This window comes from Rhinolophus sinicus, chromosome 16 (genome assembly GCF_057876585.1).
Source record: "Rhinolophus sinicus isolate RSI-liver-muscle chromosome 16, RSI-T2T, whole genome shotgun sequence".
Taxonomy (NCBI): Eukaryota; Metazoa; Chordata; class Mammalia; order Chiroptera; family Rhinolophidae; genus Rhinolophus; species Rhinolophus sinicus.
Genome location: NC_142516.1, coordinates 45486713 through 45630891, shown reverse-complemented (window position 1 = coordinate 45630891; position 144179 = coordinate 45486713). Strand labels below are relative to the sequence as shown.

At 37.7% G+C, this 144179-nt stretch overlaps 2 protein-coding genes and 1 long non-coding RNA gene across 4 annotated transcripts in view; 2 read left to right on the top strand and 1 right to left on the bottom strand.

The window, feature by feature from the left end:
- Positions 1-43310, top strand: part of C16H9orf85 (chromosome 16 C9orf85 homolog) — a 46491-nt gene extending 3181 nt beyond the window's left edge. Inside the window, exons 2-5 of one of the 2 annotated variants that reach the window (XM_019736676.3) lie at positions 23802-23908; positions 39045-39158; positions 40070-40221; positions 41475-43310. In XM_019736676.3, coding sequence (XP_019592235.3) covers positions 23802-23908; positions 39045-39158; positions 40070-40221; positions 41475-41512 — 411 coding nt within the window. In that variant the 3' untranslated portion in view covers positions 41513-43310. Of the gene's footprint in view, positions 1-23801; positions 23909-39044; positions 39159-40069; positions 41349-41474 lie in introns of those variants that run through there. The other variant, XM_088793224.1, reaches the window with a different exon arrangement.
- A 20516-nt stretch (positions 43311-63826) lies between these two features.
- LOC141571345 (uncharacterized) lies at positions 63827-138544 on the top strand. Its single transcript, XR_012496107.2, has 6 exons — positions 63827-66808; positions 67820-67976; positions 68620-68712; positions 79266-79338; positions 129057-129218; positions 138040-138544. It is a non-coding gene; the product is annotated as an uncharacterized LOC141571345 (long non-coding RNA).
- On the bottom strand, positions 79536-83686 carry C16H9orf57 (chromosome 16 C9orf57 homolog). Its single transcript, XM_074331484.1, has 3 exons — positions 83662-83686; positions 82504-82626; positions 79536-79660 (listed from the first exon to the last, which is right to left on the bottom strand). Exons 1-3 carry the CDS (start codon positions 83684-83686, stop codon positions 79536-79538), a joined length of 273 nt encoding a protein of 90 aa, XP_074187585.1.
- Positions 138545-144179: the final 5635 nt, after the last annotated feature.

The following is a 144179-nucleotide window of genomic DNA, read 5'->3' as shown; positions in this document are numbered from 1 at the left end:
TAACCCTTTCAGTTTCCTCCTGGGATTGGTAGTTTATTATCACCAAATAGAGACATAGTGTTGAAAATAATTTTTTTCACTTTCCTGTCCTACCTGACTGACTATTCCTCGGAAATCTGTTTCCCTGTAGCAGTCCTTAAGTAATGATGTTTGTTCACCCCACATCTTCAACCCCTCATTTAGAACCCTTTCTCCCGTTTGCTGCTTCAGTCCATTTCTTCCTTACTCAGAACCCTAGCTTTTCTGAAATACAGACTGTTATCCCCTCCAGATCTGTCCTTCTAGTTGTATCTCCTCATTAGTACCTAGCTCACTGCTTTTCCACAGTTCCTGTCATCATGCTTAGTAATTGCTACATCCACATGGATAATCCAACATCTGACCTCTCAGATGTCCCACATTGGAAATCTATTCCCATGATCATCCTTAAACTCGCTCATTGCTTATAACTGCTTCACTTAGGAACTTTAAAAAAATATTGACCACCATCTACTACCTGGTTTCCTTATTCCTCAAATAATTTTTTTTTTTAACTCCATTGGGTACTTCTGCCCATTAACCCATTCACTTTTCACTGTACCTCATTCATGCCCTTTTTTCCCTTCTTTATGTAGCTTGGAGTCCACGTTCCATTGATATAACTGTTCTTTTGCATATACCTCAGCTCCTTTATCTTTCTTTCTCTCTGGGGTACTTGCCTGACAGAACCTTGCTTAGATCCAGCTTTCTGTTATTCCACCATCACATCTACCAGATTACCTGTATCTGTACCCATATATGTTGCCTTTTTACTACAGTGGGTGAAATGCCTGTCTTTCTCTAAGACTAGTCCCTTTGAACACTGGAGCTCATCCCTTCTTGCCTGCCTAAGGGGCTTAAAGGCTTAAGGCTCCTCAGTTGTCCATGTTCTCTTGCATCATCTATCCCTCTCTCAGGCATTATTTCAGTTTCTTAAAAAACCCTCCTTAGATAGAACCCATAATCTTTTCTAGCGCCAACCTATTTCTTTCTTCCTCTTGAGAAAATCTCCTGGTTCTCCATATTTTTTTTTTAACCTACTGTTCTTTCTATCCCTATCCAAATAGTTTTTGTACCCACCATTTCACCAGACCGCTCTTGTCAAGGTTATTGATCTCTGTGTTCCAAATCCTTGGTTAATAATGCTCCGTTCTCATCTCAATTGCTCAGTAGCATTTGCCTCTCAGTTTCCAGAAATAATTTCTTCATTCAGCCCAGTTCATGGTTTTAAATGTCATTTTTATGCAGATACCTTCAAGATCTGAAACTCCAGGCCAACCTCTCCCCTGAGCTGCCGAGTTTTTGTCTCGACTTCTATGCTTGAATATCTAAAGGCATCTTAAGCTTTACATGGCAAAGAAAGAACTCTTCATTTTTCTCTCCAACCCTTCCTCCTCCACTCTTTCCCAAATCTGTAAACAACTCCAACATTTACCTAGCTCCTCAAACCAAAAACATAAGAATCACCCTTGACTCTTAGCCTTCGCTCACATTCTGTGTTGCAGTTTATCATCAAAACTGAGTTGTTACATTATTTTAATTTTAGTCCACCTTAGAATATGATTGTCATGAAGGAAAAGATTTTCTTAACATCCTCAATACCTAGATCAGGGATTGATACATAGGAGGTATTATATAAGTAATTGGTGACTGAATGAAGTAAATAAGTAATTACAACAGTGTGTTAAATGCTGTGATGAGGGGGGTTCGGGGAGTACCACAATAATTCAGGAATAAAGGGAGAAAAGGGGAATCATTGATGTAGTATCATCCTCAAGGAGGTAGTATAGCTTGGGGATGAAAGGTCAAGTTGAATCAGATGAATGGAATAAGGCAGAAGGAAGAATGGGTGCTGATGAGTTTGTAGTGGGTCAGGAAGTTGAAGGAATTTAATCTGAAACAACAAAATGAAAAGGATCAGGTGAAATTGTTACACTGGGGAATCTTCTGAAATCAAGGTGTCCCTTTCATTCATTTTTGAGGGAAGATTTTTGGACACATTGAAGGTTCCTCAGTAATGTTTGAGTGAATGAATAAAAGGTCCTCTTAAAAGAAAGAGAGAAGGGCAAAAAAGGCTAAGAGTCTGTGATTTTCCCCCCCCAAACAAGATTATAAACAGGTATTTATGCTTTTTTCCAAAATGAACATATAACATGTGGTGGCAAAAGCATAAGAATAAAAGCCTCTCGTAGGTAATAGACTCACTGGTTAGAAGACTGTTGTTGACTAAGACCTTTTTACCAAATAGGATAGACAAATGGATTAATCTCAAACTGAATTAAAATTCCAGTACTGTCAATTTATGCCATCATTCTTGTAAATGTAGTCTGTTTATTTTAGTTTTGGTCAGTTTACTTGGAAGAATAAAAATATTTTGAAGTATATGCATTGGGTGGGAAGAAAATTCTTTACCAGTGTTTGTCAGATTTAAGATGTGAATTTTTGGATTTTGAGCCAAAGGCATCAAGCTCTTGTTTAAGACAGTGGCAACATGGTGTGGTAGAAAGACACTGATCTTGAAATCAAAAGATTAGGCTGTATAATCATGGACAAATTTCTTAACCTGTCAGGGTTTTAGTAGGTTTAGCTGTATTGTGAAGGTTAAGTTCATGAAAATGCTTGGTACTTGGCATTAAGCATTCTACAAGTGCTAGCCAATTCCTTCATCTTACTCATCATGCTCCAATGCTACTCCCTCAGTTATGGCTTTCCTGATGAATCCCATTGGAATGTCTCTCTCCTTTCCTGTGGTGTTTATTGCCCCCACCACACATATGGTTCATGTCATATAAGTTCTCAGCATCTATGTCTCGGCTTCTTTTTCTTTCTTACACATATGCATACACAGATGCCATCTATCTCTTAGGAGACAGGGACTCAAGCATTTTTGAACTCCTCATGCAGTATAACATGCACCTGTAGTAGTAGTTCTGTCTTGTGGGATGGAGGAATGGAAATCAAGTAGCGCTTACTGCCATTGTATGATGGATTACTGGTCTGTGTTAATTCACCTGTCTTCATTGAGTCCCTAGTATGTACCAGTCATTGACAAAAGAAGAGTATGATATGAGTCCTTCGTTCAGGAATCTCAAACTAGTAACTACTTCAAAAAGTATAAAAAGGTAAATATGGAACATTTTCATTTAATAAACTTTTGTTGAAGTATAGCATACAAATATATAGAAAAGAGCAAAAATAATAGAGAGTTCAATGAATTTTCACAAAGTGAACACAGTCATGTAATAATACCCAGATCAACAGAATGTCACTGACCTCTCCTAGTCATTACCACTCTTCTCTTCAAATATAACCATTATCTTGATGAATATGAAGTATTTTAAAATAATCTTAAAGTCATAGCTTTTGGGGCCAAAGGTGAGAGAGACACAGGTTCCCAGATGACCAGCCTATCTTTTCGAAAATGATATTTATTAGTAGATATAGAAAAACATCCTGACGGATCATCTTACCTGTTTAAATATACAGCTTCATGTAATATTTCTTTGGACACAAACAAATTGTTGTGATTTGATTTCCCAGCAGTGATTAATTTGGTCCTGTGGTATTTTTGGCTTCTAAAAATGTCAAGAGTAGATTTGAATTTCCCCGTAGCTTTGAAGCTGATTATTTCAACCTTAGTCCTAGTTGTCTTCCAATTTATCTGCTTTTTCATGTGGTTGAGAGACATTTTTAGAACTTTATGGTAGACATTTTGTTAGATATTTTATCAAGTTTATTTAGTTGGAAAAGTTGAGTTTAAATTCTAAAGTTAATACAATTATTCAAATGGTCCATTTGGAAGTTGTATTTTTTTTCCCCCTTTGGCAGAGTAAATGTCATTAAAAGATTTCTTGTAGGTGATGGAACTGTGTATGTATAATAATTTTCAGTGATGGTCCATCAGCAGTAGAATTCTATGGTAACTTTATTATAATAATCAGATCTTGGTTTTGAAGGTCATTTGGTGTTGTAGGCCATTGACAATATGCACATGAAATACCAAATTAAGCTAGGGGTTATTTTAAATGCTTTATTGTTCTAGGAAGATTTGTATAGTACTCAATGCTCAGCCTTCTCTTATCACGTGGCTAACTTGTTTGTTTTGAAATTACTCATTTCACTGAAGTCATCAACTTGAGTAATATATTTGACATCATGTTGTGCATTTGTATATGTGAATGTTCTGTATGCCATCATTAGCCTGTATCATAAGACATTACAGTAATGTGATGTCATGTTTCCTGCAGACTTGAATGCTTGTAGGACATGATGCTAGATCTAGTTTTTAATAAAGTTAAGATAGTCATGTGGGATAAATTATCATCTATATAAAATAATATTATGATTACTTTTACATATGTGATGCTGTTGCTTTAATTTAAACTCTATTATTGAACTATGGGCAATTTTTTGACCCTTATAGGATGACTTCAAGGTCAGCTGTTCCCTAGTATATTTCAATTAAAAATTCCCTGGGTTACTGTGACAGTTAACTCTAATCTCAAGGCTTCCCTAGGGACATCTTTATTCAGGCCTTCATTTTTGCTATCTAGTAAGAAAAGTAAGTCAGATTTTACTAAGGCTTCTAATTCAAAACGGCTGACATTTATCTTTCTGTTTTCCCCAAATTTCAGTGAAATGATAGAAGAAAAAATAAAATTACAATTATTAGAAAACTGAAAAAGAAAAGAACGTTAAGGAAATGTAAGGCATAAAATAGGGTTAGATTGACACCGCTGAACAGTTTATGAATCTGTAATACAATATAGATGGAAGTCATAGATGATGCCAGAATTAATAAGGTCTGTACCAATCCTTTGCATTAAGTGGCTTTCTCTAACAGTTGCCCTCAAGATAAAGTAAGCAGAACTCTCTAAAGTGGGGAAATGCCATGAACGACAAAGGCAGAACAATATTGCTGATCATTTTTGGTCTCAGAGCTTAACAAAGAACCTCTTACACTTGGAAGAACATGCTTCTCATGCCTGCAAAGCAAAAGCTATCAAGCTGTTAACTTTGATCCTATCATCCAGAGCCAGGGATTATATCTGAATTCATTTCCAGAGCAATAGCGAATCTCAATTCTGCTTTAGTCATTCCTTCTATTTTTGATATTACTTATTCTATACCAGTACTAACTAGAAGAACTTTCTGTGATGAAGGATATATTCTATATCAGTGCTACCCACTATGGTAGCTGCTACCACATGTACCAGCTGAGCATTTGAAATGTGGCCCGTGCAACTAAAGAACTGAATTTTAATTTTATTATTTCAATTTAAATATGCACATGTGGATAATGGCTACCATATTAGATAGTGCAGATCTAGGCTCTCATTTATAAATATCAGCAGACTACTAAGAAGCACTAAAGTCTTTATGAAAACCAAAACCATGAGATGTACAACTGGAAACCCTACCTCCCATGCCCATTTAATGGAGGTAATATAAGTCACAGAAGAGAATTTGAAAAAAGTGTAATTGGTATCCATCCTTAGTGATTCAAAAAGCTCTCCGTATCCATAAAACAAGGATAGATTGCTGTTAAAAAAAAGTCTGTGACATTTCTTAAAATCTACAACTGTGGTTATAGAAATGTAAAGTAAACATCTGAATAGGATGGCTGAATAGCAGTATGGACAAAAGTAAAGACTACCTTAGGAATTTGGGAGCTCAAGCCAATGGATGAGTCTAAAACCTAGTCTTAACAGGCCAAAGGGATAACAATGATGAAATGAAATTTGAGTTATGGAAGACTGAGCTAGGAAAGTCTAAAGGAGATCCAGAAGGCAAGGAAGGTGAGGAGAAATGATAGAAAGTAAAGAAAGCCCAAATTTTACAAAGTTGCAGGAAATCTCAGGCCTTCATATAGAAGGGTTCTAGACAGATGGTGAATGTTTTAAACTCCAATGATCAGAAATCCGTAACATTCCAGAGAGGGAAAAAAGAGATTAGCCATAAAGCAGCTATAATCGTGTAGGCATCAGACTTCTCATCTACAGCTTGTAGAAAATAGGGCAAGGTCTGCAAAGTGCTGTAAAGGAAGTATTTTTAATTTAGATGGATTTTTGTTTTGCTTTTTTTAGAGCTAAGCTGTGGCTCACATATCAGGGCAAAAGAATCATCCAGACTAAAAGTTTGTCCAAAAAGTCTGTATATATTTAGGGACGTACTCCTGAATATAAGAAGATTACGTGGTAAAAGAAACAGTGGCAAACCTAGAACCTAGTAAAGCTGAGTTAATGTTAAATAGTCGTTGACAATATGGCAGTAAAAGTTAATGCTGTTATTATATGTGAATCAAAATAGAAGAGGTAAATTTTTTGGAAGACAGAATCTAGAGCCATAGTTCCACAGTTCAACCAAATCTGGGAATTAAAAATAAAAGCAAGCAAAAGGTCTTGTTTGGGTGGTGGAGAAACTATAGAAAATAAAAAATCAGTATCAGCATCAAAGTTTTAAAGTCTGCATGCCTTTTATTTGCTCGGTATCTGTGGTAGGCATACAGCGATGAAAGTAAGACCTCGTTCTGTTATAGTCTAGCTGGGGAGAGAAGACCAATGTATAAGAAACAATAAGGGCAAATTAGTAAATTTACCAAGATCTTCTTACAATTAAAAAAGGCTTTTGATTTAAAATAGCTGAATTAAGGGTTTGAAATGTATTTTTAGTTCAGTAAAGTAAAAAAATTGAACTGCGATATTATTCATATAATCTAGCATTAGAAACAGGATTTCTCTCTCTAGAGGCAGTGATCCAAATCATCTTATTCTCTCTTCACTATCAAGTCATACACATTTCAGGAAAGGCCGAAACACAGCGGCCTGTGTGAATATCTGTACATAATCTCTCCTGCTTCTGTTTGTGGATGAACCTATTTCTAGTTTTAGTATGTGATTAGAAGAGGTACAGGAAAGCATGAAGGAAGATGAGTTGCTGTTGTTTTAAATTAAGCTAGTGTATCACTTGTGTAGCAATGGTCTTTGAAAACATAAAATGCCTTTCCCATTCTGAGACACCTTTGCGAATTAACCATAATTAATAGAGATGCTAGATCCATGACTCCCTCGCTTTGTGCCCCTTGGTTAGGGCTGAAGGAAACTATAGGTTTTGAATCAGCTTGGACCTGTGCTGACTCCCCTTCAGCCCAAGTCCTTCTGAAAACCCAGTTTGAGAAAGCCCAGTTTGAAAAAAAAAATCTCTTATTTTGAACACCATTTTGACTAACAGATACTGCTTGCCCTCCAAGTTGACTCAATGCCCATTACTTTTGTCTCCCCAACTAGGTTTTAAGCACCGTGCTTCATACGCTGGGCAGGGACTCTGCATCATACATCCTCAGAATGCTTGCAATGCCTGGGGGAGTGTGAGTACATAGTAACTCACACTTTTTCAAATTGTTCCTATAGACAGAAGAGCGATAGCCATGATACATGCTGTATTTAATTCTCATCCCTGACACATTTGATAGTTTGACATGTTGGAACGAGTCTTAAGCTTGGAGTCGGGGCACCACCACAAGTAGACCCTTCAGACCCCTGCTGTGGTTGCTGAGCCACTTTCTCTAGCACCATGAGTGAGTTGTATCAACTCTATAAATCAGAATAAAAGTAAACAACAATACAACTTCCTTCCACATGGGTGATGTGAGAATAAAATTAGAAGCATTATAGGACAAATTCAGATTTTGAAAAAAATCTGTAGAAATAAAATGTAGTAGTATTTTGTTACAGGTGATTTGCATTTGTCATTCAGAATATACCTTAATTTTATCCCTTTTTATGTTCTTGTCATCCAAAAAACATCTGTGTTTTCCTTTTAAGAAAATTCTCTGAACTGAAGTTAAGGAAGTCACATGTGAATACTGAACTCTAAATGAGTCATGGCACAAGCCTAATGTTTTCCTGATGTGACTTGACTCCTGAATCAGTTGTCAGCATCAACAGGTTATTCTTGACATATTAATATGACCAAAACAAGGCCATACTTGAAGAAGTTAAATAGCTTCAGTATCATAATTATTCTTATACTCATATACCTGCCTCCAAGCAAATGACTTACGATGTTGACTTATTTTAAAAAGATAAAATCATTTGCTTTGTGGCCATTACCAATTATTATGGTTGAAAGAGGTAAATCCATAAATTCCTAAAATATGCTATTAGGAGGAAATGAACATTCTCCTTTTTTTTTTTTAACCTTGTTAAACAATGGTCAGTCAGTAGTTTGTCTCTTTTAAGATCACTCACTTGGGGCATACCATACCGGTTGGACAAGATCTCAAAATGTGACTAACTTCTAATGAGTGCTTATAAAAACATGTGTGTTGCCTCATGACACTACGCAATTGCTGCTTGAGCTTTTCACATTCCAGCTGAATTGTATGTAGTTAGCACACGAGGCTCACCAATTAGTTACTACTTATTGTCTAGGTCTCAGTGTATTGAAAGTCTGTGAAGAACATAACAGAAAAGTAAATCCTCTTTTAGAACATTACTTAACACAGATAATTTTTCTTTCCTAAATGAAATTTTCTAACTCTGGAATTTTGTCTTGTGCTTTTTAAACAAATAGTGTCATAATACTGCAAGGTTGCTTGAGGAACAAGCCAGCAGGTTTGGCCCTATTTGCAAAACAATTAATATACAAGTGTTAGAATTTGAGTCAAAACACAGTACAAATTGAAATGTGTACTTTGCAAAATAGCGTGCTTTTCTCTTTCTTTCAATATTTAGAAAACCTTGAAAGCTATAGGGAAACACTTTCTACTTGTAACTTTAATAGAACGCCCTAAACTAAAAGGCATCTTTTTATGGGTTCTGCCTCTGCTCCTGATTAATTGTGTGACCTCAAGCAAATCTCTTAATTCTCTAAGCCTCGAGTTTCTCATCTGCAAAATGAAGATAATTATGCCTGCCCCCAGCAGCAGGAATGTTCTAAGAATAGCAGCAGGAAGAATTTTTATAAAGGTTTGTGTATGTGGTTTGTAGATTTATGATAGCAGTCTTTTGTCTAAAAATTATTTAGTTTGTTTTATTTTTATAATGAAAACCAAAAAAGATTTTGTAATAAACCATGTAAACAACTAACTCTTTCCTAAGCATGCTTTTGTCTAGACACCTGGCCAAAGTACAGACATGTCCCATGTATGTGAAATGACTCAAGGACGTGAGTAAGCAAAAGAACATTGACCAGGAACTGTCAGCAACCAAGCAGAGAGTTAAATGACAAGTATAGTAGAAGATCTCTTGAGAATATAGAAACACATCATTTCGCTCTGTCTCCTTTAGTTTTGACACAGACTTCTTCTTTTGGGAGAGAATGTATCAGGATCTGTCTTCCCTGTCCTTCCCCACTCCTGTTAATTAATATACACTATTTTCTGTATTTGGGGATAAGAGTAACATGGGAACGTGAATAGAGGCAGAAGCAAAGGTTGAGAATCACTCATCTAGCGATTACCCACATTTCCCAGTGTGTTCCTAATTTTAGATTCCCTGATTGAGATTTGGTCTGACATTTGATCTCATAACTAAGGCAGGGTTAAAACATAGGGAAGCGCAAAGAAGAAATAACTTCCGAGCTTTCAATGTGTTTAGATTCGGCTGAAATTCCAGGAATGGGAATGAAGACCAGAAACTGCTGATAATAAATTCCATTTTCCTTTGACCACGAGGAAGTGAGAGTAGCAAACAGATGGTTTCTATACAGCGCCATACCAGTGTGAACCATGTCTAAATTAAGGGACTTTAGACATACAGAGTTTGAAAATCTAGGATAAATTACATTTTGGGGTGATGTTTCTTAATATAAAATTTTGGAAAACCTTCTTAAATTAGCATGCAAATAGTCTAGTTGTAACACTATATATTTCAAAGTTTTCTCTAAGTCACTTGGTTGGAAATCAGAGTGCATCTTCCCAGAACGCATCATCAGGCTGAGATTTCGTTTAGAGAACAGACAGTATGGAATAGTGGGGCAGAATAATGGAATTTGGAGTCAGGGCATGGTCTTGACCCCTGGCTTTATTTCTTTGTACATAAGTAATCACAGGCAGATTATTAAACCTGTTTGGATTTGTTTCTTCATCTGTAAAAAGGGAATATTGTTTATCCCCCAAAGAGTTATGAGGAAATGATATAATTAACTGTGAATATTGATTTTTAAGCAGAAGATACTGTATAAATTTTATTTATTATTATTTCTTATGCTAACCGGTGGTGTTTCAACAATAATAATCGTAACTTTCTTTGTAAGGAAAAGCATTATCACCTTAATAATAGTACTCTCAGTAGCAGAGGTGAGGTAGGAAACATTCTTTTCTCTAGACATGTCCACTTGGTAGTTACCTAGTGTAGTGGTTCTTAAACTTTTCATGCTTAGGGATCATCTGGAAAGCTTGTATGAAATGCAGAATCTCAGTTGCCAGAAATTTTCAATCAGTAGATGTTGGGGTTCGATCCAGGAATCATTCTAAACAAACCTCACAGGCGATTCTAACATATAATAAATACGTGGTCCTCCAACCACACAAGAAACTATAATTACCTCCTCCCATATTTGATAACTCTGGTCTGCATGACTGACTTCCCAAGGATTGTACTGTCTTGGTTTCTACATTTACGTCTATCTTGGGAAGGTGGGATGAGGAGGGATTGTTGTCCTAGAAGCCCACCCTGTCTGAGCTCTGTCTTGCTCCAGAGCTTTTCCCCCTCCCGTAACCTTAACCACAGGTTCTCAAAGTGTGGTTCGTGCCACAGAAGCTCCTGAGTTACAGAATCACAATCTCAGGGAGTGGGGCCTGGAAATCTGATTTTTAATATGCTTTCCAATTGGGTTTTGTGTATCCAAGAGAACTGGCTTAAAAGTCACTCTTCGCCAGAGTCGTGTTTTGACCCAACTGTACTAGTCATCTGTTCTCTAACCAATTACAGAATCTAGATAATTTCTTCATCTTTATTATCTCCCATGTCTGTGCCCGTCTCTCTGTCCCCACTGCCACAGCCAAATTAGCGCTTTCTTACATAGCGTTTGTAGATGACTACAGCAACTTCCTTACTGATCTTTGTACTTCCTTCTAGTATTGTCTTTAATTGCTGCTTAGGATCATCATACCCATTCAGGTCCCTTCCCTGTTTGAGTTTAAATTCTTTAGCTTGGCAAACAAGTTCTCTTATAATTTAGCTCATTCCTCCCCATCTTCTCACAGCCTGTTGTTCAGCTCTTGCTCACTGCTTACAGTTTCCCCAAAGGGCCACATACTTTGTCGTGCTTCCATGAGGCCTTCCCTGTACATTGGCATTTGGGCTTCGGTAGCTACACGACTATCGCAAAGCACCCTTTGTTTATCTCTGTCATATAATTTCCACACTGCCTGCTTACTAGTTCAAGGGCAAGGACCTTCTCTCTCTTTTTTTTTTAAAAACTGTATTCCTAGTATCTAATATGTACCTGGTCATAGTAGGTGCTTTATATGTATTTTTTGAATTGAATGAGATTGGAAGCAGTACAAGGGATCTTAGGCAATTGCTTGGAAGACAAAGCTGGAATTTGAATGAAGAATTAAACTTCAACACACAAATACAGAACAAAAGGAGATGCATTGTAGGCAGAGCAGACTTAGGAGGAGACAGAATATAGTTTCTGTACTATCAGGCTTGTTTACTTGGAAGTGCTTGAATGGATAGGGAAGAGAAACAGGTGATAGGACCAGAAAAGAAGTCGGGATCAAATTGTGGAGAGTTCTGAGTATCAGTGTTGGGAGTGCCTCCATGAATATAAGTATCTGACCGGAGGAGGGATGTGGACAGATGTCTGTTAAAACATAACTGTTGACAGTTTGGTCTCCCTTTCTCTACCTTCTTTACTCTCTAATCCATATTCCATTTGAGGGGACTACTTCAGTAATACAGATCAGAAATGAGCCCCTGATATAAGGAAGTAGGGAGATACAAAGTAGAAGACAAAGTTGGGGACATTGTGGAAAAATTGATTTTGTCAGTGTTGGCATTTTGGTGAAAAGAGGGAGAAGTCAAAGATGACCTGAGATTTTGTACCTGAACCTACAAGACTTTTTAAAGATGAAGTTTGGGACAAAGGAGGAACAGATTTTATTGCTAAGCTAGTGATTGCTATGTAGCCTGTGAATTTGAGGTGTTTCAAGGAGTTCCATGAGGAGGAAAATGGATATCCCACATGCAATCTGAGACATCAGGACTTCAGAGAGACAGTAGGACTGGGGACATAGTTTTGGATGTAATCCTCATTGAGCTCATTGCTTAGGCTATAGTTACAGGTTCAGTTGACCAAGAGTAAATAGTGTGAAAAGAAAGGAGCACTGAACAGGCACCTAGATTGACGAGAGAAACAGAGACAGAGTGAGTGAGTGAGTGAGTGAGTTGATGATTAAACAAATATTGGGGAATGGGTATTTTTAAGGGGTAAGTAGAGGAAGAAATATTAGCAAACGCTCTTGAGAAGGAGCAAATGGAGTTGGGTACAATCCTGTGTTGTAAGGTGCATCTTTTTTCAGAAAAGACAAATTATTCCTAGATAAAACCATTGACATTTTCGCCACTTACAGCAAAATTCTGAGGAAGCAAAGCTTACTTCCTATAGAACTGCTCTGACAATGAAGCTGTTTATTTCCATTTAGAAAAGTTGTTCTTGTGTTACTTATTTACTAAAAATGTCCTATAGTTAATAATTAAGATGGCACAAAGATAATTAAAAACACGTTATCTTAAAGTACTTAGTGCCAATGTTTTAATTGTTGAAATGCAAAATTCCCCTTGTCAGATTATTACTTCTCTGTTCTGTTTATAATATGTTTTTAGCTTGCATTGTGGGTCCTTCTATAAAAACGTGTTTTTTTAAACATTCATAGTTATGCCTTTTAGAACAAAATGGAGAGAATTAAAAACTTTCACACCAGAATGTTGTTTGGTCCAACTCTCCACATCTTTTAAAGATGTCATTGGTTTATCAAGGCAGTATTTTGGTTCTCACAATCCTACAGAAATTTTGTTGTTGTTGCTAAAATACACTGTACCAACTTATGTTATTTTTCTTTGAAAACAAATGAGTGAAATACACTTCTGAAAAAAAAAATTTGCTTTCTTAATAGATTTCCCTACTGCCAGAAGAAGATATTGCAGCAGCATGTTTCTGCCTGTAGGCAGGTGTGGCTCCATTTAAGTGTCTGTTTGTATTAAGTTTGTCATTGAAAATCTGGGTAGTTTGCTTGAGTGATGAAATAAATCAGTAGGTACTTTGGGTAGTTTCTATATAAACCCTCTCTGTATAATTGCAGCCAAACACAATAGCTCTACCCGCTTATTGAGAGAATAGTCCCTCTGTTTGGGATGATCAGAACTCATTTTATATTCAGTCTTTGGATAAAAATGCAATTGTTTATTTTCGCAGATGTCGCCTATTAAAGATGCCAGTAATAACAAAAAAGTGAGAGAGGGAATCAAATACTAATTCTTGACTAGAAAAAACTTACGTTGTAAGTATATTGAACAAGAAGAGCACTTTGAGTATAATAAATATTTTCACTTTTCTGCTTGGTATTGGTGTTTTATGGACGTAAGATGAATATAGAGTGAATTGGAGGAAAATTGAGTAGACTTCAGGGAAGAAAATTGTTTCTGTAGAAATATACCTCCTGGATGCCTTACGTAGCTTTTAATTAGAGTTTTATACAGTAAAAGAGTCAAATATTGGTAACAAATATTTATGTATTTGATGTATGTATATGTGTATATCAAGTATTTTATTTGTTTATTTTTATAGATTTTACTTATTTAATCACAGTTTGTCCCATCTTAAAGGGGAAGTTCCTATTCTGATTAAAAATATTCTTTCTCAAAGAGAGGGTTTACAACATTTTGATTCCACAATTTAAATGCTACATTTTCAAATCTCAATAACCCACTTCCCCCAATAAAAACAGTTTTAGAGAACTGTAATTAGAGATTAAATTGAGAGTAGGTGGCATGTGGAAACTAAATTATAAAAGATTGGATTCCACCATTTATGGAACTCTGAGGTTAGTCTGATTAGTATCTTTGTATCAGGTTCTTGCTTCCTAATTCTGATTTTAACCAGCAATATTTTACTGTTTTAAACCATTGGGTATGTCCAATATTTTAGAACACTGGGGTAATATTTTGCTTAAAGGAGACTTGGACTAGATTTGTTGTGAAAAATTCTTTATGATGTTGACAGCTAATCTCTAATTAGCTACATTAAACAGATGTGGTTTCCTAAAAAGAAACAAGCCTATAGTAACTTGGGTTTTATATTTTTCCTTAAATGACAATAAAACCAATTTTACTACTAGAACTCACTTCAAAAGTATTTCTGAACTATTTATATGACTGGTTCATTTTGTGAAATAACAAAATACATTAAAAATAGTAAGACTCAGTAACTTATCCAAATAAGGTATTTCTGAGAGTACGTAATAGATATTTAAACTATTACTTCTTATATTAAAAAAGAGTTTGTAGGTTTGAAAGTTTTAAGTGAATGGAACTCAGGATTGATATTCTGGATTATATAGTAGTGGTGTTCTATCTATAATAAGTGTGATATTAAGTTGCTTATAGCAGGAATATTTAAAAACATTTTTTTGAAAAGGAAAATGGCAATGTCTTCTGTTCTTTTAAAATTTTAACTGCCTGGATAAAAAAGCAAAGCAACTTGTTATAGACAATATTAGGAAACATTTGCTTTACTATCCAAATAATATGTACTTGATTGATGAAAGGGACAATTATTATGTATAGAAAAATGCAAACTTTTGTATGTATGCTTAAAATGCTGTAAAGTATAGAATATCAGTGATGACACTTGTCTTTTTTTTCTTTAACTGTATTTTTATACACTTTCTATAATGTGAACATATGTACTTAAATTCTCATTGTTTTAAATCTCTAAAGTTATTTTTCATCTACAAAAATAAGTTATTGTCATAAGCAAATCATACAATATAATATACCATTGTTAGTACACAGTAGAAATAAAGAAAGGGAAAGAAATAAAGCTAAGTGCTGGGAGGTGAACAAAGTTTACAGACTACTGGACAGAATACAAAAGAGATTTCTATATGAAGTTTGAACTCTGTCCTCTTCCCTGCCCCATTCGTATTTATCCACTATAAAGTTCATTTTCCTAAATGTGTTCTGTAAATGTGATCAAACCAAAGGCTAGCTATAGCTATAAGAAATTAAGCTCCATCTAGTTAAGATAATTATTTTTTCTGTGTTTGTGACAAAACACTTTTAAATGTATTTTTATTTTATTTTTTAAATTTTATTAGTTTCAGGTACACAAGACAAAGCAAAACTTAGACGTTTATCATTTATATCCCTCACACTGTGTGAACCCCCCGCCCCCATCCACTATCCCTCTGACCTTGCACAGAGCCAATACTTAAATGGATTTTTTAAATGGGTTTTTAAGCACTTAAAAATGTGGATTTGGGCTTATTGTACGTGATTTTTTAATATTAGAGTGTTCTTCTAAGGAATATAAAATCTTTACTACTGTTTTAAATCTTTAATTTTATCCATGCACAAGAATGCTCTAGCAACTGAGGTAGACACCAAAATGAGACAAAGACATTATAAGAAAAAAAAACAATTATGGACCAGTATCTCTCATTGTACTTAGACACAAAAATCAACAACAAAATATTAGCATTTTGTATTCACCAATAGATAAAAAGTAAACTACATCACAGACAAGTGGGGTTTATCCCAGGAATGCAGTGTTTGTGGATTGGAATAGTCAATATTGTTAAAATGTCAGTTCTCCCTCAAATTTATGTATAGTTTCAATGTAATTCTAATCACAACCACAGCAGGCTTTCTTGTTGAAATCAACAAGCTGATTCCAAAATGTGTACAGAAATGCAAAGGAACTAGAATAACTGAAACAATTTTGAAAAAAGAACAGAGTTGGACGCACAGTACTGATTTCAAAACCTTAAAGCCACAGTAATCTAGACTGGGTGGTACTGGTGAGAGTAGACGCGTAGTTTAATGTGACAGAATACTGAGTTCAGAAATAGAACCATAGCTGCTTAATTTTTGACAAGTTAAGCACAATTCAATGGTCTGGAACTTGGACATCCACATATAATTTAAAAAGAACTTCTATCACTGTTTTGTACCATGTAAAAAGTTAACTCAAAATGGACCATAGACTAAAAACTAAAATTACTGAACTTCCCAAAGAAAACGTAGGTGAAAATCTTGATGATTCTTCAAACATTTATTAGAATTGATACAAAAAGCATGGTCCATAAAAGAAATAATTGAAAAAGTGTTCTTTGTTGAAATTAAAAAGATCTCCTCTTAGAAAAACACTGTGAAAATAATGAAAATAAAAGTACAGGTTGGGAAAATATATTTGCAAAGCATATATCAATAAAGGCCTAGAGAACCCTCATGTCAATAATAAGGAAAGGAACAAGCCAATTAAAAAACGGGCAAAATGTTTAAATAGACCCTTCACTAAAGAAAATACACGTTGGCAAGTAAGCACATGTAAAGGTGTTCAACATTATTAGGGAGATGCAAATTAAAACCATAATGAGAAAATACTACACACCTATCTGAATGGCTAAAATAAAAATATTTATAATTTCAAGCACTGGAAAGGGTGCAGAAAAAGTGGATCTTCATACATGGCTAGTGGGAATACAAAATGATACAGCCACTTTGAAAATCTATTAGTTTCTTACAAAATTAAGCATAAAATCATCATGTAACCCAACAATACCATTTGTAGAAACTAACTCAAGAGAAAAAGATCTGCCCAATATTAAGATATCAATTCTTGTATGCAAATATTTATTAGCACCCCAAATTAGAAACAATTCACATGCCCTTCAAATGGTAAATGAATAAACATTAGGGCAGGAATACCATTCACCAATAAAAAGAGTTCCTCAAATATATACTTTATCATTCCATTTATATTACATTGTGTGGAAAAGGCAAAGCCATAGGAGCAGATTAAGAAGTCAGTGTTGCCTGGGGAGTAATAGAGGGGACTGACAACAAAGGGGCATGAGGGAACTTTTTTATAGTGATGGCAATGTTCTATGTTTTGGTTGACAGATTCATAGAACTATGCACCTAAACTGAGTGAATTTTACTGTATATGGATTATACCTCAAAACTGACTTCATCTGGCAACCTTTTAAAGATAATTAGTGTAGAAAGAATGATAGAGTTAACGTTTAAAATGATTTAGTCAGGTAAAGGATATTGAATGGATGCTAAAACCATGAAGTAAAATATTATTGTGGAATAGTACATTGACACGACCCCATAGATTATTGCTGATCTTTATAATTTGAAGAGATCTGGGCAGTCACCACCTTAATAAATTAACCAAGTGATCCGTCACAGTTTGCATTGCTGACTAGGTGAGAACTGGGCATTTTGAGCCTCCTACTTGGAGTAATATAAATTTCACAGCAGCAGCATGGATGAACTATTCTTGTCAAAAAATATTAAACCTGGATCTAAATCAAACCTTTAAACCTAACTTCCACTTTATGGAAATACAGGAGACAAAGCAATGAGTTAAATTACACCATTAGAAAACAATCAGACAAATCCAGAATGTGGGATATTCTTGAAGACAGTTTGCCTGGTATTTTCAAAACCATAGTGTAATAGAGGAGAGCCTTCTAGATAAAAAGAGAACAAACAGTACTTAAATACTGATATAGTGGTCGGGGGGAGTAGTTGAGGAAATGTCAGTGTAGATTGGCTGTAATCAATGACGTGAGAGGTATTTTTCATTTCTCTGAGGTGTGGTAACAGTATTGTTGTTAAGTTGGAAAAGTCTATTTCTAGGGTATATATGATTGCTAGGTGAAGTGTCTTGATGTCTGCAACTTATTTTATAAGATGTGATCACAAAATAAGGTGAATGTTTAAATTTAAAAAAAATTATTACAGTAAAAGACACATTGCCATTAATCCCCCTCAAAATATTCCCCTTCGCTTCAAACATACTTATCCCATCATTCTTGCCACTTTCTGAAGCAGCTCTGGAAGTCCTCTTTCATGAGTCTTTAGTTGTGCTGTCATGGCTGCCTCGATGTCCTGAATCAATTCAGAACATTTTCTTTTCATGGTCATTTTGACTTTGGGGAAGAGCCAGAAGTCATATGGTACCAGATCTGGTGAGTCAGATGGATGATGTTTTTATTTGGCAGAAATTGCCATATACGAGAAGCGATATGTGACACAGAGCGTTGTTATGATAGAGGATGAAGTAAAGACACTCACGAAAGAGAATTTCCAGTACTCATTCAGAAAGTGGCAAGAATGATGGGATAAGTGTGTTTGAAGTGGGAGGGTGGGCAGTATTTTGAGGGAAATTAATGGCAATGTGTCTTTTACTGTAATAAATTTTTTTTTTAATTTAAACATTCACTGTATCTTTTGATCGCACCTCATAAGTGTGCACACATGAAAAGCAAGTAGGTAAAATGTTAACAGTTGTCTCTAGACAGTGTGTATCTGGCTATGCGTTTGTATTATTTTAACTTTTTTCTGCATGTTTGAAAATTTTCGTAATAGAAGTGAATGTTTTTAGAATTCAATTAAGTACTATTTATTGAAGATGGCCTTATGTTATGCACGCATTCCACTAGACCCTGTGAACATCAGGAATATTATGTTTTTATGGCTGCTAGGAAGCTCAGATCTCGCTTGTGGCCCATCTTTAGCAAATGCACTTCCCAGCAGCACTCCTGACTGCTTCATAATTTTCCCTACCTATTCTCATTTCTCCCTCAATCTGATTCCCTCATCTGTTTTTTCTTTTTTGCTTATGTTTGTTTTGTAAGGTACTTTATGCCCAACAATGTGCTAGCCATATTAAAAGGATTTAAAATAATGTAGTTTATGAATTGAAAGTCACAACCTCTAAAAGACAGATTTTCACATTATTATTGTTCGTCATATAAATTCTTGCACTCAAATCCAAAGATCCTTTGTCCTCTAACCAAATTTATACTAAGGGACTGTTACTAGAAAATTCAGAAAGATACATGTTTAGATATAATTAAAGATTATTTAATCTTTGTTTTAAATACCCTATTTAAAATACCCTAATTTTGTGGGAAGGGATTATACTGGGATTCCAAGGAAATGGATTGTCAACAATAGTTAGAATTGGCATTTTCCTCGAGAATTTCATTTTTTAAGCTGTTTTTCTTCTTTTCGATTAATGAAGGGAACTAAAATATGCCATTGTTTTACTTTTTGCATTTCTGAAATAATTGTGATGTACGAAAAGTCCTAATGAGAGATTATATTAGTTGCTCTTGAATGGTAGTCAAATTTCTTCCCCCCCCCCACAATAGTATTGTCCTTCTGTTAAATTGTACTTTATATTTTATTAAGTATTTTTCAGCTTCAGCATGTTGATACAGATGTTATGTTTACAACTTGCTCGTGCTATCTTCTTGGGAAGTAGTCTTCACCCAGTTTCTTTTTGGGATGGCTGTATTATATTATATTTGGCTGTATTATATTATATTACATTATATTATATTACATTATATTATATATACTATATATTATATACATGCTATATATTATATATACTATATATTATATATATATATGGCTGCATTATATTACATTATATTTATATTATTATATAAACATGCATTGTCTCACAGCAGAATGTTTAAAGCAGGCACAACAACGTTTACCATAAAATATGTTGCATGAATTAATGATAGCTAAGACATTTTTAAGACTTCACGTATATACTAAGTAGGAGTGTCTTTTGATATACCTGAAGTTTATTCTCTTTTTTAAAAAAATATTCACTTGGTAAAGTTTTCTTCTTTAATGAAGATTCCTAAGTTCAGTGGAATCTTACACTGGAGATTTTTCCTTTAAAAATCTGTAAAGAAGCTTGTTAAATGATCTTTAAAAGCTTTTGTCTTTACAAAACTTAAGTTTTGATTTTATATTTGGACATGCTTAAATCTGAACCTTAATAGCCTATGCTCTTCTACCACGAGGAATATTCCAAAATGAATTGCCAAAACAGGGTTAGCTGTAAAATAAACAGTATAGGTTTACAGTGAGGTAGGATTGAGTGCCATCTCCTTTGCCCCAGGCAGAATGATTCCTAGAACAAGGACTTTCATTGCTCACGTCTCTGGAATTCACATTTTATAGTTTGCCAAAATACAGTAAAATAAGGTGTACAGTTTTCTTTCTTTCTGCAACTGTTTTTAAGTGAAGGTACTACTCTCATTCTTACTCTCATTCATTTCTTAACACGTGAAAATCAAGTTTAATTTTGTAGTAGTGCCTGTTAATCATGCGAGCTCTGTACACCTCCATTTACACTGCTTCACACATCACTCACAGGACAAGTTCCCACAAAGACCTGTTTTGTTCTGCTGTTGATCCACCCTAAATAAACCCGTTTCAAAACTATGTGCAGCTTTGTAAATCAAGATGAACTAGTCAGAAATTGGATACAGAAAAAAAAGAGAAACCAAATAATACTTCCTAGTGAACAAGCAGTGTTATATATAATAAAATTGCAGGTAATGAGATGTTCTGCATTCTAAGAATATTCTAATTAGAACGGTTATATCGTATTCATATTGTAATCATAGGTCAAGTCATTAACTTGTTCCCTTTGTTAGAGTTATGAAAATATATAATTAATGCTTTTAGTAAGATATTCTAGGCAACAGAGGGCAGTGAGAACAAATGATGAAATGTGAACTTCAGTTCTGAGTATTTCTCAGTAAGCCTACCTAGTATGAGATAACTAAGTACCAAGGTTGATAAGAAGAGGAATTGGATATTAGTCACAGATTTCCTTCTTTTCTGGCAACAGTTAGCAGACCACTGTAAGAAGGACTTACGGTGGCATGCAGAGTTTATTTTCCCTGGGACTCTCCATCTGGGTCAAGAAAAAAAGGAATACTTACATACCATTCATAAGTAACAGAATTATGTTTTTCACCATAGAGTTAAATTCAAATATAATGTATCCAACAGCCTAATTTATGATCTTTGAAAATACCCTTGAAATATTTCTCTTTGAATAAATGTTTTGTCAGGTTATTTTGCTTCTTGTTTAGAACTTTAAAGAAACCACGCACTATTCAAAAGTTTTGTTTCAGGTGATCTCTAACGTTGTGCTTTTAACTAGGTATCAAATAACCCTCCAAAGAATCTGCATCTTTTGTGATACTTTTCTTTTTCCTCCTGAGAAATGAAAAAAAAGGGAACAAAGGAAGCAAAGAAAACTTAAAATGTCTTATACTCATTATAACGACAATAGGCAAAGACCCACAGGCAAGTAAGTTAGAGAATTCTCAGAGTACTTAGTGAAAATATTTAATTTACGTCCTGAATCAAATGAATATGTTATAAAATATAAAACTATTATGGAGAACACATGGCACATTTAAATATTTCCTATCCTACTTAGTTCCCAACACATTTTGGGGGAAAAATCGTAATAAAAAAGGTTTCTTCCCCTCTCATAAAGCCCTTTTCCCTCGACAGATACTTATGTGCACATATTTATTTTCTGTTTTGAAGAAACATTAGCAAGGTAACTTTACTAAAACAGTCTTCTTTACATGCGAATACAAAAGGATTGAATTAAATAATTAAATGCCTTCTTGGTTGCAGCTGCTTCTCCCTGGCACTCCTTTCTCCAGTTTCATGGCCTTTGCCTTTCCCCACAGAGTGACATAACAGTTCAGGACTGTCTAATTTCTAAGTTTGAGTTCTCATTTCTCAAAGGTAAGATTTGAATTGTCGAAAGAATAGTCCTAAAATATGAATTACTAGTTCTTTATTATTACATTTTTATTGAGATATAACTTAATACAGTAAAATGCACATATATAAACTGTACAGTTTGATTTTTAACATGTACACATCAGAATCAGCAGTGAGGACTTTTTCAAAATACTCCTTCCAGGAGATTGAAACTTTTTTAGATGATTCTTAACTGCACCAGTTAAGAATTTTTGCTTTTGTAAAGAACAAAGTTGAGTAATTTATGTAAAAAGATCATAAAATGTTACACACATTAAAGTTAGGTTACTGTTTCTTAAAAAAACAAATTTCTCATGTGGCTTTTAGTGTGTTTAATATCATTTAAAAAATGTTTTAAATGTTTTATTTTTCAATTACAGTTGCCATACAATGTTATATTAGTTTCAGATGTATAACACAGTGGCTAGACATTTACATAACTTACTAAGTGATCACCTCGATAAATCTAGTACCCATCTGACACCATACATAGCTATTACAATGTTATTGACTATATTTCTTATGCTATACTTTACATCCCCATGACTTTTGTAACTACCAATTTGTACTTCTTAATCCCTTATCCTTTTCACTCATCCCCCAAATCCACTCCTATCTGGCAACCCTCAAAATGTTCTCTGTATCTGAGTTTGTTTATTTTATTCTTTATATTTCACATATAAGTGAAATCATATGACATTTGTCTTTCTCTATCTGACTTACTCCTCTCAGCACAATACCCTCTAGGTCCACCCGTATTGTTGGCAAGACTTCATTCTTTTTCATGGCTACGTAATATTCCAATGTATATGTGTACCACCTCCCCTCCTCCTCGTCCCCCCCCTCCCCCCCAGGATCCATCAGCTCCAACTCAAGTAGTTGTTTCAATCTAGTTGTGGAGGGTGCAGCTCACAGTGGCCCATGCGAGATCGAACCAGCAACCTTGTTGTTAAGAGCACCGCCCTCTAAACAACTGAGCTAATGGGCTGCCCTCCCACCTCTTCTTTATTCATTCATCCATTGATAGACACCAAGCTGCCTCCATATCTTGGCTGTAGTAAATAATGCTGCAATGGGCATATGGATGGATGCACATGTCTCTTTGAAGTAGTGTTTTGGGTTTCTTTGGATAAATACTCAGTGGTGGGATTACTGGGTCCTTCTTGGTCTCTTTTTATAGCCTTTGTTTTAAAGTCTACTTTGTCTGATATAAGAATTGCTACTCCAGCTTTTTTATTTTTCATTTCAATTTTCATGAAATATATTTTTTCATCCCTTTACTTTCAGTCTGTGTGTGCCTTTTTATCTGAAGTGAGTCTCTTGTAGGCAGCATATGTAAGGCTCATTTTCTTATCCATCCATCCATCCACCTTATGTCTTTTGATTAGAACATTTAATCCATTTACATTGAAAGTAATTATTGGTAGATAAGTAGTTACCTCCATTTTATTATTCATATTTTTTATCTTTTTTCCTTCTTCTTAAGTCCGTTTACCATTTCTTGTAATACCTGGTTTGGTGGTGGTGAACTCCTTTAGCTCTTTGTCGTCCGGGAAGCTCTTTGTCCTTTGATTCTAAATGATAGCTTTGCTGGGTAGAGTAATCTTGGTTGTAGGTCCTTGCTTTTCATCACTTTGAATATTTTCTGCCAGTCCTTTCTGGCCTGCAAAGTTTCTGTTGAGAAATCAGCTGACAGTTTTATGGGAGCGCCCGTTTAGGCCTTCTTCTGTATATGCTTAGTTGCAGGACTTCTATTTAGCTAGCCTTCAGGTGATTCTTGATGGTTATTCTGTAGTTTAGTTGTCATTTTGATGTGGTCATGAGAGGATGCAAGCACAGCGTTTACCTACTCTGCCGCTCATGTGCCTTTTTCATGAGGTTTGCAAAGCTGGTTCACAGGTGAAATTCTCAATTTGTTTTCTGTTTGCTTTTAAGAAAATTAATGCAAAACTTCATGATGGAGTATGTCAGCGCTGTAAAGAAGTTCTTGAATGGCGTGTAAAGTACAGCAAGTACAAACCATTATCAAAACCTAAAAAATGGTGAGTCAAGCTTCTTTCCAGTATTATATTGATCATAATTTATTATTTCATTCCCCCATTTTTAAAATTGTATCTTAATAAATATTAAGGTAAATAGAGAAAAAATTCCATTCTCTCATGTAGAATTTCATCTTACATGCCAAATTCTGAAGGCAAATAGATTGAAAAAGTGGATTCATCATTCCCTGTCCCATTCTTCCATAAATAAATAATGCACTGTTTTTACAGAATCTTGTTCATAAAAGGTGGGTTAGGGCAGAGAGGAAGAAGTTTGTTTTGCAAAAGTCTACTCCCACTGATGAGGCAATAATAAAGTATAAGTGGACACTTCGGTCAACGTTGCTCAAGCAGTAGTATGCCGTAAACAGAAGTGTCTGGATGCTGATGGTAACCACTTTGAGCACCTCTTGTAATTGCAGAAGTCAAACGTTACTTGTATTCATCTTTTGTTATTGGTATATATTGAGTATTATAATTTTAATGCAGTTTTTTCCTTTCTTAAAATGTGTATACATTTTTTTGGCACCCTCTGTATATACAATGGAATATTATTTAGCCTTAAAAAGGAGGGGGATTCTGCCACCTGCTACAATATGGATGAACCTTTAAGATATCATGCTTGGTGAAATAAGCCAGTCACAAAAAGACAAATACTGTGTGATTCCATTTATATGATGTTATCTAAATTCATAGCAACAGAAAGTAGAATGGTGGTTACTAAGGGCTAGTGGGAAGGATCAAGGGGAATTGTTGTTTAATGGGTATAGAGTTTCAAACTTATGAGATGGAAGAGTTCTGGAGATCTGTTGTACAACAATGTGAAAGTACTTAACACTACTGAACTGCACACCTTAAAATGGTTAAGATGGTAAAGTTTATGTTATGTTTTTTACTACCACCGCAAAAATAGATGATAGATAGATAGATAGATAGATAGATAGATAGATAGATAGATTGATTTAAAAAATGGGGTTGGTCTATAAAAGATTATCTTAAAGGTCTTATTCAGCTAATTTGATTAGAAAAAACTTTATAGTAGAGTGTGCACATGGTGATCCATGAACATGAATCAGTGTAGCCTATTGAAAAGATTTTCTACGTGCTTTGAATATACATTTAATAAAGAGAAAACAAGACTGAGAATTTTGGGTTCGTGGTTGAATATCTATACTTCAGGTGGCTTGATCATTATTTTTTTGTTGTTCTTTTATCAAAAAAGGTAAACATTGTTATATACTATAATCTCAGTATCCTCCATGTTTATCAGCATATGACAATAAACTATATAGTTTCACCTCTTTGATTATTCACTTCAGCTCCACCATTTATTATAATAGGCTGAGTCGCTGATGGTTAATCAGTGATGTGAGAATCACGTCACCACATTCCAGGAGTGTTAAAATGTCCTAGAATGGAGTTTTAGTCACAGGTTGCTCTTCTCATCATATTGTAGTGTATGGTGACTGTTAACCCTGCCTGTATTCTTGTCCAGAACCTTGGTCTTTAATATTTAAAGGTAAAAGTGGAGTTTTCATTACTCTCATCAATTGTTCACCAGTGCATGAAGCCTACTTTTTGACATTAATATTGATTGATACAGCAAGCTTTGATTTAAAATTGCCTCCCCTGAAAAAAGAGATTTCACTTTTCTCTTTTTTTCTCTAAAGTACTCTTGGTCAGGGGTGAATATTTTGCACTCTTTTAAGACTATTTCTAATCAAATCTACTGAAATAAGAAGTGGTAGTGCAACCCCTCTATTTATTTTCAAACATATCATTTAGGGACACAGGGAAGTGAATTGTAACTTCTACTCCAAGTTCTTAGAATTTGGGGATATTTTTTCCTTAAAAGCATTTTCTAAGTAGCATATAAGATGTCATTAGTGTAGTTTCAAAATCTTTCTATGTTAGTACAGATTACTTAGGGCCACTGGAGGAAATGTGACTTTATGGGACTCTGTCGATGTGGAGTTTCTATTATTTGTACACCAAGGGTGGAGTGCCACAGTGCACTGTTTACGAAAGCACCTAGTCATCTTGTATGGGCGAGTATTACAAGTGGAGCTGAATTATGATAAAGGTTATAGTGTAATAATATAACCAGGAAATGAAAACACTGCCAGAAAAGTTGTGGCCGAGTAAAATAAACCTTTGACTGCTAGTAAGTACTAGAAATATAACACCAGTTCATTTCCCTATTGGTATTTCTTGTCTAGATTACTGGTTCTTAAAACTTTGTTCTCAGAACACTTTTACACTTTTAAAAATTATTGAGGACCCCAGAGAGTTTGGTTTATTATATGGGTTATAGCTATCGATATTTTTGTATTATACATATGAAAACAAACATTTTAAAAATAATTATTTAATAAATAATATGAATATAAATAACATGCCAATTAAGTGTTAGTATTAATAATGTTTTATGAAAAATAACTTATGAAACAAATACTAATGAGACAAATGGCATTGTTTTACATGTTTACAAATTTCTTTAGTGTCTGGCTAGTAGAAGGAAAAGGAAAGTAAATATTAAAAGGAGTAAATGTAAACTTTAGTAGCCTTTTCCAGATAATTGTAGAAATTCATCTTTGATACTATATCAAATCTCAGCAAGTGGCAATTTCCTAAAGATTACGGGAGTTACGATGTAGTATCTGAAACTACATCAATGAACACTTTATGCTGTTACACTAAATTGGTCTTTCTTATATACTTTGAGTGGATCTTTCACTTATGGATGATTTTGTAACATCATGCATTTGCTCATTTGGAAAATACTTGTTCATTGAGTTATATAGATCTTCCAAATGTTGATATGTTTTATAATACAATATAAAAAAATCATGTTAGTATCACAATGATGTCACTAAAGCGTATGTGGAATTTTTATTTTTTAGCCATGAGTTCGTGGAGGTGATGAATACAGTGACAACTAGTACAATTAGGTGCCACTGTCTTTGTTCATGCTAAGGTGCCAATACTTTTATATCCATTATAAGAAGGAGACTCAAAGAAGTTAAAGTGACTTTCAAAGATTATATAGCAAGGACATGTCTAAGCTAGGCTAGAATCTAGGTCTTCTGTTCCCAAATCAGTGCTATTTTCAAAATACTGTTTTCTAGTATTTACAATGGTCCATTGAAAACTTAAATTTTTGTCCCTGATTTTTATCTTTAAATATGGTAACATTTTTTAAAAGTGTACTTACTGTCTCCTTTGTTAGTAAACATGGTCTATAGGCGTGACCTGTGTTTTTATTTGACCCCAGTTTCCACTAAAGTGACTAGTTGTGGCATAGGAATAGTCTAGGTTGTTCGATTATTCCTAGGAATTATATTCCATGGAGAAATGAAGGCAGAGCCATCGTTATTTTAACATCTCTGACGTTTTCTTAGCATTGTACTCAAAGTCTTTTCAAAATATATCCATTTTCAAGGGAAATTAGGTAAAGTTTTTATTTAGATGAATTTAAAGTTTTTCCTTACTATGCATTTTGGAAAAAAAGACACTCAGGAGTGTTTAAATAATTTACAGTTATTTTAAAAGATGTTTCGGTATAGTTCACAAGTTTTATGACAACTTTGAATGCATATCTCATATCATTACAGTAATATCTAAAGCAGTCCATCCTTAAGATCAGGATTCTTTGGCTAGATAAATGTATTACTCAGGGGGAAAAAATTCAGAAATTCAATTACCTTCAGACTTCTCACTTTAAGCCCAATGAGGAGGTAAACCATGGATTAAGAATTTTGAAAGAGAAGGCACACAAAAGTCCCACTCTGTGACAGACAAACTGGAAGGCTGTAAACGTTTAAAAAATTTTATAGCTTACATTTGTACACATTTATAAAAAGGAAACAAGTCATTTAAAAATATGTTTGTATCTCCTTATAAATAGGTATATTTATATTCACAAAGGTACTAGCCTAATAAAACTGTTTTTCAGAATGAATTTAAATTTGAAAGAGCTTAATTACTTTCAGTGATTGATTGAATTCTTTCTCTTCTCAGAATTGGCCATTACAGTCTCAACCAGCAAGGGAACACTGGAAATCCCCCACCAGGCAGTGCTACTTTGATCTGGTTAAGATTTCTCAATAGCAGTAGTAGTGTGCATGAGAGGATCTTGAAGAGTTTGTTTAACTGGCAGATTCTTGGGACCGGGACCTATCCCCAAGATTTGATTACAGGTGGCGCCATGAATCTGCATTTTAATAAGCTGTGCAGGTGGTGAGCCAGTGCTAAGAGTCACTGTTTTGGGGGACTAGTTGGGCTAGAGAATGTAGAATCTGTGATCTTTTGACTTCAAATTCCAAAATGGTATTCCATTTTTAAACCCATTTTACATGTAAATTTTATCTTGAACAGTTGCATAAATATAGTTTTATCCCTCAATTGGCAATTTTGAATACTTAAAGGATTGGTTTACCCCAGGAGTTCCTGGTATGAAAGAGAGAGAAATATTCTAATTTTCTTGAGCCCTTAGAGGAACCTAACCAAGACAGACTCTTTAAAATTATTTTAAAGCTTTAAAAAGTTGGGGCCAGCCCGGTGGCTCAGGTGGTTAGAGCCCCGTGCTCCTAACTCTGAAGGCTGCCGGTTCGATTCCCACATGGGCCAGTGGGCTCTCAACCACAAGGTTGCCAGTTCAATTCCTCGAGTCCAGCAAGGGATGGTGGGCTCTGCCCCCTGCAACTAAGATTGAACACGGCACCTTGAGCTGAGCTGCCGCTGAGCTCCCGGATGGCTCAGTTGGCTGGAGCCTGTCCTCTCAACCACATGGTTGCCGGTTCGACTCCCGCAAGGGATGGTGGGCTGTGCCCCCTGCAACTAGCAACGGCAACTGGACCTGGAGCTGAGCTGCGCCCTCCACAACTAAGACTGAAAGAACAACAACTTGAAGCTGAACAGAACCCCCCACAACTAAGATTGAAAGGACAACAATTTGACCATTGTTCCCCAATAAAGTCCTGTTCCCCTTCCCCAATAAAATGTTTAAAAAAAAAAAAAAAGCTTTAAAAAGTTATAGCCAAAAAACACTGAAAATTTTCATAATCCATTTGGATTATTATAACTGTGTGTGTTTTAATGGTATACATTTTTAAATCTATTTTTGTTTTAGAATAATTAAGTAAAGCTGTTTGGAAAGTCAAAACACCAACATACCAAATAAGTTAACAGAAATTCTTTAATAAATATTTTAACTTAGGTTGTAATTCAAAGAGGTTTTTTTTTTAAAAATTCGAATTATTTTTTCAAGTCAAGTCTCTTGAAGGTATAATTTACATAGAGTAAAATTCGCCCTTTGTAGTGTACAGTGTTAAAAATAAAATTCAACTTATCGCATTTTAAAGATGTTATTAGTTTTATTCAACATCATGAATCAGGCAGCATCTTATCTAGCAGATAGAAAGGCGCTCCAAGGAGCTGTACAAAATGAGACTGTTATAGGAAGAAGGGAGTGGGAAATAAGTTAGAGAAAAAAGCTGGTTGGTTATTGCAAAATCACTTCTCTTTAAGCGGTATCAGGGATTTATCAGGCAGGTTACCAAGTTTAGTGCTGATTAGGCGATTCCTGGTTTTGACTGGTTTAAATTCCATTTCTGGGGGAGCCAAAATTGACATTAAATCTCTGGTGACTTGGGGCTTAGCATAAGTGAATCCATTTGGGCCTGTTGTTTTTAACAACAGTTTTATAAGTTGTGACAATGAGTACAGACGTAAGTCTGACACCACAATTAAAATATAGGGACAGTTCCATTACCCCAAAACGTTCCTTCATGCCACTTTATAGTCACTCCTCCCCAAGTCCCAGTTCCTGGCACACACTGATCTGTTTTCTTTCCCTGTACTTTTACCTTTTCCAGAATATCCTATATGTGAAATAATATAGTATGTAGTCTTTTCTGGCTGACTTCTTAACCTGGCCTAGTGGATGTGAGATTCATCCCTGTTGTGTGGATGACTAGTTAGGTCCATTTTATTGATGAGTAGTAGTAAGTATTCTATCGTAAGGATGTACCAGTAGTAGTTCATTCATTCACCAGTTGATGGACATTTGGGTTTTGCTAGTTGTTGATGATTCAGAATTACACTGCCATGGCATTTTTGTGTACAGAATTTTGTGGGAACATGTTTTAATTTCTCTTGAAAAAATACCTAGCACTAAGATTGCTGGGTTGTATGTTAAGAACGGTATGTTTATAAGAAACTGTCAAACTGTTTCCCAAAGTGGCTGTACCATTTGCGTTTTCACCAGTAGTATATGAGAGTTGCAGATATGTTAGCTGTAAGTGAGGAACTATGTATCTTATTGTGATTTAAATTTGCACTTCTCTGATGATCAGTGATGTTAAGCATCTTTTCATGTACTCATTTTGCATCCTTATTTCTTCTTTGGAAAAATTCTGTTCATATCGTTAGCTGTTATTTTTATTGAGTTATTTTATTATTACTGAGTTTTGAAAGTTTTTTATATATTGTGGGTATAAATCTTTTATCAGATGTTGTTTTGCAAATATTTTCTGCCAGCCTTTGACCTTTTTATTCTCTTAGTACTGTCTCCTGAGTGGGAGAAATTTTTTATTTTGAAGATCAGGATTTATTGGTCATAGTTTTGTTGTTGTAGCTAAGAAATCTTTGCCTAGCCTAGGGCCACCAATATTTTCTCCTGTGCTTTCTTCTAGAAGTTATATAATTCTTGGTTTTACATTTGAATTTATGATTCATTTCTTTTTAATTTTGTGGCTCTCCAAGTGTTCCATAATCATTTGTCGAAATACTATCCTTTTTCCATTGAATTCCCTTTGTACTGTGTTGGAAATTAATTGATGATATACGTCTTGGTTTATTTCTGGAGTTTATCTCATTGACCTACAAGGTCTGACAATTAAGTTCGTGAACTTGCCACCGTGCGCTTACATGGGCAGCACTGTACAAACAGCTCAGTAAGGTTTCATAACCTTGGTATTTCAGTGTCTCACAGCTGTGTTCACGTGGAGGTGTGGCGCTGTCGTGCTGAGTGGTGTTCATTATTGTTGTTGCATGTTTTTGTGTGCCGTCGCGAGTACGTCTGAGCTTGAATTATGAGGCCTGACAGCTAAGTTCGCGAACTCATCCTAGAAAAAGTGCTACATACCTCATTGCTGAATATCACTACATCACCTTCGAAGTACTCCCTTGGGAAGCTGTGCACCAACGCCAGTGCCTAGTCCACCCTTAAAAGCAATTTTGGAACTTTTTCTGGAATAGCCATCCGAGCTGTCATATTACCCTTGATGTCCTGAATGTCATCAAAATGTCTTCCTTTCAGTATTTCCTTTATCTTTGGGTAAAGAAAGAAGTCACTGGGGGCCGGATCAGGTGAGTAGGGAGGGTGTTCCAATACAGTTATTCACTGGCTAAAAACTCCCTTACAGACAGTGTCATTGAGCGGGTGCGTTGTCGTGATGCAAGAGCCATGAATTGTTGGTGAAAAATTCAGGTCGTTTAACTTTTTCATGCAGGCTTTTCAGCACTTCCCAATAGTAAACTTGGTTAACTGTTTGTCCAGTTGGTACAAATTCATAATGAATAATCCCTCTGATGTCAAAAAACAGGTTAGCAACAGCGTTGTAACAAGTTCGTGAACTTAATTGTCAGACCTCATACTTTGATAAGCATTTTTACTATGAGTGGATGATAAATTTGGTCAGATGCTTTTCTGCATCTATTGAGATCATCATATGGTTTTTATTCCTTAGAACATTAATTTGGTGAATTGCGTTTATTGATATTAATATTGAATCTGGCTTGCCCTTGGGTAAAAGATCTTACTTGGTCACGATGTGTATCCTTTTTATATATTGCTAGATTTGAATGGCTAACATTTTGTCACAGATTTTTACCTGTATGTTCATTAGAAATACTGGTCTGTAAGTTTGTCTTCGTCTTCATGTTAGGGTCTTATCAAATGAGTTAGGAACTTTTCCTTCCTATTTTGTTTTCTGGTACGATTTGTGTAAAATTAGTATTATTTCTTAAATGTTTGATACAATTCCTCATGAAGGTATTTGGGCCTGGAGTTTTCTTTGTTGGAGAGTTTTTATTTATGATTAAAATTTTCTTTAATGGATAGAGGAATTTTTAGATTAACTACTTCTTCTTAAGCGAGGGTTTTTTTTTTGCATTTTTTAAATTAGTTTCACGTGTACAAAACAATGTAATAGTTAGACATTTATCATTTATACCTCTTACAAAGTTCTTAAGCAAGTTTTGATAGTATCTCTTTCCAGAATTTATCCATTTCAATGAAGTTGTTGGACTTATGAGCATAGAGTTTTTAGTAAAATTTCATTTATAGTCTTTTAGATCTTTGAATCTGTAGTGCTCTTCCCTCTTTCATTCCTGATATTGGTTGTTTTTCGTCCTCTCTTTTTTTATCCTGATCACTCTGGTTTATGTGTTTATGTTATATTAATCTTTTCAAAGAGCCTGTTTTTTGTTTTAATGAATTTCTCTATCTGTTTTAAATTTCATTTATTACTATTCATATCAATATTGCTTCCTTTGGTTTGCTCTGAGTTTACTTTTTCTGCTTTCTTAAGGTAGAAGTTTAGATAGTTCTTGTTTAATGTAAACATTTAATTATATAATTTCCCAAGATTCTTTATCGCCATTCTAAAATTTTTTTTTTAATTTATTGGAGTGACAATTGTTAGTAAAGTTACATAGATCTCAGGTGTACAATTCTGTAATACATCATCTATAAATCACATTGTGTGTTCACCACCCAGAGTCAGTTCTCCTTCCATCACCATATATTTGATCCCCTTTACCCTCATCTCCCACCCCCCGCCCCCCTTACCCTCTGGTAACCACTAAACTATTGTCTGTGTCTATGAGTGTTTGTTTCTCATTTGTTTATCTTGTTCTTTTGTTGTTTATGGTTTATATACCACATATCAGTGAAATCATATGGTTCTCTGCTTTTTCTGTCTGACTAAAAATTTTGATGCTGTGTTTTCATTCTCATTCAATAAAAATATTTTCTAATTTCCCTTGTGACTTCCTCTTTAACCTGTAGATTATTTAGAAGTAATTTAATTTATAGATACTTGGGCATTTTCCAGATATTTTTCTTTTATTGATTTCTAATTAATTTCACTGTGGTAAGAGAACATACTTCGTATAAGTTTCAGTTTTGTTTTTAATTTGTTGGGGTTGGTTTTATGGCTCAGATATGGTCTATCTTGGAAAGTGTTTCATGTGTACTTAAAAAGAATATATTGCTCTTGTTGGGTGAAGTGTTCTATAAATGTCAATTTGGCTGATAGTCTTCTATCTACCAGGTGTTGTATATCTTTACTGATTTTTTTTGTCTATTTGTCCCATCAGTTACATTGACATCCCTAGTTGTAATTGTGGATTTGGCTATTTCTCTTTAGTTCGATAGTTTTGCCTTGTTTATTTTAATACCCTGTTGTTAGCTGCATAAACATTTAGGATTATTATGTGTTTTGGGAAGATTGATCCTTTTGTTGTCATGTTATTATCCTTTTTTTATACCTAGCAATTTTCTTTGCTTGAAAGTCCATTTTGATAATAATGTAGCCATTCTAACTTTCTTTTGATTAGTATTTGCATGTTTTTTTCCTGTCCTATTTTTAACTATCAATATATTTATGTTTAAAGTGGATTTCTTACATCTTGTATCTTTCACTCCATGTTTTTCTTATGTCTAACAATTTGTTTTACTTTTTAAAAACAGCTTTATTAAGATTTAATGCACGTGCTATAGTTCATCCATTTGAAGTATACTATTCTTTGACTTTTATTATGTTGGAGTTGTACAACCATCACAACAATCAATTTTTAAACATTTTTGTTGTCTCAGAAAGAAACCCTGTACTCATTAGCAGTCAATACTATGGCCTCCAACCATCCCCTGCAGCTTGCTTTCTGTCTCTATACATTTGCTGATTTTGAACATTAAATATAAACAGAATCATATAATATATATTATTTGTTTTAGATTTTTTTAATTTAGCATTATTTTTTCAATCATGTTGTAACATTTATCAGTACTTAATTCTTTTTTATTAAGTAATATTCCATTGTGTAGCTATGCATCTTATTTTTCCGTTTGTCAATTGGTGGACATTTGGATTGTTTCTACCTTTTTGGCTATTACAAATAATGCTGCTATAAAATTTCATGTACAAGTTTTTGTGTGCAAATATGTTTTCAATTCTTTTGGATATATATCTAAAAATGCAGTCCCTGGGTTATATAATAACTCTATATTTAACCTTTTGAGGAACTGCCAAACTGTTTTCAAAAGTGACCATACCTTTTTGTTTCCCACCGGCAATACACAGATCCCAATTTCTCTACATCCTTACCAACGCTTGTTATTGTACTTCTTTTTGATAATTATCCTAGTGGGTATGAGGGGGTATCTCATTGCGGTTTTCTTTTTTTTTGTTTTTGTTTTTAAAGATTTTATTGGGGAAGGGAGGGGAACAAGACTTTATTGAGGAACAGTGTGTACTTCCAGGCCTTTTTTCCAAGTCAAGTTGTTGTCCTTTCAATCTTAGTTGTGGAGGGTGCTGTTCAGCTTCAAGTTGTTGTCCTTTCAGTCTTAGTTGTGGAGGGCGCAGCTCAGCTCCAGGTCCAGTTGCTGTTGCTAGTTGCAGGGGGCGCAGCCCACCATCCCTTGTGAGACTCGAGGAATTGAACTGGCAACCTTGTGGTTGAGAGGACGCACTCCAACCAACTGAGCCTCCCGGGAGCTCACCGGCAGCTCAGCTCAATGTGCCGTGTTCAATCTTAGTTGCAGGGGGCGGAGCCCACCATCCCTTGTGGGACTCGAGGAGTTGAACTGGCAGCCTTGTGGTTGAGCACCCACTGGCCCATGTGGGAATCGAACCGGCAGCCTTTGGAGTTAGGGGCATGGAGCTCTAACCACCTGAGCCACTGGGCCGGCCCTTGTTGTGCTTTGATTTGCATTTTCCTGATGGCTAATGATATTGAGCATCTTTTTATGTGTTTACTGGCCATTTATATACAGAGGGTGCCAAAAAAATGTATACACATTTAAAGAAAGGAAAACTGTATTAAAATTGTAATATTCAATATATACCAATAACAAAAAATGAATGCAAGTCATGTTTGACTTCTGCAATTACAAGAGGTGCTCAAAGTGGTTACCATCAGTGTCCAGACACTTCTGATTGTGGTGAACTACTGCTTGAGCAACGTTGACCAAAGTGTCCACTTGTATACATTTTTTTGGCACCCCAGGTATACTCTTTGGGAAAATGTCTAGTCACATCTTCTGCTTATCTTTAGTTGAGTTACTTGTCTTTTTACTACTGAGTTAGGAGTTCTTTATATATTCTAGATACACATCCCTTATCAGGTATGATTTGTAAATGTTTACTCCCATTCAGTAAAATTTTCTTTTCACTTTCTTGATAATGTCCTTTGATGCACAAAAGTTTTTAATTTTTTGTAAATTGAGGTTTAATTTCTTTTCTTTTTTTTAAAGATTTTAATTAAAATATAGCTAACATACAGAGTTATATCTGTTTCAGGGGTACACCATAGTCATTCAACATTTATATACCTAAAGAAGTGCTCACCATAAGTCCAGCAACCATCTGACACTACCATGCGATCACAATATTATTGACTATAGTCCCTATGCTGTACATTACATCCCCGTGACTTGTTTTATACCTGGAAATTTGGACTTACTCCTCTTCAACTTTTTCCCCCTTTCTGAAATTTTTCAGTTAGAGTTGACAGTCAATATTACTTTATATTCATTTCCGATATACAGCATAGTGGTTAGACATTTATATAATTCAAGAAGTCATCCCCCTGACTAGTACCCACATGGCACTATACATAGTTATTACCATATTATTGACTATATTCCCTGTGCCTTACATCCAATGTTTTATAACTAGCAATTTTTACCTCTTAATCCCTTAACCTATTTTACCCTGCCCCTCAAATCCCCTCCCATCACCCCGATAAATGTCATACCCATCAGACATTTTACATACATAGTTATTACAATATTATTGACAGTATTCCTTATGCTATCCCCTACATTCCCATGACTACTTTTTAACAATCGATTTGTACTTCTTAATCCCTTCCCCTTTTTCATCCACTCTCCCAACCTCCCTCCCATCTGGCAACCATCACAATGTTCTCTGTATCTATGAATCTGTTTTGTTGTTAATTTTGTTCTTAGATCCACATGTAAGTGAAATCACATTGCATCTGTCTTTCTCTGTCTTACATACTCCACTCAGCACAATACCCTCCAGGCCCATCCATGCCGCTGCAGATGGCAAGAACCCATTCTCTTCCATGGCCGAGCAACATTCCATTGTATATATGTACCACCTCCTCTTTATCCATTCATCCATCAACAGACACCCAGGCTGTCTCCACATCTTGACCTTTGTAAACAAGGCTGCAATGAACATAGGGATGAATACGTCCCCTCGAAATAGCATTTGGGGTATCTTCAGAAAAATACCCAGAAGTGTATTACTGGGTCCTTCTTTGTCTCTTGTTATAACCTTTCTTTTAAAGTCTATTTTGCCTGGTATAAGTATTTCAACCCCTGCTTTTTTTTATTTATTTCCGTTTCCATTTTCATGAAATATCTTTTTCCATTCCTTTACTTTCAGTCTATGTACAAGTATGTCTTTCTATCTGAAGTGAGTCTCTTGTAGGCAGCATGTGTAAGGTTTTGTTTTCTTATCCATTCAACCACCCTGTCTTTTGATTGATTTAATTCATTTACATTTATATCTTTTTTTCTTCTGTCTTAAAGAAGTCCCTCTAACATTTCTTGTAATACTGGTTTGGTGGTGAAGAACTCCTTTAGCTTTTTCTTGTCTGGGAAGCTCTGTATCTGTCCTTTGATTCTAAGTAATAGCTTTGCTGGGCAGAATAATCTTAGTTGTAGGTCCTTGTTTTTCATCACTTTGAATATTTCATGCCAATTCCTTCTGCAAAGTTTCTGTTGAGATATCAGCTGACAGTCTTATGGGAGAGCTCCTTTATAGGCCTTCTTCTGTGTGAACCTTTAGTTGGAAGGGTTTGGTTCAGCTAGACTTCGGGTAGTTCTCAATGATGTTTGTTCTGTAGTTTAGTTGTAATTTTGATGTGGTTGTAAGAGGAACTAAGCACAGCGTTTACCTACTTCGCCATCTTGACTAGAAATCCAAATTGAGGTATAACTGACATACAACATTATATTAGTTTCAGATGTACAATGTAATGATTTGATATTTGTATACATTATAAAATGATCACTACAGTAAGTCTGGTTAACAGTTATTACCATACACAGTTACCAAATTATTTTTTCTTGTGATGAGAACTTTTAGGATTTACTCTCTTAGCAACTTTTAAATATGTACAGTAATATTACCTATAGTCACCATGCTATACATGGCTTATTTATTTTATAACTGGAAACTTGTACCTTTTGATCCCCTTCTCTCACATTCTATCCCCTTGCCTCAGGCAACCACCAGTCTGCTCTCTGTATCTATGAACTAGATTTTTTGGTTTTGGTTTTGCTTTTTTAATTTTAGATTTCACATATAAATGAGATCATATGGCATTTGTCTTTATCTCACTTATTTCACTTAGCATAATGCCCTCAAGTTCTATACATGTTGCAAATGGCAAGATTTCCTTCATTTTTATGGCCGAATAATATTCAGTTGTACGTATATACCACATTTTCTTTATCCATTTATCCATCAGTGAACACTTAGGTTGCTTCAATTTCTTGGCTTTTATAAATAATGCTGCAATGAGCATGGGGGTTTGCATATCTGTTCAAGTTAATGTTTTCATTTTCTTCGGATAGATACCCAGACGTAGAATTGCTGGATCATATTGTAGTTCTGTTTTTAATTTTTTGAGAAACTTCCATACTCTTTTTCATAGCAGCTGTACCAATGTACATTTCCACCAACAGTGCACAAGGGTCCCCTTTCCTTTGTATCCTTGCCAACACTTGTTATTTCTAATCTTTGATAATAGCTTTTTGAAGGGATATCTCATTGTGGTTTTGATCTGCATTTTCCTGATGATTAGTGATATTGAGCATCTTTTCATGAACCTGTTGGCCATCTGTATGTCTTTTTTGGGGAAAAACAAACAAAAATGCAGGATTAGATACCTTCACTTTGGTGAATTCTACGAAACATTCAAAGACGAATTAATATCAAGCCTTTTCAATTCCTCCAGAAAATATAATAGGAGGAACCTCTTCCAAACTTATTTTATGAGGCCAACACTACCCTGATACCTAAACCACACAAGGACACCACAAGAAAAGAAAATTATAGGTCAATATTCCTGATTAATACACATGTAAAAATCCTCAACAAAATCTTAGCAAACCAAATTCGACACTATATTAAAAAGATTATATACCATAATCAAGTGGGATTATTCCAGGGATGCAAGGATAGTTTATCATCTGTAAATCATTCAATGATATGTATTACATTAACAGAATGAAAGATAAGAATCATATCATCTTGATGCGGGAAAAGTATTGAACAAAATTCAATATCCATTTACAATAAAAACTCTCCACAAAGTGGCTGTAGAGGGAAAATGTAGCTCACCATGAATGCCATATATGACAAGCCCACAGCTCACATCATATTCAACAGTGAAAAGCTGAAACTTTACAGGAACAATACCCAGAACAAGACAAGGATGCCCACTCTCACCACTTTTATTCAGCCTAATATTGGAAGTCCTGGCCAGAGCAATTAGGCAAGAAAAAACACACAAAAGGCATCCAAACTGGAAAGAAAGAAGTAAAGTATCAGTATTCACTGATGACATTTTTTAAAGCTTTTAAGAAAGTACATAAATCTCAAGTACTATTATTTTTTACTCAAGTACTCTATTATCTAGAGGTGCTTTATAATTAGTCTGAAGTGATATAAATAAACATCTAACTGAGGTTAAAATCTAGGTATTTTGATTTTTAGGCTTTTCACCTATGCATTTAACTACACCCCCTCATTTCATCAAATAAATCTTAGGTAATTAGTAAAAGTTAATATTTGGTTTCATTTTCCACTTTCAGTGTTAAATGTTTACAAAAGACAGTGAAGGATTCTTATCACATAATGTGTAGACCATGTGCCTGTGAACTTGAAGTCTGTGCAAAGTGCGGCAAGAAAGAAGACATTGTTACTCTGTGAGTATGTCTTTTTATGTTTGGGATTTTACTCTTTTAATAACTGATATGTGAATTTTTTTTAAGAGAAACATTCAGTAGCTCTAAGAGTCTTAAGTTGCAATATGTCACACCAATGTAGACTTTTTCTAGCTAGCAGGAAAGAATTCTTAATTATTTATTAAAATTTTTGTCATTAAAATAAAAATGAAACATTGTACTTTTAGGAAATTAAAATGTTTATCTATGAAGTTTACATTCATTACCATTACAAAAGACTTTCTTATTATACAACTGCTTTTCTTCAATGGGCAGTATGTATTAATTCGTTTCAGCCTACTTTATTGACAGCAGTATTATAATTGGTTAGATCTTAAGTTCGTCTTTAAGTATCTTTTTCTCTATACTTATTTCACTAGGCTTCTGTTTTTTATGTTTGTTTGTTTGTTTGTTTGTTTTTATTAGTTTCAGGTGCACAAGACAAAGCAAAACTTAGACGTTTATCATTTATATCCCTCACACTGTGTGAACCCCCCTCCCCCCATCCACTATCCCTCTGTACGATCCCCAAATTAATTTTCATACCCCCATGACCATCTTGTGGTTACCGACTATTTTTCAAAACCTCTCACCTTCCCCTTATCCCCACCCCCCCGTCCCTCTAGCAACCCTCTGTTTTTCCTCCATGTTTCCAAAACTGTCTCTGATTAGTTCATTCACTTATTCTTTTCTTTAGATTCCGCATATAAGTGAGATCATACGGTATTTGTCTTTCTCTTTCTGACTTATTTCACTTAACATAATGTTCTCTAGGTCCATCCATGTCACTAGGCTTCTGTTAATCAGGAATGTAGTGTAAAGTTCTTTTCAGTCTATACACTTAAATAATGAAAGCCTGAGAAATAAAGAGAAGTTTTTTCTTCCATCGTTAGGTTTAATAAAGAACCAGAAAAGACAGAAAATACTGAAAATAATGTACGTTCCAAGTATAGAAGAAACTGCAGCAAAAATGAAGAAAAAAGTGATGAAGATTTAGATTTTGATATTGATTTAGATGACTCAGAAGAAGATGACAATCAAACAGGTGAACATAACTGAATCAGAGTTTGAAAATATGAAATTTCTAGCAACTTTTGACTGTTACAGTCATACTTTCACAAAAAAATACTGTGAAATCCTAGTGAGGAAATCGGAAAAACCTATAAAAACTGGCAACATTTATACATGGACAATATAAATTGTGTATATTTGAATAATTATAAAACTTTCATCTAGAGTTTTCTTATAATAATTTCTTAAGTAGCATATGCTAACGTATCTGCCCAAATGAGCATTGAGTTACATTGCCGTTCATGGGAATTATTTAGAAAAATAGACAAAGTAAACAAGATTCAGTTTGATGGTTGTGTAAGAACTATTTCATGGAAAAATCAGACAACATTACTATATTAGTAGCCTCAAAAGTTGGTACTCATTATGTACCTTTTGATAGATTGATCTCAAGTAAATGGCCTATGTAATAAGAGCTCCTTTCTTTTGTTTGGTTGTTACAAAGCAAAAAGTTTATTTCTAAAATAATAATGTTTAACAAATATATAGCAATTTTTCTTTGAAAGTATTTTTATATACTTCATCATATTTTTTATCATTTCTTTTGTGAAATATACATATGGAAAAATGCATAAAATATGTATCTATAGTTTAATAAATAATTATAAAGATAAGTCATACATATCTATCACCCAGATGAAGAAACTGAAACTACTCCTAAACAGTATAAATTAGCTTTGTTTGATTTTTTTTTTTCTATTTTGAAAAATCTCAAAATGAAGAAAAATAGCAAAATAGTACAATGAACTTTTGTACTCCACCTAGATTCATATTCAACATTTTGCCATGTTTTCTTTGTATCTGAATAGATGGACATGGATGTATATTATTTGCTGAACCATCTGAAAATAAGTGGCAGGCATTGATTTTAAAGTTTTCATGAACAAATTTATACTATCCATGTTAATTTGTATCTCTTTATTCCATTATTATGAAATTTGTGAAATTGATCCATGTTCTTGCAAGAGCTCTGATTTGTCCATTTTACATGACTGTTTTAATCCATTGTATATGGATACCACAATTTATTTATATTCTCTAATATTGAGGAACATTTGTGTTATCTTAATTTTTTTCTATTAAAAAAAATACTTCAGTGAGCATAGTTATATGTGTTTTTTGGTACACGGGTCTTGTTTGTTGGTACACCTTTTTGTATCTGTGTATTGCAGTGGTAGAGGGCATCGTGTCTTCTCTATAACTAATACTGCCAAATTGTCTTTCCAGAAGGATTGTCATCTCCTTCCCTCACAGCAATGTATTAGAGTTCCAGTGCTCTGCATCCTTTCCAACACTTCGTAGCAGACTTTTAAATTTCTGTCAATTTGATATGTGTGCAATGTATGTCTTTGCCTTAATAATTTGTGTTTCTCTAATTACTTTTAAGCATGAGGCCCTTTTAATATTTATTGACTTTGGTTTTTGGATCATAGATGATATTAAGGAATTGTTTTGTTGAAGTATAATAATGTTATTTAAGAAATGTATACTGAAATATTTAAGGGTATAATGTCATTTTACTTTAAGATATTTCAACATAAAAAAGTAAAGACATAGGGGCCGGCCCGGTGGCTCAGGCGGTTAGAGCTCCATGCTCCTAACTCCGAAGGCTGCCGGTTCGATTCCCACATGGGCCAGTGGGCTCTCAACAACAAGGTTGCCGGTTCAACTCCTCGAGTCCCACAAGGGATGGTGGGCTCCGCCCCCTGCAACTAAGATTAAACATGACACCTTGAGCTGAGCTGCCTTCCTGATGGCTCAGTTGGTTGGAGCGCGTCCTCTCAACCACAAGGTTGCAGGTTTTGACTCCCGCAAGGGATGGTGGGCCGTGCCCCCTGCAACTAGAAAACGGCAACTGAACCGGGAGCTGAGCTGCACCCTCCACAACTAAGATTGAAAGGACAACAACTTGACTTGGGAAAAAGTCCTGGAAGTACACACTGTTCCCCAATAAAGTCCTGTTCCCCTTCCCCAATAAAACCAAAAAAAAAAAAAAAATAAGAAAACAGTAATGACTGGAAATTTGATTTAAATGAATAATAAAATAATTTATTTTTTAAAAAAAAGTAAAGACATAGACAACATTACAGTGGAATAAATATGTTACCTAGGAATAAGTTTTAAAAATACTCAACTCTGTCGACAGAAATACAAAATCTTATGAAGACATTAAAGAAAATGGAGACATAATGGAGAAAGATAAAAATAAGTGAAGAGAGGGGCCATGTTCATTAAGGGGCAGTCTCAATATTCTAATCTTATAGTCTTACAGAAAGTTTTTTTCCCAATTTGTGTGACTTACCTTTTTGCATATAAATTTATTTTCTGGACTATGTAACTTGTGATTAAAGCGATAACTAAATTATTATTAGCCCTAACATAAGTTTTTTCCCATCTGAGTGAATTATAATTCCTCAGGTTACTTTACCAGGACAGAAATTTAACAAAGAGCATCACCTAGTGACATATACTAATATCTGCGTTTCATTCGTTAGTGCTAAGAAACATTTTGTTTTCTTTTAAACAGACTTAAATTTCACTGTTATATTTAATTCACTTTTATTTCTTTAGTAATTATCCTTTCTAATATATATATATATACATACATATATATATTTTCTTTTTGGAACTCAGCATGGATCTGAATCCTGGTTTAGTCACTTACTAGCTGGGTGACTTGGTACAGATTAATCTTTCTGTGCCTTGGTTTCCATGAGGTTGATAGAAGCATTGATAGGTGAAATGCGTAGAATCTATAAGAGCACTATGCAATTGATATTATTGATATTATTATTGCTACTTTGTGATTTTATTTATATACATATACATATGCGTATACATATATATATATGATGTCCAGTTAGTTCAGTTGGTTAGAGCATGGTGCTAATAACACCAAGGTTGCCAGTTCAATTCCCGCATGGGCCACTGTGAGCTGTGCCCTTCTTAAAAATGTGTGTGTGTGTGTGTATTCATTAGTAATGTAATGAAGACATCAATTTGGTTGTTTGCCTACATTCTGCAAAAGAAAAGTTATATATATATTCCTTGTAAATGGAATGTAGAATGTGTGTATACACATATATATGTGTATGTGTGTGTGTGTGTGTGTGTGTGTATATATATATATGTGTATATATATATATATATATATATATATATATATATACACATGAACAAGTTATTTGGTGACTAAAAGGCTTGGAGTAATAATGGTAATAGTAATAGGTAACATTCATTTATTAAACAAATAACCATTGAGCACCTGTGTGTGTAAAGTACTGTTCAAGATACTTGGGGTACGACAACCAACAAAACTAAGGTACCCATCCTTTCTGAGATAAATTTTCAGTGGGTAGAGACAGACAATAAGCCATAAACATAATAAGTAAATTATATATTAGAAGGTGTAAAGTACTATGGGAAAAAATAAGGCATGGTAGGGTGACTGGAGTTCTAAGAACATGGATGGCATAGAGTTGAGGGTGTCCAAGGGCTATGATTTTTAAAGTATCCAGAAAGACATGGGGGAAGTATTTCAGGCAGAGGAAACAGCCACTGTAAGTCCTCTAAAGCAAGATTGTGCCAGGCGCATTCACAGAACAGCAAGGAAGGGAGTGATTAGCTGGATTGTCCTGAGAGATCAGGGAGGTGATGGAAAGAAGGGTCACGTTAAACCTGCTTTAAGATGTTTCTGATCTTTGGTTTTCATGCATTTGAGTATGATGTGTAAGGTGTCATTTTTAAATTTATGCCACTTAAGGTTTTCTGAGTTCCCTCAATCTTTTGGTCAGTGTCTTTAAACAGACTTGGAAAATTGTTGGTCATTATTTCTTCAAATGCTACTTTTTCTTATTTTCACCTTTCCTTCAAGCTCTCCAGTTACATTTACCGTTAGACCTTTTTGACTGTATCCCAAGTCTTTCTCATGCTCTGCTTTCTTTTTTCCATTCATGGTTTTCTTTCTGTGCTTCAGTTTATATATTTCCTGTTGTACTTTCTTTGTATGTATTAATTCTGTCTTCTAGATAAATAGAATTAATGTGTTCAGCCTGCTTTTAAACCCATCTAATAAATTATTAATTTCAAATACTGAATTTTACAATTCTAAAATGTCCACTTGATTGTTTTTTATAGATTTTAATTCTGTTAAAATATTGCATGTCATCTATCTGTACATCTTTATGTTTTGGCATATTAATCATAGTTATTTTGAAGTGCTTGTTCACTTTGTTTGCTTTTATTGATTATTTTATCTCTTGATTATCGATCACTTTCCCCTGCTTTGCACATCTAGTAATTTTTATTATATGCTAGAAATTGTGGGTGATAGTCATCCTCTGAAATAAATTACTGTGGATCACCTTGATCCTGTTAAAACATGAGTTAGCTTTGTTAGGGGTGGTCTATTTTAGTTTAACATTTATTTCCAGAATTCTTTATTCCTGTGTCTTACTCCTTAAGTATTGCCTTTATTCCTAGCCATGTATTTTCTGGGGTCTTGTCTTAATGCCAAGGGTGTTCACCACGGTCTCTCCACTCAATGTAAGCCTAGACTTTAGCACTGTGTGACCTCTGAAGTCTCTGCCTAGCTCTCAGCCTCCCAGCAGCTGTTCTCTGCCAGGACTCCTGGAGTTGTTCCTGTGTACATGCAGCTTGGGAGACTGAGGAGTGACCAGAGAAGCAGGAGAATCAAGAAAGGGTGTCCCGGAAGGCAAGGGCCACATGTATTGTTTACTGTATCCTGGCACTGTGTTAAACTAAGCCCTTTACATGATAAGCTCATTCAGTGTTCATTGTGGCCTTGTGCAGTGATAACTCTCACCGTTCACATTTATAGATGAGACACTGAGAATAACTAATTTGGCATACAGCCGAAAAGTGTTGGGGTCAGGTTTTGAACCTATGCAATCATCTGATCCCAGAGCCTATTCTGCATATTAGTGTGTGTGAGTTGCTGACTGGACAACTCCATTATTTTCCATACCAGTATTCCAGGACTCTGCTGACAGTCCTTCTGCCATGCTTTCATTTCCATTATTTTAGACAATTGAGAGCTTTTTTTCTGAAGAACTGGGTTCCAGGCATCATTGGAGAGTGCTTAGGTTTTTAGCTATTGCTGATGCAACGGAAGTCAAATCACTTTTTTATTTTCCACCCCCCATGACTTGATTTCCTCATAGGAATCATAACACCTGCAATATTATATTGCTGAATGTAATTAATATCACACAGAACTTTCTAAGAAATCCTTAGTAAACCAAATGATCAAAAATTATATATTTTGAAATTACGTAATGAATTTAAAATAGAAAGTGAATTAGAAAAGCATATTCTATTACTAATACTGAACTTTAAGTTATAAATTTGCATATTTATAAATAAAATTTTTTGTGTAATCGAGTATGACCTTATCTATTCCACTTTATTTAATCTAGTAGTGAATTTGTTTGTGGAATATATTTAATCTGTAAAAGAGTTTTTTTCTTTTACCATTATGAACAAAAATCATGGTCACATGGGGAACAGCAATCTAAATGACTGATACAGGAAATGAATTGGCCCTGTGGGTATTGCCAGGACCTGCTGAGGTTAGGAAAGGTGGTCTACAGGACAAAACTGACGTCCCTTAGCAGAGGATATTACAGCATGTCCGCAAAGTCAGGAAACATAAGATAAACTGACTTGAAAACTATTTACACTTCCCAATAGTACACACAGTATGTTTTCTGGTGAAGTACTCTAAAGCAATAGGTCCAATTGTTATTCTGGGAAAACAATACACTAAGAATGTACAAAACAACTGGAAACACGGAGAATAGTGTACCTATTATACTTTAGCCCAAAGCATACTGAAGATACTATTTGGAAATGTAACTGAACAATGAATTAAAGTAAGTTTCTCCTGTTTCTCGGTTTTGGAACACTTGTGGCTGCCAGCTGAACAAGGCAGGTGCAGAGCGAGTGGCTGCCAGTGGACAGTGACAAAAACAAGACTTACTGAAAGAAACAAGTGTTTCTTATAAATAATTTGGAAATGATTTTGGAATCCATTTCTTGGCAATGGAAACAGTACATTTCAGATCCTATCAAGTGATTGGTTTATATGTAGGAAGTCCTCAATTGGTAGTTCTGGAAATATTTACTGCTGCTGTGCCACTGTTGGTAAAGTTGAGAGGATATCCTACAGAAAATGAAAATCCCAGAGGAAGGAAATCACGTGGGGCATGTTGTTTCTGAATGGTCACAATCATTTAATATAAGGTTTGCACTGTAGAATTGTGGAGACCCAACCAGTTATAACTGAAATGGGCCCTAGGGGATAGATTAAAGACAAAACAGGAATCCATGAAACAGCTCTATTATATATTTGGACAAGCATCTGACCAGTCAACCTTTGTGTAGTTTTCCAATCATGTGACTTCTTTTCTATGATTCACTTATCGAGCACATTTTGCCCGTACCTGGGACATACCTATAGTCCAAAAGTCAGTCATGTTTTTCCCTGCTGTAAACTGCCTACAGAGATGACTAAAAACACCATGGAATTCAACTGAAAGTCATAATTTTGTTGTTGTTCAATGTTGCATTAGGAGGCGAAAAGATTTTGAGGGAGTTTCAACTCAGGGATCTCACACTGATCCTACCAGTTTGCCAGAAGCCTATGAATCCACATGTGCATTCTGCATTGTCAGTAGATTGAATATGTCTTGCATATTTACGATTGAATAATATGTCTTGCATATTTACTATTTTTATATATAGTTGTGATTAGTTAAAGGCAAATTCAATTAAATTATTACTGAGCTTGCAGTGTTCTTGAAATTATGTGTTTCCTCAATTTATACTAAAGATTCAATTCAAATTTTCAGGATTGTCACTGGTTTTGCTGTTAAAAAATGGTTGGGAACCACTGATAAAAGTGTTAGCCTTTATTGTGCTGTAAATTCTGTAAAATTCTATAAAAGCTGTTTCCATGATGGAGTGATAATTCCATCTCTATATTTTTTAAATGCCTTATTGAAGTATAATTTATATACCATAAAATTCACCCATTTTAAATGTATAATTCTATGACTTGGTAAATTTGCAGTTATGCAGTTTTCACCACAATCCAGTTTAAGTACATTCCCATTACCTCAAAAGATCCATCATGCCCAGTTTTAGTTACGTTCTATTCACACCCCCACTCCCAGACAATCTTCTTTCTTTGTCTATAAAGTTGCTTTTTATGAACTTTTCATGTAAAATGAAATCGTAAAATGTGTAGTGGTTAGGTCTGGCTTCTTACACCTAACGTTACATTTTGAAATATATCCAGGTTGTAACATGTGTGAGCAGTTCATTAATTATTCTCTTACTATTTCTGAGTAGTATTCCATCGTATGGACATACTAATTTTGTTTACCCACTCTAATTTTGATTGTTTCCACTTTATGGCTGGTTATTATGAATAATGCTGTTGTGAACATTTGCGTATGAGGTCTTTGTGTGGACATATGTTTTCATTTTTCTTAGGTATATATACCTACGAATGAGATTGCTGGATCATATGGTAAATTTGTGTTTAATTTTTAGGAAACTACCAACTATTTTCTGCAGTGGCTGCATCATTTTACGGTCCTGCCATCAAAGTGTGAGGGTTCCACATTGAGGAGGTTCCACGTTCTCACCAACTCTTATAATTGTCAGTCCATTTCGATTATTGCCATTCTAGTGGGTGTTAAGCCTCACTGTGGTTTTAATTTGTATATTCCTAATGACTAATAATATCTACTCAGCATCTTGTCTTGTGCTTATCAGCCAATGGTATATCTTCTTTGTTGAAATGTCTATTCAGATATTTTGCCTACTTTTAAAATTGGGTGGTTTTCTTATTGAGTTGTAAGAGTTCCATATATATATATACACATACATATATGTATGTGTGTATATATATATATATATATATATATATATATATATACACATACATACATGTATATGTATATATATGTGTGTGTGTGTGTGTGTGTATATATATATATATATATATATATATATATATATGTTCTTATCAGGTATAACTTGGAAATATTTTTCTGCCAGTCTGTGGCTTGTATTATATAATAAATATGCCTCAATTTTAAAAAATACTACCCTTCACATTAAGAAATTAACAGTGTGGAGATACAATAATCTCTGTGGTAGCCATGGAGGTTTGGAGTCCTAACGTCTGACAAACAATCCATGCTCCCTCCCAGCTACGTGCTACGTCACTTATGAAACTTTTAGAGCAACCAGGGTGTGTGCAGTTTTGTTTGAATAGATTTTTGGAATTGGGAGACCTGTAGAGAGCATGTAGTCCAGCACATTGCCTCAGTAGGTAAGTTAGTATGACATTTTCTGTGAGGCATTTTGGTTTTCTTCTGTGGTGGGGATACTGTGGACGTGTCCACTACGACGGGGGAGGGGAGGAAAGCGGCATCCCCTGAGAATGAAGAAATGGCTTTCGTTACTTTGAAGTCACAGTGGGATCCCAAGGTGTATGTGTGTGTATCTGTGGGTGTGTAAATAAGTACGCATGGTTGGAGGGGGTGGTTCAACTAGGTACTTGGTGAGGGGAAACAAAAAAATACCTGGACCTACCTTCAATAATGAAGACTATTTACAGCAAATGATAAAAGCCATAACATGGATTCTCATAACAGCCTCTGGTTCTTCCGAAGGAAACGGTTATATCATCACTGTAGTTGCAAGAATAATTTTGGTCCATTCTAGATCCTCGTTTTGGTGTTTTTTTGTTCCTTTTCCCCAAGTTCTATTGTTCATCTCTGGACTGGCTGCTTTTTTGCTCCACATCAGAGACCCTTTCAGTCATTGCTTATGTTCTTATTAAAATGAGCCTATCAGTTATTTTCTACGGAAAACATTTTATATCTTAAACGCAAATGTCCTGCACCTGTAGTCTCTGGCCAATGCAGTTTCTTTTTTTCTCTCCTCTCTTCCCATTTGGTAGAATGAGGCAATTTCTGCTTGATTCCTTAGCCGAAATATTTTCTCCACTGCCCAGAAGTGTGGACACTACGAAAATCACTGTATAGTGCCACTAAACCGCGACCCCGCCCCCATAAAACTCAGCAACCAAGATTAACGATTGCTGGGCAGTGGTCCCCAGACTTGGGTTCCATTAGAAGCATTTGTGATGTGTATTTAAAATACAGATCCTCTGGCCCCACAGGCAGAGCTCTCCCGCCACGTCCATACCAGGGAGCTCAGGGAGCCACGAAGGCAGGTCAAAACGGCTCAGTGGGCCAAGGGCCAAGCTGTCAGTGCATTGTGTCATTACAGCGCGCCTGGCACACAGGAGGATGGGCAACAGGCACTGCGGAAGCTTAGGCACAGAGCTGTGTAAACCTCGGGTCTGGGCCATCCCTGGCAGGGACAAGCTGCCCATATTTGGAAAATTTCTATTGTAAGGGGCACATGTGGGTGAGATTTAGAAGTCAAAGGAAATATAGCAAAATAGATTAAATCTTGTGCTACAAGAGAGACGTGAAAGAAACAAACAGTTGGCCAAGGAGTTTCCTGACTGGGTGACTTGTGACCACGTGGCCCATTGGGTTGTAGCATCTCAGCCTCCTGGAGGTGGCTGAAGGAGAGGAGCAGCAAGAGCTGTGCTGGAGGGCAGATGCGTCCTTTCCTGAGCAGCGGTCAGAGTTCAAGCTGCCGGAAGGAACCCTGTAGCCTCCGTTTTCCATCCCTGTTGTCCTCAAATGCTGCTTCTAGTGTATGGGATCTGCTCACTTCCTCAGGATGCTTAAGTTTTTGCAGGTTTATAGAAGAGTTACCCTCACCCACCCCTTAAACATCTTATTTTGGTTTTGGTGGGGGGAAGTGGTCCTTCCCTCTTTCAGCATAGCTTCAGATGACATAGTAGTAAGATTCAATTTTGCTTCTATCAGATGAGAGGGAACGTGATTGTGAGGCTCTCTTCTAATTATAACTTTGTCACTAACTGGCTCCATGTCTCCCTCAAATTACTTTGGACTGCCCGGCCTGCAGGTTCTCCTTGTTTAAAATGACAGAGTTGGTCTAGATCAGTGGTTCTCATCATGCGGCCGCCGGAGTATCAGCATCAGCATTACCTGGGAACTGTTAGAAATGGGAATTCTTGGTCCCCACCCCAGACATACTGAAACACACTCTCGGGCGGGGCCCAGCAATGTGTTCCAACAAGCCCTCCAGGGGTCTGGTATTCACAAAACTTTGAGAACCACTAGCCTAGATTAGTTCTCAGCCTTTGCTGCACGTTAAATTCACCTAGGCAGCTTTTATAACCTACCAATCCTGGGCTCTACCTGCCAAAGATTCTAATTTAAATGGTTTCTGGCAGGGCAGGACATTGTTTCACAGTTCTAATGGACATCTAAATACTAGGAGGTCTTTTATTAGTAACAGTCACTGTTCCCAAATGTGCATGCTCTCATCCAAACCTGCAGGCTTTGTACGTAGACCACTAGGTGTTGCTATAATAGAGAAGGAAAGGCATTTTCAAAACTCTGCCACTGGATATGCAGAGGAGGAAAATGTCTTTCTTAACCTGATAAGCGATTATTCTGTGATGTATATCTGAGTACAAGTTGTTGAATATTCATTTCTAATTTGTTCAGTTTTATTCAAAGGAATTAAATGGCCCTCAGTGATACAATGAATCAATTGTGGTATATACATACAGTAGAATACTCTTCAGCAATAAAAACGAACTAGGGAGGTACATGGTGACACTGCTGATTCTCACAGTTTAATGATGAGCCAAAAACCCCAAACAGATGGACACAAACTAGAAACACTGTATGATTCCATTGAAATGAAAAACTGAAAAAATTATGTTGATAGAGGTCAGAATAGTGGTTACCCTTGGGGGTAGGGTGATAATAACTAAAAGTGAGCAGAAGGGAAACTTCTAGAGTGCTGGAAATGTTCTACTTTTTGATCTGGTGATCATTATCTACATATACACATGTACATATACTATACATATATATATATATATATATACACACACACATATATATAGAGAGAGTTTTACTCAAGATTTGTGCACTTTACTGTATGCTATTCCTCAATAATAAAAACTTACAGAAATTAAAATGTAATCCACAAAGGAAGTAATTGACACATCACTCAGTAGACATATTATTCATGCCATCTGTGGTCACCAGAGATGAACATAGCACCTTGATTTTACGTTATTATGTTAAAATGTATATATTAATCTCTGTGGCCCCCAAGCTGAGAAGGTAATGGCATGGTCTGTATATATGTAAAGCCCTTATTTGTCTTGAATGTTTGTATGTGTCTAGGGCACACATTGTGCAGCATACATTTGAGTGATTGATTCTCTTAAAGCACCCCTTTATTATCTCTTCCCTACTCTTCAAATCTTGTAATAGAATCTAAGAAATATGTTCTTTATTTTTTATTTCTTTTAAACCATATCATTGTCATTACCACTAAATTTTTTAAAAATTTTATTGGGGAATATTGGGGAACAGTGTGTTTCTCCAGGGCCCATCAGCATAAGTCATTGTCCTTCAATCTAGTTGTGCAGGGCTCATGTGGGAATTGAACCGGCAACCTTGTTGTTAAGAGCTAGCACTCTAACCAACTGAGCCGTCTGGCCACCCCTGCCTGTTCTTTATTATCTGCAGAAAAAGACCTCACCACCTCTCTTGTCAGTGACAGGAGGTCAAATGCATCCTAACAAATCAAGGTGAGATAAGAATCAATCTATAACAGAGAAACAAATCCTTGCAAATTTTTCTAAGCCAGTGACTGTCAAAACAGGGCACATTAGAAGGGCATTCAGGGAAGAAAAATGTGTTGGGGAAATGAAAACCAGAGTCACTTAGCAGAATGAACAAGAACCCATTGGAAAGGGACCCTTATCATAATATAGATGGGAAATTACCATCCATTACTCAGCTATCACTTTAAAGCCACATGCTGGGTGATCTGATTTCATCTTAAGCCCTGCTAATCAAAAGCAGGGGCTGGACTGGCTGACGCCTACCTATGAAATCATTGAAGGAGAGCCAAAATCTTTGTTCAGCTGGGAGTATATTAAGTGCCATCAGAGTTTTACCTGATCCAGTCATTTTGAACTGCTGTGCTCTGTCCCATTACGTTCCAATCACTTTGATGTCCTTTTGGAATTGGGCAGGATACCTAGGGCAGATTATTTTCTTCAGATAATTTATATGTGTTTGTGTGTGTGTGTGTGTGTGTGTGTGTGTGTATGTGTGTGTGTTACATATGTATTATATATATGTATATAATACGTATATGAGAGCAGACAATTAAGTTCATGAACTTGTTGCAACAATGTTGCTAACCTTTTTTTGATATCAGAGGGATTATTCATTATGAATTTGTACCAACTGGACAAACAGTTAATCGAGTTTACTATTTGGAAGTGCTGAAAGTGCTGCATGAACAAGTTAGACGACCTGAATTTTTGTCAACAATTCATGGCTCTTGCATCACAACAATGCACCAGCTCACACGGCACTGTCTGTGAGGGAGTTTTTAGCCAGTAAACAAATAACTGTATTGGAACACCCTCCCTACTCACCTGACCTGGCCCCCAATGACTTCTTTCTTTACCCGAAGATAAAGGCAATATTGAAAGAAAGACATTTTGATGACATTCAGGACATCAAGGGTAATACGATGACAGGTCTGATGGCCATTCCAGAAAGAGTTCCAAAATTGCTTTGAAGGGTGGACTAGGCACTGGTGTTGGTGCATAGCTTCCCAAGGGGAGTACTTCGAAGGTGACCATAGTGATATTCAGCAATGAGGTTTGTAGCACTTTTTCTAGGATGAGTTCGTGAACTTAATTGTCTGACTATATCTGTAATGCTTTATACCTTGGTCTCTGAACATTGAAGTACTTTCATTCACTCTTGCCAAACTATTCCAGGTGTGACATAGAAGGCTCCATGGAAGGATAAGACCGTCTTTTTCCAAAGGGGTTTATAGTCTCTTTGAAGGGACTGAACATAAACACACAGAAGTTAATTTTTAAAAACCACAGGATAGCTTCCGTTTGTCCCTCTAGATTCACTCTCCATCCTGTTGCAACCTATTCTGTGACCTGGGAGGCTCAACTTACAGTTCACATTTATGGATGTCCTTGTCCTTTGGCTTCCAACTGGATTCATTCAATGGGAATCCCCGAAAGAAGAGTCCAGATTATTCCCCTGGCTGTGGCAGGAAGAAAGAGGTGGAGAGACGGCTCTCACCCAACACTGTACTGGGCCACAACCTCCCGTACCATTAACTCTCGCCTGTCTGGTGTTTTCTTTACCCCATCACATTGTCAGCTGTCCTGTGTACCTAGGTAGATGACAGTAGCATTTTCAGAATATTTGAACTTAACTATAATGTGAAGAGCACAAAGTCATAATAAAATTAGCAGTCACAATTTTTATCTGTAGGACACCTGACAGATCAAAAGTGTTTTCTAGTAAGTGCCTTATAAGATATAACAGCCCCCAAGAGATAGGAGAGGCAGATAATTAGATTTCCCAGCCTCCAGATGAAAGAGTTTGTCAGAGGTCTCAGTCTGTGGTAGAAGTGGGATTAAGGATGATATCCCTTGACTCCAATTCTCTTTCAAGTCCACTACTAACAGTCCGCTTAGATTCAGTTTAAAGGAAGTCAAAGTCTTCACAACTTTGCAGGTTTCAGTTCAATTTTAAAATAAAAAAAACTTCTTTGTGGATAACCTCGGTCTCCCTTACCCATTCATCTTGGGGATACTTTCTAGCCCTTGATAAAAGCCCTTGTTCCTAGGGTATACTTAGCCTTGACATATTTCATCTTTCTCCTTGGAGCCACTCTATCTTTTACTTCTCCCCCTTCTTTATTCTTTCCCTTCTATCTATCCCTACCTCCTCCTTTTTGCTCCAGCACTCTATTTCCTCTCTTCTCTCTCCCTTTCTTCTTCTGTCCACTTCCTCTCGCTCCCCTCCTTTTCCCTCTCTCTTCTTCCTTTCTGTGTTCCTATCTTGACACCGTCTTCCCAATATTTGTCTTAGTGTCATCATTCTGTCTCTTGCACCTGCATTTTAAATAGCCATAATATTATCAAATAGCTTTGTTATGTTTCCTTCCGGCATACAAAAGAAACTTGCATTTGCAAACTGAATCCATCAACCTTTTACAAGTGTACGTTCAAACAATCCAATTAAAAAACAGGCAAAGGACATGAGGAGACATTTTACTGAAAAGGATATAGGGATTGCAAATAAAAACATGAAAAGACATTCAGCATCATCAGCCGTGGGGGAAATGTAAATGAAAGCCACAATAAGATATCACTACACATCTATTGTTCTAGCTAAAATAAAAAATAGTGACAATACCAACTACTGGCAAGGGTAAGGATCTTTTATACAATGCTAGTGGGAAGGTCAAGTAATACAGCCACTCTGGAGAATACTTTGGCAGTTGCTTAACGTACTAAACATACACTTAGCATATAACTTTTCATCACACTCCTGGACATTCATCCCAGAGAAATCACAATTCATCTCCACACAAGAATCGGTACACTAATATTCATAGAAGATTTCTTTGTAATAGCCTCAAACTGCAAATAATCAAAATGCACCTTGATAAGTGAATGACTAAGACTGTGGTGCTTTGATACTATGAAATTCTACCCAGTAATAGAAATAAACTGTTGATAACACATAACGACTTAGAGGGATCTCAAGGGCATTGCGCTAAGTGAAAAAAAGCCACTCTCAAAAGGCCACATACTGTATAATTCCATTAATGCGACATTCTCAAAATGACAAAATTATAGAGATGGAAAATAGATTAGTGATTGCCAGGGCTTAGGGGTGTTGTGGGTGAGAGGGTGGGTATTACTGTAAAGAAGTAAGTAGCACAGGGATATCTTTGTGGTGTTGGAATAATGTTTCATCCTGATTGCGGTGGAGCTGCATGAGTCTACATATGTGATAAAATGGCATAGAACCATACACACAACATTGTACCAATGTCAAGTTCCTGATTTTGATATTATACTCTAGTTACATGAGATACTGTACTACAGTTATATAAGATGGATGAAGGCTACAGGAGACCTATCTGTACTATTTTTGCAAGTTGCTGTGAACCTATAATTATTTTAAAATAAAAGTTTAAAAAGGTATATGTTAACAATTTAAAATAATGCAATAGATTGACATGATTCAGAAACCAAAAGGCATAAAGCAGTGTACAATGAAAAAATTTGCATTTTATTCCTAAAACCCATCGGCTCAATATCTGTCAGTCAAGAACCCAGCATGAAGTAGACGGCAAGCCCAAGTGGGGTAGCTGAAGAAATTTTGACGGAGGGATGATTTACAAAGCTTTGTGCAGGGTTGAGGAAAGCCAACCAAGAATGATCAACCATGCCAAGTACAGCAAAAACAGGGCTGTGGGAGAAACATGTGCTTGGTAGGGCTCAAGGTGCAAAAGGAGGTCACTGAAAGGTCACTGAAACGAGAGAGAGTTTTAGGAGAGTGCAGCCCATTAGTAGATGTGGCTGGAAAATAAATACCATCCATCACACTCCCTTGCCCTCTGATCTCCTGCTTTACCTGCCATTTTCCAAGTTTAGCCCAAAGTTAGAGGGCATCCATAATGCATAACATTCAGCCTGCTGGGGAAGAGTAAGGAGAGGACGTTTAAGATTGGAGCTGGAGGAACAAAATCAAGAAGATTCAGGAAAATATTCTTCTAGAGCTTTTTTATTTGTCTACAAAGATACCATGTTTCCCCGAAAATAAGACCTAACTGTTAAATAAGCCCTAGCATGATTTTTCAGGATGACATCCCCTGAACGTAAGCCCTAATGCGTCTTTTGGAGCAAAAATTAATGTAAGACCTGATCTTATTTTCGGGGAAACACGGTAGTAGATTCTTATTCTTTCCCCCTGTAGATACACAAGGTAACATACACACTGCTCTGCAACATGCTTTTCTCCACGCACTATATCTTAGAGTTTCAGATTGCTTCAAGAATAATTCCTCATTGATTTTTTGCAACTGCCTAGTATTCCATTATATGCAGTTATATGTATTATAACTTATCTAACCAGTCCCCTATTATTGATGTTTGGGTCCAATCTTTTGCTGTCACAATAATACAATGAGCAACTCTATATACATATGTCATTTTAAAGGCATGCCCTAATGGATGAAGGATGAATTCCTAGAAATGGAATTGCTAGATTAAAGGCATCTATCTGCGTTAGTAATTTTGATGGTGACAAGTAGCTCTCCACTGGAGTCGTGTCCATTTAAAGTCCTACCAGCAATGTGAGTAATGTATCCATCTTCCCATTGCCTTGCTAACAGAATGTGTTGTTACTTTTTTGCATTTTTGCCAATCTAATAGAGGAGAAAATGGTATCCCAGATAGTTTTAATTTGCAATTCTTTCATTATGAGTGAAGTGAAGCAACTCCATGAATTTAGTCGTTTGTACTCACTTTTCTGTAAACAGTTCATATTTTTTGCCCTTTTTTTCTACTGGTGTGTTGGAGTTTCTCTGTTTGATTTCTAGGAACTCTTTAAATACTAGAGAGATTAGCTCTTTTTCTGTGATATTAGTTATAAAGATTTTTCCAGGGTGTCATTTATTTTTTATTTTACTTATGATTCCTTCCACCCCCAAAGCAGAAGCTTTTCTTTGCTTTTCTTATGTAGTGGAATTTAGCAGTTAGCCATATTTTTTAATGTCTACTAAACATAGTAAGGTCTTCATGACTCAAAGTTATAAAAGAATTCCCATATGTTCTCTTTTTAGAACTTGTATGCTTTTATATTTTAAATCTTTGATCAACTTGGAATTTTCTTGGAGTAAAGTGCAAGATATGGTATTACCTTAATTTTTTTCCCAGATGTTAACCAGTTATTCTATACTATTTGCTGAATAATCATTTCCCCCCACAGATTTGAGCTGTATCACTTGCTACAGTAAAAATCTGTCATGCATTTAGATCTATTTATGAACTTTCTAATCTGTTCCATTGGTCTGTCCATCTACTATATTAGTTATTGAAGGTTTTTTTGTATGTTTTAATATCCCATTGGGTTAGTCTCTTTTTTACTGCTCTTCCTTTTGAAAGTGTTTCCATCATTTTTAATATAGACTTTAGATTTATTAGTCTAGTTCCAAACAAACAAACAACAAAAACAAACACAAAACCATCCTGGTTTGTACAGAGACCACATTAAATTTATAAACTCATGTTGGAGAAAATTAACACCTTTTGATGTTGTCTTCTTATTCATTAGCATTGTAAGTCTTTGCACTTGCTCAAGTCTTCCTTTCTGCCCTTCAATTATGTCTTAAAATATTATTCATATAGACCCCATACATTTCTTTTTAGGCTTATTCCTAGATTTTTTTTCCCTATTATAATTAGGAATTTTTTTTCTATTGTATCTACCTTATGGTTGATTACTTAAGTGAAAACTATTTACTTTGTGTATTATTTAGTCCTATATTACTTTGCAGAATTCTATTTTTAGTCATACTATTTTTCAGTTAATTACTTTGGATTTTCTATATAGAACCATATCATTTGCAAGTAGTGAATGTTATTCCTTTTCCTTCTAACTTTTAAGTTTTTTCCTTCTCCAAATGGGTAAGATAATACTTCTGGTACAATGTTTAATAAAAGTGGTAATAAGGAGCATACTTGTCTCTTCCTGATTATGGTGGGACTGCTTCGAATGTTTCCCCATTAAGCACAATTTTGGTGTTTTTTTGACTGAGATAGATAGAACTTTTCAAGTTACGGAAATCAACTAGATCACGTTCTTTAATAGTGGTGCTCAAATAGTCTTTATCGTTACTGAATTTTTTTGTCTGTTTTTCCTAAAAGTTATTGAGATGTGTATTTGGACTAGGCAAAAATTGATTAAATAGGAAAAAAACAAAACACCTCACTAAACGTACAGGAAAAGTTTGATAAATTGTACTACAATAAATTAGACAAGTCTGTATATCCAAAGACATCATTAAGAGTAAAAAAGGCAAGCCACGAGATAAGAAAAGATACTCGCAATACCTATATCTGAATATAAAGGGAAAACAAATAAAACATTAATAAAGATAGCCCACCAATGTAAAGATGGGCAAAAGACTTGAACAGTCAAGTCACAAAACAGGATGTCAAAATGGCAATAAACCTATCAACATATGCTCATGAGCCTTCAGGAAAATTCACATTAAAACTGCAATGACAATCCACCAGTGTAAGTAAAATCAAGAAAAGTTCAATACAGCGTGCTGGTATGGATGTAGAGCAAGTAGAACTCTCATCTGTTGGTGGTGGTGAGAGTGTAAGCTGTTGACACCCACTTTGCAAATATGTATGACAGTGTCTCCTGAAGCTGAGCCTCATATGTCTATGGCCCAGAATCTCTCTCCTGTGCATGTACCAAACAGAAATATACACCAAATGAGGTGTACAAGCATGTCCAACAGAAATAATGAGTACATAGTGATATGTTCATACAGTAGAATATTATGTAGCAATGAAACTGATACACTAGTTATTTACAAATAAGTGACTCTCAAAGTAAAATGTTGAGTATAAGAAGCCAGACACAAAGCTGATATACTGAATGATTATAAAATGTGCAGAGACAGGCAAAACTAATCCATGTTATCAGAAGTGAGAATAGTACTTTTGGGTAGTTAGGAGGGGTAGGGCAAGTGCTGCTGGGATTATGCTCAGATTCTTGATTGTGGTGGTTGTCAATGCATGTTTATTTTGTGATAACCCATAAAGCTGTACACTTGTGATTTGTGTACTTTTTCTATGTTATACTTCAATTAGAGTGTATTAAAAAGAAGATTGACTTTCTTTCAAGGGTCCATTTGATGCCTGAAAAAGCCTCCCAGATGTGAGCCACCATCAGTAGAAACATGGTGGCTCCACTGTAGCTCTCTCTACCGGCCTTCTCCTGCAAAACTGTCACTTCCAAAATCTTCCCATGGGGATTTACACACCAGTCCGTGGCTCCCTAAAATTCAGGGGGCAGGATTCTGGTTTTTCAAGTTGTTCTCTTAAAACACCCACCACCCATCCACATGCCACTCTTGTTCAGGTTGAAGTAGAACAAGTACCTGTTCCTCAAGAATGAGGAATACACAAAGATATGATGACAAAGACATTCCCATTATGAATCGAACTCCAAAGTCGTTGTTTTCTTATATTTTATTGCCTTTGAACTTGAGGTGGATATTTCCTTGTTTTGTTTTGTTTTGTTTTGTTTTGTTTCGGTATCAGGTAAAATTTTCTCAGCAAGTTAACTAGTATTTTGCAGCTTGACACAATGTTTCTCTCTTTTGTGGCAGAATATCCTACAGGTATTGTGGTGTTGTCTTCTGTTTATCCTTCCCTGAAAATATCTTTCCAACCCTGAAGTTTGCCAGCACAAAAGAGGCCTGCCCTGCCTCCTCCACACTTGATGTGCCTGTGTACCCTCCCCGCCCCCCGAAGGAGCCACTATTCTGAATTCATGTTCTCATGCACTTCTTTGTAATTTAGTATTTATCCAAAGATAAATGTTCTCATGTTTCTATGTATCCTTAAACTTTTCACACATGCATGCACACACACACAAATAGTATATACATATGTGTGTGTGAGTATATATATATATATATATATATATATATATATATATATATATACACACACACACATATACATATATATACATACATATATACATACATATATATATATATACAGACATATATATATATATATATATATATATATATATATATATATATGTGTTTTACCCTGATTCATTCCTTTTCACTGTTCTTGGAGTATTCCATTTCATGAGAATACCACAATTTCATACTTGAAACTTTTATCAACCTACTGAAATTCTTTAACCTAATAACATTTTTTGCCTTAGCTTCTATTTGGCAGATATTACTATAGCCACCAGACATGGGGTAGCTGCGCAAAAAGCAAGGACACTCTCTGAGGCCTGCTGCCACCTGCTGATTCCCTTAAGGTTTAGGAACTGATAAAGCCTTGTGTGACACATAAGTTGTGTGAGGCAGTTTCTCAGGGAGTCACTAGATTGGGAAGAGCTGTGGTCACCAGACTAATGTAGATTCTGGTTTGGTGCCACTGCTGAGCCTGGAACTACACAGCAAAAGTTTCAGAGAACAGGGAAGTCAGTTGCTGCCTGCCTGGGGCCTGTGAACTCCAATAGTTTTCCAAGAAAGTGTAATGCAGGCGGGGCTGGCTGCTCACCGAAAAAGTGCCTCCTACACTGGGGTGAGTTGGGTAGGGCGGGTTCCCAGTGAGTCAGCAGAGTGGAGCTGTGGAGCTCACCAGACCAATCAGATTCAGATTTGGCCAGAGGCGGCGGGCTCAACACAGGAAAGATGGCGCCCACCTGCCGTCTGCACGGGAACAGAAGTCTACACAGGGAAAATGGTGACTGTCCTCCAGTAATTGCCTCAAAGCCACACACCTCAGCCTGCCTCTTGTATGCCTCGGATGCCACGCAAGTCACCGTCCCTTTGCTGAGCCCAAGGTGAGTGCCTGTGAGCGAGTGAGTCTGCGTGGGCCTTTTAAGAGGATGTTTGGGTTTCCCTAGCCTTCTGTCCCACCTGGACGATTGGAATCCCCAGTGTTTTTCACAGCCAGATGTTGTGGGGTTTCCTTTTCCCAGCACCAGTGCTCTGGGCTGGGGAAGCCGGTGTGTGGCTGAGACTTTCGCTCCTCTGGCTGAGATATTCCTCCTTATTCTAAACCACCACACGGAGGTTTGAGGCCAGCCCGTTTCGCATCTCCATCCCTCCTACCAGTATCGAAGTGCCTTCTTCTTTATATCCCTTGTATCCTAGTTATAAAACTTCTGTTCAACTAGACTTCAGATGATTCTCCAGGTTGATTGTTCTGTAATTTAGTTGTAATTTAAATGTGTTCATGGAAGGATGCAGGCACAGTGTTTATCTACTCCACCATCTTGGATCTCTCTTGGGTTCCTTTTTTTTTTCCATGTGTTTGTTTTGGGCTTAAATTTTTCCTACTTGAATCTTTCAACAAAAGTCTGGCTATCCTTCATTCATAGCAAGTAACATTCTATGAAGGGAGATTGAGAGGAAATTAAAAGATGGAGAGGATTTGCATTTGCTGCTATTGTTTTTGAGCTAGGCATCTAATTCTTGACTGTCATCTTTTTCTCAACTTTACATATTATTGTTTTTGTAGGAAAAAAATCCAGGCAATCTTGACTTTTTAAAAATAATAAGAAAATGTTTTCTATTGGTGAATGTAAAATTAGCCGTGACCTTGTAGGGGATTTTAATAGTATTGACTACAAGGAGATATATCTCTTTGTCTTAAGTTTTGAGGACCAACATTTTACGCAAAGAGACTTTTAAGAACACTAGACTATAAGTTGCTGGGTTCTACTTCCTGGTTCTTGCTGTGTGATCATTGGTGTATCGCTTTCCTTCTCTGAACTTCAGTTTCTTCATGTGTAAAATGAAGTATCTTTTCCTCACTGGGCCATTATGGGAAACAGATGTGATAAACCATTTGTGTTCACCGATAAATCATCAGTTTAAAAGTTCTTAAATCCCTCTGTTCCACAAGATTTGCAAGCATGACACTAGCTTGTCCAGGAAGGTGTTACTCTTTTTGAAAGAGTAACGTTTGGCTTAGGGTTGGCAAACAGCTGCCACATTTTAACTTCTTGTGATTTTGTTGTTTCCATTTCTCTAATCTGGCCTAGTTTCAATGGTTTTAATCTGGATGAGAATCCTGAGGCCATTTATTTTTTTTTTTTTAGACTGAATGGTCTTTTAAACACAAACATGAAGTTGATGTCACAAATTTAATGTAAAAAAAAAAAATGACTTTAGTCCATTAATCCCATTGGGTAGATAAGACAGGTGGCTACTGAAAGTATAAAGGAATAATCCATGAGTGACTGAGGTTAAACATAATCCTCTTCAGAACTAGGTCAAGCAGTTTATTCAGGGTTTGGTTGATGACTCACCCCATAGAGGCTTGGGCTTCCAGGTGGAAGGACTTGTGAGGTGCTTTGGGGAGTGTGTATGTAGCTTGGTGGGAAGAGCAATTCATCCTTGTAGAAGAGCCTCTGCGTCTCTGTCTCTCTCTGTCTTTCCATTTTTCTCTCTCTCTCCCTCCCTCCCTCCCTCTCTCCTCTCTCTCTCCTTCCCCCTTCCCTCCTTCTCATTAATTTGCCCAAGCTCTCACACTCTCTGTAACTTTTTTTGTTTCTCTCAGACCTACCTTGACTCCTGTCTCTTTCCAGCACCTAAGTCTTGTGCGAGGATTTGCCTGAGATATGGCAGGGCAGGGGAGGGAAGAGACTGGAGTGTGGTGTGCCCATGGCTGCCCCTAGAGGAGCTTCATCTGCACCCTGCCATTCCTCTTCTATCCATTCCATTCCCTATGCTGGCCTTTATTTGGGACCCAGTGATGTCCACAGAGAAGCTATAATGGGGCTCTAGCTGCTATGGTCATCTCCTCTCACCACTCCCACTTTCCTCCTACTCCTGCTTTAGTCTACGTTTTGAAGGCCTCTAGGCCTTTGGAAACATTTCTGTGGAAGAAAACATGAGGGAGTTTTCCTGGTCTTCTATGTGGGCACACAACCACAAAAGGGGCACACAACCACAAGAAAATAGATGAGGAAAACAAACGGGGGAGTTTAGTTTTAGTTACCAAGAAGATCACAGATGGCATTACAGGGTAAATAGTCATTGATTTGCTTTAAGGGAGAAATTTTATGTATACTTTTCTTCAAAAACAACGCATAATCATGACAAGGCATGACGCTGAAATAAATGCGAGACTAGAAATTAAGCATAGATTTCTAAGATAATGATCCAAGGAAGACATAATACAAAGATAAGGAAGAATAAATCTGTATTTATTGAGATTGTATGCTATCTGGAAAGCTGTGGCAATGTTAAAAATAATAAATGATTCAAAGGTCTCTGGATAAATATAGCTGGATGAGAACAAATGAGTAACACCGGTTAAGTAGATTGTGCTTCTATGCATAGAGATATTGTAAGTCGTAACTCAGTTCACTTCACCCGTTTATTAGGCACACACCAGGGACAAAGCTCTACTTTAGGAAGTAGAGCTACAAAATAAATAAGACACTGTTCTGTGAAGGAAATAAAGACTTCTGCTATTTTATACGTATTTCACTCGTTCACATTATGCAGCTCTGGTGTTGTATTCTGTGGCACGTTCTTCTCACTGTTTTTGTTCCTGTTGAGGCTGTGAGGTGACACTTCTTTTTCTATGGGCGCATGTGCATCTGCCCTAAAGAAAGGGACTGGGGAAGACAGGCCAGACCTCAATCAGGAATCCAGGGGGGCTGTCAGAACGCAAAGCCACAAAATAGAAGACACATTATCTGGTTGGATCTAACTCAGTGTTGCTGTTGTTGTCTCACCCACCCCCCACCCCCGCCTCCCCGCCCTGTTGTTGTTTGATTGCTTGTTTACCTTTTTTTTTTAATTTATTGGGGGTGACAATTGTTAGTAAAATTACATAGATTTCAGGTGTACAATTAACTTCTTGAGTCTTTACGAAGGTCTCCTTTCAAAGTACCGACCTTGTTTCACCTGTGCTTCTGAAGACACAAAGAAGGGTTGTAGGTCTTTGTGAGCAAGGTTCTCAAAGTGTGTTCTCTGAGGCCAGCGGCATCAGCATGCTCTTAGGAACTCATTAGGAATGCAGATCGTTCGGTCCCACCCAGGCCTATTGGATCAGGAACTCTGGGGGTGGGGCCTGGCAACGTGTCAATAAGCCTTTTAGGGGATTCTGAGGCTGGTTCACTGTTGAGATGCGCTGCTCAGCTCTGGGAACTGAAGGGGAACAGCGCCCTCTGGAGGCCATGTGGTCACAACCGCCATGGAAAAGGAGCTCAATCCGGGGGGCGACAGGGAAAAGTCCTTTTTCTAAGGCCAGCTGTCCCTTCCCTCACGAAAAGTCTGCTACCATGGTCAGCTTTGGCGGCTCTGGATTGATTTAATTAAGGGATACTGCTGTTATTTTTATAATAGTCCAGGCTTTCAAGATGAGTGAATATGGGGGGATTCTAAAATGAGTATGTTATTTACTTTTTTCATTTCTGGTCTTCGTATCACTCCCCTATTCAAAAACCTCCAGTGCTTTCTCCATTAAACAGTCCTCTCTTCTTCAATGCCTCTGCAGTGGGTCCTATTCCTGCTTGCAGGCTCTCCGTCACTTCTTCCCTACATGGAAAAATGTTTCTTTTCTTCTGTGCTCATGTAACTCATGCTACAGCAGCAAATCTCAGAAAGTGTCAGTTTACAACTCTGTCCCTTCTCTAGACTGGGCTCCTTGAGGGCAGGGACCACATTCTACTCCTTTTTACCCCCAGCATTTAGCACAGTTTCCAGTTAGCAACAGGTGATTGGAAAATGGTTTCAAAATGAATAAATGGATGACCTTTTACATATATTATCTTATTTATGTAGAATTAGTTGCTGTCCCTGGAACTTCCTAACTCTGTCTTCCTTTGTGCAGTTCCTTTCAGTGTGAAGTGTCCTTCCACATCTACCTCCAGCCTCTCAAAATCCCACCCATCCTTTTAGATTCACTCATAGTGGCTTCTCAAGAAACATGTGGAAGTGAACTGTAGAGCATGGAATGCACACTTGATCAGGCAGAGTTATCAGCTGGCAAGTGTACTAAATCACACTGCTCCCAGGCAAAGAGCATCCAGGATAAAAATAGCACAAATACTAACATTAATCTATAATATTGACCGGGTATATGGATTGAGTTCTCACCATGTGCCAAGTCTTGCATTAAGCCTTTTACATATATTATCTTATTTAATTCTTAAATTAGCCTGTGAGAAAAGTGTTGTTATCTGTAAAATAATAAATGAAGAAATAGAGGCCCAGAACGGTTAAATAATTTGCCCAAGGTCATATAGCTATAGTCAAAACCAAGATTAAAGCCCAGGTCTTGTTGACTCCAAAGTCAATGCTCCTAACTTGAAACTAAATAGATCATTGACAAAATATATAGCTATTAGAGACATTGGTGATACTGAGTGCTGAATCTAAACAGACCAGCAAAAAACCTGAACTCCTGTGCCATTCAATGAATAAATTGTTCTTTATTGAGCACCTACTGTGGGATGAGCATTGTTCCAGGAATAAGAGGATATAGAGGGTGAATAACACAGGTAAGATCCCTGTTCTTAGGGAAATTACTTTCCAGGGGGAGAAGCTCTTTGAGGAAGACAACATTTGAGCAAGCACTGGATGTCTAGAAGGAGTAGCCCCGTAAAGATTTGGGAAGCGTCTGTTTTGGGCAAAAGGAAGGAAGTGCAAAGGATCGGAGGCTAGGAAAACTAGTGGAGGAACCAGCAACCACAAACCACTGAGTGCAATTGACCCTGGGTCTAGCTTTCTGGGCACAGGTTCTGTAGGAGTAAGAAACCAAACCCAGTTTGCAAGCGGCCCAGAACTTGAAGGAAAGCATACAGAGCCAATTACCCTATCTAGGAAGGACGTCTGAGTTGAAAGCAGATTCTGTTGCTGCTTTTAGTAGTCACACTATACCCAGTAGCTGAAAATGAATGAAATTTGTAGACGACTTTGGTGCAAAAGCAACCATCATCATTAAATAATATCATCGAGAAAAATCAATTTAAAAACTCAGTAAAGTATAACATAAGTCTAGGAAGGACCTTCTTTTCAAAGACATCATACTGACTGAGTTCTGCATGCCAGATGTCTCCCAACTGTTGCCTTTTCAGAGTAATTTTATAAGCCACATTCTCACTAATGCTCCATGTACAGTGGCAGGATCCAATGTACAGTAAAGTCCTCACTTAATGTTGTTGATAGGTTTTTGGAAACTGTGACTTTAAGGGGAACGATGCATAATGAAGCCAATTTTATCATAAACTAATCGATATAGACAAGAGTTAAATTCCTATGGCATATTTGTGGTCACAAAAACATCACCAAACTTCTAAATAAAGACCCCAAAACACTTCTAATATTAAACATTGGGATAAATGTGAGCTATGCTTACATTTAAGAAAGATTAAGACAAACAAGGAAGATAATTCTTTGCCCACCTGCTTACTCCGGTTCTGGGTCGCGGCCGGAAACTCTCCTGGTAGCTCAGGGCGCAAGGTGGGACTCATCCCGGACAGGACACCCTTCCATCAAAGGCCACTGACACACCCACACTCCCTCAGACTGGGACAATCTGGACAGGCCTGTGCACCTCACGTGCACATCTTTGGGATGTAGGAGGAAACCAGAATACCTGGAGAAAACCCATGTAGACATGAGGAGAACACGCAAACTCCACACAGACAGTAGCTCTGGCGGGGAATTGATTTTTCTTTTTCCTTTTCATCAGTGTTATGATGAATCAACGTTGAACGAAACGATGTTATTTAAGGACTGGCTGTATATACAAGGTCAGTGATAAACTACTCTGGTATTTCCCTGCTGGGGCAGACCATTCCCACAATGGCTCCCCTAGTATTCCAAATCCCGCTTACGATGCCTTCTTGCTCCTTCCTCCTTGACTGCATACTTGATGTCCTCCACGTGGTCTTTCCTGGGTCTGGAGTGACTGTTGCTTTTATATGAGTGTGATAAGGCGCTCCCTCCCTTGTTTGGGGGCTCACGGCACTTCTCTTTACCAAAGAATTTCCCCACACCACGCTGCTCACCTGGTTTTGTCAAAAGTGATGCTGCCTTCAGAGCATCCCTGAGAGAGAAGGCCTCTAGACTTGCGGAGATATTCTGCTTTCTTGGCCTCAGCTCTAGCAGTGAGTGGCTGCAGCCAGTCCATGCAATACATCGTCCAGAACACCCTCACCCTAAGACCTTTGCAGAGCATGTCCACATCCATTTAAGCAGATGTTTAAGGAGCATCTCCCATAGACCAGGCACTGTCTAGACACTTGGGGGAGAGCGGTCAACCAAACAGGCATGGCCCCTGCCCTCGGGGCAAATTCGGTTCACTTGAGAGAAAAAGTGAACAAAATAATTTCAGATGATGATAAGGGCAATGAGAAAAATAAAAGAGGATGATGTGATAGAGAGCAACTTACAATAGGCGGGTTGGGGGTGGGGGCGGGGGAGCCTCCTGGGGAAGAGATATTTGACCAGAGACCTTGAATGCCCTAAACAGACAGACAGCCCAGTTTTGAAAAGATCCGGAGGAAGACCATTATAGGTAGAGGAAAACATAAGGTCAAAGTTGCTGAGCTAGGAGTATACATGGTGTATTTGACAAGCAGAAAGAAGGCAAGGTACTTAGAGCAGAGGGAGGGGAAGGGAAGTTTTGGGGTGAGATCTGTTAGGCAAACGTCATGATGTGGAGTTTAGATTTTATTCTAAGGTCAAAGGAGAGCTAGTGGACAGGTGAGTGGCCCAATATGACTTACGTATATTACTATCTCATTTAATCCTCTCAACAGATAGTGAGGAAATTAGTACTTACGGTCAAAGTAAGGAAGATATTGAACAGTTAAATGGTGGATCCAAACTTCATCGAAAGCTCAGCAAGGATCTTCAAATATGGATCTTCAAACTCCCAAGTCCAGCATTATTCTCTGGGCACTAGCTGAGTGCAAGGTAAGATTAATGGCAAGGATGAGATCATGGACGTGGTCTTTTACTTGTGCATATTCCAAGTGTATGATCAAAGAATCAGGCAGTGGAGGTGTCCTTGAGAGACATATTTCTTTCCTTTTTTTATTTGGTTAATTTTTTTGGGGGGACTATTGAGGAACAGTGTGTTTTTCCAGGACCCATCAGTCGTTGTCCTTCAATCTAGTTGTGAAGGGCGCCACTCAGCTCCAAGTCACTGTTTTCAATCTTCGTTGCAGTGGGAGCAGCCCACCATCCCATGCAGGAATTGAACAGGCAACCCTGTTGTTAAGAGCTCACACTCTAACCAACTGAGCCATCCGGCCGCCCGAGAGAGAGAGACATATTTCTTAGTGGACTAGTATATGCAGCAGGAGATCAGCTAGCTCTAGAAGAAGTTAAAGATTTCTGGACGACAGAAGAACTGGTTCCGGAAGAGGCTGACCGCAGAATTTTAAGAGTTCTACAGGGTTAACGGATAGCAGTGCTATTGCAATAGCTCAATCTTATGGAGCACTTACCGTGTGCCAGACAAGGGCAAAGTTTCTGAGATACTAATAAGCTTGGCATGTTTGATGACTAGAGAGAGGTCAGTGCACTAAGAGCAGTAATGCTTTTATCCCCACAGCAAGCCAGTGAGGAAGGTGACGTTATTCCAATGATGCAGATGAGGAAACTGAGGCATGGAGAGGCTAAGAATTAGCCCAAGATCACACCATGAGTAAGTAGCAAGAACTCTAGAAATCACACTTTTCAACCCCGTAACAAACTACTGTTTACTGAGTGGTCCACATGTACAGGAATTCTACACAAATTATTTATGACTCTGAAAGGGGGTCATCATCAGTTTCCTCATTTAGTAGGTAGTAGAAGTTCAGAGCATGTTGTTAATTTCCTCAAGGTTGCTCAGGGAGCTGGGATTCAATACTGGATGTGCCTGATTGCCTGAAGCCTGAATCCATACTCTTTGCTTTACCTTCTGCTACCTCTTAGTATCTCCAAGGAGGACCCCCTCTCTCAAACTGGATCTAACAGCAGGCCTTTCCCAATCTGCAATGCTGAAACCTAGGGTAGACAGCATTTTAGGTGTTTTGTTATTAATCTACTGAGATGCCCAAATTGCAAGAAAGTAGTAGTCCTGGGGTCTTGCTGAGAGTAGGGTTGTAGGATTTAAGGGGCAGGACACTCCTAGTTGTCATAACCAAGAATGTGGCTTCAAAGCCTGAAGCCAGAACTTCTCCCATCAGGAAGATCCCAGAGAACTGGGAAGGTCCAGGAATGCCCCTTTACTACAGACCTGTGAGCAGGTCCTATTATCATTATTTTATGTTTTCTCAATGACCTGACCCACGCAATACTTGTTCACATCTCCCAAGAGGCAGGCATATGGTGACTGGTTTTGGGCCAAGAGAATTTCATGCTTGTGTAGTATATAAATTCTTTACCTCTTCTTTCTCTGAATATTTTTTTCATAATCCTCATTAGTTTTAAATATTTCTTATGATTGTTTGCTAACAGTCAAATCCTTCCAAATATATGATTGAATGTTACTGTGTATGTGTCTGATGTTGAAGGGATTATTTGTGGTGACTATTATGTGTTTCTGTTGGATTTTTACTGTAGTATTTAATAACCATGAAACTTATACAGGAACAGCCTTCTGAAATCTAAAGTTCAGTGTCAAGATAATTAACATTTTAAACAATAAAGTTAAGATGCATAGACCTATTGAAATCTTAAATGAATTGGTATCTATATTTAATCTTGTTAAAAATTCACGTAAAGTTTCTACTGATTTTTTTTTTAGGGCTTTTTCTAGTCTATGCAAAGAATGGAAATGTAGCTTTCAAATGGTATATGCAGTCAACAGGTAGTGTTGCCATGAGTAAATTGCAACAAACCTCCAAAACCTTATGAACATTTCTATAAGCCTGTGATTAAGAGGGTCTTTTGGGTTAAAGAAAGGATTTATGTCCACAGGGCTCAGAATTCATGAGGTTATACTGTTTCTATAGATTATTACTTTATATTCAAGGGTTCCCTTGCCAACTGCAGCATTAGAACGGAGAGCAATTAGTGACCCCAGGAGCATTTTCCAGCCAATGGGCGTTGGGAGCCAGTGAATAAATGCCCCAGCCTTCCCTCCTTTATGTGGACAATTCTGCTTTCAGAAGGTACCACAGGAATTCTAACCCTTTCCTTCCTTCCTCTTTACTGAATCACCTCACAAGTAAACAATCTGCACTCAACTCTCAGTCTCAAGTTCTGCTTTAGAGAGAATCTAAACCAAGACCTTTGGTACCAGAACTAGCCCTAGAAAACGGATCATTAGATTGGGCTCCTGGCAAAGTCTTACTCACTGATGAGATGGCTGGTGGTTAGTGGGGTAGTGCTAACCCTTTGCCGGCTGCCGTGTCACGATTACTAAGGCTTTCCGTGTGTGGGCTGGGATGAGGCATATGTGAAAAAGGAAGCACTGAGTTGTTCAAAAGCTCAGCACTTGATTGGTATGCGGCAATACTCATCATAAAGATGATGGAGTTGGTTGCATGTCTGCTTTCGGATCTTTGAAGGAAAAGGAGAGATGCAGGTCAGCCAATTACTAACTCAAAGGGAAGCCAGAAGGCTTGCTTGGCAGCATATAAATGAGTCTTGTCTCCTGAAGCCAAGGGGCAGCCTGTGCTAAAAATCACGCCCAAGATTTATTAATAAGGTTTGTTAATGAGCTTTATTAATAAGGGCTGCAAAGAACACTTGACTGCACAGCTTCCACTATTCCCTATGCTAAAGTCAGGGCTTGAGGATGAGGTAATTTGAATGGATGTGTCTGAAAACCTTGAACCCTTCCACATATTTCTGCAAACACTCCTGGCTGGCAGAAGCAACAGTGCTCCTTGCTCGAGGAGAAAGAGCATCCTCTCCTTGCCTGGAGACCATGCAAAGACCTCACCCAAGGTGACTATGTTGCAAGATGATGTTTATTCTCGAGATCTGACATTCCCACCCCCACCCTCCAGCTCATTGCCTCCAGACAGGTCTCAGCATAACCCAAAAGGGGAGCTTTAATACCTGCTACGGTAGAAATGGGTATTCACAATATAATTACAAGGCATGGCTAAAGTGTACTGTGCAGAACCAGGGATGCATGTTCAGGAATGGATTTTGAGAGTATCAGGATGGGGGAGAGAATGGAGGAGAATATAAAGCTGGAAAGGGGAGCGTGAAATGACACTGGAGCATTCTCCTATGACTCGGGAGGAAATGTCCCGGTAAAAAAACATAAAGCTGGTCCCAATATGCTGCTGGGATGGCTCCTGAAGTTTGAACATGATCATGACCTTCAGCAGATGAAGTGGAGATGCCAGAATGGACGTGGGAGCACGTGGAGGAAGGGGTCAGTAGGCTTAGGCAGGTGGGCACGCGAGAATGGATTTATTACGTCAGACCAGAGAAGCCACCTGCTGACTAGATTCTCAAAGAGGGCCCAGGAGGTAGTCCTTTTATAAAAGTGATAAGGAATGCACTAGTGAGGGGTACGAGAATCCTTGAAAGCTCAGTGGTGGCTGTCCTCGTTGTCTGGGACTGTTCTTAGACGGAAAGCGAATCACTTGAAGGGGAGGATGGGTCCCTGGAGGTAGGCTTCTTCTACCCTCCAGCAAGTGTATGCAATAAATATTCACACAATTCTTCCCCAAATACAACTGTTCACTGGGGAAGTTTCTGTGTGAGCCCTGTCCATATAAATACAGGGTCTGAACCCCAACTCTTAAAGGATACCCATTACATCCCTATTCAATTCAACTGTGTGATTCCTACAAAACCCAGATGGGATCATTGCACTAAAGGCAGACTATATAGACAAATGCATGGTAGCTTCAATATAGCTGCTGTACTAGCTGTGATATCTTTAGTCTTACAGATCTGGCAGTTGGTATGTGGCTGTTGGTCTCGGGAAGGCATTTTTCCCCCCCTAATTCTGTAAGTAAGGGTGATCAAGAATCACATTAATGTGGAAAAGACAGAAATGAACATTCACTGACTTGGATCAAGGCTACATTAAGTCTCGTGATCTCTGACATAAAGTGGTCTCCCAGGACCTTGATCCTCTTGACATTTTGAAGCACAACATGCTGGTCCATTTATATCACTGATATCAATTAATTGGATATAGTGAATAGAAAGTAGCAAATGCTGTGGATGCTTAGTTAGATATATGATGTCCAAAAGATGAATTTAATAAAGTGAAGAAGATTCAGGGGCTGCCACATTGTTGAAGTTATTAGGGGTCCAATTGTCTGGGGTGTGCTGGGACATCCCCCTTAAAGAGAAAACCAAATTATAGCACCTTGTGCCCTCGACCACTAAGAAAGAGTCTCAGTGCTTGTTGGGCCTCTTCGGATTTGGGACAAGCCAGTTTTGAGTGGAGATCAGAGCAGGAAGGGACTTTACAGCAGGTTAGGGTTTCATTGCAATCTGCCCTGAAGTTTGTGCTGGTTGACCCAGCAGACCCAATGATGCTACAGGTATTCACGGTGGAAAGGACACTGTTTAGTCTCTGATAAGCTCCAGTAGGAGAACTGCAACACAGACTCATAGGGCTCTGGGCATCGTCCCGCCTTTGGTAGCAAAAAACCATTCATTGTAGACACTGAGCCCCTGACCATAGGACAAAATGACTGTGAGAATGGGGCTGCTCACCATGGGCCGGGCATTGTCATTATCATTGAATCATAAGGAGCTGCCACTACCCACTGTGATGAAAAATGGTTCATCAGAATCAGGCGGAAGTAAGTCCAGAGGATGGCGCTAGCGTCTCTTCCTCAGTTCATGCACATGGCCTCGTAGCAGCTTCCAGATGATCTGATGACAGACTTCTTGTGTCTGGTTCACAGGTGGGTTGGAGCAGTATATCGTGGGAAGAAGAAAAAGGCAGTTGTCACATCATAGTCATTCAGTATTGACCCTCAAGGACATAGTGAGGGGAGATTCTTCCAGTGGATAGAGCTGCAAACGGTATAGTAGGTATTTCACTTTGTATGGGAGGAGAAGAGGCCAGAGACACAGATATGCATAGTCTTCTGGGCAGGGGGAAATGGTGTGGTTAGTCAGTCAGGGACATGAAACTAGCAAGATTGGAAGATTAGAAACATGTGAGTGGTTCTATAGAGGTGGGCGTAGTATGAGAGAGCATCCATTCCAGAAGAGATGCTCAGTAACCAGGCGGACAGGATGATTTACCCAGGGAATATCAGCCAGTATCTCTCCTGGGTCCCCTGTGCTTGAGCAATGGGTCCGTAAAGAAAGGAGCTATACTGGTCGGGATGGAGACTACGCATTTGACCAACAGAAGGAGCTGTCTGTCACCAAGGTTGACCTACTGGCCACTGGCTACTGCTAATCCTGAATGTCCAACATTGTTAGTATTAGTGAATGACATTGAACTCTCAGTTGGGTATAATACCTAGAGGACATCAGCCAGCTGCCTGGTGGAAGGTCATTTACATCACGCCTCTTCCACCTTGGAGGTAGCGATTCAGATCATATGCCAATTCATATCTGGGAATGTATTCTGTTTGAGGGCAGATACAGACATTTGAGTTTAAAAACATAAAAAGGACACATAAATTTCATTGAGCTATTTCTAGTTTAAGCATAATTACTGGCCAACCACTGGGACTCCTTCCATCTGGTTCTGCCTTTAATGGTTATGAGACAGGACAGTGACCTGTTATCATTCTGCATGGGAGAGCCTTTTAAAAGCCTAAAAAGATTTTAAATGACTTCTCCATAAACAGTCCCAGTCCCAACTTTTCTCTCAGGTTCTCCTGTATACCTACATCCCCGCTAAATATTTAGCATTGCTCCCTTACCACAAGCACATGGGTATAATATGAATTTGCCTAGTCTTGAAAAGGATTTTGACCCATCTCTGTAGTAACATTAATTAAAGCAACCAATGACTGAGCACTTCCTGCCTGCTAGTCACTGCGCTAGGTATTTTTCATAAGGTATCCTATTTAATTTTCAGAACAACTGCACTGGGTAAATGTTATAATAATAGCGTTGTTCATGAGGACACAAGCATCAGAGAAGTAACTTGCCCACAGCTGGTAAGTTGTGCATCTAGGATAGAATCCAGGTGTGGTTCTCAACAATGCATACAGGATTCTCACTTTATTTTTGAACTTCAGCGCTACATAATCCACTGGGTCAATTGAATTCATTATACTCCCAAGAATTACCTTCCCTCCTTTCTTTTCATCCTATGTTTTTTACATTGTCCCCCTCTGTCAGACTTCCAACCACCTCTGCAATCACTGTTACGGGTTTTGATTCATTTACTTGCCATAGAGAGCACTTGGCATACGTTTTAATAATTTAAGGCGGTTGATTCTGCATAACTTGGTGCAGGATACTGTGACCTAAAGATATAAATTAGGAGAGCATCTTGACATGACGGGATCCCAGAAAATGGAGTGCATAGCAGCCATGAGGCTAGACCACGGAGTGCAGTTACCACTTCTGGCCACCAGATGGCAGAGGCACCCAGGGCAGAGGGGTAAGGAGGCTAACGGTGCGCTGAGGACCTGGCTAAAGGTGAGGCTCCCCAAAGGCCTGAGAGCCAAAGGCAGACGAGTTTATTGACGTTCTCGGCAGGGAGGGACAGTTGTTTAGGCAAACATAATACAGAAAGATAGGAAATCGGATTCGCTGGTGAGTTTCAAACAGGCTCACTGACTTTGGTATGAGTGAACTTCAGTTGTGATGAGGTTCTAAAAGGGACTTCCCACATTTTTTTTAATACCATGGACCCATTTGACAGGCTGGTGACATTTATGGAGCCTGTGGTAGATGATATTTTACCAAAATTGCCTCAACCCCACTTTCAGTCTCCTCTTTTTCCATAAACTTTGTACTTCCCCATCAAGAGTGGGAGCCTGTGTACTATCCCCATGAACTTTGGGGGGCCTCAACGAACAGAGTCCAGTGGAAGTGATATATGTGACTTTGGAAGATCAGTAATAAAAGTCAGTAGTTTCTGTCTGGCCTTCTCTCTTTTGGGACCCTGAGCTGCCTTGTAAGAAGTCGGGCTACCTGGAAGCTGCCATGTTAGAGAGACTACGTGGAAAGATCATGCGGAGGGAGAGATGCTGGATGAGTCCCACCTGTTCTCGTCCCCAGCTAGACCTGTAAACTGATGATTTCAGCCCCAACTAGCCTCTGACTAATTCCATGCGAAATCCCAAACTAGAATTGCTTAGTGGAGCCCAGTCAGCCCCAGAACCAAGAGAGATCATAATGATTGTTGTTTAGGCGTCCTTTGCGCGAGCAGTTAACAGCATGAGCATATGATTCACTATCCGAGCCTCATCACCTGCATTATACCTGACATGGGAGAAGTGCTCAATAAATATTTATTGAATTAATGAGTCCAATGTGCTTCAAATTTCCACTGTCGTTGACTACTTCCTCTTTCTCTCTCTGCCTTCTCTGTAATCAGAACTAAACTCGGCCTGGGCATGAAGCTCTTGCCCCAGGTTTCTGAAATTTACAGGGTGCCAATTTTTAAAATGATTTCTCAATTAATGCAGCAGCACATGTACGTAGTAGCACTAAGCTTAACACCTAGTTAGGAAGAATAATTAGTTAAAACAGGAAGCTACCAGATGGTAAGTATCATCAATAACAACCATATGTGAGCCAAGACATGAATTACAAAGTTAATTTGAGGGCATATTTTATGCTTGCCCCGGCACCAAAATTGCTAGTTGCAGCTCTGCCTGGAGTTCCATTCTACACAGTAATTTCTGATGGCAGGTCTATTAACTTTGTTATGTTTGGGGATGCGAAGGTAGAAAATACATTCACATTAGTAAGTTATGGGAAGGATAGATTATGGACCTATCTTTCTGTATTTGGCCTGCTAATTGGAAAGTTGAGATTTGAGGCTCAGCCAAGAGAGATTAGAGCATTACTTACCAGTGGTGAGCTACAGAGATCAAGGAAATACACCAGCTAGGAGAAATGTGTACACCAGCAGGTACAGACACCTGCAGTGCTTTCCCTTGTAGGATCTGCAGCCATATGGATCAGCCACATGGGAGAGAAACTGTGAACTACTCGGGATAAACAGTGCTGAGATGGCCCCAGATTGCCCCAAAGACGTCAGTGTTTTACTATGTCTCCAACATTGTACATCAGCCTGAAGTTTTAGCCGGAGAGGTGTTAGTCCATCATGTTCTATACTGCAGGAAATAAAAAAAAAATTAAAAGATGGCTCCCTGTTTATGTAGCTTGCAATATTCAGGGTTCCAGACTTGTCTTCATCATTATGTAATTGAATATTTCTTTTTGTACCAAGTCCTTGGCCAGACTCAGAATTGCTTATGAAGCTCCGAGGTCAGTCATCAGCCATGCCATTTCCTTCTACTTCTTTGTTCCTGTGCTTCTTTCAAGGACTGTCAGTCTCATTTCTCAGTGATTTGAAGCATATGCTAAGGGGTCAGGGCCACACCATCCCACAGTTTCTTGCCCACCCATGTGGTTCTCCTAAGGGCTAGCATTTGTGCTGGAGTGACGATCACATGATATGTCACCAGAAGTTCCCACTTTGCCACCCATTAGCTACGGGAGGCTTAGACTCCTCTTCAGTACAGTGGGAGAGCAGCAATGGAAGTGTCAATTCTAAAATGTGTGCTCTCTGGAACTTCAGAAAACCTTGTAACTGAATGCTAGCAGGCAAAATGTTCCATCCCTCCTTTGCTAATAGAATCATTTCAGTCTCTTCCTTGCCACATCCTTTAGATGCTCCATTGTTTGACTACAAAGACTTTTCTTTTAAATGAACTAAGGTTCATGAACCACTGAGGTTTCTATTTCAGTTGCAGCAAAAAATGGAATCAACAAGGAAGCCACCCCAGTATTAAGAGGATCAAAGCAGGTCCCTCGATCCATTAGCCCTTCAGTCTGATGTATATTGATTTTTAAAAAATCAGGCTAATCTGGTATCACTTTGTGTTCCGGTGTGATGGATAGGAAAAGAATAAACTTGTTAGCCGAAGAAATCTTGAATGGATAGGGTGGGAGGTGTAAGCTGAAAAGATGCAATTGCATGTCTGTAGGCCATCTGTGTGTTTCTAGGGAAATTCTGACTGAGAAATTGTTACAAGGAAGACAATGTGACACTGAGGTACCTCTCTTGAAATCAGATCCCATGTAAACTAACACTTGGGGGATAATGCCACACTATCCTTTGCATGATCCGGTGTATTTGTTTCCCATGGCTGCTACCATAGCAAATCGCCATGTAAAAAGAAAGCAAAATTTTTGTAACCACGCATAGTGATGGATGTTAACTAGGCTTATTGTGGTAGTCCTTTCATAATATATATAAATATCAAATAATCATGTACATGTGAAACCAATATAATATGTCAATTATATGTAAATGAAAAAAAAACACCATTATCTTACCATTCTGAATGTCACAAGTCTTAAAATGTGTCTGCAGGGTTGTGTTCCTTCTAGAGGCTCTAGGGGAGACTTTGTTTTCTTGACTTTTTCAGCTTCTAGAGGTTTTCCACATTCCTTGGCTGGTGAACCCTTTCCTCCATCTACAAAGCCAGCAGTGTAGCGTCTTCAAATCTCTCTCTGACCTTCCTGCTTCCTTCTTGTAAAGACTCTTGTGCTGACATCGGGCCCACTGGGGTGACCCAGGATCATCTCCTAATGTCACAATTCTTAATTTAAGTACATCTGCAAAATCCCTTGTAAAGTAACATACTTACAGCTTGGGGATTAGAACACGGACATTTTGGGGGACCGTTATTCAGCCTACCACATCAAGGATGCGAAAGTTATTTTTCTTCCCATGGTGACTTTAGGTCAAACCAGCATGCAGCTAAACCACTTCAGTGATGGTTACTGCTGTCCTAGCTTGCATTTCTCCTTTCATTTTCCTGGATTATACAGAGCTAAGTGAGTATTAATTATACAGCCAGAGCCTATCGCATGGGCTGTGTTGAGCACCAAATCTTATTTTTAATCTAAGAAAATAGCAGCAAAGGTATTGATGTTAGGATTTGAAGGGATCTGAGAGATCACATATTCCAATCCTCTTCATTTTGTTTACGCATGAGGAGAATGAGGTGAAGAGAGACCAAAGTGACTCACCAAGGTCAACTACTTAGTGACACAAAAAACTAGCACCTGCTTCCTAGTTCTCATTACATCACTGGGATTGCAAATTGAGTTTGGAGTTAACCACTGATTGTCTGAGCTTGTCATATTTTCCCCCATGCTATTGGGTGAATAAGTTTATATTTAAAAAGTAAGAAAAATAAAAGTAAACTCTCCATGCAGTTCACTGATCTTGGGTACCCACTGTTTACTAATGTGGCTAATGCATAAATTGACAGAATGGATTTAAATCTCAGGATGAAGAAACTTTTTTCTTAGTGGGTTCAGAAATGTGGTCTAAGAAATATGGCTGGAATGAGTGTGGAAGAAAATGTCTAGTTTCCTTGGGTTTTCTTTTTTTTTTAATGCTTGTTTTTTTTTCCAAAAGTTATGGAAAAGCATTTGTTGAGGGTACACTCCGTGTGAGACATTGTCCTAGGGTCAGAGAAAAAGACAACCAAAGAAGGTTTTATTGGCATTTATTATTTACTACTTGGATTTCTCAAACTCCTGCAAATACAGAGAAAAAAACTTTAAATTTTAAAACACAACAATCTCAAAGTTGCCTAAGGAGGGCATTGAATGAGAATAATTGCATATGTGGCATGTTAAAAAATGTGAATTGCAGTTCAACTCCTATTAAATTCCTTGTGGATGGGAACCTATTGCCCTGCTTACGCTGCATTGCTTAATCTGCCAAAATTAGACAAGCCAAAGTATTTAGGCATGGCTAAGATATGGAAATACAGAATTTGGACAAATCCCAACGCTGATGGGAGAATTAGTGTCAACCTTTGCACATGCCCGAGCCCTTTGCCATTTGGGGTCATAGTTCTCTCAGGCTTGGTTTGCTGATTTATGGCTTATTTTTCCTATGGTATTTGTTAAACCAGTTCCTCCCATACCATAAATTACCCCAAAAGAGCAAGGCAGTTTGCTTTGGAAAACAAATGAACACGTTCAGGTCATTTGGTATTTTGTGATATAGTTCATTTGTAACTATATTACGAGTATGGAAATACTTAGAAAAATTAGTAAACTAGAGAGGATGTACATAATTTGACTCAGGGAATCACATTTTTTACTTCTTTGTAGCCCTGAAGTCACCACAAAGGGAATCAAGCAGAGAAGAGAGGAGAGCGATGGTGTGGAAAGGGATGTTTCTGAGGTGAGTTGGAGGTGGTGTGGGAGAAGCGAAACATCTTGAAAGCCAAAATTGGTTTTAGACCATAATTCCTATGACCTGCAAAGGTCTGAGGTTTCTGCAGAGAACTGATGGAGGGTAGCTGTTGTCTTGTCATGACCAGGTCAGGCTTTCAGATCGACTGATCAGTCAAGCAATTTGGGGATATCTGGGCCTCCGGCTCAGAAATTGCACAAAGAACGATGGCAGCAGTGAGAAGTCTTAATTTCATAATGTATCACAGTTCTCTTGAAGCACTCCTCCTGGGTCTCTGTGCAGCCTTTAGTTGTAAACCACTGAATTCCACCTGAAGGAAACAAAAGAGGGAGAGGCAGAGAAATCCCTTGGGAGGTGCAATCTGCCTGGCCTCAGATGCTTCAGATAACTAACAGGTTAAACAAAAGAAATACAAAGCAAAATTCTAGGTTTATCAAAGTATCATCATCTTGCTTTTAAGAACTCCCACCTAAAAAGTATTCTAGTTGGGTACATTGCAGTGCAAAAGGTTTGAAATTGTAAAACAAAATAGCTTTCAGACTCAGATGATAAAAACCATGCAATTGTCATTGACTATGTAGAAGTTTTTGAATTGTTCACGGTTTGGAAGCTTTCTAATACCATTCCCAAGTTTAACCCAGGCCATGAGTTATTCACGAGGCTGAATCCACAGAAGGATCATTTAGATGTGTGCTTCTCAGAAATGGAGGTGTGTCCTTGACATTATTTAATTTCCCCCTGATTATAGAAGTAATGCATGTTCACTGTAGGAAATGTGAAAACTACACAAAAGTACAAAATAAATGACAGTGGTGTCCTGTAAGCCTAGCACCCCAGCTTCAGTTGTATGAGGGAGAATGTAGAGGAGGAATTTGCCCAAAGGCTGCAAATTGTATGATAGTTGGAAACGAGCCAACAGTAGTCTCTCCACTGGGGGTGATTTTGTTCCTCTACCCCAGGCCAGTAGATAATGCCCAGATATATATATTTTTAATTGAATTTATTCAGGTGACTTTGGTTAGGAAAATTATATGGGTCTCAAGGGTACAATTGTGTAACACATCATCTATATATCACATTGTGTACTCACCGCCCAGTCAGCTCCCCAGAGACATTCTTGTTGTTTCAACGTGGAAGATGTTACTGGCAATTCTTGGGCAGAGGCTGGGGATGTGCTAAACACCCTACAATCGGCAAGCTAGCCCTGCATAATAAAGAATTATCCTGCCAATATCGACAGTGTCAAAGAGGAGAACCCCTGTTGATAAAACTATCAAAAACATCGGTTCCAGTTCTATTTGTTTCACAGCAGTGTGTCATGGTAACATTCCCAAGTTGGGAAACTGGCTCTTCCTACAGCATTGTGGCCATTCCAGGCCCTTGTCCCACCGAGAACTATTGTCAATATTTTGCTATACGAGCTTCCAGGCTCTTTTTTAATGTGCAGAGTCCTTTAATACTTGTTTAGATGTCAAACTGACTGGATTATTATCTGTCCACATTCAGGAAGAGAAGAGCTGTCACTCATGGCCTTTGGGGACTTAGCACTTTTCTTCTTCAATAAGGAGGGTGCTCTGACTGGCAAAGGTACAAGTCAGAGGGAATCTGGGGCCTGGAGAAGGGACCGAGGTTAGACAGGTAGAACAAAGCTCAAGTAACCTTCTTAATCCCCAAATCCCAGCAGACATGACCCCCAAATTCTATTCCTTTCTCCAAACTAACTTTGATCTCCTCTCATTTTTATTCTCTTCCAATTCCATAGAGAAATTTAGAGTTTTGCTTTGTGGAGATTTTTAGTCATAAATGGTATACTATATGTACTGTTTTGCAACTCATTTTTTCTGCTCAACTATGTTTTAGAGGTTTTCCCATATTAACAAAGGGATCTAGTTCATTCTAAGTGTTGCATAGCATTCCATGGCTTGAATATACCATAGTTTACATAACAATCACCTATAAACAAACATTTAGGTCATTTTCATTACTCTGCTATTAAATATAAAGTTGTAATGATAACCTTGATATATGCCTTTTTGTGTTACGTGTAAATATTTCTCTGCAGTAGACGCCAAGACATAGAATTGCTTTGTAGAAGGCTGTGCTTGTTTAAAATTTCAACGGAGATTGTCAACAATGCTAAACAAATCTAAACTGTTATTGGAAATGCATGAGAGGTCCCATTTCTCCACACTGTCACTAAACATTGATATTATAAAACTTTTATTACTTTTACCAATCTGATGGATTGAAAATGTTATATTATTTCTGTAACTTGAATTTCTTTGATATTTACTGATGAGTGGAACAGCTTTTTGTTTTCAGATCAGGTCATTTATATTTCCTCTTCTGAAAATTGCCTTTTCATTTCCTTTAACAAGTTTTTACAATTTTTTTTGATTGTTGGTCTTTTTAAAAATTGGTTTTTGAAAGTTCTTTACTCTGGATAGATATTAATTCTTTTTTCTGTTATTTATGTTCCAACTATTTTCATCCAGTTTATTCCTTATCTTTTAAATTTCGGAGTTGTCATTCATTTTAAATTTTGAAATGTTGATATATTCAAATTTATCTATAATTTTCTTTACAACGTTTCCTTCTTGGATGTTAAGGAGGTCTTCTCTCTTTCAAGCTTAAAATATGTTCTCCAGTATTTTCTTCTAATGTTTTCATCATTTGGAGTTTCCCATTTAACTTTTTAATCCATGCAGACAAGACTGGTTTCCTGGGCATGCAGCCTGTGCAGTTGTATAAGGCTGTACTTAGAAGGGCCAGCAAATTATACATTCATTTTTTGTGAGTATCTGAGTAGTGTAAAGGAGACAGTATATAGATTTATTAGGAAAGTGTGCTCTGGAGTCAAAGTACATGCATTTGAATCTTGGCTTCGACATTCATTAGTTGTATAACATCATGCAAATTTCTTAATCTTTCTATGCCTCAGATTTCTCATGCTTAAAAAGTGGGGATCATGACAAGATCTAGCTCATATCATTGTTTTGTTTCATTGATAGACTATAATTCAGGAAAAGCCCTTAGTATAATATCTGGCATGTCGTAAATGCTCAGTGAATGTTTGCTCTTATATATAAGGATTTTTCCTGTGCTCATTTTAAATAACTTTTCTTTTTTTTTTTAACAAGTGTCAAGACTTACCTTTAGTGTGGACCTCTTTAATACAATACTGACCAGGTTTTGCTATGCAGATTCCAAAGTCTAAAATACATCCATGGAAAGGAATTGAAAGGTTGCATGACTGACAAATCAGACCTTCAACATCTTCAACGACAGGAGAGAGAATATAAGGGGGAAAATAGAGATGGAGACCAAAGAGGAATAAAAGGGAAGAGAGATCCAAAAATAAAGCAGTGCTTTTCAACTTTGAAAAGTAAGCAATATTTTAAAAAGTAATTCTAGTTCACATATGCTACATTCATGCATTGAAAGTTCCCTGAACTGACACTAATTAGAAGTGAGGTCAGGGGATTGATCTTAAGAACTTAGTTGTTTAAAATGTATTCAGTTCCTCAGTGTCTAATTAGGTCAAACCAAAGTTATTTAGCCAGAAAATTTACTTCTAGCCATATACTCACTCTTAGGCCACCATTTTAATGTCTAAAGCAGCATATTATACAAAGTAAGTTCCCTGTGAATATTTATTGCTTGATTCATGTTTACATATTGGTTATCTTCCATACTCAGATTCAGTGGCTCAAAAAAATTATTAATTTTGGTTATGTAAAGATAGCCCAGCAATTCTTGAACTTAGTCAACATAGATAAAAATGGAAGACATTTTCTAGAAGATCTGTTTCCAGATTTGACTGTGCATCAGATTTACTTAAGCAGTTAAAATAAACACAGATTTCTAGAGGCCACTACCTCCCCCCTTTAGAATTTATAGGGAGTGGGGCCCAGGAATCTGTATATTAGATATACAGAAACAGCAGAAGGCTTGTGATTTGGGTATAGAAATCTGGACCAGTTTTTGAAAACCACTTGTTCTGCCAGAAGGAGGAAGGACAATATGAGAGGGAGAGAAAGAAATGAGAGCAGACCTCCCCCAGGAAAACAGTCTAGGGGCCGTAAGCAAGGCAGAGAAAGATCTGGCATCATGTAAATTCTCCACTTTGGAGACCTCTTGCACCAAAAGTCTGAGCCATGCAGTGTAATTCTAAGGGCAAGCTGTGAATTTGAGAAGTCCAGACTCTCAGACCCCATCCCCCACCTGCTGAATCAGACTGCATTTTCACAAGATCCCCAGGGGACTCAGATGTACATTAATCTTCTGACTCTAAGAGAATGCCCTACTCACCCATAGATTCAGCATAGAGAGCCATCTTCATTAATTACCACCTTACTTTTTCACTGAGAAGGAGAATTCCCTTCATGGTGCTTGAATATGCCTGTTTGGAGATAACATCTACCTGGTTTGAGGGGCCTTAGGAATTGTGTGAAAGGAATAAAAAACCTCCCTGTGATGTCTTTTATGTGGTTCTGTCATAAATAAAGGAATGTTGGAAGTGGTGAAGAAAAGCACATATAAAAGGAAAAGAGCTGGGAGACCACTCCCTGTGCTAATTTGGTCTAATTAATTCATCTTCTTTGCCATATTTATAAGGGCTCCACCCCTGTATGGTTGGTTTCAGCTCAGTGATAAGTAATAGCAACATGTGGACCACCATCTACAGCTCAGTTTTCTCATCTATAAAATGGGAAATAACAGCACTTAATTCATAGGGTTTTCGTGAGGATTCAGTGAATTAATACAAATGAAATAGTTAGACTAATACCTGGCATATAGTAAGTGCTCAATAAATGTTAGCTCTTATTATTATTTAAGCACTTATTTAGGCCTTGTTATAAGCACTTTAATTACCTTAAGGTAATTACCACACTTCACTTATATTGCAATTCTGTAATTTTCTAAGTAATTTTCTACTTTTTTGATTTATGCTTTATTAATCTTACCACTTAAGAGGCAGAATAAGATAAAAACACCACCGAAAACAGTCCTTCTCATTCTTAGATTTCTAGCCAAAAAGGAAGATGGAAAGAAAGGTATGTCCCACCATTAAATCTTTCCTGGGGAAGTAATAAAGTTACAAATTTATGTTAGCTGTTATCAAAAAGGGAAATGACTATATTTCATTTATTTCATTAATAAAGTATAAATAAATTTATTTTGTGAAGGAGGAAAAAAAAGGTACTTGTCTTTGTCAAAAATTCACCATAAAACTTCTAGTTCCAGAACATTTTAAGTGTTTTCTCATTATCAAATACCATCACTTCCCTTAATTTTTTCCTCAAAAAGTAATTGTTTAATGCAAAAATATAAAGTGAGATAGATGATGTTTCTAGAATGATATCCTGTTAAAAATTCATGTGACTATTAGCCAAAAGGAAAGTATTTATGTATGCTTCTTTATAAACTAATGCTTTTATTGCAAAGTATCATATTTATAAGGAAAAGTATCATATGATAGTTGACCTTAGATAATACGTATTCAAATGAAGAGAAAGAAATTGTCAGATTCTCTAAAATATAACATTTCAGTTATTCATGACTTACCTGCCTTCATCATGAGGTATTATGGGAATTTTCTAGGTCTGCACTTGTTTAAAGGATAGCAACAAGTAAAATTTCTGATGTGATGAAGTCTGTTATAACCGAAACCAACAAGTCAAGTCTCTGACCCACCAGATTCCAAACAGTTTAAACAGTAAAAATTGCCCAAGTAAACAGATAGGAAAATTTTTTCACCTGAACACACTGATCTGTGTGGACCTTAATTGCCTTATGCATACAATTAACATAATAAGACTAAGTCAACAGTTAAACTGATTCACTGTAAATCTGGCTAAAGATTTCTATGCTCACTATCCTACAGATTAATTAGTTCAAATATACATAGTCATGTGGACATACTATTTCTTCCTTGTATACTTGGTCTTGATTATTAAAAGTATCATATCTTTAGAGCAGAAATTGGTGCATTCAGAAAGCAATTTGATTTTTAAAAATAATATTTATTGCTAAATATATAGTTCCAAATTAATATATTCTTCTTGAATTAAAATATGTCTTCCCAAATATAACCACATTATCAATATGTTGGGTATCCATTTTATTCTGTGCATTTTCATAATACACTTGTAACTTGGAAATATGCATAGTATTGCTTTTTGTTTTATTTTTGAAAAAATAGTATCATATTATACATATTATTTTTCCCCTTGTATTTTACTCAAAAATATGTTGAAAATCTTTCTATGTCAGTCTTTAACAGTACTTTACTATTTTTCATTGCTATATAATATTTTTGGTATGGACTATACCACAGTCTCATTGTGGGTTGATTTGTTTTTCCCTGATGATTAATGATACAGAGCACCTTTTTATGTATGAACTGTTGGCCATCTGTATGTCTTCTTTGGAAAAATATCTATTCAGATAGTCTGCCCATTTTAAAATCAGATTTTTTTGTTGTTTTTTGCTATTTGGTAATATGAGTTCTTTATATATTTTGGGTATTAATTCTTTATTACACATACGATTTGCAAATATTTTCTCCCGTTCGGTAGGTTGCTGATTTTTGTTGATGGTTTCCTTTGCTGTGCAGAAGCTTTTTAGTTTGATGTAATCCCACTATTTAGTTTTGCTTCTGTTGCTTTAGATTTTGGTGTCAGATTTAAAAAATCATCGCCAAGGCCAATGTCAAGGAGCTTATTGCTTATGTTTTCTTCTAAGAGTTTCATGGTTTCAGGTCCTATGTTTAGGCCTTTCATCTGTTTTGAGTTAATTTTTGTGTGTGGTATAGGACTATGGTGCAGTTTCATTCTTTTGCATATGGCGGTCCAATTTTCCCAACACCACTTATTGGTGTTGGGAAAATTGGACCGTCATATGCAAAAGGAAGAGACTGTCCTTTCAGCCTTCTATGTATTTGGCTCCTTTGTCGTAAATTAATTGACCATATATGTGTGGATTTATTTCTGGCTTCTCTATTCTGTTCCATTGATCTATGTGCCTGTTTTATGCCAATACCATACTGTTTTAAAATGACATTCTGGAAAAAGCAAAACTGTAGTGGTTGCCAGGGGTTGAAGGGGAAGGGATGGCCTGAGTACAAAAAGCTAGCATGAGGAGATTTTTGAGGGTGATCAAACTGTTTTGTATCTTGTTTGTGGTAGTGGTTACAGGACTATGCATTTGTGAATTTCAGTGACTATAAATTTAAAAATAAATTTAAAAAACTAATAAATCACTGAGTGCTGGCAGGGAGAAATACTGGGAGTCAAAAGATACAGTAAGGGGGAGAGGGTTCTAATTTATTATTTATATTGAGGGATCAGGAAGGCTCTGAGGAAGCAACTTTAAGCTGACCTGTGAAGAATGGATGAGGAGGAGCTGGCCAGGAATGAGGTGGGGGAAAGAAGCTTTCAGGTCGAAGAAATAGCTTATAAAGGTACTTGATAAGGCAAGGGAGTGCTTTGGTTCTCAAAAGCTAAGAGCAAAGCAGTGTGGTTGTAGCCCTTGTATAAGAGTGATGAGAGAGGGTCACATGCTGTATGGCCTTATGGGCCACTTAAGGATTTTGGTTTCTATCCAAGAACAATGTAGTTTTTGCCAGTGATAAGGAATAGCATGACTAGATTTATTATTATGCTTTAAAAATAGGGCTGCAATTTGAAAAAAGTGAAGATGAGGGAGAGTAGAAGTTGGAATATCTGCATGAAAGAAAAAATGGTCTGGGACAATCCTCTAATTCACACCCGCCTTCTGGGGAAAATTACCATTTCTAATAAATCCTTATGCCAGTTTCTAATGAATTTTGATGGAATAAAGACTTGTTCTGGGTAATAGTGACACATGTAGTTGACTATGAACTCACAGCCAGTCAAGAATCTAATCACCTTCAACCAGACTGTTCTTTCTTTCTGTGTCTAATCCATTCTCTTTTTCTAGAAAATTTCCCTACCAGGAATACATATTCTTTTTAAAATTATTTTCTCAATTTAATGTTTTACAAAGAGTCACTCGTTTTCAGCCTTTGGAAGACCTCTGCAGTCACAGTTAGCCATGTGCCCAGACACCCAGATTTCCAGACAAATTCTCTTTCCAAATTATGTTTAGCTTGAGGTCTGAATCTGGAAGGAATAAATATTTTAACTGACCTAAATATTTTTTCTTGCATGCACACAACATTGTAATAAAATGTTGACATGTTTATTTCGTTAAACATGTTAAAAGGTTTTAACTAAGTTTCTGGAAACTTGATCAGTATCCAAAAGTTAATAGCCTTCCTGAATATCATCAATAAACCATTAAAAAACGGAAACTCTAAGAGATGTCATTTATAATAACAATAAAAAATAAGGAATTTGTGAATAAATATAACAAAAGATGTGCAGGATCATTACGGTGGCACCAGGTGTTCCTTGGCTTGTGGATGCATAGCTCCAATTTCCACCTCCACCTTCATACGGCCTTCTCCTCTGTCTGTGTCTTCTCTTCTGGGTCTTGTGATACTTGCCATTAGACTTAAGGCCCACCTGGATAATGCAGGGAGATAGTATCCTAAGATCCTTAATTACATCTGCAAAGACTCTTTTTCCAAATAAGGTCACATTCACAGGTTTTAGGGATTAGAACATGGTCATATCTTTGGAGGGCCGTTCAACCCACTACCTACAGTAAAGAACCAAATAAATGGAGGAATGCACCATGTACAGATGAATGAACACAAATATTTTAATGAGTCAATCTTTGCCAAATTGATGCAATGTATACCAATTATATCCCCCAAAGTTTTTCAATAGAACCTGATGAATTGGTCCTAAAAGGGACAAATAGCCAGGATATTCTTTAAAGAAAACTGGGTAAGGAGATGTGACCAGCTAGAAGTCAACATTTATTTGAAAATTATAGTAAGTAAGACCATATGGCATTATCACAAAGATAAACAAACTGACCAATGAAACAGAAATTAACTTACGCATATACTGAAACTTGACATATGAAAGATGTGGCATGGCAGATCCAGTGGGGAAAGAATGACTTTTTAGGAAATGTTCATGGAGAAATAGTCTATCCACACCGAAAAAATCAGTTCCCAGCCTTATATGATATCCAAACATCAATTCATGTATTAAAGTCCTACACGTGAAAGCCAAAATTTAATACTATTTGAAAAACATATAGAAAATTCTGACAACAGAGAAAGCAATTATTTAAGCAAGAAACAAAAGTACTAACAAAAAAAGCTAAAGATGATAAATCTTACTACATTAAAATTAAATACTTTTCGTAAGTGGAAAGATGTCATAAAAAGAGTAAAAAGATGAGCTGAAAACCTAGAAAAGGTGGCCGGTTAGCTCAGTTGCTTAGAGGGTGGTGCTAATAACACCAAGGTTGCTGGTTCGATCCCCGCATGGGCTGCGCCCTCCTTAAAAAAGTAAAATAAAATAAAATGTGTACATTTAAAAAAATAATAATAATAATAATAAAACCTTGAGAAGACACTGGAATACATACAATGGGATATCACTTTACACCCACTAGATTAGCAAAAAATTTTAAATTGTAAAAAGTTGTATTCTGTTGGGCCTAAGGAGCAACAGAAACCATTGCTGGTGACAGTGGATATTGTTACAAGCATCTTGGATCACACTATGGCATTATCTAGTAAATTTTAACTTGCCTATACTCTGTAACTCAGCAAATTTCTTCCCAGGAGCAGACTCCAGGGCCTAGAAAACCTCTTAAACTATGGAAAGCAGACACGTACAAGAATGTTCATAGAAGCAAGGTTTGTAATGACAAGTAACTGGAAATAACCCACACATCTATCAGTAGGAAAATGGACAAATAAAGATGCAGTCATATGATAGTAAGCTGGATAACCATGAACATGAATGAACCACAGCTTCTTACATAAGCATGGAGGACTCCTTGAGACTCAATATTAAGTAAAGGAAAAGCCATGGCTTAGAAGAATACATTTAGGTTTTACAGAGTTTACATTTTAATTTTATAAAATTTACCAACTAGCAAAACCAAACACTTTCCATTTCATAAATTAGACATTGGGCACTGCTGCGACTAAGCAGAGGTTAAGTGAGGCACTGGGCTCAGGTGCAAATTTAAGGGATGCCAAAAACTCAGTAATCAAGATAAATTATATTTTAATGCTATATTTAAAAATCAAATTGGCAAATCACTGCACTCAGGCGACCTGTTTTTGTTTCTAAACTTTCATTTTGTATTTAAGTGTGTTTTTCCAGAACCCATCAGCTCCAAGTCAAATAGTTGTTTCAATCTAGTTGTGGAGGGTGCAGCTCACAGTGACCCATGTGGGGATCGACGTGCAACCTTGTTGTTAAGAGCACCGCGCTCTAACCAACTAAGCTAACTGACCGCCCCAGGCTACCCATTTTTTTAAACAGAATTATATTGGAACCAGGAGGCTGGGATTAGAGCAGTGTTGTAAAAGTACAGGGTCAGATCCTGTCTTTATCTAAAATTGTCATATTTTGTTTATTTGTACCTCTTAAATTTTGCCCCCAAAACAAATGCCTCGTTTGTCCCACCCTAGTCCTTGTGCTGGATGGGTTACTTAACTATTATGCTTCATAGTTTAGAAAGCTGTTACATGTATTCTTTTAAATTTATCAATATTTCAAAATTAAATAAAAAATAAAACATAAAGAAGAAAAGAAGGCGAAGGCAGTAATCTGGAAGAGGAGCTGTTGCAGGTTAAAGAGACTAAGAAGGAGAAGCTACCAAGGTAGAAGGTAAAACAGACTGAGGCATTTCCAAGAGTGGGAATGTTTCCAGGTCTAGTGGGTCAAGACAGCTGCTGCAATAAATAGCTAGACAATCAGCTGTTAAATGTTCACCTTTTCAATCAGCTAGGCTTTACCTTCAGAAATCTTGCCTAACAATAGGCCTAACTGAGAAGAAAACACATTGTACATTCTTGCCCAGGAAATACAAGTTATAATGTAAAATTATGAGAAGCTATATTTTTGAGCAATCAGAGGTTTAGCATTTTGAGTCATTGACATGGCATGCTGGATTCATTGGAGAGACTGCTGTGCCTCTACCTGTCTTACTTTGCTGACCGGTATGTTCCTGTTATGCTTCAAGCCTCAGCTCAAGGGCAGTCTACTCTTAGATGCCTTCCTTGTGGTCAATTTTTCTTCTGTTTTTTACCTTTCACAATTGGCCCCCCAGAACAGTGTGGACAAAGAAAGCACTGGGCATGCTTCGTACAGGAGAAAAGGCCATTGGAAGTAAGGAAAATACATATAGGATCTCAGGTGATTTAAGACAATGGGGCAAGCTGAAATCCGCTGGAGGAAGAACTTGTGGTTATGTCTGAGCTAGTTAAGAGCAGAAAAGCTTGAGAATATGAACCAAGATTTTGAATTTAAAAGAATGAAAGCGAAGAAGGTTATGTATTGTTCTGAGGACAGCATTCAGATGCTGGATAAGTCAGGCATCCCTCCCTCCCTTTTCCTCCCGCATTTATTGAACAACTATTACATGCCACATGCTAATTTAGGGGCAGAGCTGCTAAAATTAAGACATGACCTGATATGACATTTTAAGAGTTCTGTCATATTTTGTTGATTCTAATCTGTGCATTTTTTTTTTCACTTTATACCATCTCTGAAGTTGGACTGGGTCTTACAAAGCATATCATGGTTTGATAGCATCTTTCTTTACTATGTCTTACAGTTGAAAGTGACTTAGATTTGATAAAAAATGGTAGAAGCTCTGTCTGTCTGTGTTAGTTTAACCTGACAGACAGATGTAGGTATGGAGACTTCTGCATGGCTTCCTTTTAGCGTCCCACACAGGAATAGGGAACAAGCTCCTCAACCTTCCTGATTGCCTCAATGCATACCACTCTGGCTCTTTAAAGGACAAAGTTTGGAGAGTAAACTCTGGAGTCACCATCTGACCACATCACCCTCCCTTCTCTCTCTCTTCTGCATCTTCCAACCTAACCCCAGGCAGAAATAAATGTGTGGACTTTTACTTGCCTTATACCATATGATCCTTAACCTATTTAAGATCCATTGTTAAAACTATAATGGTGAAGGTTACTATCTTCTCTAGTCTATGGGAGGGACTCCAGACTTTTGCTTTTTTAAAAAAAATTTTTTTATTGGGGAACAGTGTGTTTCTCCAGGGCCCATCAGCTCCAAGTCATTGTCCTTCAATCTAGTTGTGGAGGGCTCAGCTCAGCTCCAAGTCCAGTTGCCATTTTCAATCTTTAATTGCAGGGGGCGCAGCCCACCATCCCATGTGGGAAATGAACTGGCAACCTAGTTGTTGAGACCTCGTGCGCTAATCAACTGAGCCATCAGGCCTCCCCATAGACTCTTATTCAAAGGAATTAATTATTGACATGTTAAATGGGACCACAAGAATTTAGCAAAACTTATTTAGCAACTTTTCTGCCTTGAAGATATAAATCTCACAAGGCTGTAAGAAATAAGATTTACAGTGGGGATGGGGGTGGGTAGGATTAAACTGTGCCAGCTTAATAGTTGTAAAAATATCCCTTTTGTACTTATTTCTTTCATCGTATTCCTTTAGTAAGAACATTAAGAACAATATTAAATATTCCAAACTCCAATGCAAATGCATCTAGGTTTTACTTAACTATGTCCCTGACTGCTTTTTTAGGGGAAAAAAAAGTCTTAATCGTATTGAAAAAATGTCTTAGTCTTAGTTTAGAGTTTTTATCAGAAAATGGCATTGATCTATATCAAATGCCTTTGATAGATATATCAAATCTATCTAAATTATCATGGGATGTTTTCCTTTGATGTACTGATATAATACTATACATTTTCTGAGTGAATAACTGTTGCATTACTGAAATAAACATTATTATAGTGTATTACTTTATTTTAGTATGCATTTGATTTTCTGGTGTTTTATTTCTGCTTTTAACATCTATATAAAGTGAAATTAATCTACATGGGGCGTATGTGTCTGGGTGTATGTGTGTGTGTTTGCTATTTTGGTCAGGTTTGCTATCAACATTATGGAAGTTCTTAAAATAAATTGAGAAGCTTTCCATATTTTTTCAGATGCTGTGAAGTTTCCAATTCATACTCTGCCTCTTATAAGATGTGTAACTTTAGACAAGTTGCTTTCCTTGTTTTTAAATTTCTTTTGTAAAAATCCAATACTCAAGCTTTTCTCACTTGAAGCAAATTTTAATAATTTATATTTACTTTTATATATTTATAATTTATATGTTCCTGTGTAAATTTCAAATGTATCACCAGATGTACGCTAAGGATTTTAAGATAAATTAAATCTCTGTCAAATCTGTGGTAAATTTTGCAAATCTGATTGGTAATTTTGTATATTTTTGCTTTAAAAAATATTTTCTTGTTTAGTCTTTCTATTAGTTTGTATGATTGATTTAACAATCTAGCCCTTGGGTTAATTTATCAAATATTTAATTTCTCCAATATATTTATGTTACATGTTTATTTCTTTTAAACTGACTCTTTTGGTTTTATTACACATATATTGGATCTCCTGGATTTATTCTTCACATCTGTTACCTTTTTTTTCTTTACCCTTTTTATTTCTTCATAGTTTTTTTCCCAAGTTCTGGAAGGATTGCATGGGGGTTGGATTCTAATTTACTGATTTGTTTGAAACTTGAAAATAAGATTTTCAATTTTCTCACTCTTTTTTTATTTTAGATTTTCTCCTTTTTAATTACTGCTTATTTTGGTATCAGTATACAAAATCCTCTTCAATTAATCAGAGAACTTCCAAAATTTTGTATAGAAATATTTAATCTCATTACTCAGATTGGAACCTTTTGGATTTGTATTCTCTCTTCTCATTTTCAGTTATTTACTAAATTAAAGAGGGAGGTCAGGGTTTGTCCAGTATCCGTGGTTTAATTTCTTTTAGAGATTCTGTGAATTTGAAGTGCCAGACCAATCAACCTTGAGGTTAGGTGGGGCAGCAGTTCCATTTTTTTTTTCTGGCAGTGTTGCCTTCATTTGGAGAGAGCTATGGACACCTCTCTGCTCTTTTCCTAGCGTGGCTGTTCATTTTCAGTGTAAGCTATTTGGAAGGACCGCAGGATTCCTGTTCCCGTGACTCTCACATGTAGTGCACTCCCCAAGGTGGGGAGTGATTTATAAGTGCCCTCTAGAAGATCACCGATGACCTATTGTTACCTCTAGCCCATGCTAGTGCAGTGAAGGTTATAGTCAGATTTTGCTTTTTAAATTTAATTTCCAAACTTCAAACCTGGGGTGATAGGCTTTTTCTTCATGGTCTTGTAGTTATGATATTTAGCAAACATTCCTTCCTTTCTTAATTACCAGCATTGCTGTAAGATTTATAGGTTGTTTCAATAGTTAACTTGGATGGAATAAAGGGTAGTTAAATGTATCCTCAAGTCGCCATTTTTAGCTGAAAACCATCTCTGCCTTTCTGAAATCTGGGACAGCTACCAAATTAACACCCACATGTACTAGTAATGGCTGGCAGAGTAGGGAACCGGGGGCAGATGATTTATGCTAGATACTTATTCCATTTTCTCAGTCATCACCTACAAGCAGATGTCTTCTACAAGAACACCAATTCCGTGGCCAAGAGTATCTTGGAAAGAGGAAGCCAAGATATTTCCCACAATGCTTGGTCTCCCAGTGCGTTTGCTATCTCAGTCACCAGATCAGTTAAATGTTCAGGCGTGCTGCTTTCTGTATCCTGTAATCCCAGCTGTTGCTGCTGTCAGGGTCTTTTAGGAACAGAGGTGAATACCTTATAACATCTGTTTTACCCACTGTAAACTGTTTCATGTGACTAAGATTTACCTTCAGGTGAATGGGCATCATTCCTCCCATAAGTAAATTTTCTTCTTCTAAATTTAGGTTGTCAGCTCTCCCTTGCACATGCCCATCAAACTATACTAAGAGATTTTGATAAGCATTCCCAGGTTTTAACAGTGACATTGGGGTTTCCTTTTAAAACTCTAGAAGCACATACATAGCCTATCATTTTACACTTAGATCCTATTTCCCATATGTTTTTCTTTAGGTTCTGGCTGGATTTCCTTTTACCTCCCACTAACCACTGTGTAATGAGGCAGTGCTCAAATTCAGTGAGTTAGGAGCAAAACTTTCAGAAGCTTAGTATTTGGCCCAAACCTCAAAACTGCAGCAAGAAGATTGCCAAGATTTCAGTTATTTCTGGGAGGTATTTGGGGAAAGGACCCTTGAGCAGAAAAGTCTGTTAATGGGTGAGGTTTTATACAAAGGTTACTATGGGGAGTTGGTGCAGGAATGCCGAGAGGGTGTGACATTTAATGTGGAGAGTTCCCAGTCCTACAGGGAGATTGCTAGAGGCTATTTTACAATCACACTCTGCTTAATGATGGGAAAAGGGATGGGGATACGTTCTGAGAAATGAGTAGTTAGGTGACTTTGTCATTGTGTGAGCATCAGAGAGTGCACTTATACAAACCTAGATGGCACAGACTATTACTGTAATTGTATGTGCTATACTTTTATAAGACTGGGAGGCAGGTTTGTTTGTACCAGCAACACCACAAACACATGAGTAATTGTAGTATAAACCCTGACAGTTGGCTTTTATTTTTATTTATTTATTTTTTTGTCATGCAAGTCCCTGACAAGTTTTGATTGCTGAGGCATCCATTCCAAAGAGGCAGCCACTTCCAAGACGCTATGAGGAGCCGCCTCCCCTAACGGAGGCTCCTTTGTTTTAGAGATCTTGGTTGATTTCAGTAACTAACCATTTGGGCTGCTTGGTTTTGTTTTTCCTCTTCCTGTGCTTTAAATTCTTGCTTATGTTTTAAATTCACCAATAAAAAGTGAGCCTTGAAACCCACACTCAACCCCAATAAAAGCAAGACTCCAGGCCCATATTCTCTCTCTGTCTCTCTCTGTCTCTCTCTCTCTCTCTCTCTCTCCCTCTCTCTCTCTCTCTCCCCACCCCCCCACTCCCTCACCCCATCCCCCCCATCCTCCTCTCCCCTCACCCCTGCCCCCACACCTCACTGTGTGCTCCCTGGTGTGCCTTGTACTCTTCATAGCCTGTAAGTAATACATTCTTTTTTTCTTCCAAGTTTCCTAATGGTTATTACTGAACAGGGCCTTGTAATCTTCCACAAGAGTCCATCCAGTTGTAACATTGGTTTAGAAATGGGAGATATCTGTGGAAAATTCATCAGGGTTCAAGTGAGTGTCCCCAGGCATTTCTAGCTGACAGCATTACTGCTTTCCCTGTGACCTGACCACAGCTATGACATCACTGGGTGATAGGAATTTTTCAGCTCCATTATAATCTTATGGGACCACCGTCTTATATGTGGTCCGTCACTGATGCATGACTGTATTGCTAATAATTATGAACAAAATCCAAAGTCTTTTATTTATTTATTTGTTTGTTTATTTATTTATTTATTTATTTATTTATTTATTATTTTTATTTTTATTTTTTAAATTGGGGAACAGTGTGTTTCTGCAGGGCCCATCAGCTCCAAGTCATTTTCCTTCCATCTAGTTGTGGAGGGTACAGCTGAGCTCCAAATCCAGTTGTGGTTTTCAATTTTCAATCATTAGTTGCAGGAGGTGCAGCCCACCATCCCATGCAGGAATTGAACTGGCAGCCTTGTTGTTGAGAGCTCGTGCTCTAAGCAACTGAGCCATCCGGCCATCCCTCCAGAAGCTCAGCGGCAGCTCGTTATCTTCAATCTAGTTGTGGAGGGCGCAGCTCACTGGCCCATGTAGGAATCGAACTGCAACCCTGTTGTTCAGAGCTCGCCATCCGGCTGCCCCAAAATCCGAAGTCTTTTAAACGTGTAGGTAACTAAACAAATTTGATCAGAGTAATAGAGAGCTACTGATGCTGAAAGTGGTTATTATTATTCAATAAACATTTATTGAGTGACTACTGTATTCTAGTCACTATACACCGAGATGAATGGAACCTGCTCACCAAAAAGCTGGTTGGATTATTTAGGGAAAAGATTACAGTAAAAAGAGGAGCTTATATAGTTCTGTGATTCTACAGTTAGGTTTCATCTAACTCCTTAATGAATATTGATATTGAAGCTATTTTATTTCAGGAAATTTCAAATATAATAAAATTAGAAAATAGTGTAATAAACCTACTGTATTCATTACTCAGCTTCAAAAATTATTAATACATGGTCAAGTGCTTTTTATCTAAATTCCTTCAACTCTCCATTCATTGAGATTATTTTGAAAAATTATTCTGAACATCATATAATTTCCTCTCTAAATATTTCAAAATGTGTCTTCAGAAATAAGGACTTTCTTTTTCAACATACCCACAATCATTACCACCTCATTCAAACAAATTTACAATAATTTATCAAATTATTATAAATGTATAATTTACCATCACATGGATGTTCACATTGGACTGACAGCCCTATTTTGAAAAAAACTTCTTTTTATAGTTATTTTTTTAATTTCGATCAAATAAGGTCCATATTTTGCCATCAGTTGGTAAGTCCTCAAAGTCTCTTTTAATTTGTAGGATTATCTTACATATCTGCTTTTCTTGAAATTTTTTATGGTGTTTATTTTATAGTTTCCTACAGTCTGGATTTTGTGGCTTTCATCCCTATGGCATAGTTTAAAACATTCCTAATTTGCTGTATTTCCCATAAATTGGCAGTTATGTTTAGAGACTAGATGTGTTTCAGGTTGGATTCTTATTTTTTTTCAATACTACTTTCTTAGGTTACTGGTATGTTATTCTATCAGGAAGAAACTAAAGTCTCAGTGTCTCTCTTTTTATGATGGCCATTAGAGGTTACAAAATGGTGATACTCTATCATTCCTTTTTCATTCACTTTTTGGAATAATGTATTCTATAAATAGTCCTTTCATCAACTATTGTTTATTCTGCAATACAGACTAGATAAGAAGGTCAGAAAAGGCTTGATTTTCCCCCCCTTTATTTATCAGACTTTAAAATAATGAAATGTTTCCCTGGCATCTTCCAAAGGTGACTAATTAGTTTAGTTTTAGTATGAAATTTCAATCTATTGAAATTATTGTCATTATTGATGCTCAAATCTCCAATTTTAGCTCAGTGAAGCTTTTTTAGGTTGATTCCTGAATACTTCTGACCCACCTTGGTGGTCTTCAATAGCTTCCTTGATTTTTTTGAATAACAAGGTATTTCAGCATGTCTTTTACGTTTTCTGCCCCAGGCCCAGAATTAAGCATTTTTGTAAAGAGCCTTGTTCACTTTAAGAGGGAAATTATACTTAGAGATCATAATCTGGAAACTAGGTGTGCTCATTGCTACCTGATTGGTCATTGTTTCTTTGCCTTTTCAGTGGTGAGAGTTACAGAATATGTTTGTTTTTTATTGTTCAGATAAAATGCATCATGAGTTTATACTTACATTTTCAATTCCAAGTTATGACTTGGTTTTTATTAACCCTCATTAATTATGCATTATACATCTCCTAGCAATGACATACAAAAAAGTTTCAGTTCTCTATGGTACCAGTCTAATTAGACATTTTATTTTTTCTGTACAATACACACAGCCATCTGAGAAAACAATTCTAATACTACATATGCCTCCAACATGATTACTGAAAATAGTTGATGATGATTTAATTTGTTTGTTTGTTGATTTTTTTTTGCAGGTCTTTTTGTCCTTAGAATATATTTCTAATGTATACTTTTGGGAATAGACAATTATTGTTTTTTAAAATCCTTTGTTATAATCTCTTTCTCTCTCTCTCTCTCTCTGATCATTCTACCAACTAAATATATAGTTAGGTTCATTTGTTTCCTGCTACTTCTAAATTCGGAGGTTGCTGTTATTATTTAATTTTGTTTTTATTTTTATTACAATATTTAGATAGTTCTAAAGTCAAACCTACAAAACAAGATATATTTAGAGAAATCTTTTATTCCTGTTTTTTCTATCATGTTCCCTTCCTCCTCTTATTACTAGCCATTTGAAAAATGGTTTACCTTTTCATTGCTTTAAAAAATATAATTAAATATATACATACATAGTAACTATTTATGTGGACCTTTGAGCCTAGCTCAGCTACAGATGAATACAGTTGAGTCAAAAACCTACAGGGAATGGGGCGGCCAGATGGCTCAGTTGTTTACAGCACATGCTCTCAACAACAAGGTTGCCAGTTTAATTCCCACATGGGATGGTGGGCTGCGCCCCATACAACTAAAGATTGAAAATGGTGACTAGACTTGGAGCTGAGCTGCGCCCTTCACAACTAGATTGAAGAGCAACCACTTGATTTGGAGCTAATGGGCCCTCAAGGAATGCGCTGTTCCCCAGTGTTCCCCAATAAAATAAAACTTAAGAAACCCTGCAGGGAACAAAAGAACGACCCAGATGAGCCCTACTCAAGTCCCTGTCCCACAGAATCATAAGAAATAATAAATCATTGTTTTAAGTACAGTAAGTGTGTTTTGAGGTGGTATGTTATACAGCAGTAAACAGGTAATACAACAATATATCCTGGACTTTATGCTATATAATAGTGTATAGAGATAGTATTAATATTTTCTTAATAAGTATTAGAAAATATGTGTTTTTCCCCCCGTTGAGAGTAACAGCAAGGCTGAAAAGTCATCGATATCGTCATTAGGTTGACATCATGGGATTTGCCCCACAATCAACTCGATCACAAAGATACTCTCTATGTTGAAGTGGCATGAAAATATACCATTTCCTGGTACAGGGGAGAAAAAATAATTTCCCTCTATCCTTCTGAGTCCTTGGCTGAGACGCCCTGTAATAAAGGCAGATTAATAAGGGAAAAACAAACAAAACTTTATTAGCATGTATATCTCATGTATACTTTCAAGAGACCCAGGAAAACTGAGTAACTCCCCAAGATGGCCCAAGCCACCACCTTAAATCCCATCTTTAGCTAATGACAAAAGACTACCTTTCTAAATTCTTTTGATTGGTCTAATATTTAGGTTGACATAAGACAGATTAACAGGAGGAAAATGAACTTAAATCATAATACAGAGGCCTCATAGATGTGGAACCTAAGGAAATGACCAAAAGAAGCAACTTTCATCCTTTTTATTTTTTATTTTTTTATTTTTTGCGGGAGAGCGGGGAAAGGGGAACAGGACTTTATTGGGGAACAGTGTGTACTTCCAGGACTTTTTCCAAGTCAAGTTGTTGTCCCTTCAGTCTTAGTTGTGGAGGCCGCAGCTCAGCTCCAGGCCCAGTTGCCATTGTTAGTTGCAGGGGGCACAGCCCACCATCCTTTGTGGGATTCGAGGAATCTAACTGGTGTCTTTGTGGTTGAGAGCCCACTGGCCCATGTGGGAATCGAACTGGCAGCCTTCAGAGTTAGGAGCACAGAGTTCCAACCATCTGAGCCACCGGGCTGGCCCCAGCTTTTATCCTTTTTAGACAAACAAATCATAAATTTGTGAAGAATTGACAAGACAAAGAAATTTAGGCTTTACTTAATTAGTAAAGAGTGTAAACAGAATTTTACTTATATAGTTTTATTTATACAGTCCTCTTGGCCCTGAATTCCCTGTCTCAGCCGTAAGGATGTCCCTTTACCTCTTGGTGCAGGGAAGGCACCTTTCATACAGGAGATGTATTTTCTGTCGTCAGGGAGACAAAGCACGGTCAGAGTGTCCTTTCTGCACTGGCTGTTTCTCAAGCAACTTTAATTTAAAATAATCAAAATGCCGAAGTGGCGTATTTGGGGGCGGCCTGCCCTGAGCCCCATCAGCATTCTGTTCCTCAGCACCCTGGTCGGTGTTCCTAAATTTACTTTCTTTCCTTTGATTCTCCTAAAACAATATCCATAAATCAAAATTGAAAGCAGAGATTATTGACATTGCTGCAATATATCATACATTCTGCTTGAGAATGTTTCTGGGTTCTTGTTGATGTTTGGAGTGTTGCCAGCACATCCTAAATTAAATAAGATAGTTGCTTCTCCTAGCAGGGCACTGGAATGGCTCCAGCTAAGAATGGATCCAGTAACAAATAACTTAATTTATGATGGTATAAAAAACCTCAGCCTTAGAATATCTATAATTAGGAAGAATCCAACTGAGATTGAGGTATACAAAAATGAATTCTCTCCTTTCTCTATGTACTGCGTGCGCGCGCGCGCGCGCGCACGCACGCACACACACACACACACACACACACACACTTTTTTTTCATAGATTTTCACAGCCTGCGTACTTAGTAAGAATTCTTTTGGTATAGAGTGGGCTTTTAGGCTTTTTTTTTTTTTAAACGTATTTATTTTTTAAGTGTTTGTTTTCCAGGACCCATCAGTTCCAAGTCAAGTAGTTATTTCAATCTAGTTGTGGAGGGCGCAGCTCACACTGGCCCATGCGAGGATCGAACCAGCAACCCTGGTGTTACGAGCATTGTGCTCTAACCAACTGAGCTAACCAGCTGCCCTTTTTAGGCTTTTTGAGTGAATAAAATATCCTGAAACTGTGATAATCTTAAGGGATGAAGATGCCCCAACAGCCCTTGAAACTTCAGAGGTGCTCAAGAAAAGAGAAAATAGACTCCTTGATATAGATTTTTCATGGTACTATTCCTACTCTGGCATGTTTCTAAACTGTAAAATGGATTCAGTAATAGGAGCCTAGCCCTACCCTTGCTCCCCAATCACCTAGTCCCCCTTTCTGAGTCAGTGAGGGTTGGCTTCAGCTATGAATGACACAATCCGCCACATGCCAATCATCTAAAGATAGAAATTTATTTCTCTCCCATGAAGACATAGTGGTGAAGCAAGCAGTTCAAGGTTGGTATGATGAAGCTACCGACATTATCAGGAATCTGACTCCTTTATCTTGTTCTGCGTTTGTCAAAATGAGGCTTTTCTCCCATACTCCAAGTAGACGTCTTGGGTTCCAGGAAGCAGGTCCACAATCCGGTGGCATGAAGAAGTGGGCGTGAGAAGAGCACAGCCCCCTCTTAAAGGACTCAGTGTTGGCCAGAATTGAGCCACACCTATGAGGAAAGCAAGCTAGGAAATGTCATCTTTATTGCAGTTGGACATGAGGTTAGCTAAAATCTGGGGTTCTATTACTAAGGAACAACTGGAGAATAGGTAATGGGGGACAAATTAGTGTTTTCAGCCAATCTCTTTATAGGCAACCATTGTTACCAGTTTCTTGTGTAGCCTTCAAGAGATATTCTATATAAATATACAGCATATATGTGCACATACATTCACCCCTGCTTTTTTTTTGTAAACAACTAGAAGCCTACAAGTTACATTTCACTGTTTCTTTTTCTTTTTTCTATATAAAATATACTTAGGAGATTATTCCATATTTGTCAATATAGATTTATCTTCTTCTCTTTTTTTTTTTTTATGGCTGCAGAGTTTCCCATTAAAGTGATACACCATAACTAAAATCCTACTAATGGCATTTAACTACGTTTCGGTCTTTTTCTCTTATGAATATGCTGCAATGGCTATCATTCTAGTTTGCTCACATGTGTATACAAATCTATAGAATCCATCCTTGAAAAGAAATTGCTGGATCTAAATTTCTTTTTTAAATTTTATTGGAGAATATTGGGGAACAGTGTGTTTTACCAGGGCCCCTCAGCTCCAAGTCGTTGTCCTTCAATCTAGTTGTGGAGGGTACCGCTCACTGGCCCATGTGGGAATCGAACTTGCAACCCTGTTGTTCAGAGCTCGTGCTCTGAACCAACTGAGCCATCTGGCCGCTAACTTTAGATAGCTATTATCAAATTGCCTCCAAAGAGTTTGTTCCGTATTATGCTTCCGCAAAATATGTGGGTGATGCCTATTTCCTAACATTTTTATTTATACAGTTTACTATAAATCTGCCCTCTCACCGCTTGTAAGTGAACAGATAGCTGCACCATTTTCTGTGCAATTATCATTTTTCATTCATTTTAAAAGCTATTTGCATTTTTTGTTCTGTGGACTCTCTTCATGTTATTTGATCATTTTTCCATTGGAATGTGAATTTTTCTCTTATTGATTTGCTCTCTTTCTATATTAAGAAAATTAGCTTCTTTTCTGTCTAATGTGCTGCAAGTATTTTTCCCTGATCTGTTACTTTTAACTAGGTATATGGTATTTTTTTCATGCTGAAATGTTTGATTTTCATGTTTTAAATATGCCAATAGGCTCTTTAACGTCTTCCAGGTTTCATTTCTTGCTTAGAAAGGTCTTGCCTACTCTACTCTTATAAAAACATTCTCCCATATTTTCTTCTAGTGCATTTTTAATTTCATCTTTTTTAGGTTTAATTCTTTTCTTTCTGAAATTATTTTTCTTATAAGAAATGAGGAAGGAATCCGATTTTACTTTTTGCCAGATGGTTAACCAGTTGTAATGTACTATCATTTTTTATTGAATAACCTATCCTTTCCACACTGGATTTTAAATGCCAACTTTATCATATTCTAAATTCCCATATGTATCTCAGCCTATTTCTGGGCTTTGCATTCTGTTCCATTGATCTGTTTATTCAGGCACCATGACCAAACTAAACTATTTTAATTACCTATAGATTTGTACTGTCTTTTCATATACAATATAAGCATTAATTTGCCTTAATTATTTGTCTTTTTCAGAAATTTCCTAGCTATTTTTGCCTGCTTATTTTTTTCAATAAAATCTAGACTCTTCTTGTTTAGTGCAAAAAAGACTCCTGTTGACATTTATGGATTATTTAATACAAAATAATATCTTTGTGATGTTGAATCTTTGATCTGAAGTAGGATTTTCAAGTTTTCTTCATAGGGATGTTGCATGTTTATTGTTCACTTTATCCCCATTTTATCTATCTATAATTGATCACTTCTAAATGTAGTAAAATATAGTCTTAACTCATTTTACAGGTTTCTGCTTTTGTTTGTAATAGTTTTTCAGTGCATTTTCCTAACTTTTCCAGATATACAATTATATTTGCTGCAAATAATGATAACTCAGACACTTCCTTTTTAATTTCTGTTTCTCTTATTTCATTCTCTTGTCTAATTACATCAGTTACACTAGCTAGCAGTTCCAAAATAAAATAAAATAAAATAATTTTAAAAAACACCCTCTTCCTTTGAATAAACTCTTTTTTTAGGACCCAAATATATAAAAGAGATAATAGTAAAGCTGTTTTAGTTGATGTAAGTACACCAACTCTATCTCCTCCCAACTTAGCTGCATCTTTATATTGCATCCTAATACATATATGAGAACATATACAGTTAGTAGAACGTAGTTTGAAAACTGCTTAATGATCCTAACACTTTATTTTGCTGAGGAGCCATCAGACTTAGAGACATTAAAGATTTGCCCAAAGGAAAAAAAATAAGGCACTATTTTTTAAATAAAATGAATATATTATGTGAAACAATGGATTCAATCTGTTGTTATTTTCACTTATTCATTAATTCACTCATTTAACAAATACTTATTTAGAACTTATTAAATATTAAGAATACAACACAAAAGGCTTATATTCTATGATTGAGGTCAGAAAACTATGGCCTGTGAGCTAAGAATAAGAATATTTTTTTATATTTTAAATGCTTGAAAAAAATTAAAAGAAGAATAATATATGACACAAGAAAACTATATGAAATTAAAATTTCAGTATCCATAAAGTTGTACTGGAACACAGCCATGCTCATTTATTTATGTATCATCTACAGCTGATTTCTTGTTACAGTGGAAAAGTTGAATAGTTGTGACAGATACCATATGACCCACAGAACCTATAATATTTACTATTTGGCCCTGAAATTTTTGCTAATCTTTGGTTTAAGTTTGTGGTTCTCAATGTATAGGAGAAAGAGTAGATTTGAGGGCAGATGGTATAAATTCATAGTTCCAATACTTTGTCGAATAAAAGTGGTGAAAATGTACATCCTTGTCTTTTTTCTGTTCTTATGGAAAACACTTTTAGCTTTTCACAATTGAGTATGATGTTAGCTGTCGGTTTGTCATATATGGCCTTTATTATGTTGAGGTATGTTTCCTCTATTCCCACCGTGCTGAAAGTTTTCATCATAAATGGACGCTGGATTTTGTCAAATGCTTTGTTTTGCATCTCTTGGTATGATCATATTATTTTAATTCTTCATTTTGTTTATGTTGTGTACCACATTAATTGATTTATGGATATTGAACCAACCTTGCATCCCAGGAATGAATCCCACTTGATCATGATGTATGATCTTTTTAATGTATTGCTGAATTTGGTTTGCTAATATTTTGTTGAGGATTTTTGCACCTATGTTCATCAGGGTTATTGGCTCATAATTTTCTTTTCTTTTCTCTTTGATTATGGAATCAGGGTAGCGCTGGCCTCATAAAATGAGCTTGGGAGCCTTTCCTCCTCTTGAAGTTTTTGGAATAGTTTGAGAAGAACAGGTGTTAATTCTTTTAATGTTTGGTAAAATTCACCTATGAAGTGATGCAATTCAGTTTCTCCTTATATGTCCCTGGCATCTTTTGAGCCGTTGTCCCTTTGCTGGAGCTTGGGGTCAGTGTGAGCAAGTGAGTCTCTGCATGGGTCCTTTAAGAGGATACCTGGGTTTCCAATAGCCCTCTGTCTCACCCAGTCTGGTGGAATTCCGGGTGATTTTCATAGCCAAATGTTGTAGACCCTCCTCTTCTCGGCATTGGTGTTCCAGGCTGGGGATCCTGATGTGGGTTTAGGAGCCCTTGTTCTTTATGGGAGACTTCTGCAGCCGAGGTATTTCTCCCTATTCTCAGCCACCACACGTGGAAGTGGGACCACCCTGTTTTGCATGTCGACCACTTTACTAGTCTTGACATAGCTTCTTATTTATATTCTTAGTTATAGGAGTTCTGTTCAGCTAGTCTTCAGATGGTTCTCCAGAGTGATTGTTTTATGATTTAATTCTAATTTTGATGTGGTCATGGGAGGAGGTGAGCACAGCATTTACCTACTCTGCCATATTGACAGGAAGTTTGGAATGCCCCTTCTTAAAATCCTAATCCACCATGTAAAGAGGTCTGATTCTCCACTTGAATGACCATACGGACAGGGAGATGCCCAGCCACTTCCCAACTTTTCCAGCCATATCGGCTGAGACACCAGATCTATGAGTAAAGCCATCTTGGATTTCAAGCCCCAGCTGAGATGACTGCAGCTACGAGAGTGACCCTAGGCAAGAACAAACAGAACTACCTACCTCCCCATGCACAGCTCATATTGCAAAACTGTGATCATAAAATGGGTGTTTTGAATCACTGAGGAAATAGATAACTGAAATATCAGCATTAAGGAATTTTGTTCGTGGAAATGATCAGATTTGTATATATCAAAGGACACTTTGGTGGCAGTATGTGAGATGACATGAGACAGAAAGAAGTGATGCTGGTAAGGATGTTATTTCAGTAGTCTAAAAGAAAAATGATAGAGTTGAATTAAAGTGGTGGGAGAGGGGATGGAAAAGAGAGAAATGAGAAATGAGCTAGTGTTTAGCTCACCATAAGTCATCCTTATACCATGAATACATGCCATGCATCTATCTGTCAATCCTTAAAGAGAAGCTCAGCATCCCCACTATTTGCTCAGGATGCCCCTTCTCTTCCTCTTATCTACCATTTAATTAAGGTCTAGCCTCACCTCCTGCCTACCTGGAATCTTCATTCCGAACTTGATTTCCCTCTTATTTTCTTTCCCTTTCTCTGAACTTTGGGTCCCATGACTTCTTCTGATCCTTTGATTTTTGCATTTGTACTTGCTTTCCTAGTATCTGGACCTTCTTTTCTCTCAGAAATCTGACATGGTTCATTTCCCTGAACTCTTGGGTTGATGCACATTTACCTAAGCCCCCAAACCCTCTTAGCCATCCTCTTGGAATGGGGAGATGGCAGGGAGGTGCCAGGGGTTGGAAAGAATAAAGATATTTATGGGAGAAGGTAGGATTTGATTGATGTAAGTTTGAACTATGAGTAAATGGAGAGGTAAGTTTCTAGTTTACGTGGCTGGGAATATATTGGTGCCGTTAACCAAGAAAGATATGGAAATCTGGAGAAAGAGTAGATTTGAGGGCAGATGGTGTAAATTTGGCTTTAGAGTTATTGCATTGAACGTGTCTACTGGACATTCAGGAGGGGAAATCCAGTAGGATATTATATATGTGGGTCAGGAGTACAAGGGGGTGGCTTGGAGATAGAGTCAGCATTTATACAATACATGAAAGATTCCCAGGGAGAATGAGAAAAAGGCAGAGCACGGGTCTCTGGAGATGCTGACTTTTAAGGGACAATGAGAAGAAATGGAGGCTTAGAGGAAGCAATTAGAGAAGAGCCAGAAATTATCACACAAAGGAGGCAAAGAAACAAGGAAGGCAAGTGTCAGATACCAACGAGTTTCAAGTAAAATGACGACTGAGAAGTGCCCACTGGATTGAGCAATTAAGAGGGTGTTAGTGATGGCCTTAGCGAAAGCAGTTTCTGTGGAGTGGTGGGGAGAGTAGAAACCTATTTGTTATAGGTTAAGGAATGAATGGGAAATAAGGAGGGAGGTAGCATGCACAGACACTGCTTATTGGAAGTTTAACATGAAAGTAAGAAGAAACATAGGGCATATGCAAAAATTGGACATACTCTCGGAAAATTTTTAAACATTTTAATATCTAAGTAATATACGAGCATAGCTAGAAAATCAAATAGTACCAAGAGGCGTGTAAGAATAAGAGCAGTCCCTTATCCCTTGGTAATAAGTACGTTCAGTTCTTTTAGTTGTTTATAAATAGTGTGCTTATATTGTTATTTTATCGACCATTCTATTGTGCATTTACGAATGTACAAATAAGGCTATCTATTTCTATACCTACATACATTTTTAGACACCTATATTTTTACTGTTGCAAATATGAAATTGTGCTATTCATGTTGTTTGGAGACTTGCTTTTCTCATAGATATATTTCTAACTTAGTACTTATAAATGCGCCTCAGTCTGTTTAAACACTGCCGAACACTTCATTTAGTGGAGGTGCCATGATTTTTTAACTCACTGAGGTTGTGCTTCTGCAGTCATCAGTTATTGAAGTGACTCTTGCTAAGGTCAACAATAATCTTCACATCTTTAAATCCAATGAGTCCTTTTTCAGTTCTCTTCTTATGTAGCCCCTCCTGGAAGTCTTTTTTTTTTTTTTTTTTTTTTGATGGGTTTTCCTTAATGTTTGTATTATGATGAGTATGTTCTTTGCTTCAAGTCTACCTATTTCATGCATGATTTAAAAAGAATTAGCAAATGTGATAATACATTCAATGTCAAATCGTGATACGAGATAGAATGGGATTTGTTTTTCTTGCCCCCTCCCACCTTTTTAAAAGTTTTTCAAAGCTGTTTGTTCCTGAATTTTCTGTAAGCAAGAAAAAACTCAAAAATGTTTGATTTGATGTTTGAAGAAGATATCTGCTCATTATACTTGGCGGGCATGTGCAACAAAGTCACACACATGTGGATTACTGCATTCTGTATTCTTTGCTGACACTGAGTGAAATAGGCTGTTATTAGTTTAGATTCATGTGGGCAAGATATAGCTGGGGGGATTTTAACAATTAAGTGGAAAAACATCTTTTTCTCCTTTTAATGTCAGTACATTTTATTGTCTTTCAAATACCAGTTTTATTTCATTGAAATAATTTCAGGAGATTTAGAAGTGTTTATGTTGTGTTTTTATTAATCTATTTAATTTGGGGTTGCCACTTGGGACTAAGATTACAAAGTATAATGTTTACATTAGTTGGAATGCAAAAGGCATAGAGGTGAAAACCACAGGGTCAGCCATCCTCAGTGTCTTACTCAGCTGGAGCTGCTATAACAAAATACCATAGCCTGGATGTCTTAAATGACAGACATTTATTTCTCACACTTTTAGAGGTTGGGAAGTCTGAGATCAGCGTACCAGCATGGTCAGGTGTTTGTGAGGGCCCTTTTCCTGGCTTGCAGATAGGCACGTTCTTGTATCCCCACATGGTGGAAAGAGGAAGCTCTGACATCGCTTTATATTCTTATAAGGGCACTAGTCCCATCATGGGGGCTCCACCCTCATGACTTCATCGAAACCTAATTACTTTCCAAAGGTGCTACCTACTAATACCATCACCTTGGGGGTTTGGACTTCAATACACGAACTTGGAAGGGACAGAAACATTCAGACCATAACAGTGGGTAATGTGTTTTGCCACTTATTACCGCTGTGACCTTGGTCATGACACTTAACCTTAATTTTCTCATCTGTAAAATGGGAGTTATATCTTATAATCTCATACAGCTCCTGTGGGTATGAAATGGGATAACATTTCTGAAGTATTTGATGATGTGCCTTTCGTTTAGGTAGCTATTATTAGAACTCTTCTATGAGTACGAAGTATCAGTTACTGTTTACAACCCTTCCATATGATGGTGATCAGTTGTGTTGGAAAAAGAGGCTCTCAGTTAGACACAATGGAGTATGAAGCGTTAATTTTACCAGCAAGGACACCTACTTAAAGAGAGGATTTGTTAGCACTGAGTCCATTTACATCAGCTGGATTCTGGGGAGCTTTAGGGATGCACGGGGGATCCATGAAATGTTAACTGATCAACTTGTAGGTCAAATTCATGAATTTCGTTTCATCAACATTACACTAACTCACACAGGGAACCACTGCTAGAAGAGACCTGATGCAAGAGCTTATAACCTAGGATCCACTGCGTTTGATATTGGGGGGATGGATGGACTTCAGATGTACTGATGCAAACAGATTTTATCTGCAGAGAAGCCCAGGGTGTCCTTAGATTCTCAAAGCGGTCTTTGACCCAGCAAACTTTAAGCGCCTCTGACCCTAAAGAAACTTCTAATGTTTTCCATAGCATCCTCCTTAACTAAATTTCCCATGCCCCATTCTTTCTCATGAAAAAACTTGTTTATCCCTGTCCTAGGAAAAGATTAAATTCTATTGGGATACTCAAGATCTAAAATTTGACAAATTAATACATATTTGGGGGGGGGGTAGTTTTAAATTTAGGAACAAAGAAAAGCTATCTGTAAATTAGAAAATGAAGGAAAGAAAAGCCACTCTCATTTTCCTTAATTTTAATGTTGCAGGGTAACCTCAATGCCCCTGACTCACCAACCAGTGGGTATAAATGAGATCACTGGGCCATTAACGAGGCTTGGATTTAGCTTTCTCACAGCCCTTCCTGTCATACGTTAGGACATCCGCTTGTCTCCAGTTTTTTGGCAGTTTCATGAGTGTCTCACTTGGGCTTAGGAATAAATCTGCACACGTTCTAATGTATCATCGCTGAAGTCCATTGCTACCAGCCATTGCACTGCAGGCCTTCAGCCCTGTGGCCGGGACCCTCAGTGGGAGTGCTGCTGCCTCCTGGCTGTTTTGCTCCACCGCTGCCCTGAGACTCCTGCCTGATACCACCCTGTTCTGTGCAGAGATTTGGGGCATGCTTTTCTCTCCAGGTAGCACTTTGACACCAAGTGCTATTGTGTATGCAGCGTGTCTTGGAAGTTTCTTATCACAGTGCTTTAACTTTCATTTATAACCCCTGCTTCTCTATAGGGAGATCCTGTGAGTTGGGGTGAATAGCAGATACTTTTTTATCCTTCTTCTTCACGTACTTACTTTTTTCTCTGTTCCAGATGACCATGCATGAAAGACCTCCCTGCTGTGTGTGTGCGTGCATGCGTGCGTTTGTGTGTGTGTGTGTGTGTGTGTGTGTGTGTGTGTATGTTTTGGGGTGGAGGAAGGATGATGCATGCAAATAAATCTCTCAGGTTGGCGATTTGAGGAAGTCACCAACATCTGCTTATGCTCAGCTTAGCTACTTCATTAACCTTTTAATATCAGTAATGATAAAACTTTTCTATTAGAATGCTTTGGGCTGCAAGTAGCAGAATATTTAATTTACAGTGTCTTAAACAATAATGACACTAACATCTTCTACTCCACAATATGCTCTGGACGAATGTCCAATGTAAGATTGTCTATTTTATTTAGTGGTGTGTCCCCAAAGCTTAGAACACCTGGCAATAGTAAGTGCCCAGTAAATATTTGTCCAATGAACAAATGAATTTCTGTGTAATTCTGGCTTTTCTCTCACAAGCACAAACTGGAAGCAGCTTCTCTAAGCATCGTGTTCTCATATGGCAATGACCAAAGCAAGAACAAAGGATTCTGAAGAATAAAAGACTCTATCCACATGTACCTTTCTTAGCATAAAGGAAAATCTTTTCGAGAAGACCTCAGCTGTCTTCTTATGTTTCGTTACCCAGAAGCCGACACTTAGACCAATCACTGTAAGAGAGATATGGGATTCTCATAATTGACGTAAGCCAGTCTTGATTTATGTGGTGAGGCTGAGCACTTTGTAGCCCAAACAAAATCGGTAGCGAGGAAGGAGAGAATGTCTGTTGGGTTGCTAACCAACAGTATCTGCCACATCCTTTCCAACATTCCCAAACCCAGTTTTTGTATTTGCTCCATTTCCTCACGTGCAGCACACTTTTGTCATTGGAATAAAATAACCGACCATGCCCTCATTTTTAAGAGTCTTTCACTGCATAGAAATAGGCAGAATATCTGGCCTGTGTATTATTTAAATGAAGAAAAAAAGCCCGGCCGTCCAGATCCTCACCATCTTTGGGACTCCAAGTTGGCCTCCCTGCCTCCAGACGATCTGCTCTAATCCATCTGCCTCACCACCAACAGGGTGATTTTTCAAATCCCAGACACGACAGTTTCTTTGTTCTGCTTAAAACTTTCAGATGATTCCCATCATTTCTCATCTCTAAACTCCTCAGCATCACAAGAGTGCCCTTCACAGTCTTGCCTCAACTGGTATCTTCTCATCCTCAGCTCCCTTTTCTTATGCACCCCAGCTTCACTTAGCCATCAAAGGTACCCTAATGCATCCATGCCATTAACAATGGCATTTCTTCCTTCTGGAGCTTCTCCCTCACGCTGTCTGCTTGGTCACCTCCCTTTTATGAACTTCTCTTGATAGCTCCAGGACCCACAGATGCAAGTGTCTGTCGTTGTCAGATGAGTGAGTGAGGTGGGGCACATCTAGGGGGAAAAGAGCTCCTGATGGCTGACTTCAGCGTCACATAGGCAACGCGGAGTTGTGGCGACTGCAGCAAACCGCAGGACCTGCTGAGTGGGGCATTCACAAGCTTCAGCAAATTGCTGCCATGATGGAACATGGGCCCTTCATTTCCTAATATTCTTACTGCTCTAGAGAAGCCAGAAAGCAGTATTTCATGTGAAATCTCCCCAAGGTTGTACATTTAGAGTTTTAATTTTTCAAATTTATAAAAGATGTCCATTTTGCACATTTAAAGTTTAAAGTTTTGTTCTGTAGGCCAAACACAAAGCACCAGTTTTCCATCTCTGCCTTGATCATGCGCTTCTCTGGGCAACCATAGTACTAGGCTGAACCAGAGGAAATTGGTGAATGGCAATTTCATAAGTTTCAATTTGATGCTTTGATCATGCTGTCAGCGTAGCATATAATATGCTGGAGAATGGGTACTTGAGAAGGGCTCGAGCTGTTCCATAAATCTTGGGTACACAATGTCAGACTTTCTAATTTTACTAAATCAAATTAATTTTAGATTGTCCTTCTCACAGAGCCTGTCCCAACCAGCTTTGTTATGACATATAATATAATTTATTTTTTAGTTCCTTCAATCTGATTCTCTTTCCTGTGTATATGAAAGCTCCTAACTTTCTCAATCTACAGAGGGGGACAAGGCAATGATGGTGGTTTCTATGATGTCTCTGGTTCATTCAGAGGCAGATAGCTCTTCTCCCTGTCCTACTCATCCCCTGGGACATGGCTATGGCTTCCAAGGATGTGGTGCTCAGTAAGGAGGCATCCACCTTTGGGGTGCTGCATTCAAGCAGAAAGCAGGTCCTAAACATTGGTGGAATCACGCCCTCTTTTCTTATTGTCTGGGGAATCCAGCTCTTCCCAGAGTTGGGCTGCTCCTTGATCCATTTCCTTCTCAGACATTCTAGATTTTTGCATCGCTGAGCCTAGATTTTGACACACAAAGACCTCTTAAGAAAAGCAAAGGCCTCCTCTTACTCCTAAGAAGGAAGAGGAAACTTAGCTCTTAAAGGTAGAAGTTAAGGTCCCACTTTTGAGTCTTTACTCAAGAAATCATTACCCAGTTTACATTTGCCCATTAAGTTATAACATAACTCTAGACTATCATGATGATACACACACACACACACACACACACACACACACACACACACACACATATGTTATTTTACATAAAAACCTCCCTGACTAGACCTTGCTTTGTATAACTCACACACTTAGCAGATTTCCTGGTACATAGTAGGTACCCAACAATTGATGAATAAGTTGACCTAAATATACCAAGTTTATATTGAGAAAAAAAAAAAGGTGGAGGATGGGAGGCAGAGAAAAAGAGAACAGAGAAGGGGTTGGAGAAGAAAGAGCAGGAGGAGAGAAATGAATAATTGCAAGTATCAGCCATGTTTTGGCTCTTTGTTATAGTATTTAATCTTCAGAAAAATAACCACATAGGTATTTTCATCTACATTTTATCAGAGAGGAAACGGAAGCAGAGTGAAAGGTTAAGTCATTTACCCACGATGACTGAGCTTCGTAGGAGCCAAGCCAGGATTTAGGCTGATGCACCGCTCACTGTAGCGTCCTGCTAATTACACCTGTACCGCTCACTGTCTGACCAAAGTATTAATTAGCCAATTAATTAGCCAATTAATTGGCTAATACTTGAGACTCTGCTTAAAGCTGCTTGCATTTGATGAATTTAAAATAATGTAAAAACCTTCCTGTTGTTTGGCCTGGGATCCCCCATGAAGTGAAATGCATGAAGCTGGAAGCCAACTCTGAGAGATGGTTTCCATAGTGGCCAAAAGTGATCATGGCACAGTATGACTTTCACTTTGTCTCTGCAAGGCCAAGTAGGAATGTCCTCAGTAAACCAGTTCAGTGCATTCTCAGGGCTCTGAACACTCTAAAGGAAAGTGCTTTTCTGCTACTCCCTAATAACCTTTTTTCTGAAGGAAGGCCTTTTACGAATGCCAGTGGTTTTTCACTGTGAGCTCCTAAGAGGACTAAGCACTGGGGACGCTTGTTGCTGTCCGTGTGAGAAATTATACATGATTATTCTTCTAGTCGAGGAAAAGTGACTTGTGTCCTCAGAATGTAAACTCAATGTTCCAGACAGATAAGAACTCCTGGGCTTCCACACCACTCTAGGGGACACTTTATTCCTTTTTTTTTTTTTTTTTGTACCTTCTTTCTTTTCAATGCCTCCTTGACGTCTCTGTGTCTATAAAACTCCTTTAAATTATTGCCTGTTCCAGCTAAGACAAGTCTCTGTGTCTGAAAGTCTCTGATTCATTTCAACCCAATGAAAGTTCATTACAGCGAGCATTTCTCTTCTGTGGTGCACAGGTAACAATGTGAACCCACATGAAGAGGGAATGAGTTGGCTCATTGCTGGTGTATTACTAGAATGTCAATTCAATGGAACCTACACAAGCATCCAACAAAACAAAGGACTTTGTGAACACAGGTTTCTCAATCTGTATGATTTATAAACTTGGCCTAGTTATGAGGGAGGTCAGCCAGAATTAAGAAACACTCGGTTATAGTTTAATGTACTAGAAAGAACATTTGTGTGTGGGTGTTTTAATTTGCCTCGAAGAAATAGAATTAATTTGGTCCAAATATCTACAAGTCAAGGTTTACCTAAATCTACTTTAATATGTAGAAACTATGCCTTATTAATGGTTAGACTCACTAATTTATTACTTAAAATAATACTAAAATTTTTTAAAATGTAGGCAATCTCTTAAGTAAGTTATTGATCTTAAATATATGAATTTAACAAAATCAGAAACTGTACAAATGGAAAGCATAACTCCACCAGGCTGAACTGCTAGAAACTGCAGGACAATGAGAAGGATTTGACCTCCACAGATGGTAGTAATAGCTACTATTTATCATGCGCCAGTGGTATACCAACAGCATAATCTTAAGAGGCAATAATTATCATCCTAACTTTTCAGTTAAGTTACAATGTCCGAGGAGTTTAAATGACTGGCCCAAAGCCACACAGCTAGTAAGTAACAGAACCTGGGCTTGAGCTGATATGGGCTTGGTTAAAGACCCTTCTTTCCTAATGCTCAGTTTATAGTGCTATCATTTTAGGATGAAGAGAGATTTTAGAGATGATCTAATCTAGTCCAGTGATTCTCCAGTGATTCCCATATTTGTTATATACGCATGAAGTCAACCTACATTACAAATTAAATACCAAGCAAATGACAAAACCAACAAATTTCAAGTAATAGCATTCACATGACAGAAGGTGCTGTTTTGCTGAAACTAAATTGCCCAGGTTAGTTTTCAACATATCAAAAGGTATCTACTAATCACTACTATCATCAGAGTCGGCAGCAGTTCATGTATGAGTACCTGTAATGTTCGGAATGTTATTAATAATTTCAAGGCATTGAGTAATGCTCAGATGCCAATTTTAATGGAGTCATCTATAACTCTGTAAATAATCCTATTTACTTGAAGATAAGGTTAACAGTCTGCCTTTTTGGAAATCTACATTAAAGAGTATTTAAGTGAATTATAAGTGGAATGTGAAGCCAAAATTTCCTCATCATGTGTTGACCGCCTTACAAAACTATTCCTGCACTATTGCAGACTGGTACTGATGGTACCAGAAAGCAGATTCGCTTGGGTTCAGCAAATGTAAACTATGGTATGCTACATGATGGTTCATTTTCTGTCTGCTTTTCTCTTTTCAAAGCTTTGCTTATGAGTTAAGGAGAGTGTTAGCTGTTATAATAGGTATCCTGAGTTTTCAGTGGCTAAACCCACTAAAAGTTCTCTTCTCTCTCATGTCACAAATTGGTCCAGAAGCCTTCCTTGTGGTCTTTCAGGGACCAGATCTCCTTCCATTTTGTGACTCTGCCTGCCTTTAGCCCTCAGTGACCTTTCTGCTCAGTGGGCAGATGGGGAAAGAGAGCAAGGACTGGATGTGCTGGGGGAAATGCATGCTTGTATGGGACAGACCTGGAAATGGCACACATAACTCTGTCCACATTCTATTGGCCAGAACGCAGTCACCTGGCCACACCCCAATGCAAGTGAAGCTGGTAGACATAGTCCAGCAGTGTGCTAAAAAAGGAAACAATAAATAAATAGCAGAATAGTTCTCATTATGAAAAACCATTATTTTTTAGTGAGCCAGAAGTTTTTGCATAAACCAGATCATAAAAACGAATACCAAAACGGGACCTAGCAGTGACTAGGTTTAAGAGGCCATCCTGATGGTCTGCATATACTTACACTAATGTTTTAAAGTGTCCCTGAAATGAGGACATTTAATGTCAAAATTATCTTTGAAAACACAAAGACCTCTGAGAAGACATATACAATCCTCGAGGTCCATAAGCCCTAATTTTAGGATCCATCACTAAGTGAAATCTCCATCCTAATCAGGATGGACTGCTCCCCCATGCCTGTTCATTTACCGTAATGCTTCATGGCTGTGAGCTTTTGTTTTTGCAGTTTACTGCGTTCTTTTCAGAAATGTCTCTCTTACTGACCACATGGCTAATGGCCCCACCCTCTATGAAGATTCCTCAGCCTTTTTGTCTTCTATGATCTCTGATTTTTCAGAACTCTTAAATTATATGGAACCAAAATTCTATTCACACCATTATTTAGTTTATGAATAGATGACCTGTCTCATCAAATGATTTTCCAATCAGAGTGTGGAGGAATTTTTAACTCCACAAATAAGTGAGGAAAATAAGGATAGAATGCTGGTTTTTAAAAAACGTTTAATTAATTCAAGTTCCAATTTCTTTTTTCCTGGGAGTATGTCTTTTCTATTTTCTTAATGTTAAAATGACTTTACTTTTATAAAATGATGATTTGAGATATATGAAACAATCTCTCTCTCTCTCTCTCTCTCTCTCTCTCTCTCTCTCTTTCTCTGTCTCTCTCTCTCTCTCTGTCTCTCCCCCTCTCTCCCTGTCTCTCTCTCCTTGTCTCTCCCTCTCTCCCTCTCACTCCCACTCTTTCTTTCTCCCTCCCAATGAAGAAACTGAACTCAGAGAGGTAAAGTTATAGCCCTAAGGTGACATTGTAAGTTCAAACCAAAGTGTGTCAGTCAGACTATTCTGGACAACAAGTAGCAGAGAACTCAAGTGAAATGTCTTAAACAATAAGAAACATATGAAGAAAGGCTCCTGTACAGAGTTCATTTATTCATAGGTCAATGATGTCATCAGGGATCCAGATTCTTTCTGTATTTCCTGTTCATCCATCTTCAATAGAGTGGCTTTGGTTTCAAGGTGGCAGTCACCGTTCTAGATGTCATCAGCTGACGTGCCAGTGTTTGACAACATGTGGAGAAATGATCTCTTTCGGTGTTTATCTTTGTAAATGTGAGGAAATTTTTTCAGAGGTTATCCAGGACACTTCTCCCTCAACTCATTGGCTAAAAATGTGTCACTTGCTGGGACCCAAACTAATCACTGTGGCAAAGGAATGGAGTAAACATGATTGGTTAGTATGTAACCTGGAGTTGGGTTTAGGTTTACGTTCCATGAAGAGTGGAAAATGGAACAAAACTGGGTTGTACAAACACAAAGAAGGGAGAAAATGGTTGTCAGATACAATCAGTAAGGTCCATTACGCCAGACTGAGTCTAGGGGGCTTCCTACTCTACTGGTTGAATGAATAGGGAGAAGTGAAAATATACATGTAAGAGAAAGGTATGAAGAATGTAAACTTAGGCATTGGGAGAGGGGAAATTGATTCCTTGTTCCTTTCTTTAGAACCATCAAATACCTTTACAATTTATGATAATGCACATTTGTGTGCGCCATGTAAAAACTCCCTCCTTCGCTCTTCCTTACGGTGCTATGAAAATAAATGAGCTCTATAAAGTCATACACCATAAATATCAGGTTTTGTCATATTATTGATTATTTCAACGCTATTTCTAAAGAGCTATAGAAATTTCATGAAAAGAAAAATGAAACTGTAGGAGATGCAGGAAAAAAAAACAATTTCACAGATTTTTAAAGCAGCAGTTTCCCCAAAAATATGTCAAAGCCGTACAAATATGTGGAAAAAAAAATGTTCAGCTTCACTAGTAATCAAAGAAATGCAAATTAACATTAGAAATATTTTCATCCATCAAATTGGCAAATTTTTTCCCCCCTTATGCTTAATATTAAAGACAGGTGAGCATGTAAGGAAATAGACATTCTCATATACTGAAGGTGGGATTGTAAGTGGCTCTATCCTTTCTGGCTGTCATTATAACAACCTATGACAAAGGACTGTTTATTTTCTTTCTTCACTAGACTTTAGGGTCACTGAGGGCAGGGACTGTATTTGCTCCCGAGTCTTCCTGATGCCTACACCACCACCTAATAATTCAATAAATATGTATTTAATATTTTAAAAATAAACATAGCTTTTAACCTGGAGTATACATGAAAGAAATGTTATATGCCAAGAATGCTCTATAGAGATGTCTATATGCTCTATAATGCTATTGTAATTTATAGCATTAACAAGAAAAACATGTCAGTGGAGGAAATAATGTTTAGTAATAAGGAATGAGTATTCTAAATGTTAGCACACTCAGATGATGAGCATTTAATAACCTTAAACATGTTCATAAATGTATATTATCAAATCCAAAAAGGGTTTCAAAATAGCATGATCTCTTTTGTTAAAAACATGGATATGTGTAAATGCTTAGAAAAAATGTTGGCAATATATACAACAAAATGTGAACAGTGATTATTTGGGGATATGATGGGGATATAGCTGACTCTCTTTTATTTTTTTTATACTTAACATGTATTGTTTTCATGACAAGGAAGAGAAAAATAAATGTCCTTTTGTTCAAGTAAGTCACCTGAAAAAACAAATTGCTCTCCATTTGATTACGCCTCATCAAATGTTGTTATTTTATTTTGGTAATGATGACTTGATAAAGAAATACACGTTATCAAGCAAAGTAAGCATAAAGAACCAATTAGTGGTATGTTTGTGACAGATTGTGGGATGTTTTCCCACTGTGAAAGTGGGAAGTTTTTCCACTTTTTCTGCGGCAACGATACAGGTTTTTAAGTAGTATTTTAAAGATTACCAAAAAGAGTCACAAATTTTTTTGTCGATTGTGGAACGACATCCTCTAGTTCTGACCCTCAAAATGGAATCTGTTGTGTTTGAAGGTAAGCTTCAGCCTTGTACATCTCATATGCAAGAACAGCAGCTTAATGTTGTAAAAAGCTGCTTGCCCGCTCCTCTCTTTGCCAGTGCTATTTAAAGAGTGGTGTAAGCACACTTATCAATAGGATGTGTGAATCATGTCAATAATTATGAGCACCAGCAATATTTTTCTCGAAGATGTGTACCATCTTTTAAAAACTCTAAGCAAAAATGGCATCTTTATGCAACTGAATGATTGTAGAGGCTGTTTAGAAGTAGTGGGGTCCTTTGGTGCTTTTGATCAATCCATATGATTGTAGGTGAGAAACAAATCAAATGATCCAGTAAATATAAAACATGGCATTTTTAACATGAGCCTTTTGATGCACATAATACTGGGAGTAAACTCACTGTCCGATAAGACATGCTACAAATTCCTTAACATGTTTTGTAAGACCCACCACGTCTATCAGCCGTCTCCATGGTGGATATTTAAAGCTCTTTCTGCTTTTATCAAGGTTATGCTTCCACCACCTGACCCTTAACACATGACCCCAGCAGTTGCTTCATTCAGGAAATATTAGGTTGGTGCAAAAGTAATTGCGGGTTTTGCAATTTTTTTTTTTTAACCTTTTAAACCACAATTACCCACCTAATAGAAGGCACCAAGCAGAAAGTGACTCCACTTTCTTCCACTGAACCTACTAACTTACCAACTTTAGCACCCATCACTCTACTCTCCTTTCTATAGGTAATTCCTCTCCCTGTGCTTAGGGTCTCATCTTCCCCTGCCTTCTCATGGACTGTATCCCACAAACTAGCCCCCTTTCCCACATCTTCTGTTTCTTCAATCATAGGCATTTCAATATTCTCTTGAATAATAGATGAGTAGCAGTAATAAAATGTCACTTCCCATTTGCTAAGCATTTAGTCTCCATGGAACTAAAGACTGAAATCTATTAGTTTTTTCAACCTCTTTTCAAGGTTGATGTTGTTTCCCTATTATAAAGATGAGGGAACTGAAGCTCAGAAATCCTAACCAGCAGCTCAGAAATGCCAACCAGCAGCTCAGAAATGCTAATCAACACACTGCATACAGTACATTGTGGCAAAGTCGAGATGCAAAGCAAACTCTGTGTGATTACGAGATTATGTCTTAACTAGTTTGTTCTTCTGCCCTTGTTTGTCTCTGAAAAACTCCTTCTTGCATCTAATCTTATCAAAAACAAACTTCCTGAAAGACTTGTGTTCACTTGCTGTCTCCACTTCGCTTCTCACACCTCAACCCACTGCAGCTTGGCACGTGCCCCAGAAGGTCGCTGAGACTGCTCTGGGCAGCATCGTCAATTACCTTCTCATTTCTAAAGCCCAGGAATCTTGAGTCACCTTTATAACTTGATTTGTAGCACCCTTTGACTCTGTTGGCAGCTGTCTCCTTGAAACATTGTCTTCCATGGACTTTCATAAAACACCCACTTTGCTACTTTTGCTCCTACTTAATCTTTTGGGTTGCAAGTTGCTTTCTTTCCCCCTCTCTATTCTTTATGTGTTGAAATTCCTCAGATCTGTCTTCTTTTTATTATAAATGCAAATACTTTTATTACAAATATTGTCCTGTGGATTTCATCCGCTTCCATGACTTGACTTACATTTGTTAATAAATCTGACATTTCTATTGGGAGCCCAGGTTTCTATCCTGACCTTTGGACCTGACTTTACATGTTCCACAGGTCTGGGAGTGGAATAGTGACGTACTGAGAGCATCCCATCTAGACTTAGACCCCTGAGCTTGAATCAGGGCATTACCACCTTGAACCATGTATCTCTCTGGGCTTTCATCTCTCTGAGCCTCCATTCCCTCACCTCACCTGCACTTACTGAGTATACGCACAAACACACAGGTATATAACTTTTCTCTTTTTAACAAAAGACAGGTCTTGTACAAATACAGACACTACTATTCCATTGCTAGTTATTTTTCATAATTATTATGTAGGCCACCTACTACTCCATCATTAAGTGAAAAAATGATGTTATGTTCTTTATTTTAACATTCTATTACCCTATATATTATGGATAAAAAACTGAGAGAGAGAGAGACAGAGAGAGAGAGAGAGAGAGAGAGAGAGAGAGAGAGAGAGAGAGAGGAGGAAGAGGAGGAAGTGGAGGGGGAAGGGATGATGATTGAAATTTTAAAAAAGGAAAAAACCCTGAATTTTAAAATTATTATTCATTAATGGTATCATTCAAGGTAACAACCAATGATGTCGTTGATCCACTAAGGTAATGATCCACTAAGAAGGACTTGTTGCATTCAGGCAAATTAGTACTCAGTAAGCAATAACCAAGAGCAGTGTTTCTCAAATCTGGTGGTCGCCAGAATCACTGCAGAACATTTATAATATATGTATGTGGGTTTCTCCCCAGACTGACTGAATCAGAACCTCTGGCGATGGGAGCCAAGAATATGTATATTTTAAAGCTCTCAGCTGATTCTGATGATGAATCTTATTTGGAAACTGCTGATGAGCAGGGTTTTAACCTCTAATATAATAAAATAGTCATTGTCTTCTTTAGAAAAAATGAAAACTATTTTTAGTGCTGTCTGATATTTTATGTTTCAATTCTGGATAATTTGAAAGAGAGGACTCAGAGGACTCATCACTAATGGCACTGACCTAGATAAAGACTACACTTATCAGTCTCCTTTGCAACAAGGTGTGACCATGTGACTCAGTTCTGCCAATTGGATGAGGGTGGAAATGAAGTATGTAAATTAGGGTCTTACCTTTCAAGCAGTGGTTCCTAATGGTTTTTGTTCCATAAATCCTTTCAGCACCCTAGAGAAGCCTAAGGACTCCTTCTTAAAATATTATTTTATACGCATAAAGTAAAATACTTAGAATTACAAAAGAGACCAATTATATGACATACTGTTATCAAAATAATAAATTTGTGATACAGTGATATGGATGTTTATCCACACATTCAACAACAAAGTTTACCAGCAGGTTGATAGTGGAATTATGAACAGTAGGGTAGCTTGGGGTGAAGGTGAGAGAGATATCTCAGGGTGAGTAATGTTTTAGACTGAGAACATTTAGGTTTCTCTGGCTTCTTAGATTGAATGGACTGTATTCTATGTTTCCTAGACCCTAGAAACTTCTAACTTTGTTCCCATTTTACCCAAAGTTCTGATCCTCAACAGTTACTTAGAGGAGAAAAAAAAAATGGATATGGCTTTTCAATGAATTAGGAAAGTATAAGGCAGGTTCAGGAATGTTTTTAAATGAAAGCAGGGGCTGTAGAGTATTCTGACTCTGGTTTACCGGATTTTGATAACCTGGCTGGAAGAAGTGGTATTTCCTTTACTGGGCTCCTCAGTACCTAGTTTGCTCATCCATCTATTCATTCATTCGACAAATATTTTTTGAGAACCTGCCATACTCCAGACGTTGTGCTGGCTGTCTAATAAATGTCGGTGACCCACAAACTTTCCAGGTGTTGAGTAGTGATTATGGCCAGTAGTGACAGGCAACTGGCATCTGTACCTTAGGTCTAACCACACCTGCTTACGCGGTTAGAACAAGTTAGAAAGGTTTACAAAGAACTGTTAAGGCATATTGAGGAACTGGTTAGTTTCTTTCCCCCTATTTCAAGTTTGTGCTATAACTGCCTGATTTTTAATGGGAGTATTTGGGTCTCTCATTGAGCAAACTGCCAACCGGTGATCAGTTCAAGGAGAGCAGACAAAGTCATTCCTAGTATAAGCCCCAGAATAAAAAATTCTCTGTGACCCTAATAATTCAAACTGGCTATGTGCATGGTTCAAGTTCATTGGGAAATCTGTTGTATCCTAAATTTCCATTTAGTTATGTCTGTCTTAGCCTGATCTTTTAAAAACTGCATGACACTCGTTATATTTAATGGGTTGCTTAACTTGCAGTGGAGTAGAAATGATATCCTTTTTTTTTTTTTTTTAAATAAGCATTTGAACCAGGTTGAATCAAAACCAGTTTTTTTGTGTGTGTGTTTTTTTTTTAATTTAAATTGGTAGATGGGAAAAGAAATCTCTTCTGAAATGAAAAAACAAAAATTGGTATGAAAGTAAATTTTTCTTGGGAGAATCTATAATATGTCTGTCTGTTTAGTTGCTTCTTTCCTTTCAGGCTAGTCCTTGGACATTCTCTCAGGTTATCTGCCTTCTTTGTGAGGCTCAAGTGAAATGGTGTATGAGACAGGGCCTTGTAAGCTCTACTATTGTTCTATGAAAAAATAAGGTATTGTCACTATTGACTGATGACTTTGGGAATCATTTCCTCCAAAAGGGGTTAGTTGGTTTTCCACGTTCAGTTTTTATGTGTTTGTTTATCTTTTGTTTTGGCCTATTTGTTCTTTTTCTTATCAATGTGTGACTGTAACTCCTTTATTAGAGAGGACTTTGATATCTATGTGAGGCTGTGAACCATTTATTAGAGAAGATTTTGAACCCTATCTCAGTTATGTCATTGCTTTTTCTTGGTTTCATTAGAGCCAAAGACTTCCAGATTTTCCTGTTTGGTGGCTTACTGGATTTTTGTTATCAGTTACCCACATCCCCAAAGAGAAGGAGCTTAAATAGAACATAATTTCGTATTAGGAGATGAACGTAACTGGCATAGAAATGAATAGGTAAGATAGATGAGAGCTGTATGGTTGCTCCTGTACCTGCCTGTTACCACCGTATTATCCTTGGTATTTATTTACAGAGCTAGCTCTATAACTAAGTGAATGGAAAATGGCAAATATGTTTATTCACCATTCTGTGTCCTCTTAAATAAAGGGTTCAAATACTGCAATGGTAGAATGTGGTAGAGTGGGAGTATGTTGGATGGCAAAAATTGCTTTACATTGGCAATCGCTGTGCTAATTGTAACAGTAATAATGATAATTTTAAAACAACTGCTATCATTTTTGAGCACTTGCCATGTACTAGGCATTTTTATTTCATTATCTTCACAGCAGCAATGGAAGATAAATGCTATTATTCACTTTTCAATGCTGAAATATATAATATCATAATAAGAATTTAATATGGATATAATTAGAGTGGATTAGTTATTGGCATCAGGATTTTGACAGCTCCTTGTAGGAATTCTTTACCAGTTTTCAAGGCAGCTCTAAACTGTCATAGGAGTCCTGTGAGACAGACTGGCGGCCAGCATCTTTATATAGTCAGGGCTTGAGCCTGATTCTGCTTTTTTTATTTTATTTTATTTTATTTTTGCTTAGCACCTAGCTTATTTTTAGAATGCAAGAATGCAATACATGGTAATAAAAATAAAATAGTAAACAACAGTACAGTCAAAGCAATACAAATCACTTCTCAGATCAGATGGGGGTCACACCGGAGCTTCCCTTAGGGTGTCTGAGATATGTCCTTGCCTGGCAACGAGAGAGAAAATAAAATTACTCCAATTTTAGCTTTTATTCTGATTAAAAAATCCTACAAGCTTTCAACAGAGTAGGCCAGCAGCCTCTTTTCATGAGTAAGTCAGAGAATAAACCAGGGACAGCTGGAGTCTCCACGGCCTGCTTCACTCATCCTGGCACGTTGGTTGTGGCACACGCAGAGTTTGTTCTCTCCACTTTACCTCCAGAACCTTGGGCACCCTCCAGCTGTGTCCACAGTCCTCAGGTAGCATTAATCACCACCCCTCTGCTTCCAGACCAAGTTAGGATTTGTTGGTACGTGGGATGAAGTCAGGGAGTCGCTGAAGGAAGATTCCTGGTGGCACCCACACAGGGCTCACGGCATCTGCTGCAGTATGTTTTCACATCCCATGCTCTGTTCTTCTGTCTTATAGCTCCACAGATGTGATACTGCTAGGGCCCCAGAATTGCCCAGGTATGGGGACACAGATTAATGCTCACCCAGCTCACAACAGGCTCCATGTAAAAATCAAGATACTAGGCTATTTGACTGACAATGAGAAATGGAACCACCCCCCAGAAATCTCTGCTACTAGTGACATCTATATTAGAAGTTCAATGTTAATCTGAGGGTGGCTCGGTAAGCATGAAAACAGGGCAGAATGAGTTGAATATTTAAAGGCCCCAGGTTATATCATCCTAGGACCATGCCTCTTGCTGCCACCAAGATGGGCCAGGCAAATTCTTGAGCCAGAGCATTTTCTCCGCTGTAAATCTGCCCTGTAGATGACTTGTGGTGCTGGAAACTGTTGGAGGATGCTAGAAACGTTTGCCCTGACCTCCCAGCACCTCCCCTCAGCACACTGCAGTAAGCAGGCACTAAGAAAAAGTTAAACAACAAACCCCATTAGCACATAGACACAGAATGCCCTTATTCTGATTCTGTATTCACATTAGGAAACGACTGCCTTTCTGAAATAAGATGCCAACTAGTTTTCTTTTATTCATCTAGTGAGAGAATAAAGGTGGTAGGTTAAAGTAAACCAAAACAAAAAGCAAACAAAAACAGGAGGGGTGCTTGGGGGGTTTGCAAATCCCTTACAAATCTCTTTCAATGTCTTTTAATGGCTTATTTACATAAAGAAGAACTTTTTTCTTTTCTTTTTTTTTTTTAAAGTTTATTGGGGTGACAATTGTTAGTAAAATTACATAGATTTCAAGTGTACAATTCTGTATTACATCATCTATAAATCCCATTGTGTGTTCACCACCCAGAGTCAATTCTCCTTCCATCACTATATATTTGATCCCCTCTTTTTTTAAAAATAGATATTCCCAGGAGGTTTAAATCTAACCTAATTTTCATTTGAATAATGAATAATTTTTTGGTCTAGTGCTTGATTTATAGAAAATGATGATTAAGAACTTGACATAAGAAAAGCTGAGACCTAGAGCTGAAGAGGCACATTGATTAGAGGCAGAGGCAAGTCTACATTGTTTTTCTTAACTCTCAGCCCAGATGTGTTTTGCACAATTAAGTACAGCTTATTTTTCTCCTTTCACCCAGATGAAATGCACCAAATGAAAAAAGGGATTTGGGTTTGAGAGAGAGGGAGGGGATTGGGGGGAAGGGTGCTGTTTTGAGAATGATACGTTGGTAAGGGCAAGTGGACCTAAGTAGAGCCCCAGTGGAAGGTTATAGGGTGCAGAGAGGACCATGATGGACATCTCCATTTCTGGAATTTTCTAGAACTGGTCAGCAGCTCTCATACCAAGCTTTATGGTAGATTTTTGTTGTATTACTTCTACATCAGCTTTGTAAAACACAAAACACTCAACTACATGAGGAAAAAGCAGAGCCATGGGAAGATGATGACCTGGAGATTATGGTTAATGGATACTTAGGAGAATGTAGTGTAGAAGTAAGAAACATTCAAACCTGTAGAGAATGTTTTTGAGTTTGTTTGAGCCAAACTGACAACAGTTGCCAGGAAGCAAAATCTCAACGGATTGAGAAAATACTCTGGAGAATGGCTGTTTTGCAGTTTATTTTATACATTAGAATAAAAGGTGGAGACATAAGGGGGAGTTACAAGAAATCCATTGGTGGTAGATTAAGAGAGTGGGAGAAAGCAAAGTGGGGAAATCGCTGGGACTGGATACAAAAGTAAAATGGAGAAACACGTACTTCTTTTACATGGTGTGTACAGGACAGTTAGTGATTGACAGTACAGCCTATAGAGATATTATTCGGGGAACAAGATAACAATGAGGGGTTTTGTGATCTCTTGCTCTGGTGCTGTGGGTGTGCCCTCCAGGGTCTAGGAAAGGAGATTACTCCCACATTTCAAAGGTGTGTTATCTTAGGTGCAGAAAGACAATAGACAGGGTCACTTAGGGTAAAGATTAACTTTGTCAAGGAAGCTGGAGATTTAGGACATGATTACCCACCATGACTTGCTTTCAGTTAAGAATTTTGTGTTCAGGGGTGGCTAGTTAGCTCAGTTGGTTAGATCGCGGGACTCTTAACAACAAGGTTGGCAGTTCGATCCCCACATGGGCCACTGTGAGCTGCGCCCTCCACAACTAGATTGAAACAACTACTTGACTTGGAGCTGATGGGTCCTGGAAAAATACTCTTAAAATAAATAAAAGTTAAAAAAAAAGAATTTTATATTCAGACCATCCTACGTGGTTACTTTCAGTCTCCAAGTTTATAGGGTCCACCATGCAAGCCTCCCCTGAGCTTGTCAGGTTTAGTATGTGGCCCCTTTTACATCCACAGTAGCAATCTCATTTTGTTTCATTCTACATTTATTGAGCACCAGTGCTGAGATATGCACTGGCCCTAACCCAAAGGACACAAGGATGAATAGCACATGATCCCTTCCCTCAAAAAGCCAGAATCCAATAGAGGAGACCTTCACTTAAGCAATTTATAGTACTTCTTATTACACCCAATGATAGAAGGGTGATAGGCACGGTGATAATAAATAGACAAACATAATTCTATTGGTCAAGAAAGGCTTTCCAGAGAAGGTGATTAATGAATTGGACTTTGAGTGGTGAATAAGAAAGTACGAATTAGAAAAAAAAAAGGAAGTGCTGATTCATCCAAACTTACTGCCATATAACAAAAGCTGCTGCTGGTATTAATAAGTCTTATCTGGCTGAACGGTTTTCTGAAATTGTCTCCACACATTGAGTCTAAACTCCTCATCTTGTCATTCTTCAGCCTCCATTCATTCCCTAATTCATCATCATTTATTGAGCATCTACTATATAGAGATAAAAGAGAAGTTAGAGGAGATATTTGTCCTGGAGGAACTCACAGTATAGTGCAGTGATTCTCAACTGCAGTGATTCTCAATCCTGGCTGCCGTTGAGAATCATGGGAGAGCTTTTAAAGTAGGTGAGTGCCCAAGCTCCACTTCCAAATGTACAGCTGACATTGAAAACCATGGGTATAGTGAGACAAACATATATGTGAGCAGATAATCAGGTGTGGGAATAACAAGGTAGGCACTGTGGGGGCAGAGCCCCAGAAAGTAGTTTCCAGGCTCTCGGCCTCACATAGAAAGATGCTGGCTCAGGTAGTAAATGGCCATAAACTGTGATTGAATGGCCATCAGCTGTGGCTAGTTGGCCGTCAGCTGTAACCAGTGAGCCATTGGCCACTAGTATAACTGCTGTGGCTATGCTAGCAGAAAAAATGGGGGCCTAGCAAGAAGATGGTGGCTGAGCCTGCAAGCGGCGCAGTGAGGGTTGCGAATTGTGTGGCTCCTGCTTCCTGTGTCTCCAACCCAGCCACTGGCAAGAGTATAGTGGTATGACTCCCCTACCTATGGTTTCGTGGGTGTTCCTTTTTGGCCTCACCATATCCTGCGTTCTTATGTGGGGAGCGGGACCAGAGACTCTGCATGACACCCTGCACGACAAATGGCGCAGCGAGCAGGGTCTCCCGCACGACAGCACCCAATGCAGCCTGAGGCTGGGGGAGGGTCCTTGAAGGCTTTACTGTGCAAAAGGACCTTGCTTGAGCTGGGTTGTGAAGGGTCAGTAGAGTTAAAGTAGGCAGAGGATATGGTAGAAATGTTCCAGGCATATAAAAGTGCCTGGATAAACACTCAGAGGTTTCCAATTTTTCCATCTGTCATCGTCCTCACCTCCCATCCCCACTCATGGCCATGGCCTTAAGCAATAACCCCATCCCACTGTATCCCTGGCTTCATGAGCCCTGTGCTGGAGCTTTGCCACCTACTTGCCATTCCTACCATGCCATACCTGTCCCCTTTACTGCAATGTCTTTCCTGTAGTACTCTATATAAAGCTTACTTATTTTTCAAGGTCTAGCTCTAGTTGTACCCCTAAAACTCACAGGTTATAACCTGTGAGCCAAATCCAACCCACCACCTATTTTTGTAAATAAAATTTTATTGAAACACAGCCATGCTCATTCATTTAAGTATTCTCTATGCCTGCTTTCATGTTACAAAGGTGAATTAAGTAGAATTAGGTAGCTGTTTCAGAGATGGTGTGGCCTCCAAAGTTCTGTGTCCTTGAGATGATTGCTGGATAACTTCCATGCTTCCGTTTCCTTACGAATAACATGTCAATAATTATAAAAGCTGCAGCATGCTTTTATAATGATTAAATGAGATGCTGTGTTTTTGGTGGATGCTGTGATGTGCTACCCTGATCCCTCTTCAGAATGAGGATTATTTCCCCAGTTGTCAAAACATAGCACTCAGCTATCTGTCTTTGGCTGCATTAGAAGAAAACTTCACCTCAGGTTGTAACTGTTTCCTGGGGTAGCCCTCGTCTAATAACTTCTTATTCCGGGAGGTATAAAGACCTGGTCTGTGTGAGGAGCCATCTCAGCACTAGAGCTCCCCACGGACCACGAAAATTCAGCCTTTTCCCATGCGTAATTCTGCTTCCTTCCACAGGTGTTGACCCCAAGAGCACCCGCTAAGCTCCTTCTCAGGGTCTGCATCTGGTGATCCCAGCCTGTGACAGTAGGTACGGGGAGTGATCCACCAGCACAGATGCTGAGATGGGACTTTGAAGTGGGTCACCTCTCCTGGCTGCCCATGAGAATGCTGTCACTGGTAAGTGGAACACACATAGCCCTGGCGGCCATGCAACTGTTAAGACTTCCACCAGCTGTGACCTGGGATAAACTGTATATCAACAGAAGAGGATGTACTGGATGGTGCAAGGTATCAGGTGTTTGAGAAGGAAGAGGCAAATCGTAATCATGAGGACTGGGAATTGGCTGGCTGCTGTTAAGCTCCACTGATGCCCAGGGAAAAGGTCGCAAAAAGCTAAGATTGATTAATCAGAAAATAAATGCGAAGTGTGAAAGCCAGAGGGCCTGCCTGGAAACATACAAAGAGGCTTTCATTTCTTAAATTGGGAGGGGAAGGGGTTCAACTGTGAGGACCAAGGCCAGGATTAATTGTAAGAGTAGCTGAGGTAGGTCTGCTATGTCAAAATTGGGCAAGTAAGCTCCTGACACAAAGTATGGGTACATCTGCGTTGATTCCCCCCCAAGAATCTTGAATCTCCAGATTACTCTGAACGCTCTGAGCTTGCACAAATGATCCATTACTCCTTTCTAGTAAGGGCTAGATACACACACACACACACACACACACACGTCATACTTGAATTTAATGCAGAGTCCTCTCCTCTGGAAGACATTATGCTCCCTTCCTGGGATCTCCCCCATCTCCCATCCCAACCACCAGGTCAAAAACTGGGGTTAAGTAACAAAATCACTCTGCCGAGGGCCTGCTGGGACTGCTAAGGAAGGAAAAGAACTATACCTCCTCTAGTCCAATTTCAAGACCAGCCCACTGGGAGAATATACATGGGGCTTGATTCTAAGGGTGCCCGAGTAAGGTGGGTAGAAGATAAATTTGGAGACATGAGAGTTTCCCAATATGCTAGCACTCTTCCACAATACAGGATGTAATAATACTCTGGCAAGGACCCAAGAGGTGTGAGCATGGGGTAGGATGGCTCCTAGAATTATGGAAAAAACAGTGACCCATATTAAGTGAGGTAAAAATGACAGCATTGCTGTGACAGCTTTACACGACAGAGAAAGGAAAGAACGTGTTTGGCTCCTCTTTTCTCTTGTCCAATTTAATAGTAAATGACATGTGTAGCAATCTCAGTCTATTTATATTATTGCTTTATCATTCTGTAGATCTCCAGATCAATCAAGAGGATGCAGGTTAGTGTCAATAATACTACTCCTAGAATGTTCCATAGGGACCCAGTAGTCCAGACAGACCAAGAGACTTCCCAGGCCATTGATGGTCCACTGGACCCAAGTAGTTACTGTCCCTGGAGTCCCCTCACCTCCCTCCACCCACCCCCAACCAGAACAGCACTGTATCTGACCTAATCTAGATTTGTGGCTCTGGCTTACAAGACCCCATTATGTGGGGCGGCCCTGGATATTTGTACCTGACTATAAGAAGGGGCCCATCATTCCCAAGGACAAAGTGTAAACAAGGAAGAAAAGGAGGCAGCTGCGTGATAATCTATTTCAGGGGAACTATGCTTCTCTGATAACAAGAAGTAATTTTTGTTTGGGTAGAAATCTCTGAGTTTTGTTTGTTTGATTGTTTGTTTGTTTTGTTTTTTGCCTCAATCTATATTATCTATTGATTTGCTGGTTCCAGTATTTCAGCTATTTTTCAAAAATTCTTTTCTATTTTAAAAATCAGCAATGTGTGTAGTTCGGATACTACTTAGACATCCCTTATGTATATGAACATTGTTCTTTGGGAACGTGTTGCTGAGAATGCTTGCTTTTAGATTAGCCAATACCCTTCACCCACATGGAAATTATTCCCTAGTCACTTGTTTTTCAACTCCATAGCCTTCCAGCATCCTAATTTATCATGGGCAGAATAGGTGTTCACTCTTGGTTACAACTGAAGGAGAATTAGGAAAGTTCCCTCATTTCTTCTTATGCTGGCTTCCTAGGATTATTCTCCCAAACAATGATGGAAATTCCACTGCAATACAACACTGCCATAACTTAATGATTGGGGTCCAACGTAGTCACTCTGTATAATACAGTGCTGCTTTAATACAAGGTTCAAGTCATAGCTGGGGAGTCTGTTGTGAAGCTAATCCCAATCCCAATATTGGAATCGGAGCAATCACCAGAGTGTGTTATCATCAAGTTTAATTCAATGTTTAGCATTCTGGTCCTGTGTGTGACACATTGAACTCTCCCTGTGTTTCTCCTTTAGCACATAGGAACCAATCAGATTCTCTTTATTCCTTGTCTAAAAAAACAATCAGATTCTCTTTATTCCTTGTCTAAAGAACCAATCAGATTCTCTTTATTCCTTGTCTAAAGAATGGAAATTATTGGAATAAATGGAGAGGAAAGGGAAGGGGCTGGGCAAATAGGGATAAACACTAGTTTGGTGCTGAAATAGTTTGCTCAAATCAAAGACCACATAGGGTGATGGAAAGAGCCTTGAACTAACTGCCTAACATTTGAGGATCTTAGAGAGCCAGCGCTATCATCTTGGACATGGCATTTAATGTTTGTTTATCTCAATTCCTTCATCTGTATAATGCCAAGTGCTGTGCTAGCCCTGCTTTCCTCTGTGGCTGACCGTGAGGCCCCCATTTATATTTCTGAAGACTGCATAAAACATATTGTGCTCTAGGGAGGCACTTGGTTTTTATTATGAGTTTGTATGCATGCATAAGTCCTGCTTCAAAATCTGGAAAAGAAGTTGGCTACAAAAGAATACATGGAACTGAATTAATATGAGTGAGCTATATCAAGAGCAGAGGAGCTTCCACTTGACACTTTTGCCTGGTAGCAATCCTGGTGCTACTATTATAGAGCTGAGGTCATCCCAGCTGACTAGCTGTGCTGCTGGGAAAGAAGGTGGTTGACCGGATCACATCTGCCTGTGATGTGCAGTCATGTGGGTTTCTTGTTGGTTACTTCCCTGTTGAGTGATACTTCCTTGAAACCACAAGAGTCTACTGTTTAGAGAAGACTAGAGAGTTTCCGTTCCACTTTAAAAACAATAACAAAAAAACCCCAAAAACATCAGTATGCACAATTAGCTATTCGTTGGCAAGATCGAACCATTTTCACGTCCTCTTTTGAATAAATACATTTTTACCTAAGGAAGAATTAATGTATAGTCCTGGACATCATAGCCTTTTTCTTTTTCCTTTGAGTTTTCAATTTCAATCGACAAAAGAAACCATATGCTCAAATAATAAAAATAGCAGTGATAGTTGAGTACCTTCTATATTCTAACTACTTTGCTGAGAATGATATGCATATTATTTCACTTGATTCTAATACTGAAACTGAGAGTGGGTATTTGTATTTCTATTTTGAGAAAGTCAGATTTCAGATGAAACCAAAAACACAAAATTGCATAGTCTTGAGTGATAGATTCAGTATCCGATCCAGTTTTGTCTGATTTTGAACCTTGGGCCCTTCATCACTTTGCTCTCATATCTTCTACCCTGAGGATGGTGTGGGAAGGATGGGGTGGGAAGGATGAATAAACTAGTACCCCTCTCCTCATCAAGCCCCATTTAATGTGTGGCTGTGCATTATAAAAGCTATTATTGAGAGGCCCACAAGACTGAAATGAAGATTACTATAATAGTTTTTCATAGAAACAATACATTTTTACTATTTGAGGGGAAATATTCCATTTTTAAGCAATAAAAATGATAACAGAATGTGTGATATATCTCAACTTCGGCAAGGCATCAGACAATTTTTAGTTTATGAAATCTTTGAGGAAGAGTAGTAGAAATATCCTGTAAATGACAGTGTCGTAGGGAGAATTTCAGAGCTGATTGAAGCCCTACATTAAAATGTACTGACTAGCATAGTGAAGGTCAAGCGGGAGTAAAGCTCTGTCTTTGCCCATGACCTATCCCTCTCTTTTAACAATGCCTTAGGTCATTGATTTGTTTACCACATAACAAATCTGTGAATAGCATAAGACTGAGAAATAACTGACACATTGAATTAAAAACTAACAAGTTGATCATCATTAAGAATAATGTAAATCTTTGGATTTAGGTTTAGGGAGTCATTTACATTGGTATGGGATTGATACTAATAACAGGCTACAAAAGATTTAAAACTACAGTATGTCTATATAACATGATATAGCTGCTAATGGATTAATAGAAGCTTTCTGTTCAGATTAGGGAAGATAAGTTTCAATGTCTTCATCATTGGTTGTAATTTTTAAAAATATTACAACATTTGCAGATGTCTTCCTTTAAATGAGATATTAATCAGGCAGTGGGAGGTTACAGAGGCAACATTTTGGGGCCCTCCTGTGAACCAGATTATGAGCTAGGTGACATTCAAATCTCACAGCATCCCTGTGAATCACTTTTAAAGAAAATTGCAGCAACTGAACCTCAGAGAGGTTAATAAGTTGGTTGCAGTGAAGTTGAGATTTAATCTCAGATTGCTACAACTCCAAAGATTATATCCACACTATTGCATCAGGTTCCCAGAGGGCACAAAAGGGAGCAACCTGGGTGTGGAAATGAATGGAGGCAGGTAGAATAGAGAAGTGAATTAACATTAATAAGGCATCTGCTGTTTTCTAGATGTTTTACATACATAGCCTCGATTAATACAGTAAGTCGATGAAATAGGTATTATCACATCTGCATTTAATATAAGAAAACTGAAGTTTAAAGGGCTAAATAACTCACCTAAGATCACCTAATAAGTGGTGGAATCAAGATCAGGCTACTCATCTGTTTGATTCTATGACCATAGTTTGCTATTTTTACCCCGACTTCAGATATTACACATGGCACCCGTATTGATTTTGCCCAATCTGTATTGTAACTCACTTTTTTAAAAATCTTACTTGTTAAAAGTTAAACTCAGTGATTTAACTAGAAAACTGTATACAAACCTGTAAACGAGAAACCAACTATGCCAAATCTCTAAAAGAGAAATCAACTCTCCTTGCCATAAACAGGAAGAAACCATAAATATAAACACATTATAAACAAAATAATGTTGTGAATTCTAGCTAGATACTATTGCCTGCAGATGTTTCTAACTCTGAGGTCTCCTCTCTCTTTGTTGAAAAAGGAAATTAGTGAGCTAACCAAACCTTTTAGTACTAAACTGAGGTCTCTTGACTGAAGAAAAATTGACAAGAAGAAGTAATTTTCACACTATGATTATATATAACTCAATGCTGTTTAAGGCAGTGTCTGTGAGATAGCTGAAATCATCTCCCGAACCATCTAAAAATGTCTCACATTCCAACAGTTGCTCACATCATATATATATATATATATATATATATATATATATATATATATATATATATATATATATATATAAACTTTTATTGGGGAATACTAGGGAACAGGGTGTTTCTCCAGGGCCCATCAGCTCCAAGTCATTGTCCTTCAATCTAGTTGTGGAGGGCGCAGCTCACTGGCCCATGTGGGAATCAAACGGGCAACCCTGTTGTTCAGAGCTCATGCTCTAACTGACTGAGCCATCCGGCTGCCCTTACATCCAATATTTTTTAATACACTCTTTCAGCTGCCTTGAAGACTAGTGGGATGCTGAATGTGATGGGGAAAAAAATAAAACTTAGGACAATCACCACCATTTTCATATCCTGGAGGGCTGACTTGTGAGAGACAGTACTGATTTCTTCTTTCTTGCTCAAGAAAGTCAAACTAGGACAAATTGTGTTACATTTTGAAATGTAACTTCCAGCTCAATATACTATGTTTCCACAAAAATAAGACCTAGCCAGACAATCAGCTCTAATACATCTTTTGGAGAAAAAATTAATATAAGACCTGGTCTTATTTTACTATAACATAAGACTGGGTCATATAATATAATATAATGTAATATAATGTGATGTGATATGATATGATATGACATGACATAATACAATATGATACGATACGATACAATATATAGTATGACACAATACAATACAATACAATACAATACAATACAATACAATACAATATAATACCATGTCTTATATTAATTTTTGTTCCAAAAGACGCATTAGAGATGATTGTCCAGCTAGGTCATATTTTCGGGAAAACATGGTATTAAGTTGGTGCAAAAGTAACTGCGATTTTTGCAATTATTTTTAACCTTTTAAGCTGCAATTACTTTTGCACCAACCTAATAATGTCCAATATAAACATTAAAACTAACAAGGGCAGTAGCTGTTGCTCGAAGAACTGAGTTCTCTGCCCAGGAAAATTGACACTGAATTTTTGGAGGATTGAAGTCAAATTTAAGATCCTTTGGAGCTTTAAGATCATTTTCAACTCCATCATTCCCCAAGACTTCATGATGTTTCTAGTAGCTCAAAGATCACTGGATATTTAAGAACCTGTAGTTGAGGCTTTTACCCTAGACAAAGATTTTTTTAACCACAGCACTACTCACACGTTGAACTGGATAATTATTTGTTGTGGGCAGCTGTCCTGTGCATTGTGGGATGTTTAGCAGCATCCCCGGGCTCTACCCACTATACCCTAGTAGCACCCCCTAACTGTGACAACCCAAAATGTCCTCAGAGATTGACAAATGTTCCCTAAGGAGAAGACCACTGTTGGTTGAGAATCACTGCTCCAGACTCACTTCTCTCAGTGTATATCTACTCTTCTGAGACAGGAATCAAGAAGTTTCTTTTATTTGTTTTTTAAGAGAAGTTTCTTAAATATTTACGTATATCTCACACATCCCTTTACCATTGTACTTAATGCATCTAACGAACATCTATTGAGCATCGACAACATGTCAGATGCTGTTTTAAGCCCTGTGGCTCCAGTGGCAGAGGAGATAGACCCAGTCCTCACAGAGCTTCATGGTAGGTGGGCGGGTTTGCAAAGGTGAAGGGGAGAAGGGACAGGCCTATACATGGTTTATCATAGTTAACCTGTGTTCCTGTCTGTTTCCACCATTATCTTGTGAGCTTCTTAAGGGTAAGAACCATGTCTTTTTAATCTTTTCATTCCCAGGGTCTATCCGAATGTCTGGAACATAGTAGATGCTCAATGTTTGCTGACTAAATGAGTAAGAGGGTAGGGGATTGGGCAAGGGTGGGAAGTGGTAACCTACCCAGCATATTAAGCCACAACAATAACAAAATCAACTATATTTAATTGATTGGGGATGGGGAAAAATTTACATAGCTTTCATTATATCTTAGGAAACATTAATATCATTGCATCTTTCCATGAATTTCATCATAGATTGTTTCTATGAGCATAGTCTAACTATGCTCGTAAACATATCCTAACACACCCAGGAATATCTAAAAATATGAAGAAGGCCTACCATCCCTTTTTCCCGCACTTTACCTTAAGGTTAACAGATAAAAATTTGACCAATAGAAATGATCACACCTGAAACTAAAGAGAGAGAGAGAGAGAGAGAGAGAGAGAGAGAGCAAGCAAGCAATTGGCTGTAGACATTGATTGAACCTGCAACCAAGCTGTGCCAGAAGCCACTGTGACCTTGGGTTTCTTGGTTATGTGAGGCAGTATATTCTCCTTTGGCTTGAGGAGTTTGGGCTGGTTTTCTGCCACTTTCAACTTATAGCCTTTCCTTACACATGCCCCAAACTCAAACTAGATTTTCTTCATTTCACAGCATATTATAGTATAATGGACACTATGGCAATTTTAATCCTGGGGGAGGGGATGAACAAGTCTGAACTGGGGTGTTAGAGTATATAATATAACATTAATTCACCTACTATTTACTGAGCTCCTATTAGGTGCCATTACACCAAGAATTCTGAAAACCCAAACCAAATTTATAAAAGCAATGACAAAAATTGCATCTCTTAGACACTTTTTTCTTTCCCATTTGGGCTAGATTTTTGTCACAAATATAATTAGTGTCTTTTGCTTTTCATATGAAAGAGTCTTCCATAAATGGTAAGTTCCTTTATATATACACAATATTAAAAATCATCCCTTTAGAAATATGCAGAGAAGAAGGAATTTTTGACATTTATTTATACTTTCCCCAAGAAGTTTAGTTTTACATATTCAAATAAGACTGTAAGAATTCCTCAGAACTCTTTTGTTTTCTCTAAAAACATCATTTTTTTGTGGGATTTAACTTGATTTTCAGTTTAGTATTTAATTTCCATATGAAGTATATACTTATCCAAAGGGGCACTAATTGTGAAGCTTCTCTAAGGATGATAATAACTGGCTTTCTACTAGGGTAGAAGCCCAAATTTGGCCTGGCTTCTAGGAGCATGGACTCCATATGCACGCAACAGCTCTTAGTATATAGCCTATCACAATGTCAGCTGAGCTGAGCATCTTCCCAACTTTGGAACTGTCAGCTCAAGCCACTGGAGCTGTGCCCAGACACTTTTAAGGAAAACCAACCCTTCCCCGTGGTCTCAAGAATTAGCACCTAAACAGGATTCATTTCATTCTCTAGGTCTCAGTTGTCAATGGGACATGTTGGGTATATGTAAAGTAAACTGTTCTGGTTCAAGGCAGAAAAATTGACAACTAGTTCTAAAAATGTGTGAAATTATGTCAATGATTCTTTACTCTACCTCGGGTGTTATCAACCTGGGGTCCCAAGATACATAGTAGGACTGTTCCACAAATTCAAAACTATGTTTCTTAAGCTATTTCTAACACTTGCCCCACATTAGATAGATTTCATGAGCTAAGTAAAATGTTAGGTCTGCTTTTGGTTTGAATTATGTTCATTCAACATGATGATACTAGTCGGTTCATACTGATCAGAAGCTCCAATTGGTAGTTAAATTGGTCTTTAATGAGTGAAAATGGGGAAATAATGCATTCAACAGCAACTTATATTGAGCCTCTATCTTACTATCTTCTTTATAGGTAAAATGCCTTATAACTTAAGATCTGAGCAGGAGAAATAAGAAAATGAGTTTTGAAGACTAAAGTAGTATGGAACCAGTGATAGTATGCGACCTCCCATTTTACAGATGGAGAAACCAAGGTCCAGGTAGGTGGAATGACTTTCCCAAGGCATCGTTGGCTGGTGCTGAGCTGGAATAGGAACCCAGAGATATTGATTTTATCTAGTGCCTATCCTTTGATATTAAGCATAGGATATCTTTAGAACCCATGTTAGGGCAGAAATGTAGATAAAGTAACACCAGGTCAATAGTATTTGCTTTGAGCTTGCTGTCATGGTAGGAAAGAGGCACAGACTAAGCCCTGCAAAGGTGCTGCGTGATTGTAAGGATCAGTGGCGTGAGTAGGTGATGGCGACAGCTACTTACATGGTACTAAAAGCTTTTCAGCCAGGAAAAAACAATCTTCCTGCACCTGCCTGCCGTAAAACCGAGTTCAAGTTGAAACTGAATCCTCTTGTTTTAAAGTTTTCCTTTCTTCATTAAAATTCAGGGAGAATATATGCCTTTTCCCAAATTTCTCCAAATTTAGTTGCTATTCTAAAAAAAGAGAGAGCTTTTATCTAGCTTACTTTTCCTTCCACAAACCTCTAGCTATTATCTTTTATCTTTTCTATATTTGAACTTTTCTAAGAAAACCTCCTGGGTGCTAATGATGATGATAGATCTGGGTTGTGAGAATTTGAGAATGTTTTAAAATATTCAAATCTTTAAAAATGAACACATAAATTTTACAAAATAATAAGGTAATCTACTTAAAAAATTGATTTCTTTAAAACAATGTTAAAGAAGTCACATACCTCTACATTTTTATCATTGTGTGTCACTTTACTCTTAAGTGCCTTTTACTACATTTATATCACTTAAAATGTGATTTGTAATATATATATATATATATGATAATATACTCTTCTCCAATTATGGTAGGAACATGTTATGCTAATACTATGAAAACTATTAATTCCTACTCCCAGAGGTGATAGAGAGAAGAAAGACTAGTGTTAGTTGCATATTGGCAGGACAATATCTGTTTCATACATTGTCATATCCATGTGTTTAGCGTAGGGCCTATCATACATTTCCAATAAGTATTGGTTGAATGAGTAAACAGAAAAAAATAGATAGGGACTAGCACTATAGTCTCATAGAAATTGGCAAAATGAGGATTGAACCATCTCTCTATTGCCAGTAAATGCAGAGGTGAGATATGCACAGACATGACTACTGCTACACAGATGAAATAATTTTGGGGAGAGAGGCAAGTGTACTCCTTTGATAGGTTTGTAAACTGGCGTTCTCACTTAAGAACAGGAAAATTGAGCTCATTATGATTTGCTATCCATCAAGGCTTCCTACTCAGAAGAACACAATTTTAAAAGGAATGCATTTATCCAATCTCAGATTTTTGGTGTGTTTTTTTTTTTCCCTCTTAAAGCATAACGAGCTTGTCAGAGTTTCCATGGTGAACATGGAGCACCATGGAAACTGATAGATTTAGCTACACGAAAAGAATAAATAAAATAGGCAGGCATTTATTTCACTGTGCAATGACAACTTCTCTCCTGTATAGGAGAGGAAAGTGGCTTCTCATGTAACCCTCCTGTCCTTTATTCTCTGTGCCTCATGAAAACATGAGTTATTTTCACTGGATTATCTTACTGACCTATGCTGATTGGATTGTTTTTCTCCTTGAGGCCCTACTTTATAATTACTTTGGTTTTACTTCAGAGGAGGTCTGTGTATCATTGACAACTGTTGGAAAACGATGTACAATGTGAAAGTTGTAGATGACAGCCCACAATGCAGTGACCAAGTGAGTCACGGAAAAATTGAATGGAAAATTCTTCACAGTCTGCTGTGACAAACAATGTGTGAGAAAGCTGGAGTCAAGACCCAGGTCTATCCTATACTAAGTGGATAAGGAAGCCAATGCCCTTGAGCCTCAGTTTCCTCATCTCTGAAATGGTTAAAATACACCCTCTTTCTACTTTATAGGGTTGTTGTGAGGTTCAAAATAAGATAGTAGAAGAGAAAGCCTTTTTAAACAGGTTAACTTCTATCTAGCAGGAGAGATTGACCAGCTGCAAGTATAATTACACCAATAAGGTGACCAAAATATCAAAACTGATAATACTCTGGTCCCGTCCTTTGTTCTAGGCAATTAGAGGTTCAGAATATATTCATCTCACCCAGTGGTTGGGGAGTTTTGATACCACTTGGCTTCATATGAAGTAGGGAGAAATGCGATCTTAAGTAATGAAGCTTTTCAACTTTTCTGTATATTTGGAAATTTTCATACTAAAATCTTAGAAAACCAAATCAATTATATAAAGCTCTTTCTTAACTTCTAGTCCCAATGAATTACTCACTATTAGCACACACACTGACTGTTGCCTCTTATTTTTTAATCACTGAACTAGACTCAGTAGAGCCATCTCTTGAAATTCAGCATTTATATAAGTCTGTCAAGGAGCTCCTGTTGTCCAGGCAGTGTGTTAGGGGATACAGAAAAAGAAAGAAAAAAAAAGAGGACGTGGTCCTTTAGAAAACCACGGTCTTCTGGAGGAGACAATTATAGCACCTTACAAACTCAGAGGAGGAGCCCTTAACACCTGAGAGAGACAGGAAGTGTAAAGATTTCCTGGAGTGGGGTGGGAGTGGAAGCTGAAGGATTTAGCCAGGGGAGAGTGGGTAGTGAAATGAGGCAGGCATGCTACAAGGTAGCATAAAAACACTGCAGTCAGAAAGATCGTGAGCAAACCTGATGCATAATATGTGGGAGACTGGAAGGAGAAGAACCTGAAGAAGCAGCTAGGGCTTCGGGAAGCATCCATACCATGGAAACTCTTTTCTTTGGAAGGAAGTGATATGTGGGGGTAAGGCACTGAAATTGCACACCGTTGTTGGATTTCCTTTTGAGAAACTGATTTGAAAGGAGCCGATAATGACAGGGAATAGTGAGACTAGAGCAGTGCAGTGAAATGCACATTGAATAATAATCTCTAAGGCGCTTTCAGTTCTAATATTACATGAATATAAACATGGACTATAGAAAGAGCTAAAGAATAGAAACTGCTATTTCCTCGAGGCTTTGGAGGCACAATAAATACCATTTGTTCTCTACTTTGCCCTAGTCAGAATAACCATATTCACCAGAAACTGATTTTGTGATGTGCTTGGGCTGTTTCAAAGGTGAATGTATAAGCTTTGCACTCTTTTATTCCTCCAAACCTTAGTAGCCTTGAGAACATTTCCCTGGGGATATCAGGATAGGCATCAAAATTGCAGGAAGACCAACAATTGAAATGAAACTGCAAGTCTGAGGGTGGAGAAGGGATGTGAGTAGACAGGTAGCCAAGATTTCCTGATGTGTGGCTGAGCTGAGACTACTGGATCTTGAGTGAGGAGCCTACAACTTGGCTGGGAAAGGAATTGAAACTGTTCACCCGGGAGAGTGAACATTTCACCTGAGGCTTGCAAATGTCATGTCACCTGGAGGCCCATGGCCATTCCTTTTATTTTAAGATTAACTTCATTTACAACTACACAATTAATTACTCACACCATAAGCCACACGCAACATTGTCAGTAAACATCAAATAAAATTCCTTAGCAGTTCCATTACCTCAACTGGACAATAGCCATTGTTTGTGTTACCTTTTTAATTCTAGCCATTATGCCTTATAGGCATCTCATGATTTTAACCAAGCATAAATGCTATTTAAAAAAAAACAAACCCAACATTTTATTATATGTAATTCCTGTGTGGCTGCATAGTTCCTTTATTGTTTCTAGTAACTACATCATATTCTACTGAGGAGATACATGCTAATTCACTAAACTAGTCTCAATTGTTGGCCATTTAGGTGACTTTCATTAAAAAAAAAAGTTAGCTATGTCTGTTTGAGTGAACCAATCTGTCTTTTTAGAAGCATTTAATTGACTTCTCTTTTACCATAATAGGCAGACATTTTCTGCACTTTTCTTTCCGAGGTTTGTGTCTGTATACAAACAGGTCAAGAGGATGTTTTCAGTGTGCTGGCTGTTGGGACTGCAGGGAGGGAATGTGGTTTGCAGAATCAGGAGAAAGTGACTGAGGAAGGGCGAACATCCCCATGAGGCAAGGGCGATGCTCTCGCTTTAAGGTCTTCTCATTTGAGTCTTTGGCAGGGTCGTCAACCACACGGTGTGCCTGTGACCGAGGAGTTTCCTAGATTTTGAAACTTTCAGTGCTAAAACCAGGAAAGTCCCCTTAGACGTTGGCATGAGGGGAGTGAAGGAACTGAGAAAATAATGAATCATTTATATAAGCTAGCCCTGTGTCATAAAAGCAGCAGAAAACGTGCTCATGCACAGCAATGAAACATTTATTTTTTTATGTAGGAGCCAAAAATGGATATTTATCTCAGGTTATTGCTCTGCTCCCCCCGAAACCAGTTCTTCATTTATTCAATAAACATGTATGAAACATCAGGCACTGTTCAAGGCATAAGACCTCTGTTTTTGTGGTACTTTCGTGTGTGTGTGTGTGTGTGTGTGTGTGTGTGTGTGTGTATTGGGGAAGGGAAGCAGAAATATATGAAAAAAGCATGAAATACATGAGGATGGAATATGATAAATGCAATGGCAGAAATCAGATGGAAACCTCTGGAATGGAAACCTCGGGAGGCTAGTGCTACTAGCTTGTTGGTGGGGGAGGGTGACTCTGAAGAGCTGACATTTGAACCAAACCAGTAAGAAGACGAGCTGGTCGTCTGAGGATCCACGGGAGCATTAGGGGGAGCAGCAAGTGCAAAGGCCCTGACTGGAAACCAGTTGGTCTTCTTGGAGGAACTTAGTAAAGGACTCTGTGGATGTTGGGTAGGGAATGATTGCTGACCTAGAAGCAGTCTTAGCAACCACCAGTTTCCTTAGCAACCAGTCCAGCTTCCATTTTCACAAATGAGGATGCTAAGGATGCTGAGGCCCATCTGCATGGACCACGGTCTCTTGGTTCCTAATCCAGCACTCTTTCCACTAAGCCACGCCGCACTGCCATTCCTACCTCCTTGGCTTGAGTGTTTAATTTTCGCGCCTTGTACACTGAAGTAAATCAAAGAGATTCATCTATTTTAGGTATGAGAAAAATTGAAGTTGGAATTATTTGTGGATGGACACAAAGGCCAAAATATTGGCCTCAATGTAAAGAGAGCAACTTTGGGGTCCAGATTAACCTCCAATGGTGGGGTCCCCATGTCGTGAGCAGGCAGGACATGGCTAACAAAGTAGCCGTCACACACGTTTGTGTCTTTCCATAATGTCAGGCTTCATTAGAATAAAACCATGGATCTAGCCCCATTGGCTCAGTTTACCACAGGCATCAACCAAAGCTCCCACCAGAAGACAGTCTCCAATAGTCAAGGTAGACGGTTTCATGTAAGAGGGTCATACAGGTTTGCAAGCAACAGGGTTAGTTAGGTAAGGTGAACAGTGTCGTTTGAAAGAAGGATGAGAGAGAGAGTCCGGTGTTCAGCAGAAGTCCTTACCACCCTGGGGTGTGTAGCAGCGGACTTGAGGCCCAGCTGCTGAGATGGTCAGGAGGCAGGGCTTCAGGCGCTCCATCTGGAATGAGCGCAGATGCAGCTGTCAGCTCCTCAGTTGAGGCCTGAGCAATGAGCGGTCAGAGAGCTCCGATGTTAGGCTCAAGACTGGGTGTGGTGCACCCATCTGCAGTCTGATAAAGCCGTCCAGGTGGTCATACTTCACCCCGAGTCTGAAAGTATCTGGTTAGGGCGTTCACTGGATATACCTTTCAGGTGATGCTCTGGCATGACTGTCATTTTGTGACTGACATAACTATCAAAATTATTAGAGTCCATTTTGTGTTCATTATTAATGCTCTATACATCCCAGTAATTCTGTAAGACACGCTCCCAGAACATCAGGTGAGGACAAATTCTGCAGCTCGCAGAAGCTGAATATGAAACTGGTGAGTAAGTTTCGCAGCCCCAAGTTATCTTTCACTTTAACTTGTGTCCGTTCAGGCCTTGTGGGTGCTACAGGTTGAAGAGACCAGGGTTTGGCCACAAATAGCCGTCAGAGTTTAAAGGGCAGAGAAAGCAG

Coding starts and splice junctions, on each gene's coding strand:
- C16H9orf57 (XM_074331484.1), bottom strand. CDS start 83,686: ATGGCTCTCTATGCTGAATCTATGG. Junction 82,627..83,661: donor TCTCTATGCTGAATCTATGG/GTGAGTAGGGCA, acceptor CTGTCGTTGAAG/ATGTTGAAGGTCTGATTTGT. Junction 79,661..82,503: donor TAAAGAGGTCCACACTAAAG/GTAAGTCTTGAC, acceptor TGTTTCCTTCAG/GTGGAATTCAGTGGTTTACA.